Source organism: Gymnoscopelus microlampas, assembly GCF_963454915.1.
Source record: "Gymnoscopelus microlampas genome assembly, chromosome: 18".
NCBI classification, from domain to species: domain Eukaryota; kingdom Metazoa; phylum Chordata; class Actinopteri; order Myctophiformes; family Myctophidae; genus Gymnoscopelus; species Gymnoscopelus microlampas.
Window position 1 is genome coordinate 27148036 of NC_139955.1, and position 127483 is coordinate 27275518.

Consider the following 127483-nt stretch of genomic DNA (forward strand, 5'->3'; position numbering starts at 1 on the left):
CAACTGCCTTCGACCTCGCCATGCATCTTGTCGCCTTTGTTCCATGTTTTAGAATGAAAACTCAACTCCAGTTCATCTGCTATTCCTCAGTAGCCATACGTTCCGTACCCATTGGAGATGAGATCAGGCCGATATTTATTCAATTTATGTTTCATTCAGCTTATATTAGACTTCGACGCTTATAGGCTAGCTAAATGTTTATCCTCCTGCAACTGAATAAGAGAAGGTGGGCGGACACATACACTCATGACACTCATGCCGAAATAAAAGGTGTGGTTTCATTCCAGCTGGGTACTGCCACCATGCGAACTCTTCAATATATTACACTATGTATAGAAACAATGCACCTTGTAGTGCCCTCTAGTTAGAACGGGCAAATATTCACAGAGCAAAACATGTGTGAAATGTGTGAAAAATATAAACTAACCAGAAAACCTCATAACTAGACAATTTAGAAAAAATATTAAACTATCTTGTCCAACTGTTAAGCATTTGTGTCCCAGTAAAAAAAAAATCACACCCAGTGTGAAAGGGGGCGGTGTGGTCACAGTGGTCATCACAGTGATGGAAGTGATTCATTTTTAAAAGTCCATACTGCTATTCATAGGGCTGCACATGTGTCATGTGTTTCGCTAGCCAATCACAGTCCTGAATTTGCAAAGTCAGCCAATCACATTACAGCTAGTGGTGATGACACTAGCTGTAATGTGATTGGCTGACTTTGCAAAAGTATAGATTTGCATTGACTGTGGAAGGTTAGGGTTGTAGACTGCGTTGTAGACTATTGGCCAATCACGGTGCAGGATTGGTCAGTGTCCAAACCTCACTTATAGGGGGCGGTTACACCGCCCCAAAAATATATTAAAAGTTTAAAACCTTTCATTCACAATTAAGCGTGAGTAGGCCTATACCAAGCCAATCAGACAGTTTCAATTTGCAGTTAGTGAATAAGAAATTGCTTTCATAGTAGACTGAGGGTATGTTTGCTTGAGTCTAATCCTCACAAATGTGTACGTTACAGTTTTGTATCATTAAATGTCATTTCTCCTTTCAACTTTATCTTATTATATTAATAGGAATGAAAAGGCAACAGGTGTGTGTGTGTGAGAGAGAGAGAGAGAGAGAGAGAGAGAGAGAGAGAGAGAGATGTATACGTATGTATTATGATTTATTTCAGCACCATGGACAGCGATTACTATGTTCAGAGACTGCACTGAATTGATTTACTGCTCAGATCCCAAATAATGCCATTTCTACACAAGTTCATATCCCTGACAAGAAGACATCTTCAAACAACCCATACACAACAACACAGCAATTACAGAAGCCATGCATACCGTTAAGTGTATTCCTTACCTCACCCGATGCACGTCTCCTGTCAGGGACCACTAGTGTATTTCCATTGCTTCCTGGAACAATAGTAGAACCTATACTCATTCTGGGTCCAACTAACATGTACCGTCTGTCTCCAGATCTGTACTGGATGCTGTGACACAGTGTTCCATCATAATTTGTCTCTTGTAAATGCTTAGAGGAATAGTCTGTAGATTTAGAGCACTGCATTATGATCAAAACGATTATGCTGAAGATAAAAAGTGTTGAAACTGAGCCCAAAGTTATGATCAAATAAAATGTCATGTTGTTATCATCTTCATCTTTTGACACACTTTTAACATCAGAAGCTGCAAAAGCCTCTTTAGGCTCCACAACCTTGACAATCACAGTAGCTGTTGCTGAGAGTGAAACGTTTCCATTGTCTTTTACCAGTATGACCAGTTTATGTTCAGCCTCGTCTGTTTCTGTGAATGAACGAAGTGTTCTTATCTGTCCTGTATAGCGGTCCAACGCAAACAGACTGTGGTCAGTAACCTCCTGCAGTGAATATAATAACCAGCCATTATATCCCACATCAGCATCATAGGCTCTCACTTTAGCCACCAAATGTCCTGGGTTCACATTACGAGGAATCTCCTCCACACCTTCAGCAGTACCGTTAGCACTGACTGGATACAAGATGACTGGAGCGTTGTCGTTCTGATCCAGAATGAACACGTTCACTGTGACGTTGCTGCTTAGTGGCGGAGTTCCAGAATCTCTGGCAACAACTTGGAAATGGAATGTTTTCAAAACTTCAAAGTCAAAACTTTTGAGTCCCAAAACATCCCCGGTGTCCATGTTAATATTTAGAAATGATGTCAGTTTAGTGTTATCACCACCATCTCTCTGAATGTGATATGAAACAGCAGCATTTTCGCCATCGTCACGATCAAATGCCTTGACTGAAAAAATCGAGGCACCTGGGGTGTTGTTTTCATTAACATAGAAAGTGTAGGGGCTCAGAGAAAACTCCGGGCTGTTATCATTCACATCTGATACAACAACTGTTATCGTCTTTTCTGATGTTAAGGATGGTTCACCTGCGTCTTTAGCTATTATAGTTATATCATATTGTGATTGTTTTTCTCTATCAAGATGTTTCTTTGTGACCACAGCAAACATGTTTTCTTGTATTGATGGAGTTAATGAGAATTGACTGCTTTCAGCTAGACCTACATTGCTTATAATCTTCCCGTTGAGTCCAGAGTCCAAATCAGTAATGCTAATAAGTGCTACTGTTGTACCTGGTCTCGAATCTTCAGAAATTGCGCCTGACAATGATGTTACCTCTATTTCAGGTTTATTATCATTCACATCTTCAATTTTAATTATGACACTCTTGTCTGTTCTAAATGGAACGTTCCCCTTGTCAGAGGCACGTATATCAATATCATATGTGTTATGTACTTCATAATCTACCTGACCTTTCACAATTATTTCCCCAGTAACAGAATCTATAGAAAACAACTCACGTATTTTACTTTTCACGTTGCTGCCAAATGAATAAACAACTTCGCCATTGGAGCCATCGTCTAAATCAGAGGCATTTACTTGAATGACCGTTGTGCCAACAGGGGAGTTCTCCCGTAGCACAGCAGAATATATATCTTTACTGAAAACGGGCAAATTGTCATTTGTATCTGAAACATCGATGAATATGTCAACCGTTCCAGTTTTTGGAGGTTTACCACCATCAATAGCTGCCAGCGTTAATTTGTGTTTACTTCTTGTCTCTCTATCAAGTGATCTCTGCAAATGTAATATTGGAGTTTTACCATTTATTCCTCTGTCCTTCACTTCTAGGCGAAAATGATCATTTGGACTTAGTCTATACTGCTGTACAGAATTTGTGCCACCATCTGGGTCGCGGGCATCATGCAATTGATATCGTGCCCCTGGCAACGTGGACTCTGAAATCTCTAATCGCTCTTCTTTTTCTGGAAAAATGGGAGTGTGATCATTAATGTCTAGTACCTCTATTGCGATATAATGGACCTCCAGTGGGTTTTCTAATACTGTTTTTAGGTTAATCAAACACACGTTGCTGTCTTCACACACCTCCTCTCTGTCTATTTTGCGGTTCACATGAAGGACTCCGTCGTTCTCATTTACCCTGAACAGGGAATCACCGGTGCCAGACACGATACGAAATCCTCTCTCCTTTAGAATGTTTAGATCTATTCCCAAATCCTTGGCAATATTCCCAACAACAGTCCCTTCTTGAACCTCTTCAGATATAGAATACCTTATTTGTGCCGCAGCCCCGCTGAAACCCAAAAGGACTGTGGTCACAAAGGCAAACCACTGCGTTCGCTCCAGCCATGTTTTCCGTCCTCTTTGTTCCATATTTTGAACCAAAACAAATATAATTCCGAACATAAACTATTCCTCACCAACCCGCCACCTCTCCATCCATTGCAGTAACGAATATTCCCTCTCTTGAATCTGATACCAATTCGTTGATTGCTAGTCCAAAGCTCATGTGGCTGTATAGGTTATATTTTCCGCTGAGATATGTAGGGGCGTACTGACTCACATATGATTGTAATTAGGCCTTATTCTGTAAGGATACCGCCACCATGCGAATCTATGAAATATTGCAGGAATAAATGTTAGCTTACTTTTCATAATTCACATTTGATAGTGTAACACGACTAAAGGTAAATATAATAGGATGAAAAAGACAGGATAGCTGAGTACAACTTCTAGACTTAATTTCTGATTTACACTCAGTGGCAACACAAAACACAAAAGTGAAATAAATAAATAAAACATTTAGAAAATCAGCACACCAGAGACAGCTTCGAGTCCAACATGGATCATTGACAGTGGATCATTTCACTATGTAAATCCCTTCAGAACCTCAGTTTTACTATTGCTCAATACACACTGAGATAAGCCTGGCTGTTAGTGTTACTGGTCAAATGTTGTTGTCTAATACTTTATAATAACTATACACTATTAAGCAATAGTTAAGCATTATTAAATACTTAATTCATGATAAATTCATAATTTGTAAAGCATTGTTTGTTCATATATTACTAAGCATTAATAAACACACTTTTACACACATAAACGTTTTATTCCCAATTAATAACCTAAACGTTAAAGTGCTTAATGATTGTATTGAAATGTTCTATATCACTGCTTCTATGTAATTTATAAATGCTTTATAAAATGCAGAGATAGTCCTGACTTTAGATGGGCTCACACAAAATACTTAACTAATGACTATATCCTAACTACCTTAATGAATCACAAGTTTAAGTATATGAACAAGTGCGTACATTTGAACATATAAGGATTTAGTTTAATACACGTTTTATAAACACTTATAAGGTAGTTACATAGTATAGTTGTTAGTTAGGTATTTTATGTGAGCCCAACCAAAGTCAGGACTATCTATGCCTTATAAAGCATTTAAATGAGATAGAAGCAGTGATATAGAAAATGGCAATGCAATCATTAAGCACATTAATGGTTATCAATTGGGAATAAAACTATTATAACTGTGTTTACTAATGCTTATACTAATGTATGAATAATGCTATACAAATGATGAATTCATGATAAACTAGAAAAAGTGCTCCTCGGAGCACAGGTCTCTGCCAGGTCAGGTACGTTATTCTGGCCTCTTGGTGGCGCTATAATAGGCCAATGTGAAAGGGGTGTAATTTCTTCTTAGGTCTTTCACGGCAATCAGACACTGCATTCATGATTTGAGGCATTTTGAATGTGAAATGTGTTTTGCTAAATTAGACCTGCTGGTGGCGCTATAACAGGCCAATGTCAAATGGGTGGCATTTCTTCCTCGGCCTAGTGGGAATGTGCGTGTGAAATTTCACGGAAATTGCATGCTACGTTCATGATTTGAGGCATTTTGTTCAAAACGGACCAATCCTGCAAACTTTGGAAGCCAACCTTAGCCAATCAGGATGGAATATGGGAAATCGGGCAGATCCGGGTTGATCACATGACTATAGAGATACTGTGTACCAATTTGCATGAGGTTTGGATAAAATCTGTAGGAGTAAGTGAGGCACAAATCGGCCTCCTGGTGGCGCTATAACAGGCCCATGTGAAAAATTTGGGATAGAGGTTCTGAATTGGCATGAGGGAGTGTGTGTGTGCACAGTTTCGCTGCGAGCGGGTCAACGGTGCCGTAGATTAGTTGGTAACACACGGACAGGACACACACGGACGGACGGACGGACGGACGGACGGACGGACAGACAGACAGACAGACATGGGGTAAAACATACTCTCTCGCCATGCCTTTCGGCCTGGCGGAGACGAAAATGAAAAGACCAGCTGAAGCAGATGCTGCAACCCTATCACCAGAGGAAAATATTGTCATTGTACGTTTAAGCACTAATTCAGCACCATGGATAGCGAAACAATGTTTTCTATATGGAGAATAGTTTTCTTTCTTTCTTTCTTTCTTTTTCTGTTCCACAAAATATGATGGAGCAAAAACATAATTTCAAGCACTTTTAAGACATTTCAATCATAATTTTAAGCACATATTATCAATGTAAATCCATTGCAAAATAAATTACTCTGTGAAAATCCTGAGTGGTAATTGAACTATGGAAGCACCACGATGGAACCTTGCAGGAAAATGTGTTTACAAGTTAAATTACTACTCTGGATTTTGCTGTCTATGTAAGACAAACGTGCAAACGTCAACTTTCATGTAATTGCGTAATTAATCTTACCTCTTGAGACACCCGCCTCCTGTCAGAGACCACTAGAGTATTCCCGTTGCTTCCTGGAGCTATAGTAGAACCTATACTCATTCTGGGTCCAACTAACATGTACCGCCTGTCTCCAGATCTGTATTGGATGCTGTGGCACAGTGTCCCGTCATAATTTGTCTCCTGTAAATACTTCGAGGAATAGTCTGTAGGTTTGGAGCACTGCATTACTATCAAAAAGATAATACTTATGAGGAAAAGGACTGAAACTGAGCCCAATGTTATGATCAAATAAAATGTCACATTATTATCCTCTTCGTCTTTTGCATAACTTTTAACATCAGAATCTGCAAAAGCCTCTTTGGGTTCCACAACCTTGACAATCACAGTAGCTGTTGCTGAGAGTGAAACGTTTCCATTGTCTTTTACCAGTATGACCAGTTTATGTTCAGCCTCGTCTGTCTCTGTGAATGAGCGAAGTGTTCTTATCTGTCCTGTATAGCGGTCCAAAGCAAACAAACTGTGGTCAGTAACTTCCTGAAGTGAATACAGCAACCAACCGTTATATCCTACATCAGCATCATAGGCTCTCACTTTAGTCACCAAATGTCCTGCATTGACATTACGAGGAATCTCCTCCACACCTTCAGCAGTACCGTTAGCACTGACTGGATACAAGATGGCTGGAGCGTTGTCGTTCTGATCCAGAATGAATACCTGAACTGTGACATTACTGCTTAGCGACGGAGTTCCAGAATCTTTGGCTATGACTTGAAAATTGAATGTTTTTACTGTTTCAAAGTCAAAGCCTTTCAGTGCCAATATATCTCCATTTTCAGAATTTATATTTAAAAATGGTGACACCTTATTTGTATCACTAACATCTCTGACAATATAATACGATATTAATGCGTTTTGATTCTCATCTTGGTCAAAAGCTCTAACTGAAAATATTACTGCTCCTGGCAGATTATTCTCGGTAACATAAAACATGTAGGGACTCAGTGAAAACACAGGACTGTTATCATTTACATCTGACACTATAACACTTATTGTCGTCATAGATGACAAGGCCGGTTCACCTGCGTCTTTAGCAACTATTGTTATATCATAATGAGGCTGTTTTTCTCTGTCCAACATGGCCTTGGTTACTATGGAGTACATATTATCTTGTATTGAAGGAGTAAAAGTAAATGGGACCTCGTTGCTGATATAGCCAACAACCTTCCCGTTCAGTCCAGAGTCAAAATCTGTAATGCTGATGAGAGCAACTGTTGTTCCGGGTCTTGAATCTTCAGATATTGCACTAGACAACGATGCCACCTCAATCTGTGGCGCGTTGTCATTTAGGTCCATAATCTTAATGAAAACGATTTTGTCTGATGTCAGTGGAACTGTACCCTTATCAGATGCCTGTATATCAATTGCAAAGCTTTCTTCTCCTTCAAAATCAATGAGTCCTTTAACAGTAATTTCACCCGTATTTGTGTCTATATTAAAAAGTTCCCGCACTTTGCTATTTGCATTGCTACCAAACGAATAAAAAACCTCTCCATTCAGACCTTCATCCAAATCCGATGCATTAACCTGAATGAACTTTGTGCCAATTGGTGAGTTTTCGCTCAGTGTTACAGAATAAACTTCTTTATTGAAAACGGGCATATTGTCATTTACATCCAAAACATCTATGGATAGTTTTACTGTTCCAGACAATGGAGGCTTCCCCCCGTCTATCGCTGTAAGCAGCAGTTGATGACGACCACTTGTTTCTCTGTCTAATTGTTTGTGTAAATATAAAATTGGGACTTTTCCATCCTTCCCTCTATCACTAATCTCCAAGCGGAAATGGTCATTAGAGCTAAGTTTATATTGCTGCACAGCGTTCACGCCACCATCGGCATCGCGTGCAGCCTGCAACTGAAATCGTGCGCCTGGCAGCGCTGACTCTGAAATCTCGAGCTGTCTTTCATTCTCTGGGAAGCTGGGAGAATGGTCATTTACATCCAGTATCTCCACACCAACATAATGTATTTCCAGGGGGTTCTCCAGTACCGTTTTCAGATTGATGAGACATACACTGATCCTTTCACATACCTCTTCTCGGTCTATTTTGCGTTTCACATAAAGCATCCCATCATCCTGATTGACGTGAAACAATGGCTCAGTTGATCCAGACACAATACGGAACCCTCTCTCTTTGATAATACCGATATCTATTCCAAGGTCCTTTGCAATATTCCCAACAAGAGTCCCTTCTTTAAGCTCCTCAGATATCGAATATCGTATCTGTGCTGAGGCTCCACCAAAAACCCAAACCAAGGCAACCACGAAAACGACCAATTGCCTTTGATCTCTCCATGTATCTTGTCGCCTTTGTTCCATGTTTTTAGGCAGATAATACAACTCCGTTTCATTTGCTATTCCTCAGTAGCCATAAGTTCCGTACGCATTGCAGTTTAGATCGGACCGAATGTAGGATAAGTTTCATACAGCTTAGATTAGACTTCGACGCGTATAGGCTAGCTACATGTTTTATCCTCCTGCAACTGAATAAGAGAGAGTGGGCGGACACACACACTCGTGCCGAAATAATAGGTGTGGTTTCATTCCAGCTAGGTACTGCCACCATGCGAACTCTTCAATATATTACACTATTTATAGAAACAATGCACCGTGTAGTGCCCTCTAGTTAGAACAGGCAAAAATGCATATCGCAACATGCGAGAAATATAAACAAAAAATATGTCGACCATAAAAACAGAATAATTAAATGTATCCCAGTAAAAAAAAATCACTTATTATTTTCCAAGGTATTAAAACCTTTCATTCACAATTCTAAGCGTGAGTACGCCTATACACAAATCAGACTGTTCCAATTAGCAGTTGGTCAATGAGGCGATGGACTAAAAATTGCTTTCATACAGACTGAGGGTATTTTTGCCTGAGTCTAATCCCCACAAAACTAACTCTTGTATGGCAACAGGTGTGCATGAGATATATATATATATATATATATATATATATATATATATATATATATATATAGAGAGAGAGAGAGAGAGAGAGAGAGAGAGAGAGAGAGAGAGAGAGAGAGAGAGAGAGAGAGAGAGAGAGAGAGAGAGAGAGAGAGAGAGAGAGAGAGAGAGAGAGAGAGAGAGAGAGAGAGAGAGAGAGAGAGAGAGAGAGAGAGAGAGAGAGAGAGAGAGAGAGAGAGAGAGAGAGAGAGAGAGAGAGAGAGAGAGAGAGAGAGAGAGAGAGAGAGAGAGAGAGAGAGAGAGAGAGAGAGAGAGAGAGAGAGAGAGAGAGAGAGAGTGTGTGTGTGTGTGTGTGTGTGTGTGTGTGTGTGTGTGTGTGTGTGTGTGTGTGTGTGTATTATTACGATTTATTTCAGCACCATGGACAGCGATACATGTTTAGGTTGACACTGGACTGAATTAATGAACTGCTCAGATCCCAAATAATGCCATTTTCTAGTTAAAATCGCTGAATAAATCTGCAAACAATTCATACAAAACAACACAGCGATTGCAGAAGCCATGCATACAGTTATGCGTATTCCTTACCTCCCCAGATGCACGCCTCCTGTCAGGGACCACTAGTGTATTTCCATTGCTTCCAGGAACAATTGTAGAACCTATACTCATTCTGGGTCCAACTAACATGTACCGTCTGTCTCCAGATCTGTACTGGATGCTGTGACACAATGTTCCATCATAATTTGTCTCTTGTAAATGCTTGGAGGAATAGTCTGTAGATTTAGAGCACTGCATTATGATCAAAACGATTATGCTGAAGATAAAAAGTGTTGAAACTGAGCCCAAAGTTATGATCAAATAAAATGTCATGTTGTTATCATCTTCATCTTTTGAAACACTTTTAACATCAGATGCTGCAAAAGCCTCTTTGGGTTCCACTACTTTGACAATCACAGTAGCTGTTGCTGAGAGTGAAACGTTTCCATTGTCTTTGACCAGTATGACCAGTTTATGTTCAGCCTCGTCTGTCTCTGTGAATGAACGAAGTGTTCTTATCTGTCCTGTATAGCGGTCCAAAGCAAACATACTGTGGTCAGTAACTTCCTGCAGTGAATATAATAACCAGCCATTATATCCCACATCAGCATCATAGGCTCTCACTTTAGCCACCAAATGTCCTGGGTTCACATTACGGGGAATCTCCTCCACACCTTCAGCAGTACCGTTAGCACTGACTGGATACAAGATGACTGGAGCGTTGTCGTTCTGATCCAGAACGAACACATTCACTGTGACGTTGCTGCTTAGTGGCGGAGTTCCAGAATCTTTGGCAACAACTTGGAAATGGAATGTTTTCAAAACTTCAAAGTCAAAACTTTTGAGTCCCAAAACATCTCCAGTTTCCGCGTTAATATTTAGAAATGATGTCAGTTTAGTGTTATCACCTCCATCCCTCTGAATGTGATATGAAATAACAGCATTTTCGCCATAGTCACGATCAAATGCCTTTACTGAAAAGACGGAGGCACCTGGGGCGTTGTTTTCATTAACATAGAAAGTATAGGGGCTCAGAGAAAACACTGGGCTGTTATCATTCACATCTGATACAACAACTCTTATTGTCTTTTCTGATGTTAACGCTGGTTCACCTGTGTCTTTTGCCATTATAGTTATATCATATTGTGATTGTTTTTCTCTATCTAGCTGCGACTTTGTGACCACAGCAAACATGTTGTCTTGTATAGATGGAGTTATTGTAAAGGGACTGCTTTCAGCTACTTGGCTTATAATCTTCCCGTTGAGCCCAGAGTCCAAATCAGTAATGCTAATAAGAGCAACTGTTGTACCTGGTCTCGAATCTTCCGAAATTGCGCCTGACAGTGATGTTACTTCTATTTCAGGTTTATTATCATTCACATCTTCAATTTTAATTATGACGTTTTTGTCTGTTCTAGACGGGACAATTCCCTGATCAGAGGCCTCTATGTCAATATCATAGGTGTCTTGTATTTCATAATCTACCTGACCTTTCACAATTATTTCCCCATTTACAGAATTGATATCAAAGATTTCTCGTACTTTACTTTTCACATTGCTGCCGAATGAATAAACAATCTCACCATTGGAGCCGTCATCCAAATCCGTGGCGTTTACTTGAATGACTGTTGTGCCAACGGGGGAGTTCTCCCGTAATACAGTGGAATATGCATCTTTACTGAAGACGGGCATATTGTCATTTTGATCTAAAACATCTATAAATATGTCAACTGTTCCCGTCTTTGGAGGTTTACCACCATCAATAGCTGTTAACGTTAATCTATGGTTACTTTTTGTCTCTCTATCGAGTGGTCTTTGCAAGTGTAATATTGGGGTTTTCCCATTTCTTCCTCGATCTTTAACCTCTAAACGAAAGTGGTCATTAGGACTGAGTTTATATTGCTGCAGAGAATTTGTGCCACCATCTGGGTCGCGGGCATCTTGCAATTGATATCGTGCCCCTGGCAACGCGGATTCTGAGATTTCTAATCTTTTCACTTGCTCTGGAAAGATGGGAGAGTGATCGTTAATATCTAGTACCTCTATTGCAACATAGTGGACCTCCAGTGGGTTTTCTAGCACTGTTTTAAGGTTAATCAAACACACGTTGCTGTCTTCACACACCTCTTCTCTGTCTATTTTGCGGTTCACATAAAGGACTCCATCGTTCTCATTCACCCTGAACAGGTTATCACCGGAGCCAGACACGATACGAAATCCTCTCTCCTTTAGAATATTTAGTTCTATTCCCAAATCCTTGGCAAGATTCCCAACAACAGTCCCTTCTTTAACCTCTTCAGATGTAGAATACCGTATCTGTGCCGAGGCCCCGCTGAAACCCAAAAGGACTGTGGTCACAAAGGCAAGCCACAGCGTTCGCTCCAGCCACGTCTTCCATCCTCTTTGTTCCATATTTTTGAAAGAAAATGTATATAATTCCAAACATACTATTCCTCAACAACAAGTCACCTTTACGCCATCCATTAGGGTAACGAATATGTCCACTACTAATCACAATACGTAGATTTTTTTTTTAAACGTCGTTTGCATGCTATTCCAGAGCTGTGGCTGTAGTTTATATTTTCTGATGAGATCTGTAGGGGCGTACTCACTCACATATGAACGTAATTAGGTTCTATTATGAAAGGGTACCGCCACCATGCGATTCTATGAAATATTGCATGTTAGGCCTACCTTACTTTCATTATTCACATTTCAGAGTTTAACCTGACAAAAGATAAGCAGGTCTGACCGTCTTATGACAACAAAACGTCCCTACAACTTCTAGTGGAAAATCCATGACTTAGTTCTGATATACATTCAGTGCTATTTAAATGAAAAGAAATCTGCACAAAAGACAGAGCATGGAGTTTAACTCTGCGACATAGACAGAGCATTGAACCATTAACACGGGGTAAATCCCTTCAGTACACTGAAGATATATGTGGCTTAAGCTTCACACTTAGATAAACATGTCAATGATAAAATGTCATAAGAATGTCATATTAGATGCTAAACGTCAAGTGTCAATATACAATTTAACAAATACCTAAATTGTCAAACATAATACTAAGTGTTTCATGACCTGAGCAAAATCTAAATATAGGCTACAAGTAGATATAACACCATTTCAGCACCATGGATAGCGATATAAATGTTTTTGAGTGTTTTAAAACGAGCATGCGTTCAGAATATGTTGTTTGACACAATCAAAGTTCTATTCCACAATGGTGCTAAGAAATCACAACTTTGAGCAAATATTGTTGAATTAAATCAATTAATTACGCTTTGAAGGTTAAATTACCACTCAGTACCTATATGTGCAAACAGGCTGTAACCCAACCCCTACCATGTATGTATCAGGTTTTGCTTATACTCTTGAGACTTAGCCTAAGAACCTTAAAAATCTCACAACATATAACATTACACTAAAAAAAAATTTTTTTTAAATGCATTAGATGAAAACATGTCTTCTTACCTCTCCGGATGCACGCCTCCTGTCAGAGACTACTAGAGTATTCCCATTGCTTCCTGGAACTATAGTTGAACCTATGCTCATTCTGGGTCCAACTAACATGTATCGTCTGTCTCCAGATCTGTACTGGATGCTGTGGCACAATGTCCCATCATAGTTTGTCTCTTGTAAATACTTGGAGGAATAGGCCGTGGGTTTGGAGCACTGCATTACGACCAAAACGATAATACTTATGAGGAAAAGTACTGAAACTGAACTTAAAGTTATGATCAGATAAAATGTCACATTATTCTCCTCTTCGTCTTTTGTAGACCCTTTAACATCAGAAGCTGCAAAAGCCTCTTTGGGTTCCACTACTTTGACAATTACAGTAGCTGTTGCTGAGAGTGAAACGTTGCCATTGTCTTTTACCAGTATGACCAGTTTATGCTCAGCCTCGTCTGTTTCTGTGAAAGAACGAAGTGTTCTTATCTGTCCTGTATAGCGGTCCAAACCAAACAGACTGTGGTCAGTAACCTCCTGTAGTGAATATAATAACCAGCCGTTATATCCGATATCAGCATCATAGGCTCTCACTTTAGCCACCAAATGTCCTGGGTTCACATTACGAGGAATCTCCTCCACACCTTCAGCAGTACCGTTAGCACTGACTGGATACAAGATGACTGGAGCATTGTCATTCTGATCCAGAATGAACACGTTCACTGTAACATTACTGCTTAGTGCTGGAGTCCCAGAGTCTGTGGCAACAACTTGGAATTGAAACTTTTTCACAGTTTCAAAGTCAAAGTTTTTTACCGCCAATATATCACCATTTTCGGGGTTCATGTTCAGAAATGATGTAAATTTGTTATTATCTCGCCCATCTCTCATTATGGAATAAGAAATAATAGCATTATTGCCCTCGTCACGATCAGATGCCGTTACGGAAAATAATGACGCTCCTGGAGTATTGTTCTCAGTGACATAGAATGTATAGGGGCTCATTGAAAACTCTGGTCTGTTATCATTCACATCTGATACAACAACACGTATTGTACTTTCAGATGATAAGACTGGGTCACCTGCGTCTTTTGCAACTATCGTAACATCATATTTGTTTTGCTTCTCTCTGTCAAGCGGAGACTTGGTGACAACGGCGTACATGTTATCCTGTACAGAAGGGGTTAGTGTGAAAGGGACGTCGTCAATTACATAGCTCATGACCTTTCCATTAAGTCCAGAGTCCAAATCCGTAATACTTATAAGTGCTACTGTTGTTCCTGGTCTAGAATCTTCTGAAATTGCTTTGGATAACGACATCACCTCAATCTCAGGTGCATTGTCATTTAGGTCCGTAATTTTTATAGTGACACTTTTATCAGTTCTAAAAGGTAAGGCTCCTTTATCAGATGCTTGGATATCAATCTCATAACTGTCATCCAACTCATAGTCTATTTGTCCTTTCACGATTATTTCACCTGTGTCCGAGTATACGTCAAATAGGTCTCGTACTTTACTATTGACATTTCCAAAAGAATAAACCACCTCCCCATTTGAACCGTCATCCTTATCGGTGGCATTTAGTTGAATGACTGTTGTACCAATGGGTGAGTTCTCATTAAGTGTCGCAGAATATGTATCTTTTGTGAAAACAGGCATGTTGTCGTTCACATCTAAAACATCAATTAATATCATTACAGTCCCTGATTTTGGGGGCTTTCCCCCATCCATAGCTGTAAGTAGTAGTTGATGACTATTAGTCGTTTCTCTATCAAGTGGGCTTTGCAAATGTAAAATAGGGATCTTACCATCCTTGCCTCGATCCTTCACCTCTAACCTAAAATGAGTATTGCCACTCAATTTATACTGCTGAATAGAATTGACACCCCCATCTGGGTCGTGGGCAGCATGCAATTGAAATGTTGCTCCTGGTAAGGTAGACTCTGAGATCTCAAGCCTTTTCTCTTTGTCCGGGAAGCTGGGTGAGTGATCATTTACGTCCAATATCTCCACGGCGACATAATGGATCTCCAAGGGGTTCTCCAACACGGTTTTCAGATTGATCAAGCACACACTGGTCCGCTCGCATATTTCCTCTCGGTCTATAATGCGGTTCACATGAAGGATTCCATCGTTTTGATTTACACTGAAAAGCGGCTCGGTGGAGCCAGACACGATGCGAAATCCTCGGTCCTGCAAAATATGCACATCTATTCCCAAATCCTTAGCTATATTCCCAACTGCAGTTCCTTGTTTAAGCTCTTCAGATATAGTGTATCTTATCTGTGCCCAGGCCTTGCCAACAAACAACCCAAACACGATAATAAAGGCAACCCACTGCCATCGCAATTGCAATGTGCCTTGTCCTCTTTGTTTCATCTTCTGGGTTAAAAGCACATTTCCAAGTAAACGTGAATTGATATCATGTGTTTGTCCATCACCTCTGCGAGGAAATTGCCCTAAAATTGTCGTACAGATGAGAACGATGACTACAAGTGAAATCGTATTCGAAAGAATGTAATGTACTAATGTATTCCTCAGTGAAAGGGCGGACTCCAACGAGTGGCTCAATTTTAGCTGAGTAGTGCCACCATGCGATTCTAGCACACACACTTTAGGTTAGATATGTGTGTGTGTGTGTGTGTGTGTGTGTGTGTGTGTGTGTGTGTGTGTGTGTGTGTGTGTGTGTGTGTGTGTGTGTGTGTGTGTGTGTGTGTGTGTGTGTGTGTGTGTGTGTGTGTGTGGGTGGGGGTGTGTGTGGGTGGGGGTGTGTGTGTGTGTGTGTGTGTGTGTGTGTGTGTGTGTGTGTGTGTGTGTGTGTGTGTGTGTGTGTGTGTGTGTGTGTGTGTGTGTGTGTGTGTGTGTGTGTGTGTGTGTGTGTGTGTGAGAGAGAGAGAGAGATTCATCGTTATAATAGCTTTTAGTTGTATATGTTTGTTTAACTATATTTCGAAATAACTAGTGGAAATTCAATACTTCAAAATCGGGATTTAGAATTTCATGTAATTTAAATAGATTTTCAGATAATAAGAACTGATATTTTGAACAGTTATAGTTGAATTACAACTACTTGTAATCAAAAATATGTTATGTTATTTAAAGGGAAATTAAAAGCTAAAAATGTGACATATCTGGTCTTCATTAGCCGGAAGAAGTCATGTCACTTACTACAGCCATATACTTCATGACAAAAGACAAACATGGTACAAACACAAACGAAAGCAATTATTCCTAACTTCCTCTGTGCTGCCTTTCAGCACCATAGACAGCGAAGGAGGAACATTTCAGCACCACGGACAGCGAACATAAAGCCCTATATGAGGAAAGAACCGAGAGACCTTTAAAACGTCACAACATGTAACATACCACTACAAAGGTAAAAACACATTAGGTGAACACATGTCTTACCTCTCCGGATACACGCCTCCTGTCAGAGACCACTAGAGTATTCCCATTGCTTCCTGGAACTATAGTAGAACCTATACTCATTCTGGGTCCAACTAACATGTAGCGTTTGTCTCCAGATCTGTACTGGATGCTGTGGCACATTGTCCCATCATAATTGGTGTCCTGTAAATACTTAGAAGAATAGTCTGTAGATTTAGAGCACTGCATTATGATCAAAACGATTATGCTGAAGATAAAAAGTGTTGAAACTGAACCCAAAGTTATAATCAGATAAAAGGCCACATTGTTCTCCTCTTCATCCTTTACAGAACTTTTAACATCAGTAGCTGAAAACGCCTCTTTGGGTTCCATTACTTTGACAATGACAGTAGCTGTTGCTGAGAGTGAAACGTTTCCATTGTCTTTTACCAGTATGACCAGTTTATGTTCAGCCTCGTCTGTTTCTGTGAATGAACGAAGTGTTCTAATCTGTCCTGTATAGCGGTCCAAAGCAAACAGACTGTGGTCAGTAATTTCCTGCAGTGAAAATAATAACCAGCCATTATATCCTATGTCTGCATCATAGGCTCTCACTTTAGCCACCAAATGTCCTGCGTTCACATTACGAGGAATCTCTTCCATGCCTTCAGCAGTACCGTTAGCACTGACTGGATACAAGATGACTGGAACATTGTCATTTTGATCCAAAATGTACATGTTCACTGTGACGTTGCTGCTTAGTGATGGAGTTCCAGAGTCTGTGGCAACAACTTGGAACTGGAATGTTTTCAGAGTCTCAAAATCAAAGCCCTTTGATGCTGAAACGAATCCATTATCAGAATGTATATTAAGGAAAGGTGTCATATGGTTTTGTTTGCCTTCTCCTCGAACAAAGTGGTATGATATAGCAGCATTTTCATTCAAGTCTTTGTCAGAAGCTGTTACAGAAAATATAGAAGCACCAGGGGCATTATTTTCTAATATGTAAAATTCATATGGATTTTTAGAGAACACTGGCCTATTGTCATTTACATCTGATATCTGAATGCTTAGCGTTTTTACATTGGAGAGTGGAGGCTGGCCACAGTCAGAAGCCTTTATTGTAAATTCATAATGGGAAACTAACTCTCTATCCAATGGCTCTTTTGTGACAACAGAATAAATATTGTCTTTATATGAGGGTTTCAACTCAAATGGCACATTCTCCAATATACTAGATATTACTTTACCATTAAGGCCAAAGTCTTTATCTGTAACACTGATGAGAGAAATAACTGTCCCTGGTTTAGAGTCTTCGGGCACTGTATCCAACAGTGAAGTCACCTCTATCTCTGGTTTGTTATCATTTACATCTTTTATCTTTATAATTACCCTACATTCAGTGGACATAGGAGGCTGACCTTTATCAGATGCTTCAATATTCAGTCTATACACTTCACTTTCTTCGAAATCAATTGGCCCTTTAACACGTATTTCCCCTGTTATGCTATTCAGTTGGAAAAGCTCATATACTTGTTTCTTGGGATTTCTCCCAAGTGTATATTCTACATCCCCATTTGAACCAGAGTCTGCATCAGATGCGTTGATCACCAATACAACCATTCCAATATTAGAATTTTCTTCTATAGTGGCTGAGTACACATCTTGACTACACACTGGTTGATTATCATTAATATCTAGCACTGTAACAGTAATGTTTAATGTACCTGATTTGGGCGGATTACCGCCATCTAATGCCGTTAGCTGTAATGCATGACTAATATTCTGTTCCCTGTCCAGGGCTTTCTGTAAAACAAGAACAGGGATCTTTTCTCCTTCTCCGCCATCCCTAATCTCTAAATGGAAATGTTCATTTTGATTTAATCTGTATGTACGAACAGAATTCAATCCAGCGTCCAAGTCTCTGGCAGGATGAAGTTCAAATCTTGCCCCTGGTAACTTGTTTTCCGCTAGTCTTATTTCTACATTTGAGTCGGAAAATGTGGGCGAATTGTCATTGATATCTGTTATTTCCACTCCAACATAATGGATTTCCAAGGGGTTTTCAACGACAATTTTTAGATCAACTGCACAGGCGCCGTTACCATCACAGAGCGCCTCTCTGTCAACGTTTTTGCGGACAAGCAAGAATCCATTGTTCTGGTTTACCTCGAATATGTCATCCTCAGACCCAGAGACAATTCGAAAACGCCTCTCTTTCAAAGTGCTGATATCAAGTCCCAAATCCTTGGCAACGTTTCCAACAACGGATCCCACTTTTACTTCCTCTGGAATAGCATATCTAATTTGACCTGAAACCTGCTCCGAGAAACACAGTAGTAGGGCCAAACACAGAGAAGCCCACCCGTACTCCATTCTGCGCCTTTGTCCCCCCCTTCACAATAGGGAACGGCCCTGGATACTTTCCTGTCGATTAAGGGTATTCCACAGATGTGATAACCGTCATTTTTCCTAGCTGGATAAGGTAAAATTGTTGTTCTTCAAAATGCATGCGAGTATTATCTGTTCATTTCCACGTGAAACGACTTGCCTCTCCGAGAGGGGCAGGGCCATCTGCTGAATGCACAACGCTTGTTTCCGATGTAACACTGACACCATGTGGATCCAGTGTGGTAAAAAGTCACTTCAACAAAAGAAGAATCAAAGTATGCATCAACCAGAATTTGATGAATAACTTCTACTGTTAAAAGGGATTAACAATGGATTTCAGTACCATGGAGAGCGACAAAGCAAAAGCAAGCAATGCCAGTAGAGATGACCAGTTTATGCTTATAATCACACTAGCGTTACCCATGGAAACTATATTGTTCTTGATCCACAAGCCTCTGAGGAAATTATATTGAAACAGGTCTTACCTCTCCAGATGTTCGCCTCCTGTCAGAGACCACTAGCGTATTCCCATTGCTGCCTGGAACTATGGTAGAGCCAATACTCATTCTGGGTCCAACTAACATGTACCTCCTGTCTCCAGATCTGTACTGGATGCTGTGACACAGTGTCCCGTCATAATTTGTCTCTTGTAAATGCTTAGAAGGATAGTCTGTGGGTTTGGAGCACTGCATTACGATCAACACGATGATACTGATGAGAAAGAGTGTTGAAACTGAGCCCAAAGTTATGATCAGATAAAAAGTCACATTATTTTCTTCCTCGTCTTGTATTGGACTTTTGACATCAGAAGATGCAAAAGCCTCTTTAGGCTCCACAACCTTAACAATCACAGTAGCTGTTGCTGAGAGTGAAACGTTCCCATTGTCTTTGACCAGTATGACCAGTTTATATTCAGCCTCGTCTGTCTCTGTGAATGAACGAAGTGTTCTTATCTGTCCTGTATAGCGGTCCAAACCAAACAGACTGTGGTCAGTTACTTCTTGCAGGGAGAATAATAACCAGCCATTGTATCCCACATCACCATCATAGGCTCTCACTTTAGCCACTAAATGTCCTGGGTTCACATTACGAGGAATCTCCTCCACACCTTCAGCAGTACCGTTAGCACTGACTGGATACAAGATGACTGGAGCGTTGTCGTTCTGATCCAGAATGAACACGTTCACTGTGACGTTGCTGCTAAGTGATGGAGTTCCAGAGTCTGTGGCCACTACTTGGAATTTAAATGTTTTCATAATTTCAAAGTCGAAACTTTTTAGGGCTGAAATGTGTCCATTATCAGAATTTACATTCAGAAAAGATGTCATATCATTTTGGCTACCTTCTCTAAGAATGTGGTATGAAATTAATGCATTTTCATTCAAGTCATTATCTGAGGCGCTTACCGAAAATATCGATGTACCAGCGGCATTATTTTCTGGCAGGTAAAGCTCTAAAGGATTTTGGGTAAATCGTGGACCGTTGTCATTTACATCTGATATTTCAATACTTAGAGTTTTCAATGTGGACAAAGGAGGCTGACCGCAATCAGTTGCTGTAATTGTTATATCATAATGCGATACTGCCTCTCGGTCCAATAGTCCTTTAGTGACCACTGAATACATGTTCTCCTTATATGCTGGTTTTAACTCAAAAGGCACGCCTTGGGATATGGTAGAAATAATCTTTCCATTGACCCCAGAGTCTTTATCTGTCACACTGATGAGAGAAATGACTGTGCCAGGCTTTGATTCTTCTGATACTATATTTGAAAGTGACGTCACTTCTATCTCTGGCCTATTATCATTTACGTCCGTTATCTTTATTATGACTCTACATTCTACTGTTAATGGAGGTTGCCCTTTGTCAGAAGCCTCGATATCTAGTTGATAAACTTCGTTATCTTCAAAGTCCACTTCTCCTTTAACTCTAATCTCTCCTTTTAATCTGTCCAATTCAAAAATGTCATAGATCTTTCGCCTCATGGTTCTCCCTAAATTGTACTCAACTTCACCGTTAGTCCCTTCATCTGGATCAGTTGCATTCACTTGAATCACAGCTGTACCGATTGGAATATTTTCTTTTATCTGAGCGTGATATGTATCTTGACTAAAGACAGGGCGATTATCATTACTATCTAGTACAACCACTGAAACATTTAAAATACCCGATCTTTGAGGTTTACCCCCATCAACTGCTGTAACCACAAGCAAATGTTTGTTATCTTGCTCCCTGTCTAATGACTTTTTCAACACTAAAAATGGCTTTTTATCGTGATCACTTTGTCGAATATCAATATCAAAGTGATCATTTGCCGTTAATGTATAAGTGCGGATTGAATTCGTCCCAGCATCGGGATCACGGGCAGCATGGAGCTGAAATCGTGTTCCTGGAGATGTGTGTTCAGCTATTTCAATTTCTTGCACCTTCTCTGGAAAACTAGGAGCGTGATCATTCACGTCGGTAATTTCAACACCAACATAGTGTATTTCCAGGGGATTTTCGACCACAATTTTTAGCTCCATCAGACAAACACTACTACCTTCACAAAGCTCCTCTCTATCGAGATTCTTATGGATATACAAGGCACCATTATTCCTATTTAACTCAAAAAGAGAGTCCTTAGATCCAGTGACAATACGAAAACGTCGGTTAGTCAAAGAAGTGACGTCTAGCCCAAGATCCTTCGCAATATTTCCAACAATAGATCCCTCTTTCGCCTCCTCGGGAATAGTGTATCTTATCTGAGCCGAAACCTGTTCTCCGAGACAGACTAACAAAGAGAAATGAAAAACAATCCGCCAATACTCCCTACTGCGCGTTAGGTAGTTGATCCCCATTGTCATTAAAAAAAATGCACAATTGAGTTATAATTATTGGCAAATTCCCCAGCCAAAGAAGCTCATATTTACAAAGCAGAAAACCCGACTGCATTGAATCTAATGCTTAGCTCAAATCTGTGCACCTTCTGCTTTCGAGACTGAACAAAAAAATGCTCAAAAAGGGGAGGGCCAAATCAATGTAGAGTTTGTATGATAAAGCACTGACACACAGAGGATGAAAATGAGGACACTTGAAATAACATGAAACAATATACACGCCAGAAGATGAATGCAAAAGCAGCAACCAACCATAAAACATATAGGCTACAGACATTTCACCACCGCTGCTATTAGTATTGAATAAAATATTGGTTTGCTGCAACACACAAAATTACTACTTTCCCCTTCTGCTTACTGTTGCTGTCCATGGTGCTGAATTCCTCTTCGCACTGTATTATCATGGATCTGATAGGCCTATTGTTGTGGTACTTTGCACATTTTACTTTCAGTTTAGATTAGAGATAAATGCCTGCCTAGTGCCCGGTTAAATTAAAGGTAAAATGAAGGGGGGAAAAGTTAGGTGTAAGTACTATGTTAACATGGATGCAAATTCTTAAAGTTAAAGGCTGGCAAACAAGATGAGTTGTGTTGCATGTGTCCTCACGGTGTCACTATACACCAACAGAGCCTAAGTAATGTCTTCATTTCCCACTGACGTGACCATATAGCTGAGGCATAAAAACTAGAATGTTGTGGAAATAACTACTTCAACTACATCACTACTGCTGTTACATCTCTCTCTCTCACACACACACACACACACACACACACACACACACACACACACACACACACACACACACACACACACACACACACACACACACACACACACACACACACACACACACACACACACACACACACACACACACACACACACACACACAGTGAGGAGGAAGAAGGCTTAGAAGTGTACCCTCCTTCTTTAATATATCCTTGGTTTCGTTTACGTGTAAGCAATTCCCAAACCAGTTGTTTTCAAATAAACCCCAGCCTCAATCGCGAGACTGCTCAGGCACGCCTGAACCAAAACGAGCGCCCCTCAAAACACCTGGTTTGGGAATCACTTTCCCGCAGCCTGTGTGTGTGCTCGCAAAATCCCAATGTTTGAATACAAATACTTGGTGCACAGAGACATACGTTTATGAAGAAATGATCTTACCTCACCAGATGCCCGCCTCCTGTCAGAGACTACTAGAGTATTCCCATTACTGCCTGGAACTATAGTAGAACCTATACTCATTCTGGGTCCAACTAACATGTACCGTCTGTCTCCAGATCTGTACTGGATGCTGTGGCACAGTGTTCCGTCATAGTTTGCGTCTTGCAATTGCTTGGAGGAGTAGTCCGTGGATTTGGAGCACTGCATTATGATCAACATGATGATACTGATGAGAAAAAGTGTTGAAACTGAGCCCAAAGTTATGATCAGATGAAAAGCCACATTGTTCTCCTCTTCATCTTTTGCTGCACCTTTAACATCAGAAGCTGCAAAAGCCTCTTTAGGCTCCACAACTTTGATAATCACAGAAGCTGTTGCCGAGAGTGAAACGTTTCCATTGTCTTTTACCAGTATGACCAGTTTATGTTCAGCCTCGTCTGTCTCTGTGAATGAACGAAGTGTTCTTATCTGTCCTGTATAGCGATCTAAACCAAACAGACTGTGGTCAGTAACTTCCAGCAGTGAAAATAATAGCCAGCCATTATATCCTATATCAGCATCATAGGCTCTCACTTTAGTCACTAAATGTCCTGGGTTCACATTACGAGGAATCTCCTCCACACCTTCAGCAGTACCGTTAGCACTGACTGGATACAAGATGACTGGAGCGTTGTCATTCTGATCAAGAATGAACACGTTCACTGTGACATTGCTGCTTAGTGACGGAGTTCCAGAGTCCGTGGCAACAACTTGAAACTGAAACGTTTTAATAGTTTCAAAGTCAAAACTTTTCAGCGCAGAGATATGTCCATTATCAGAATTGATATTCAGGAAAGATGCCATATGATTCTGACTGCTCTCTCTTTTTATATGATAGGATATTGCAGCGTTTTCATTCAAGTCTTCATCAAATGCGCTAACCGAATATATGGATGCACCAGGTGCATTATTTTCTAACAAATACAGTTCAAGAGGATTTTGTTGGAACTGTGGGCTGTTGTCGTTCACATCTGATATTTGAATATTCATGAGTTTGAATGAGGAGAGAGGGGACTGACCAGAGTCAGTTGCTGTTATAGTGAAGTCGTAATGTGATACACTTTCTCTGTCCAACGTTTCTTTTGTCACTAATGAGTACATATTCTCCTTATATGAAGGCTTTAATTCAAATGGCACATTATCTGTCAGGCTACATATAATCTTGCCATTTAGGCCGGAATCAATATCAGTAACGCTAATGAGAGAGATTACCGTCCCTTGTCTTGAATTCTCTAGAACAGTGTTGGAGATTGATGTCACTTCTATTTCTGGTTTATTGTCATTGACATCCTCAATCTTTATTATGACTCTACAATCTGTTGTCATCGGAGGTTGACCCTTGTCAGAAGCTTGGACATCTAATTTATAAACATCAGTGGTCTCGTAATCAATCTTTCCTTTGACACGAATTTCGCCAGTTTCTTTTTCCAAAGAGAACAGCTCTAATATTTTATGGTTCATATCACTGCCAAATGCATACTCAACATCGCCATTTATTCCCTCGTCCAAGTCTGTTGCGTGGACGCTTATTACAACAGTACCAAAATCAACGTTTTCTCGTAACGTCACTGAATAAACTTCTTTGGAAAAAACGGGTCTGTTATCATTAATATCAAGAACATTTACGGTAATATTGAGATTTGCTGATTTGTGTGGGCTCCCTCCATCTATGGCTGTAAGAATCAAACTATGGTTACATTTCTGTTCCCTGTCCAAATGTCTCTGTAAGACTAAAAATGGTATTTTATCCTCTCCCCTGTCTCTAATTTCGAGTTGAAAGTTGTCGTTTTGGCTAAGCTTATACCGCTGGATAGAATTAATTGCTATATCTGGATCATGGGCACCCGGTAACTGAAATCGTGCTCCTGGTAATGTATTCTCTGCAATTTCAACTACCTTTTCACTCTCTGAAAATGTGGGCGAATGGTCGTTAGCATCTGTAATATCCACGCTGACATAATGAATTTCAAGTGGATTTTCTACAACAATTTTCAGCTCTATTAAACAAGCCCCATTGCTGTCACAGAGCTCCTCTCTGTCGATATTCTTATGGACATACAATATTCCATTGTTCTGGTTTACCTCTAATAGAGCCTCCTTAGATCCAGACACGATGCGAAATCGCCTATGCACCAAAGTACTAACATCAAGCCCCAGATCCTTGGCAACATTACCAACAACAGTGCCAGCTTTGACCTCTTCTGGAATGGAATATCTTATTTGAGCTGGAACCTGTTCCAAGAGGCAAAACAGGAGAGAGAAAAGCAGAACAACACAGCAAGACACCATTCTCGCTCTTTGTTCTTTGGTGAAATTATCAAAAGCTCAATGACAGATTCGTCACCGCCCAAAGATTACAACTGCAGCTTTTTGTGAGGTGATGTTTCATTACTCCGTTTTAACGATGGTAAAATGCATGTCCAGCTTCAACATGACGTTTTGTCCGAACGCCTTTCTCTCATTCTAGCGGAACAAAAAAAGAGCATTAAAACGGGCAGGGCTTAAGCCACAGGCTAAGCTCTTTCTTAATGTAACCGTGACCCCATGTGGATTCGTGGATATATCATTGTGAGATAGACAACAATGTTGTAGTGCTATTTTTAGAAGGAAAATCGCAATAAACTGTTTCATCATAAATTGTGTGATATAACACAAAAATGTGTTTATGTATGTTGTCTAAAATAAATGTCACAAAAGATTTGTATGTATATTTAAGCATTTGAGAGAGGCGCGATAATAGGCCTATAGCCTACAAACATATTTAATTAATTTGTAGAAAGCATACCATAAAACAATACACATTAAACAGAATGGCTTGCCTTTTCTGAGTATCTTTAACCCACTGGATTTTCACTGGACTGAGCAATCATAATAACCTGACAGTGTTGTATGTAAACTGGTAGCTATCATGCGAGTTCAAGTTCAAATGAGTTCGCACCCACTATTGGTTGTTAGAAAATGATGGCTGCAGTGTTGTTGTTTAATAACATAACATTAAAGGTAATCAGTTTTCAAAGGAAGTGTTTTTCATAACCATAACATCGTTAAAGGGGTTACGAGACATGCAGCTTAGTGCCTCTTTTACAAATAAAAAACTGAATTCCTTGACAAATCCCCCCCCCCCCTATCACACACACACACACACACACACACACACACACACACACACACACACACACACACACACACACACACACACACACACACACACACACACACACACACACACACACACACACACACACACACACACACACACACACACACGCTTGTGTTGCGTTTCAGCACCATGGACAGCGAGGTTGGCCTCAGGCACATGGCCACATACCAAGGTGAAATGGATTTCAACACCATTGACAGGGAACTTAACCAGGCACATACCACACTTAATTGTCAGTAAAGCTATGGTGAGGAATGAACCTTGAAAACCTGTCAAAATGTAGCATACTCATACAAAAACAAACATTCAGTTAAAACTTGCCTTACCTCTCCAGATGTAGGCCTCCTGTCAGAGACCACTAGAGTATTCCCATTGCTGCCTGGAACTATAGTAGAACCTATACTCATTCTGGGTCCAACTAACATGTACCGTCTGTCTCCAGATCTGTACTGTATGCTGTGGCACAATGTCCCATCATATTCTTTCTCTTGTAAATATTTTGAAGAATAGTCTGCAGATTTGTAGCACTGCATTATAATCAAAACAACAATACTGATGAGTAAAAGTGTTGAAACTGCACTCAAAGTTATGATCAAATAGAAGGTGATATTTGTCTCTTCTTCATCTTTTGAAGCATTGTTAACGTCAGAAGCTGCAAAAGCCTCTTTTGGCTCCACGGCCTTGACAGTCACAGTAGCTGTTGCTGAGAGTGAAACGTTCCCATTGTCTTTGACCAGTATGACGAGTTTATGTTCAGCCTCGTCTGTCTCTGTGAATGAACGAAGTGTTCTTATCTGTCCTGTATAGCGGTCCAAAGCAAACAGACTGTGGTCAGTAACCTCCTGCAGGGAATATAATAACCAGCCATTATATCCTATATCTGCATCATAGGCTCTCACTTTAGCCACCAAATGTCCTGGGTTCACATTACGAGGAATCTCCTCCACACCTTCAGCAGTACCGTTAGCACTGACTGGATACAAGATGACTGGAGCGTTGTCGTTCTGATCCAGAATGAACACGTTCACTGTGACATTGCTACTTAGTGTCGGAGTTCCAGAGTCTGTCGCAATAACTTGCAATTTGAATGTTTTCAACGTTTCAAAGTCAAAAACTTTCAGCGCGGACACCTGTCCATTTTCCGAATTGATGTTAAGAAAGTTTGCCATATTACTTTGTGCGCCATTGCCTCTTGCTATATGGTATGATATTTCTGCGTTTTCATTCAAATCGATGTCAAAAGCACTTACAGAGAATATAGGAGCACCAGGAACATTGTTTTCCAACAGGTAAAAGTTAACAGAGTTTTGTGGAAATGTTGGATTATTATCATTCACATCTGACACCTGAATACTTAAAGTTTTCACAGATGAGAGAGGAGGATGCCCACAGTCAGTTGCTGTTATTGTGATGTCATAATGAGACAACGTTTCCCGATCTAAGCTCTGCTTTGTCACTAACGAGTACATGTTGTCCTGAAATGATGGTTTCAGTTCGAATGGGACATTTTCTGAGATACTACATATAACCTTTCCATTAATACCAGAGTCTGTATCTGTGACACTGATTAGAGAGATCACTGTTCCTGGTTTGGAATTCTCAGCAACAACACCAGAAAGGGATGTCACTTCTATGTCTGGCTCATTGTCATTAACATCTATTATTTTAATTATAACTCTACAATCTTCAGTCAAAGGGGGCTGGCCTTTATCAGATACCTGCACGTCTAATCTATATACATCTGTGTCTTCGAAATCAATTTCACCTTTCACTCGAATTTCACCACTCACAGTGTCTAAATCAAATAAATCGTACACGTTGCTCTTCAGATTTTTGTCCAAAGAAAATTCCAAATCACTGTTAGCACCTTCATCTAAATCAGTCGCATTCACTCTAATGATCACAGCACCAAGTGGGGCATTTTCTTGCAGTCGTGCAGTGTACGTATCTTGGCTACACACAGGACGATTATCATTTGAATCAAGCACGTTGATAGTGATATTTAAAGACCCTGATCTTTGGGGATTACCACCGTCAATTGCTGTAACAACTAAACTGTGTTTGGATTTACGTTCTCTATCTAAGGCTTTCCTTAAAACTAAAAAGGGTATTTTGTATTCGTCTTCTCTTACCTCAATTTCAAAATGTTCGTTCTGACTTACTTTATAAGATCCAACAGTATTTTTCCCTAAATCAGGATCTCGTGCAGCCTGGATTTGGAAGCGCTTTCCAGGCATAGTATGTTCGGCTATTTCTAAACGCTGCTCTTTTCCTGGGAAGACGGGGGCATGATCATTAACGTCAGTAATTTCTACACTAACATAGTGAATCTCTAAAGGATTTTCAACAACTATTTTAAGGTTTATTAAACATGCACCATTGCCATCACAGACTATTTCTCTGTCGATGTTCTTATGGACTAGCAAGGCTCCATTGTTCTGATTTACGGTAAACAGATTGTCCTTAGATCCCGAAACAATGCGAAACCGTCTGTCAGCCAATGTGCTGATATCGAGACCCAGATCTTTAGCCACGTTTCCAACAACTGATCCTATTTTTATTTCCTCTTGAACAGAGTATCTAATTTGAGCTGAGACCTGCTGCTCGAAACACAGAAGGAGAAAGAAAAGCAGTAGAATCCACCAATAGTCCATATTAGGCCTTTGTTTTACGTCCCTCATGGTTTCAACGACAGTCCAATCCACCGATGTCCACAATGTAAAATCAATTGCAGTATCCTAAGTCAAATAGGTCCACGCATTCTTGACAAAATATAGTGAACATTATTGTTGCCTGGTTGTAATGTATTTTCTATCTCTTTCTACACGCACAACGTGTGAAAAAAACATCCTTGAATGGGGCAGGACTTAAAAATCGAGCCAATGTGACAAATGCGATGCCACACTGACATCAAGTGGCCTGTGATGCTATATCACATGAAAGAATCAAGATGAAAAAAAACGCATGCAAGCTATTACTTTGTTAAGCAGGACATCCGTCAAAAGAGTAATCAGCTATCAATAGAATATTTGGTAAGACTTTATATTAAGGCCAGTAAAAACATTATAATGCGTTATAACCACATGTATATTGCATTAAAATGCACTTATAAGGCATTATAACAATACATATGAATACATATGCATAACAACTCATATCAAGGTTTATGAAGTATAATAACATCATTTATAAGTGCTGGTCATTATGAATTATAAACTCAGTGGAACAGTCATTATGAATTATAAACTCAGTGGAACAGCAAATTATAACTACTTTACTTAAGTCGGGTCTAATTCATTATGATCACATTTATAATGCATTATAGCGCACTTGTAATGCTTCATAACACTAGTTTTGTTTATAATTATGAAAACCAACGTATAACAAAGACTCTTATAACTAACTACGCTAGTTATAATGTGCCATTCCACTGAGCATATAGTGCAAGACCAGCACTAATAATATCACGTTGTTATACATGATGATAAACATCTATAACGAGTGTAATGCCATGCAATTATAATGTATTATAGACCCAACCTTTAAGTAAAGCGTTATCGAATATTTAAATAAAGGCACATGTGTGCATGCATGCGTGCGTGCGTGCGTTCTTTCCCCGGGTTTTGCGGAAGAGAGATAATTGGTTGTTGAAAGCTACTGCACATTAATGTAACGTGTGATTCACACGTATAGTAGACTATAAAACTCAGCACCACGAGGGAAGACAATGACGGGCTCAACAACCAAACAAATAGTGAAAATGTCTCAAATGGCATAAAAGATGATCTGATATTTTAAGCATAACCGTAAAGGCAATTTAATCAAATACGTTAATAAAAAATGCATATAGACCTTACCTCTCCAGACTTGTCCCTCCTGTCAGAGACCACTAGAGTATTTCCATTGCTGCCTGGAACTATAGTAGAACCAATACTCATTCTGGGTCCAACTAACATGTACCGTCTGTCTCCAGATCTGTACTGGATGCTGTGACACAATGTCCCGTCATAATTAGCGTCTTGTAATTGCTTGGATGAATAGTCTGTAGATTTGGAGCACTGCATTATAATCAGCACGATGATACTGATGAGGAAAAGTGTCGAAACTGAGCCCAGAGTTATGATCAAATAAAATGTTACATTATTATCATCCTGATCGTTTGTAACACTTGTAACACCAGAAGCAGCAAAAGCCTCTTTGGGCTCCACAACCTTGACAATCACAGTAGCTGTTGCAGAGAGTGAAACGTTCCCATTATCTTTGACCAGTATGACCAGTTTATGTTCAGCCTCGTCTGTCTCTGTAAATGAACGCAGTGTTCTTATCTGCCCTGTATAGCGGTCCAACGCAAACAAACTGTGGTCAGTAACTTCCTGCGGGGAATATAATAACCAGCCATTGTATCCTATATCAGCATCATAGGCTCTCACTTTAGCCACCAAATGTCCTGGGTTCACATTACGAGGAATCTCCTCCACGCCTTCAGCAGTACCGTTAGCACTGACTGGATACAAGATGACAGGAGCGTTGTCGTTCTGATCCAGAATGAAAACTTTCACTGTGACATTGCTGCTTAGTGACGGAGTTCCAGAGTCCATGGCCACAACTTGAAACTGAAAAGTTTTCAAAGATTCAAAGTCGAAACTTTTAAGGGCAGAAATATGTCCATTATCTGAATTTATGTTAAGGAAAGATGCCATATCGTTATGTCGTCCATCTCTAACTATTCGGTAGGACAAAGCAGCATTTTCGTCTAAATCTTTATCAGATGCGCTAACCGAAAACATTGACTTGCCAGGCTCATTATTTTCTGTCAGATAGAGTTCAATCGGATTATGCAAGAACTCGGGACTGTTATCATTCACGTCTGATACCAAAATGCTAAGAGTTTTGAACGTGGACAAGGGCGGTTGACCACAGTCAGTGGCTGTTATAGTGATGGCATAATATGAAACGGACTCTCGGTCCAATTTATGTTTTGTAATTAAAGAATACATGTTGTCTTGGAATGATGGCTTTAACTCGAATGGCACATCATTTGAAATGCTACATATAACTCTGCCGTTCATTCCCGAGTCTTTGTCTGTAATACTAATTAGAGAAACAACAGCACCCGGCTTTGAATCTTCAGGAACCGTGTTGGATAAGGATGTCACCTCTATTTCAGGTTTGTTGTCGTTTAGATCCAGCACTTTGATGATTACTCGACAGTCCGTACTCATTGGAGGCTGACCTTTGTCCGTAGCATGGACATCTATCTTGTAAACATTAACATTCTCAAAATCAATGTGACCTTTAACTCGAATTTCTCCAGTGGCTTTATCCAAACTAAATATATCATACATTTGAGGCTCAAGTTCAGCGCCAAATAAGTATTCAATATCTCCATTTGCACCGTCGTCCTCATCAGTCGCTGTAACGTTTAGCACAACTGTTCCAGCCTCGACGTTTTCAGGTAGCGTTACAGAGTACACTTCTTGGCTAAATGTTGGATGGTTGTCATTTGAATCAAGAACTGTCACTGTAACATTAAGAGTCCCTGATCTTGGTGGGCTTCCGCCGTCAACAGCTGTAAGAATCAGTTTGTGCTCGGAGTGCTTTTCCCTATCGAGAGGCTTTTGTAAAACTAAAAATGGTATTTTGTCGTCTCCTCTTTCTCTAATCTGCATACTAAAATGTTCGTTGTGGTTTAATTTATACACACTCACAGTGTTGACGGCAACGTCTGGGTCCCTCGCAGCTGGTAATTGGAAACGCTTGCCGGGGATGGTTGACTCGGGTATTTCAAACAATTTCTCCCCATCTAGGAAATTGGGGGAATTATCGTTCACATCGGTTATTTCAACTCCCACATAATGTATTTCTAAAGGGCTTTCGACCATCATTTTTAAGTTAATTATACACGGAGCGACTGTATCGCAGAGCTCTTCTCTGTCTATGTTTTGGTAGACATAAAGGACACCATTGTTCTGATTTACCTCAAACAGACCATCATTTGATCCTGAAACGATACGGAACCGCCTGTCCGCCAACGAACTGATGTCAAGTCCCAAATCCTTAGCAACATTTCCAGCAGCGGTTCCCACTTTTACTTCCTCTGGAATTGAATATTTGATTTGCGCTGAAACCTGTTCTGCAAAAAACAGCAACACCGACAGTCTCAGGGCAACCCACCAGTAATCCATTCTCCGCTTTTGTCCTTCGGGTTCCATCTTTAAAGACGTCTCCAGGCAAGGGTCTTTGCCGAAACTCACCAAATACAAATATGTATTATATAAGCAAATTCCATGCTTTCAGGTTAAAAAGTACAAATATATACGAGGTGTCCAAAATCATGTTAGAGGTCTCATCTCTTTCTCTTTCCGATGTGAACAAACCCTTCCAGAAAGGGGTAGGGCCAAATCTACAACCAAAGCCTTTCATTATGAGACACTGACACCATGTGGATCAAATCCGTGCCTTACAGAGGTTCTTAAGTGCACTAAAATGAATAGAAACCCTTAAATGTAAAGCAACATTTGTCAACATCTAAAACGAATAAGGTTCAGCACCATGGACAGTACTATGAAATGAAGCAAATGCTGACGTGTGTGTGTGTGTGTGTGTGTGTGTGTGTGTGTGTGTGTGTGTGTGTGTGTGTGTGTGTGTGTGTGTGTGTGTGTGTGTGTGTGTGTGTGTGTGTGTGTGTGTGTGTGTGTGTGTGTGTGTGTGTGTGACCTTTAAAGAACACATGAAAACTAGTAAGAAATGTCTTACCTCTATAGATGTATGCCTCTTGTCAGAGACCACTAGAGAATTCCCATTGCTTCCTGGAACTATAGTAGAACCTATACTCATCCTGGGTCCAACTAACATGTAACGTCTGTCTCCAGATCTGTACTGGATGCTGTGGCACAGTGTCCCGTCATAATTTGTCTCTTGTAAATATTTGGATGAATAATCTGTAGATTTAGAGCACTGCATTGCAATCAACACAATGATACTTATGAGGAAAAGTACTGAAACTGAACCTAAAGTTATGATGAGATAAAAAGTCACATTGTCATCAACATCGTCTTTCACTGTATTTTTAACATCAGAAGCTGCAAAGGCCTCTTTTGGCTCCACGACCTTGACAATCACAGTAGCCGTTGCCGAGAGTGACACGTTTCCATTGTCTTTTACCAGTATGACCAGTTTATGTTCAGCCTCGTCTGTTTCTGTGAATGACCGAAGTGTTCTTATCTGTCCTGTATAGCGGTCCAAAGCAAACAGACGGTGGTCAGTAATTTCCTGTAGAGAATATAATAACCAGCCATTATATCCCACATCAGCATCATAGGCTCTCACTTTGGCCACTAAATGTCCTGGGTTAACATTACGAGGAATCTCCTCCACACCTTCAGCAGTACCGTTAGCACTGACTGGATACAAGATGACTGGAGCGTTGTCATTCTGATCCAGAATGAACACATTCACTGTGACATTGTTGCTTAGTGGTGGAGTTCCACAGTCTGTGGCAACAACTTGGAAATTGAAGTTTTTCAAAGTTTCAAAGTCTAACGTTTTCAGGGCAGAAATAAAACCATTATCAGAATTGATGTTAAGAAAAGATGCCATATCCTTCTGCGATCCATCGCCTCTTACGATATGATATGAAATTGCAGCATTTTCATTTAAGTCTTTATCAGTAGCACTTACGGAAAATATAGATGCACCCGGAGCATTGTTTTCAAACAAATACAGCTCAAATGGATTTTGGGGAAATTCTGGATTATTATCATTCACGTCAGATATCTGGACGCTGATGGTTTTAGTAATAGAGAGAGCAGGCTGACCACAATCAGTAGCTGTTAAAGTTATTTCATAATGGGACACAAGTTCACGGTCTAGGCGTCCCTTTGTGACAAGGGAGTACATGTTCTCCTGAATGGATGGTTTCAAGGCAAATGGGACGTCACCTGAAACTGTACAAATAACTTTACCGTTGACACCTGAATCTCTGTCCGTTACGCTGATAAGCGAGATAACACTTCCGGGCTTTGAATCTTCTGGGACAAATGTGGACAATGACATGACCTCTATATCTGGTTTATTGTCATTGATGTCAACTATCTTTATGATAACACTACATTCAGATGTCCATGGCAGCGTGCCTTTATCAGAAGCCTGTACATTCAGCCGGTAAACCTCAGTGTCCTCAAAATCCACATTTCCCTTGAGTCGAATTTCACCCGTTAATTTATCCAACACAAATGTATCATATACTTTTCGTTTTTGTGTTTTGACAAAACTGTATTCAATTTCACTGTTGGGACCTTCATCCAAGTCCGTTGCATTTACTTTGATGACGCGTGCTCCAATTGGGGCATTTTCGTGAAGAGTGACTGTATATGTGTCTTGATTAAACACTGGGCGATTATCATTGGCATCTAATACTGTGACAGTTAAATTAAGACTCCCTGATCTCGATGGATTGCCTCCATCGAGAGCTGTCAATACTAAACTGTGTTCTGCCTTGTGCTCTCTATCTAAATGCTTTTTCAGCACTAAAAACGGTATCTTTTCTTCTTCGCTATCTCTAACATCAATATCGAAAAAATCATTCTGACTCAACCTGTAGACTCGAACGGACAGGATCCCACTATCGGGGTCTCTTGCTGCGTGCATTTGGAAACGGGTACCTGGTGGTATATGCTCGGAAATGTTCAAGTGCTGCTCATTTTCTGGAAAGGTGGGGGAATGGTCGTTAATATCTGTTATTTCAACACCAACGTAATGTATTTCCAACGGGTTTTCCACGACAAGTTTGAGGTTTATTACACACATAGTTGTTCCATCACAGAGTGCCTCACGGTCCACATTCTTGTCAACATACAAGACTCCGTTGTCCTGACTTAAATGAAACATGGCATCTTTCGAGCCAGAGACAATACGAAACCGTCTGTCTGCTAATGTACTGATGTCAAGTCCTAAATCCTTGGCAACATTTCCAACAACGTATCCCACTTTCACTTCTTCCGGAATAGAATATCTTGTCTGACCCAATGTATGCTCCTCGAAACACAACAGCAAAAATCCAGCCATCCACCAGTACTCCATTCTGCGCCTTTGTTCTCCGTCTCCCATTGTAAAGAAAACGAGCAATTCCCTATAAGAAAATATACAGTAATCTCTGTAGTTATATGACTTTTAAAATGTGATCCATCTTGGAAAATCGTATTAAGACCCCGATGAACGGTAAATATCCACTAATTCAATGTCTTACATGTCATTCCTACTCCAGCTAGGCAACACAGATGGGCAGAGCCTAAAAAACATCTGAACCACAAACATAATCTATGTCACACTGACACCACGTGGTATGTTTTGTCAGCAAGAATATAGTTTCAAAGATGAAAACTTTCAATGGGCAGCCAATTAAAATAATATAAATTGAATTGTAAATGAATTGTATTATACAATTCCGTTATACAATTTGTATAACTAACCTCCCAGGAAACTCACAGTAATTGCATTCAATGTAAAGGTTTAACAAGGGGGGGGGGGGGGGGGGGGGGGGTGATCTAAAAGCACAACACAGGGAAAAGCATAACAGGGTCCAAGACTACATTCTGGCTCTTTTATCTTCCCTTTGTAGGCTAAATATCAAAAATATCAAAAGCGAGTCCACACCCCAAAATAACTAGAGCTGTTCATGAAGTTAAATTTGTTCCATGTGCTTCTGTAAATTTATATTCCGTTTGAAGAGAATTTATAATTAATAGACTATACTTCGTGGACAGAGATAATCTATGGTTATTTATTTAATTAGTTAATTGTCCTTATTAATAGCCTATACACACATTTGGAAATGTTAATGTTGTTTTTTGGTCCTGAAATGTAGATAGCTACGAATCCGTGGTATCCGGAAATGTACAATACCAACATTTTATCCCGGCAATTAGTTTGCAAATAATGGCGTGGTTCCCCTGTGGATCGCTAGTCATGTGGAACCCTGTTTGGGCATGCAGATTGGAGGATCTGAGATTATGAATCACAAAACCTTGGCCAACTGACAATTGAAAACTAAAATTTGGCACTGACTGGCCCTGTTGTTTGCCAGATTAGCCGTGGACAGACAGACACACAGGCTGACTCAAACGCTCTTCTAAACCCCTAGGTATCAAATGAAGTTCAGTTCAGCACCACGGACAGCGAAACGCAGAATCCCAGTACAAGCAGCCATGTCTAAGCTTTTATCCATTTCCTTTCAAATAGGATAAACATGGCATTAATAAATCAATCTTTTTGGTTAGAGGAAGGGTATTTTAGCTCAGTTGTCCAATGTCTCTCTCTAGGTTGTCACTTTATACTGTATGTATTGTGGCCAAATGGACACGCACCCTTTGAGCATTTATGCAACACGCGTTTATGCAACACTGCCCCATGGCTTTAAAATGTTGTTGTTGTACAATCAACAGTCACATAATTCTTATTACAAACTGTTCCATGATTATAGAAAATAGGTGTTTCGGAAACTGTTAGACAATGGAAGACACATGTTTAGATATAAGAGGTGATATAATCCACTAGTCGTAAATGAATGACAAGGCGTATTATAGCATAATAGATTAAGTAGCCAATAATTATAATTGCTATCAATCAGCATGGTCATACGGTACTTTCATTACATTTTTCATTCACACAGATTGTATCCTACAGTGTGGCTGATAGTATACTCCGTTTTTTTACTAAAATGGTGAACAGCGACATCCTGTGGTTTAAAAGCGCATGTGCAGGTGTGCACTGCATCTGCAATATTATTCTACCCCAGTGCTCATTCTGTGGGAGCAGTGCCATACCGCAGTGGGCTACTGCTAATCCAAACCACATAGCCTATACTGCACAGTTCCATGGGGACAGTCTGAGTTAAGTATTTTACAAAAATAAAAAAGACCAACTCGATAAGAGTATATGATCAACAGGATAATATCACAAAATCAGGACACCCGTCCCATCAGGACGTAATGGTTCCTGGGTGTGCACACGTGTGCGTGTGCGTGTGCGTGTGTGTGGCCGGCCACCTCCTCCCGTCCCCCTTCCCTCAAGCCTCTTCTCTTAACTAACTAATGCGCCCCCCCCCCCTCCCTAATCTTGTGAAAGCTATATTGTCGGAAGAGAAAACGACGCTATTTAGGTCTACCAAACACCTTAAATTATCATCACAGACTGGGTGAATGTTTGTACCAAACGGTCTGCTGATGTCTGCAGTTCCCGGATGCTGCAGAACAAGGTGGGGGCTTGTCAGAATATCAAATTACAGGCTGCTTCAGCGCACACAGCGAACGGGCAGTGCGTTGCCATGGAAACGGAGCTCCGCGAGGAAGGTCGCTGTCCGTGGTGCTGAAAGCAGGCAGGCGCGCTGAAGGAGAAATAAGAGGGGGTGGGACGCAGGTGACGTGGCTGCTGTAGACAAAGGAGACTGGCTTTGTCCTTTGCCTGCACTCTGCTCATTTGCAAAAGCATATTCATCATTTTTGTAAGATACATTCCCTTATCTCACCCTTATGCGGCATTCTTGTTGCCCATGCTCCCCCCCACCACACACACACACACACACACACACACACACACACACACACACACACACACACACACACACACATACCACCAATGCTGTCCGTATGTGCTGCCATATTTCACATTACTCATGTAGATGAACAGACTAAAGAGGAACCTCACAGATGCTTTTCTTTAGAAGAACATGAGCTTGGCATTCATGCTGACTGCTTGCACAGAATGCCTTGCTCTTATACACTAATACCTCTCCTCCAGACAGAACATCTCCATGCAAAAAAACAAAACAAAATGACAGCAGTCTGAAAACAACATTTTCATGTGCAAAAGACACTCTGGTGGAAGTGCCGCAGACACCGAGCTTCTTCTAGTGGTTGGACAGTCTGTATTAGACTGTTGGTGCCGGCTGGTGGTCATGTTATGGAGAAGCTGGTGAGTTGGAGCGTTAATGTGTTATGTATCAGTGTGTTAGTCTGTCATTAGCTCAGAGAATCGGAGAGCAGGCAGTGTGGGAGTCTCATATCCGGGTCAGGCGCTAGCAGTATAGAGTATTCAGCAATCCTCTGGGAGGGAATGCATCAGTAATGCAACAAGGTGTTAGCATATTATACAAATCACTACATACATTTCAAATTCAATGCACTAATTCTAAACAATGGATCAATGTAAAATAATGGAGAAAAACTGGAGAAAGATTTTGAGGGTCATAAGGGATATTAGGTCAGTGACTATGAGCTTAAAGGTCATGCTCTGCAACTGGTATTATACCTCATATCTCTGGGGAGATGATGTCATACACACAATTGCACATTTATTTCTACGATCTTCAGAAACCTCTGATAGCACATGTGGCCTGCTAACTGACCTGCACATCAACACTGTCACTACAGCTAACTCAGTCACTGGGCAATATTACAGCTGTGATTCACACTAGCATCCGTTGACCTGACACAATTCAGTGTTTATATGTTGATATAGATTATGTTACAATCTATTTTACAGACCAAGATAATACCAGATTGGAGATGATCTACCTTTACTGCGACTTTGACAATGCTGCCGCAGGAATTACAACGGTCAAGCAAACAAAGGTAACACATCATGAGATCAGTAAACCATGACGTCATGCACAATATAGTAATTCATAACATTCTACAAGTTCCTGTTTGCTTGTTTGTTTTCCTGTAACACATCATACAGAACAGCAACACAGATAAACAGTGATACTAACATCTTTGCTTTGCATGGTTCAGTTAGTCACCTCAGGGTATAGGCCCCTGATGTCTGCTAAGACTTAAATGAGTCAATGTCAGGACAGAGCAGATGTGTGAAGCTGATACACCTTAATGGCTCAAAACACACAGAGTAAATGCAGAGAAATGGAGAGACAGATATAAGTTCTTTATTTCTGTATTCTGCTAACACAAAGTCCCAATATCAGAGGAGTAAAATATTTGATAATAGAAATATATACTTTATATCAGCTACATTAATCTCCCATAAGCAGGTTACTTTGTTTTTAAATTATATCTGTTCAATAAGATTTTTCATAAGCACACTTATAACTGGCTTACATAACTCTTGAGCGCATAAGCAAGAACCTACCAACACCTAGCCTGGGATTAAGAAGACATGAATTGTGTAAGCTTTGTGCGGATTGCCAATTTGGAAAGGAAAACTAATATTTCATTACTGGGTTTTAAAATCAAAGACTTAACCTAACAGGACTCATGCTTGCGTGCGTGCGTGTGTGAGAATGATGTGACTTCCAATCCTGATTTGAAAACAAAAGCACATACACATGTGCAGAGAAGAGAGAGAGAAAGAGAGAGAAAGAGAGAGAGAGACAGACCTTTTGATCTCGTTTCAAGGCCTTCCTCATGCTAAGTTGTGGACAAAAGCAGTTGACATGAGACATTTTAATGCATACCTTTGTGGAAGTATGTCTTGAAACCTACACAGTGGCAGAGCTAGGTGTTTCACCAGAAAAGGTTACTCAAATTGTTTAATGTGGTCTCGCTTGCACCACCTGATATCAGAAAGACTGTAAAACAAAAAAAGATTACCACCACACTATAATGTACTGGGACAACAACAGGTGCTAATAACTGCAGGAAAATAATCCAAGATTAAAAGGTGGTGTAACTGATATTTGTTCAAATAAGTGTCAAATAGCTCTATATTCTGAAAGCCAACATATTGAGACTTTTGTTCAGTAACAGGGGCCATCCCTGTCTCTCCAGCTCTTTAGTAAACATAAAACTAATTTTCAGGTTTGGATACCAATAAACAATTGACATTGGAAGTGATTTAACAAAATAATTAGCAGACAACATTGGAGCTGAAAGATAATCTTGTGGAGTTCTCTCTCTTTATTGGATACAATTGGTATCCCATCCCAAATGTATTTCCCATTGACTAGAGAGCTGGAGAGATGTGGGGACCGGTTACTGAACAAATACTCTGTAGTAATGATTACTATCATAATATAGAGCTTTAACCTTTTAACAAACAACTGCATATCACTTACACCACCTTACAGCCACACATACACATACTAAGGCCCAAATATTACCATAAACAAGTATCTTTTACTACAAGATAGCAGACAGGCTGTTTGAGAATCTTCTAGTTGCTGGTTACACATTGACATTGGCCCAGGAACAGCAGCTGGCATCCATCCCAGACTCATTGTGAGGCATACATTATAAGAACATGGGCCAAGTCAGGTCATTGGATATTACGCTTAAGCTCATATCTTGGAAACCAGAGCATCCTATAAGCAAAGAAGCAGGGTAAGGAATTGGGGTTGACAATACATTGATATTATACTGATATTGTGATATGAGACTAGACATGGTCTTTTTGGATAGATTTTGGATATCGCAATACTGTGCTGTGGCATAGGTGTTATCTGTTCCTGGTATTAAATCACTTGCTTCGGGCCAGGTTGGGGGCGGGGGACGGGGGGAGGGGGCGGGGGTGTTTGACAGGTAAACATAAGCAAAGAGTGTTTGTTCAGTAAAAGGAGTCTTATTGTCTCTCCAGCTATTTATAAAACAGAAAATGCATTTTCATTTCAGTTCCAATTTTATCCAATCAGGATAGAGAACTCAATCAGGATATAGATTAAACAAGTGAAATATTGGAAGTGATGACACTAAGAAATGAGCAGGCAAAATTGGAACTGGAACACTATAAAAATGAAGCTTAAAAATGGGTACTTTCTCCTGATTGGCTGAGAGTTTGACACCTACGGGAAAATGTATTTTCTGTTTATTAAAGAGCTGGAGAGACTCCTGTTACTGAACAAACACTCTATAGCAATGATTACTATCAGAATATAGTGCTTTAACCTTTTAACAAAATACTTTTTGTTTTAACCAAAAAATATCACTTACCCTACCTTTAAATAGTAGATCTATTGCACAGTATAAAGCAAAGTCTTGGGAAGGTGTTGGAGGCGAAAGAGAATATTATTTAGGATGAAGACTTAGTGCTCATTGCAGATCCACCGTTTAATGCTGAGCTTTCAGTCACAGATGCTCTGTGGAAGGTCAGCAATACATGTCCTTTCTTGTATCCCTATTAAAAAAAAACTGCAAATATTTGTTTGCCTTCACCTACAGACATTACAGGTAGTCTTCCTTATGTTTGCCACAATGCTATGAACTTGGAAGGTTGTTGGAGGGTCTATGCCGGTGATGCATTAAGTTGACGACTTACTGACTACCTCCCCATCTATGGATACATAACCTACTATAATTCTAGTAACCTCTGTCTGTAGTGGTGAGTAGGTGAGTACGTGAGTACGTGAAGCTACCCGGTTCTCCTCAGTGGCTGGAGCAATTACTCTGATTTTGCACACAGCCATTGACCATTACCATCTGAACTTAACTGTGAAGCCCGTTTTTCAATTTCATCAAATCTCAGCTTCTTATTAGCGTTTATGTGTCAAACACTGTCGCCATGGTTACAGGCCTGCCCAGCTATGGGACGAACTGCCTCCCGGGTTGCCAGATCATGTGCGCATATCCCCCCACGCATGCGTCGACCGGGTATGGTCTAGTACAGTATAATATATATATACACAATTGCATTTTTTTATGTAACTTCATTTTCTCCATTTTTCCAATGACTGGATCAACAACAAAATATGCTGTTCCACACACCCACCCAGCCACCCACCCACCCACCCACAGACACACAGACACACACACACACACACACACACACACACACACACACACACCTTCTTGTTTAGTTTTTTTGGACTTCTATTTAAAGACGTAAATATGTATACGGAATGCACATCCCTGTAAAATTGCAAATACTCAAGACTTCTTTTTACATTTCTGTCCCCAGGTCTACGATCAGGCCACTTCATGTAAGTACCCTAACTATAGCTTAAATCCTACAGGTTATCAGGCAAGTAAACATGTAAAATATTAGGTAAATATAACAATAAGTATAACAATAAAAGAATATGTACTTAAACACACACATAGACATTAACGTGAAATGTGTTTCTCCTCGTAGTTCTTGCGCTTTCTTTCAAAGAAAAGGAAAGTTTTGCCACACCCTTGGTCAACAATATTCAACCAATTATAAACCAATAGCCGTTGTTAAGGAAAACCCCATTGACAAGTCTAGGTAATGAAACAAAATTAACTTTTTGTTTAACAATATAAAGATACAAAATAATAAACCCCCCCATTGTAAGCCTCAAACGTTGCTTGGGTACGTTGCGGCCCAAAATGAAATGGCCCCTTCACTCTCCTGAGCAAAAAGGTCAAAAAGAAAAGGTACCTTATTTGTGGATTGTCTGTGGTGACCAGCTCTCAAAGTCCCACACCAGTAACACACCTCCAAACAGGGAAACGAGCAGCAGACATAGCAGAGCGTCCACCCCCTGTAGCTATAATCAATCTCTCCATCTGTGTTTCACGTCGGTAGCAGTGGAGAATTGGTAGTAACTGCATTTTATATAAAGGAGACAGAATGTGGAGTTAGGTGGAGTAACAACTTTACTCATATAAGGATTATATAAACAAGGATAGGACAGACGTTCTATGCTAAAGCATGCGCCATAGACTAGTGGTTCTCAAAGTCCAAGGACCACCCGGGGTCCTTGAGTGGGTTCCGAGGGTCCCCAGCAAAATATGTTAATACTGTATAGCATCTAAATCAATTTAAGCACTTTTAACTCTACTAGAGGTTTGGGCTACGCGGCCCTCACACCTACGTTGCACCGCCGATCCAACCAATATGTCCGAGTCATAGGGTGCGTTCGGAAATTACGCACCGGAGCACACTCGCCTATTAGTTTGTATTGGCCAGTGCGCTCAGTGCTGTATTTTCGAACGCGCCCATAGTGTCGGGGGCTTTGTCAGAGTACACGTTGTACCTGTGTCCCTTTAATGCACATATATGGAGATCGCTGAAGTCATATGCCTATATATGGGCATGCCCCCATTTGTGCCCATATATTGAGCCAACTAATTTGTTTGCGCCTGATGCCATGATGACACATTGAGGTTAGGCGAAACACTCCATATTTGGGCGTAGCTGCATTGGGAACTCCTTGGTTATGGCTATGGTGACATGTGCGTAACGTCAGACATCCGCCTGCCGGCCAGCCAGCCAGACGCATGTGAGCTTGTAGATCTGACATTTTCAAAATATCTGGAAAATTGTCCTCCTGGCTCCCCATACAAGATTTTAGACAAACCATGGGGGCACTACATCTTTTCAGATGTAATTTACATGTCCTTACCGATCGTGCCAGTCGAACTCTCTGTTGCCGTCGTATAGTGTGTGGTGAAGGGAAAGAGGTCATAGATGGGGCTACTGATAAAGAGATGGTCACTCTGTTCCGCTCCCGGCTGCTGGACCGCTGCCGCCACTGTTCATCTGTGTAAAAGTACAAATATGGACATGAGTGGTCACTGGTTCTCAAGATAGGGTTTGGGGACCCCCAGGGGTCCTTGAGGTAGTTCCAGGGAGTCCCCTGCAAAATTAGATAATATAGCATAGAAAATCAGTTTAACCACTTTAACCCTATAAACATCGGCCATTTGAAAATAGCCCCAGCTCACAACTTGTTGCATCACAAAGCGATGTGAGCTTGTAGATCTGCTATTTTCAAAAACTCTTTTAACATTTAACAACACAAATCTTGTATGGGGGTCCCTGGCACAACATATTTTCAGATGGGGGACAAATACATATTCATTTGGGGTCTTTCACATTAAAATGTATACTATATACAAACCCATTGTAACTTCAAACTCCATTTTTAACATGTTAGATTCATCAAAAACACCCGTCCTTGGTTCACCCGTCTCCTACCGCCCCCCTAATACGTGAGGGGGCCGTGTTTTTTCGATTAATTTTTTCATTTATTTGTAATATATTTTTGGGAAAATGAAAAAAATAAAATACAATAAAAAAATAAAATACAATAAAAGGAAAGAAATCTCGGAAAAACACGGCCCCTCGCGTATTAGGAGGGCAGGGTGAGTCACCAGAACCAAGGACAGGTGTTTTTGATGAATCTAACATGGTTAAAATGGAGTTTGAAGTTATAATGGGTTTGTATAGGAAGGGGGCGTGTCTGATAAAATCAATATCTAATGTCTAAATATTGAAGCAAGCAACTTAAAAACTGTCTGCGGGGCTCACAAAAGCCTGCGTAGATGATACAATCACCAAAAGTTTAATATCCCTAGTGAAATATCCCTTTAAGTGGAATGCACTGAGGTCTGTGACAGCCGGCTGCACTAGCTTATGATTAAACAATATGTTTAATGAGTGCAACCGTTGCCAGATAATCAGTTCAGGATATAAAATAAGACAAATCACACATTGCTTTCTGGTCTCTTTTTGTGTGCACTATATTAAGAAGGACTAGCACAGAGTCCGTTTCTGACTGCGCAGTGCGTAGAAATTGCTCTGACAGATTCATTAGTAGTCCAGCAATAAAAACTAAGCTATGATGACTAAAGCTAATACTAAATATATTGACAGTTCCGTCAACAAATAAAAATTAGACTTAAATGTTAGGGAGGGACTAGTGGAGAAGGGATCCAGTAGAACTAAAACAGGTCATTTTATACTATTTTATACTGTGGCTGTGAGAGTGTTGCACTCCAGAAATAGCTGTTCTACAAGCTCACAACGAGAAGCAATGTGACATTTTTTGTCACAAAAATCTTCTAGTCAACTAAAACTAAAACATTTCAGATGACTAACATATGACTAAAACTAAATTAATTTTATTCAAAAGACTATGGCTAAAACTACATCAAAATGTACTGTCAAAATTAACACTGGTGTCCAGGCTAAACATCCCTGTCAGAAACGTACTCTGTGCTCTTTAGATACCTCCTCATTGAAATTATAGTGTGTACATCGAAAAATAAGGGACCAGAAAACAAAGTGTGTTATGTCTTCCTTTATTTTCCCGAACTGATTAGTTAATGCAGGTGGCAATCATTAAAAGATAATGTTTAACCATACGCTTGTCCTCCTGACTCTCACTTCAATGCATTCTGTGGAACTTCTGGCTCCAGTTTGCCTCCTAGTGCCTGACGAATTCTGATGAATCTGACAGCTGGAACTGCGGGACAAACGTTACATGATGTTTACTTATGCTTCTTTTATATGATCCTGACTCATACCAGGAAGTTAAATACAGCCAGAGCATTGTAGGCAGACTAGGCACTGTAGTCTAGTCTCTACCACTACACCTCGACGTTTTAGCTCAGCAACAGAACAGAACTTTTGTATCACTTTTATGTTTTCTCCCATATGAACTTGGGTTACTTACACATATAAGTTATATTCACCTCTATTTTTTTTATATTTGTTTTAATTGTGTCTACATTTATATTGAGGGCTAATTCTAGACAGATCCTTCAAAACATTGAAGGATCTGTTTTTTTCTTTTTCACCAAATGGGTTCCCAGATTGATCTTGGGGTCGCATTGCACTGCTGTGCAGTATTGTCTGTTGCCTCGTAACAGTTTCACATTGTCTCACTTTTTGTATTGCCTTTGCAAGTGTTAAGTCTATTTACAGCTGCTCTGACAGCCTCCTGTCTTTTATCTCAATCACAATTCGGTCTCTTATGAGTTCATCCTTAGGGATTGTAGCCTATGTAACTTGCCCTGTGTTTACATAACAAAACAATAAACACATTTGTACCAATCATTTCCCTCTATACTAGCAGTTATCAGCCACTGGGGCATTGTGGTGTGCTGTGTTTACCTGCAGAAACACACTACCCTCTCACTGTATTTTGGTGTTTTCACTGTTTGTTTTTGTAGATGGGGATGTTTTTGGGCAACCAAAACAAACAGTGAACCACAAAATACAGCGAGAGGCAGTGTGTTTCTGCAGTTAAACACCACCACAATACTCCAGTGGCTGATGACTGTTAGCCTGGACACCAGACGAATCTGCCTGAGCTAAAAAGAAAGAAATAAGAAAAAAGAGCCCAGTGGTATTAGTCTGGCCATGCCAGGCCAGGTGACTGTTTGCAAAAACTATTGTTTTGTTATGTTAGTAACTAGTTACATACTATCTATGCCTTTAAGCGCTCAAAGGCTACAATGTTTGAACTTCTGCTAATGTGTGCAGAGCTGTGATGAATGCTTGATTGATTGATTGATTGATTGATTGATTGATTGATTGATTGATTGATTGATTGATTGATTGATTGATTGATGTACCTTATTTAGTAAGACATGAGAACATCAGTACATGGAAGTACAAATTCACAATACAAGGTCTACTAAACTGGGAGACTCATTAAGCACTGAGCTTGTTTAAGATGAGATCCCCAGTGCTTCTGCACTCTCTTTCTCTTGTTGATATGATGACATCTCACGTTAAGCTCTTTCATAAATTTGATTTTCCCACATAGTGCTGCTCAAATGCAGCTTTAAATGCAACGACAGTCAAGGACAAAACCCAAATATAATCTGAATTCACCTGATATTTTTGTTTTTGATCCACATGTCATGCAGCAACAGCAGCAACACGAAATCTCTCATATGGTCTGATCCATCTTCTTGGCCATTCTGGCGGATTTAAGAAGTCAACTGCTTCATTCTGGGTGTGATATTATTATTTGTAGCCTACTACAGCCGCCAGTGTCATGTCGCTCCATCACTTCACCCTTTCATACTACTAGCTACTCGAGCAAACTCGCTGGCTTCCTCTCCCTTCAAGTTCTGCATTCGTCACAGTTTTCTGTAGTTTCATGCTTAAGTTCTTAGCTGTATTCTTAGTTACTGAGAAAACATTTTACTCTCTCAGGCACCATGTGAGACCGAGACGCCGTGGAGTGGGGGCGGAAAAATAACAACTTTACTCTCAAACCAGTGCATCGTGGGTAATGTAGTGTAGAGACTACACCATACGACTACACTGAATGGCCAACCATGCGCGTATATGCACGCGCTGCCTGCGTGTGCATGTGGGCGTGCGCGTGGGAGGTAATCACAAAGCTAGACTACAACACACACCACTGCCCTACCCGTAACCTCGCTACCAGTGTTGCCATGTTCGCTTATTATAAGCGACTTTGTGATTCTTTTTCTCTAAAGTTGCTTGTAAATATTTCGTAGTTGCGTTTTTTTGGGCTTGTTTTCTTATTTTGGGCTTGCTGTGTATTGTTGTTTGAACCAGTTGTTTGTATCCGTGGTTCTCAAACATTTTCATGCAGGACCCCCACATTAATGTGCATTTGTCCGCGGACCCCGCCCCCCATCTGAAAATATGTTGTGCCAGATTTGTTGCTAAAATGTTTCAAACATATTCCATTTTTTCCAAGATTGAAAGATATGCTATTAAGATGAAAATAGCAGATCTACAAGCTTTGTGAGCTTGTAGATTGGCTATTTTCAAATAATTAGCCGAGTTTCCCCGTGTCCCATGGGGCCGTTGCTTGAATTATGGGCATCACTTCCTGTTGTCAGTCATTCAATTAATTTGAGTGATCACTGATCCGTGTCAGTCAATATATAATATATAATAATGTGGGAACACAACCTGACAGAAATTAAAAAGAGTCTTCTAAAGTCTACCTACTTACCCTGGTATCTCCCTCCACACAGCTGATTCAAATGAATGATCAATGGCTCTTTCTTGACACTTGCTCTTATGTTAGCAATAGTCTAACAACTCCTATCCTGCTGTTGCTGCTGTGACACCTGCATATCTGCGTGGGGATTAAATGGTGCTTGTTAAGTGACTTAAATCAGTTATAATAATAAGCATTGATCGTTCATTTGAATCAGCTGTGAGGAGGGAGATCTTGTAGGCTGAGTAGGCAGACTAGTGTGAAGTGATAGGCCTACACACAAGAAGTCGCTTCTTTTGGGCTTGTTTTCATTAGACCTTGCTGAGCAATTGCAAGTCAGCTAAAACTAATTGTCACTTGCAGTGTTACCAACCACTTTAATGAACTTCACATTCTGATGCTGACAGGTTACACATTTCTGGTGGAAGTTGAAGTCCTGGTGTAGGCGGCCTATTCTGTGACTTCACAAAAAATAGCTCACCTGGACTCTTAATGAGCTGACTCAGTTTTCTTTTCCCTGCTTCTCGCCACTGCGCCTCACTCTGCATTTTCTCTCAAATGACTTGTTTCTATCAATCACTCAGCCTTGAATACATGGATTTTGTTTTGGGTTTTTTGCATTCCTGAATGAAGAGAATGTTTAGATTAACTGAAGAAGATAGTGGTCCAAGCTTAACAACGTCAAAACATATCAAAAATAGTTTATAGACTCCAAAATAGAGCTCTCTCACAGTGTAATCAAAGTGTGTGTGTGTGTGTGTGTGTGTGTGTGTGTGTGTGTGTGTGTGTGTGTGTGTGTGTGTGTGTGTGTGTGTGTGTGTGTGTGTGTGTACCGTGACTGTACCCTCTACTTTGGTTGGTGCATGAGTACTGCTGCAGAGAGTGTGTGAGCACCGTGTTGGTCCCTTCTGAGCAGTGCAGGAGTGTCCTTCCTTGTGTTCTTGTCATCAACACACTGGCAGTACCACCACTCTGCCTCCGCACAGGGTATCAGGACAGGGAGGTTGCATTGGCATGGAGTCGACAAACCCGGTGGAAGATTACAAAGTTGTCAGTGTCTCCAGCCACCAAGCCGGGTGCTCCTCTGGCTCATAATAATGCATAATTATATGCATCCCTTACCATTTAATCAGAAAGTGACTATACCGTTCATGAGATGCTCCATTGAAGTCACTGGGATATTTAGGCCAAAAGACAAGTTAAAGAGGTAGAGGTAGAGGTAAGGAAAGGAAAGAGGTGTAAATACAACAGGACAATTAACAACAGCATCAGCAGAACCATGCAGCAATGAACCAGAGTGATCACTCAGATATTGAAAAAGGAAAATAATAATTTAAATAAATCATGTTCAATCATATTTCTGCTATTATAGTACTAGTGTGGCATTCTATCACTAGAACGCCTGTCCATTTGCCTTTACAATATGTCTTATTTGTAATAATCATGCATTTTTGGATGAGCAGCACAGCTGATAATTTGCCACAAATTAAATGGGCTAAAATTGCCACCAGCTGTGCTCAGCAGAACCACCAACAGCCAGGAACCTCAGTCAGAAATGGGTGGAGGAACCATAGCAGCCTGTGTTTTTAAACTATTCCACAGAGATGGATGTTTTTCCACCTCTTGTTGCTTTGTGGGATCAATCATATCACATCAAGACTATTGTCATTGAACTGCCAACCTTCTTAAATTACAGTAATGCTGTATACAAATCTTAAAGGTACTACACATTTGTGAATATTAGCCATCTTATGTACTGTTGATGTTGAGAACCTCAAGTAATATTGTACTTGTGGGTGGCCAACAGACCACTCCAGAGAATATATCAAACTATATCAAATGCATACCCCCTCTGCTCCCCAGTGCTCCTGGCACAAGGAGAGATGTGTTGTTACTGAAGCAGAGTGACACACATTTGTCCTGGGCTACAAAGCCCATTTGCAGGATATGTCAACCATATAATTATTGCATTATGTGTGTATTAACTTGAGCTTTGGTGGTTGAAAGCTAAAGCTATAACACTTGGGCTTATATTTCTTGAAAATTGACTTTAATTGTTTGGACAGTGTTCTGTGTATTTTGTCATGAAGACTTGTCTGTAATTAATTGTACGAAAACCAAAGCTTTCACTTCCATGTTTGTGCGTGGTGAGAGACTGAGTAACAGACCAACTCAGGGAGAGGCAAGTACTGCTACATTGTATCTGAGTGCATGCAGAATGTTGTGAAAAGGACAACTATGTGAACTATGTCCTCTTCAAACCCCATTTACATTATAATTACTCCATTTATATTTGTATTCATATGCATTTCATATGAGCACCACTGCACCAGTGGTGGCCAAAGTACTCAACTTGAGTCAAAGTATAGATATTCCTGTGATCAAATATTACTCAACTACAAGTGAAAATTGCTCTGTAAAATTTGTACTTGAGTACTGAAGTACTTGCTTTTTAAAATGATGTAAGTATTCAAAAGTACATGGTTTTGATAATACTTAAGTATTGAAAAGTACAAATTAGATCAATGCATTGCTGTATTGAAATTTTGACATTTTCCAAATAAATAACAATATTTTCCAGAAGAAAAAACTATAATATTGAAATGTGTTGATCTACAAGCTCACAACGTGTCACAATGTGATTGTGAGCTTGTACATGCAGCTGCTATTTTCACCACATTTGAAATAGGGCTTGGTACATTCATAATGTCCTTTTTCCCTTCCTACCAAAGTTAGTGTATCCAAAAAATACAATACTCAAAAAATGTATTTAAGTACAGTACTCAAGTAAATGTACTTTGTTAATGTCCACCACTGATGATGCATGAAATCTAATGTTTTCAATTCCAAATTCCAATATGTTTAATACATGTTAAGTTCAGCATATATAACCATTGTTTTGATGTCATTTTAGTAGTTCTATATTCTGGTATCCAAGTATTGAGCAACAGACACACATCCTGTGTGCCTGCAACTGCCAAGAAAAAGCAAGGCAGCTGCCATGATCCCAAGGGTGATCATGTTTACTCTGGCTCAGCAAGACCGAGAATTTACAATGAGAATTTAGGATGTGTTGCACTGTGTTTCTCTCTCCCACTTTGCACATGTTGGACATTAAGGATCAAATATTCTTCAACATCTTTATCTGGAATTTGAAGTCTTCTTCAAAGCAGGCATGGCTCCATAAGCATATAACATAAAACGTGAAATGTAAACCTATATAGTCTTCAGCTAAATAAGGGTTAGGATGAGAGGGTTAGATTAGTTAAGATGTTATCGACTAACTAAATTATCAACTTACTGATGCCCACCACTCAATATTGCTTCACTAATGACTGACTTCTTACTTGTTAGACTGAGCATGGCCTACAGCTGTCACAGGATAATGTAGACAGAAAACTCAAAGACATCCAGTTGTAATGTTCATCAAGTGTAATATTCTATAATGCCGTTATATTTAACAGATCACCATACGATAATGCTCACACATAACTTACACACTGTACCATCAATATTTACTGTACAAGAAGCAACTGTATGCTTGCCTTAAAATACAAAATAACTTCCTACAATGGATGAGTGGGCGTGAGTTCATGATCAGAATTTTGGTCACATCATTTTCGATTGTTTTGCCATTACACAATAATTATCATCGCACTTCATCACTTTTTTCACTTTGAGAATAAAGCATAAAACATAGTAATAGCAAGTATACGTAAAATGTTGTATTAAAGTTTAACAGTCATTCACTGATATAGCTCACATTTAAACATTTTCAGTATATTAAAGCAAACATAAGGCTGAATATTTAATTTGCTTTGTAATTGCGTGCAGTTCTAAGTTTTCAAATTCATGACATGATGTTAGAACACATAGATATTCAGGAGCACCAATAGTTTGTCATAAAATCAAAAGTATATTGTCATATATATATATGGACAAAGTTATGAGGAATCAATCAGTCCAGACTGAAAGACTCAATGGAAAATTCAGAGTTGTGCTCATTTCAAATTGTCATACTCATTACAACACAGCCATTTTGGCAAAGTGAATCGGATCTCTTAGCAATTTGGCAGTGAATGGGATCTTGTAATTTGTGTTGAATTTCAATTCTTCACACACTGGAATGAAATCATCATCAATGAAGTCATCAATGTTCAATTACACTGTTGACTTAAAAAGAAAAATGTCAAATGCAAAATTCCACATCTCTTACCTTCTATAGACCACCTCTTAACTAACCTTGAAATTATTAAACTGTTTTCTTCCTAGAAGACTAAATGTGTTTGCGATGTCCTACTGGTACAATGTTTAGCTTTGTTCACCGCTATTGTCTCGTCACAATGGAATCTTCCTCCAGGTCTTGACAATGACACAACAATGAGGCCTAAATTGAGACAATGGCTTGCTCAATATCATGTTTACCCTTAAACTATAAAAGTGCCTTTAATACTGCATGCAGAAACTCACTCTTTGTTGCCTGATAAGCTGATTATGGAACCTATTCAGTCTGTCACATATTTAGGCATGGCACACGCATATAAAGCACAAAGTCAAGTACACAACATATACTAAAAGCTACCACATTTACACAACACTGATTCCCTTTTATCTTGTACTTTCAAAATCTCCATTGATGCTTTTCTCACTTTTTGTAGATTCTTGTGCCGTTTTCCCTCCTTGTTACATTATTATGTAATCCACAAAAATGCGCCAGTAGAACAAGAAAAATGAAAGTTGAAAAAAAGGGTCATATCAAATTTGTACATTTAGTTTTGCGAGAGGGGATACGGTCCCTTAAAGGCAGTTCAACATTCCTGTGTCCGCTCTATTACTCCATGTTGTAGCTTCTTCAAATATCCATTCCATACGCAATTTATTGTGCAGTCTTTGTCCTTGGGTTCTCTCCTCTGAAGTACGTTTATCAAAGGCCTACAGTAGACTGATGGGTTGCAGCCATGCAGAGTCTTATCATGCATGATGAAAAGAAATATTGTGTTGATTGGTTAAACATGTGCTTATAGGAATATTGGCATGGGGCCGGGGGAGGAGGGAGTAGGGGTTTGGGCAGGGGAGTCACCATAGTGTCTTTTGGTCCTTGGGCATGACAGTAACACGTGATAGTAGCAAGGGACCAGGTCACGGGTCAAAAGGTGTTTGGTGAAACGGCATGGTGCTTCTCCTTTCCCCCTCTCTGGGGCGGCATCGCTCCAATGGACTGCTTGGGAAGGGGCCTTATACGGAGCTGCTGCTGCTGGCGGTGGTATTTGTCTGAAAATGAAAGGAAGAGAATCAGACAAATGTGGGCGGGATCCAGACGGCCTCGAGATTGGCCAGACTCTGACATGCCTCATGCAGCCGAGATCTGTCAAGTCAGACAGGGGCATCAGGCAGAACAACAGAGTGGGTAGGGTTGGGGCAGGCCCTTGAATATGTAGTGATGTGGTGGTGGGGTCTATCAGTGAATACCATGCTCCAATATTATGTGAGGGAGAGTGGTTGCTAGGTAACTGGGTGGGTGATTGGTTTCACTTTGCGTCTCCCCTGCACAAAGAACTGGGTCACAAAACACACCAGAAAACAGGAATTCACAAGTGTCACGATATCAGCATTTCAACACTCAGTCTAGTTCTAGTTCTAAACCATCTAATCACACAAAAAACACAACAATCAATCCTACATTCATTCGTAGACAATATACAGTATTCCTAATCTGTATAGTGATGGGAATATAAAGGATGAACACATAATCTCACATGCACAGGGGTGTTTTTAAGGCACAAAAAAAACAGAATTAAAATAGCCTTGATTTATCATATTGTTCACATATAAATTGTTAAAATAACAAAACAAAAGCAAGGCCAGGGAGAAGCAACACCTCACAGGTGCATCAGTGAGGGATTTAAAAAGTTGTGATTAATGAATTTCACGTTAGCTTTATTTTGTATTCAATAATGGTCATACTGTGAGCCCAGGGGACAGGTTTGTAGCTCAGAGACTAGCTGTAGTCAACTCAGTGTGAGTCTGTTTGATACAAAAAAAGTAATCTCTTGGGAGGACATATCTTGAGACCCTGTAACCACTTAAACCCTCTATTAATAGAAAACAAATACTTAATTGACCGGCTCTGTGCTTGGCCTGCTCTTTTTCCTTCTACACCAAATCTGGTCGCTTGTAGATCAGCTATTTTTGGTGAATGTGTCCCCCAGAATAGTGATGCGGGTTCATGTGGTTACACTGGATTCCCACTTTTGCTTGATCCCCTGACAAATATAGAGCACAGATTAGCATTATTATAAACAGTGCCATTATTATTATTGCCTCTGCCCTTTGCCCCCTGGGGTCAATCAATGTTATGAGAATAATCCAGAATACGTTCTTATAGGAAAAAAGAGATGGGCAGTAGCACCAACTGCATATGTATTCTTTCTATGCACAGCACCTATAGCAGTAGTGCCCTTTATGAAATTAGATTAGACAGTTTAGTAGCGGCATTGAGGTCAAGTAAGTCAGTCAGTTAGAGTAACCAGGCTGCTCAAATAGAAAAGTAATAATATTAGATGTTGACTGAATGATCTTTTGCAAATCACAAAATCCTCCTCCTTTGAGAGGAAAGGGGGAGGGACAAGACAACAGAAAGAGGGGGGAAAAAGAAGAGGAAAATTTGAAACTCAAACCAAATAAACACACACTCAATTTTAAAACATCATTCAAAACGGGATAAATCCAGGATGGGGGAGTGTGAGACTCCTGCATACCTCCAGCTGCAGAGTGGACTTCCCTCATTTAGGGTACTTTGGTGGAGAGAAAAGAAACAAGCAGTCCAATGGTGAGCTCATTGCAAGAACAAAAAAATGAAACTCATGTGTATGTATCCTACACAGTAAAATCCTCAATGTTGATTTAAAGTCTAGAAGTGTAAAACATTTCAATTCTTACACTCTGAGTTAAATTAACATTGAGAATTGCATGTGTATGAATGTACACTACTTTGTCTTTCTTTATATACAGTATATGTCAAGGCAATATCAATAGAATATAAACCTTTGTCTTGGGGGTATATACAAAACTAAACATACAGTCATCAAAACTTGACATAGTATTAATAGCAGATATAGGAACATTGTAAACAATCATGTCAGCATGTCATTCTGGAAAGGTGAGAAAGAGTCAAATAAACTGTTAGGTTTTAGATGTACACACACCCAAATTCACTCAAGTAAACTATCAGTGGTTACTCCAGCCATACTTACCTGCTTTTCAGCAGACAGTGAACACATGTTCACTCAGTTTTGAGGTCAACAAAGGACATTGACATTAAAAAAATAGCTAATTGTCCAAGTTGCAGGTGCACTGTATAGCTTCCAGTGTTTGAAACAGGGGTACTGGGGCGATGCAATGCAAAAGCAAGCTCTACACAAATACCCTGACCCCCTTACAATGCAGCAGACTTTCTCCTGCTTTCTCTCCCACTATTGAGTGACGTAATGTAAGGAGGGGACGTACAGTAGCCCTCTGCACCACAGAGAAGGGGTGTGGCAGGATTGATATACTAGACCACATTAAAGTTGGCTCTTGCTGCTGTAACATAGTGCATATACCACAGAAATAAAACAAATAAAACATTTCCATTCATAGCAATGCTGTGCTTTCCTGTCAAGCACAGAAGAGGAAGTAATCAATGCATGGGGGCCTCTGTGTGTGCACTTGGTTATGTGCTATCCATAGCAATAAGTAGTGTCATTGGTCCCCCACACCCCCACAATGTAGGTGGCTGTGAACATGAAAGTAGTGCCCTTGTGACCCTATGTATACATTTACATACAGTATTTATGGTGGTATATACTGTACAAAGATTGTATTATTAGTATTCATGGCAAGGGAACTGTGCAGTAAAGACAAGTTCAACATATATACTGGGTCATAGATGGAGAGAAAGACAGACAGGAAAAACAGGAAGAGATGCATGCTAGACCTAGGTCTAGCATGTCATTTAATTCTTTATTGTATGTTTATGTTGCGGCTGCCAGCTGTGTTATGCACAACATTAGCTGTATTCTTATTTCTGTAGCAATGCATGCACAGTTGATACACTGAAATCTAGGCCACAGGGCAAAGTCACACACCACCACACTACTCAACCAGTCAGAACAAATTAGTGAGGCTTTTAGTAGCAGGTATCCAGCTGTTTACCCCAAACGGAAGGAGATGGCTTCCCTGCTTGCTCATTGCATGCAGGGAAGGCAATTCTCAACCAGTGAAATAGCTCAGTGTTTGAATGGCTTGAATAACTGGTCCGCAAGAATCTTGCTACCATAATTGACGGCCACAGTCATGGAGTGTACACGAGTGTATCGCCTCAATGGCCAAGCAGACACATGGCCCAACTAACTCCACATTTTCCCCCAAAATTCCTCAATATTCTGCCTGTCAAACCAGCTGCTTCGCATCCCATCACTGTACTTGCAGGATGTACAATTAATATCAAACGCATTATGCTCCAATACTTATGCAAATCACTTCGCCAACACAAAATTCACGTCCGGGTCTTTCTTTTCACCAGCCAATCACCTTTCACGTTGCCACGTCCGTTGCCACGTCGCGCTGACGTACGCTAAACAAGCGCTGCCGTGCGCACTATGCGAACGAGCCCAAAGGCGCGCAAAAACAAGCCGACCATTGCTTAGACACAAAGTCAGACCTGGCAACGCAGCCTACGCCAATCATGTGTGAGAGATCTACAAGCTATGGGGTAGAGACGCCGTGTGCCATGCACCGTATCTTAGCAACAACGAAAGCGCTCACTCTCATTGGTCCTGTCACGCTAAGAGCAGTTTCCAGACAATGGCATCGCAGAGAGCTTGCTGTAGTGTTTACATCTATCTATGGCTGGAGCCATCAGTCAGTCGCAGCGACGAACGCCTTGCGCGTCTACACAAAACTTTACCACACCAAACTGTGCACGCAGCCATGGGACCAAAAAAAAACAACCTGGCCCAACGCACATGCAACGCTACGCGACTTCGTGTGGCTCGCGCAGCTGCAGCAGCAGCAACAACAGGTAATTACTTTGTTATTTCTTTCACTTGCTAAGACATTACTTCAACGTGTGTGTGTGTGTGTGTGTGTGTGTGTGCGCTCTCATTATTAAAAGACGCCTCCACCTCACCATTCGTGTGTCCACACGCACTGTTGTCACAAACACACACAAACAGCGCCCATCTCCACACACATTCCTGTGTGTGTGTGCGCGTGTGTGTGTGTGTGTGTGTGTGTGTGTGTGTGTGTGTGTGTGTGTGTGTGTGTGTGTGTGTGTGTGTGTGTGTGTGTGTGTGTGTGTGTGTGTGTGTGTGTGTGTGTGTGTGTGTGTGTGTACGCGCGCACACACACGCATCGCAAAAACACACGGCCGCCACTTTCACCAGATTGTACAGGGTCACACATTTCCATAACACCCTCCACCCAAACCGAAACATCACTACAATACACGACGCCTCCGTTGGTAGGTGTGTGTGCGTGTGTGTGTGTGCGCGCGCACACGCAAATAACTTCAACGTGCGTGTCTCTGTGTGTGTGTGTGTGTGTGTGTGTGTGTGTGTGTGTGTGTGTGTGTGTGTGTGTGCAGCACTGTGCGTGTTCTGATCATTAAAAGACGCGTCCAACTCACCATTCCTGTGTCCACATGCACTGTTGTGCAAACACACAAAAACAGCCGCCATTTCCACACACATTCCTTTGTGTGTGTGTGTGTGTGTGTGTGTGTGTGTGTGTGTGTGTGTGTGTGTGTGTGTGTGTGTGTGTGTGTGTGTGTGTACGCGCGCGCACACACGCGCCTCACAAAAACACACCGCCATTTTGACCTGATTCGACAGGGTCACACATTCCCCTATAACACCCGCCACCAACACCGAAACATTACTTCAATACACAACGTCTCCGTTGGTAGGTGTGTGACACACGCACGTCGCAAACACACACACACAGCGGCCACTTTCACCAGACTGTACAGGGTCCCACATTTCTGTATAACACCCGCCACCGAAAAAATGTATGATGACTCATTGTATTATTATTTGCTTATTCGATAATGATTATACATGCCCCATGATTATTATAAGATCATATATCTTAATCAAATATTATAATCATATGATATAATTAATCATCATAACTTATTAATACTCATAATAAAATAACAATATTAAATAACAATATATTGCCCATTTCCCCCCAGCCATTTCGCCATTTAGATATGTATATATATATATATAGAGAGAGAGATACACAGAGATAGAGATAGAGATAGAGAGATAGACAGATAGATAAATAGATAGATAGATAGATAGATATCCAGTAAAGTGCAGTACTTGAGCACATGTAGTTATTTACTCACCTCTGTAATTTAATTCATGACTCCCAGGATCCATTCTCTTTTAGACTCCTCTTAGGACATGCTTATGTGTCCTACAGACTACGATAGGCTACTTTACAGGTCACACTTGGACCATTGATAGGCAGGAGTAGCCAGCTTTAGCTTTGTAAAAGGTGTGAATGGCCCAGCCAATGTATCACTTCAGTAACGTCACTGGCGGCCGCCGGCTGTGTCTATTGTTGTCGGAGCAGAATTCATTTTCCTGGCAAATCTTCACTGACCGGGCCATGGCCCCACTAGCCCTCATGACGCTACGCCAGTGATCGGCGCTGCCAAGTGGTCTCTACGTGGACGTGGGCGCTACGTGGGCGTGGACGCTACGTGGGCGTGGACGCTACGTGGGCGTGGACGCTACGTGGGCGTGGACGCTAGATGTGAGGCCGGCGAAGCCGGCCGAACTTCTAGTAATATGAATAATGGAATATGAATACAAAGTTTGCTGTTAAAAACTGGAATATTTGTATATGTAGAACTGTTTTTTGTTGTTGTTATGTTGTATATTTTATTTGAATTCATACCAAATTATCTGTCAGTCTTTTCTTGTTTTATATTTTATAGTTGTTTATACTTTGATGTGTTTATCATGTTATTAAAAATTCCAATAAAAAAGTATTACAAAAAAAAAAAACTGGAATATTGGGTACCGTTTTAATCCAGTCATTTATATGACAAGAAATCAAAAATGTGTCAGTAAAACAAGTTGCAAACAAAAGCAGAATTAAGTAGCCTACATGATACTCTAGAAAATATTTTGGACAGACTACATTGACTGAAGTGGTTATATGAAATTAGAAACAGTAGAAAACTAGAAGTGTAATTACTATTCTTGTTTGTTAGTCGTTATTTTTTAGGACACAAATCCCATCTTTACTTGGTGCTGTTAGTTATCATTGTGCATATGGTTGCTGACATTATTACTTTAGGCAGGTCCAGAAACAAATATTTATATAAATGATTTTTGTTTTTGTTTTGGTTGAAACCTTGAATTTGATAAAGCGGTTTTCGATATTAGAAATAGAAGTGTTGGATTTTTTAAAATTGTTTATAGGGCAATTCTCACCTGCAAAGTTGAAGGTGCTGAACCACTAGTTTCTGACATTCCTGTGCTCCGTGGAATACTGGACACAATGTACCTGGAGCTCTTTGGAACAGGCTGTTTAACCACAAACTTTCCTTTCCTGGTTTCTGCTAGAAACAGACTGTACCAGTATGCGTCGTTGGAGACGAGGGTGGAATCTGCAATGGTTGAGTTCCTCTCACTACTGATCACACTGTTCCTACAGGGAGGAGCCGTTTTGCTGTAATTGGGTTTCTGACACTTGAGTACGATGGTGACCAATATGGTGATCAATAAGAGAAAGGACACTGAGCCCAGACCGATGAGCAAATACAGGTTTATGTCTGAAAATATGTCATATTCCAGAGGCACTTCAGTCATGTCAGAGTAGGCCTTGACAGCAGTCTCTATTGTGGATAACTTGATGGTAACTGTAGCAGAGAGAGCAGGCTCCCCGTTGTCCTTGGCAACAACAACCATCTGTTGGTGACGTGAATCTCTGTAACTGAACATTCTCATAGTCCGGATCTCTCCATTGTATTGGTCCAGACTGAACAAGGTGGCATCACTCACTTGTAGAAACTGGTAGCTGATCCTAGAGTTCTGTGGGGAGTCTGTATCTAAAGCGATCACCTTGGCAACCATTGAGCCTTTATCAGTGGATCGTGGGATCTTTTCCTCCACCACTGATCCATGTGGGCGCCATGGAGAGACTATGACTGGCTTATTGTCATTCTGGTCCACAATAATGATGTGAACAGTCACATTACTGCAGAGTGGAGGGACACCAGAGTCCCTGGCCTCAATGTGGAAGAGGAACTCCTTCTCAATCTCATAGTCAAAGGTTTTTAAAGCATAAAGATTTCCATTTTCAGGGTTGATGGAGAACAACATGGACATGGAAGTGTTGGCTATTTCTTTTTCTAAGATGAAATAAACTAGATACTGATTTTCATGGAGGTCTGGGTCAAATGCAGTGAGAGAGCTCAACAAGCCCCCAGGAGCATTATTCTCTGGTACACGTATTGTATAAAACTAGAAGCTCGCCCCCGCTACGCGGGGGCTCGCGTCTAGCCCGCGGCCACGCCCACGTAGCGCCCGCGGCCACTTGGCAACTCATATAAGTGGCGTAGCGTCATGAGGGTCAGTGGGGCCGTGGCTCGGTCAGTGAAGACCCTGTAGTGCGGATGATATGTGGCATAGAGGGGCAGATTGTAAATCCCCAGAGGAAACATCCGTGGGCTACCATTGGTTCAGCGATGTGTGCGGTCGCCCTGCGGCCCCTCCTCCTCCACCAATGTGCAGTATTGAGAGCCCTGACGTCACAACAATTGGAGCGATGGGCACTGCACTGTGGTTGGTTAGGGTACACCTAGGGCCCAGGTAGAACCCAGTTAAAGCCTGCATGGGCAAACCCAGGTAGGACCCGCCTTGGTCCCACATAAACATGGGTAGTTGGGGCCCACCTAAGGGCCAGGTAGAAGCTACTTATAGCCTGCATGGGTATCACAGTTGGGACTGAAGTGGATGCCGCTGACATTGCTGACATGGGGTCCATATGGTTTAGCCCACCTTGAAACCATATGGGAACTACGCTGGCATGCTGGCTGTAATGCAAACGCTGCATCATACCTGCAGTGTGTAGTTTGATGTTGTGTGTGTAGCAGATATACCTGCAGTGTGTAGATCAATGTCCATATGAAAGTCAATGGCCAGCAGTGTTTTTTTTCCCCAGCAGAGTTTCTAGTGTCTCTGTCTCTCTCTGGAAGAGGTTGCACATGAACTCTGCAGCCGCACTGAGGCGCTCCAACACAAACACTCTGACATTAAGCTGCTTCACACAACAAACATCAGCACGACGCTGCTGTTTGTCCAAAAGACACAATATCTCCTCTCCCACCGACGGCATGTGTTCATTTATCGACAGCCGTACAGACTCCTTTTGACACATTTTACCTCGTTTATCCAGCTCTCACTGACTCATCGGGCTGTTATTTTGCTGCGATCAAGTCAACGATGTGAGAGATTAGCTATCACAGACGGACGGACAGGGGGTGAAACATAGTCTTGCGCCATGCCTTTCGGCCTGGCGGAGACAATAAAAAAATGAAAGTAAAGGAAATGAGCATTTCTGCAACAAAAGTAGTCAACAAACTATACTATGAAAACATGGGCCACATTGTCAAAGAATGTAAGAAAGAGGCAATCATGTGGAAAATAGCCGATCTACAAGCTTACAAAGCCTCTCAACGTGAGGCGTTTCGAGCTTGTAGATCGGCTATTTTCACAATATGTACTTGTGGAACGGAGTCAAACAGAATGGGGGGGTCCCCAGATCAAGTACGTTTATTTGGGGGGGGGGGGGGGGGGGTGCGGCGTGAAAGGGTTGATAAGCACTGCTGTAATCGGAGCGAAATTATCTGAAATTACTACGTGACCATAATGCAGCCTAACATAAGTTGCAGGGGGCGGTCCTGCCATTACGTTAGTTACTGTAGTTGCTGTGGAGCTACATAGCTCTCCAGAAGACACACACAAACATACACCATCTACAATGGACTAACTGAGCAGCAATATTGACATTCACCACACGAACGTGCATTGTTGACAAAGTGATTGCACAGCCGCTGCAGGCATGACAACCACGTTAGCGTTAGCGACATGGCAGCTATCACAGCGCCCTGTCCGTCGTCGCTGCGACTGAATGGCTACAGCAGTAACAGCAAGCTGTCTGCGATGCCATTGTCTGGAGACTGCTCTTAGCGTGACACGACCAATGAGAGTGAGCGCTGTAGTTGTTGCTAAGATACGGTGGCGTCTCTGCCCCATAGGTTGTAGATCTCTCACGCATGATTGGCGTAGGCTGCGTTGCCAGGTCTGACTGTTTGTATAAGCGATTTTGGGCTTATTTGGGTGCACTTTTGGGCTCGTTTCCATAGACCACGGCAGCGCTTATTTCTTTCCCGTGACCGATGTGGCAAAAAAAGTGCAAAACGAACCATCCGGAAGTAAATTGCGAGATGAAATATATAGCACTTTTTGATTATTAGAGAAGGAGACACATGTGAAGGTTGAAAATGAAAGGTAGTAGATTATATAGTTTTTCATGAGGGATTTTTGTAGCAAGTTGTGAGAGAATTGGGCCACTCCTGTGGGCGGGGGGCTGATTAGAACCATTGGGGTTTGAAAGGAGACGCTCTCTGTTTGAGTGGAAAGATGACTGAGGGAACTGTGGAACATTATCATTAACATCTAAAAGTTCTAAAGTCATTGTTTCATTGTCAGATAATGGAGGAGAACCTCTGTCTGTGACTGTGAATGTGATGTCATATTCTGGAACCTTCTCCCTGTCTAATGGTTCTGACACTACTAATTCAAAATAGTTATCAGATGATTCTCTCAATTTAAATGGGATATTATTGGGAATTGTAAGATCAACCATCCCATTATCACCTGAATCTTTATCACTCACACTAACTACTGCTATAACTGTGTCTGTTGGTGCATTCTCTTTTATAGGACTTTGAAATGATTTGATGGAGATTTCTGGGTGGTTGTCATTCATATCTGTCACTAATATTGTTAATTTACACTGTCCAGATAAGGAAGTTGGCCCTTTGTCTGTGGCTATTACTTCCATTTCATAAATCTTTAAATCCTCATAATTAACCAACTCTTTAACTCTGATTTCACCATTATCTGGATTCAAGCTGAATGTGCTTTGCGTTTTCTCTGATGTATACAAACTATATGAGTAAACAACATCTGAGTTAGATCCCTCATCTAAATCAGAGGCATTGACTTTAATTACAAGACTGCCTATTGGAGAGTTTTCCATCAGATCCACTTGATAGATTTCTTTATCAAATGTAGGGGCGTTGTCATTTATATCTAACACGCGAACGATGATATTGGCGGTACCAGAGCGCATTGGTACTCCACCATCTACAGCTGTAAGTATCAAATTGTGAACAGCCTGACTCTCTCTATCTAACCCTTTTTTCAGAATTAAGTCAGCAAACTTGGACCCATCTCTTCCAGTCTGAATTTCAATCGCAAAATGTTCGCTTAAGCTCAGATGATAGTCTTTAACAGAATTAGATCCAACGTCTGGATCTACTGCGTTGTTCAACGAGAAACGTTCTCCAATGGGGCTTGACTCAGAGATATCCAAATGCATCGTGTCCCTTCGAAAATGTGGAGCGTTGTCATTAATATCCATGATTTCCACCTCAATGTTGAACATTCGTATTGGGTTTTCGATCGTAACATCCAATTTAAGAAAGCAGTACGTAGTTGTCTTCAGTGGGCACAAAAGTTCTCGATCTATCTTTTCCAAAATATACAGCTCTCCGGTGTTCTTGTTTATGTCGAGATATTTTTTATTTGCCACGACAACATCTATCCGCATTTTTCTTTTCTTCAGCGTGTTAACGTCCAATTCCAAATCAGATGCTAAATTTGCAACAACGGACCTTTCCTCCATTTCTTCAGGAATAGAATAGTGAGTAACAGCAGAGGATGTGCCCATGATGGCAGCCAGGACGAGGAAGGACGCTACATACCATATCCAAGATGACTGAAGCAAGCGATGCGCCATAATGGTGGAATGCATAATGTCCCGTTCCAAAATCCACGCCAAACGTTCTGATTCTGATGTTGGTGTGAGAACAACTCTTGTAAATTGTAGTCTCCACTATGTCGACCTTTTCGAATGGATGCTCTCAAGAAGACGAGAGGGAGCCGCCCACATACTTCCTTATTTGACCAGAGGGAGCCGCCCACATACTTCCTTATTTGTCTATAACCAATCATCGTGACGATGACCTCATAAAGCAGTGGTTCTCAATCTGTGGGTGGGGGGTCCCCAGATGACAGTGAAGTGAATTTAAGGATCTTTAAGACCATTACTGCATTACAAGTAATCAACAAACTATACTATAAGAACTGGTCAAACATTGGCCACATTGTCAAATATCATAAGAAAGTGGCAAAAAAAATCTACAAGCTCACAACGTCTCGCGTTGCAAGGCATTGTGAGCTTGTAGATCTGCTATTTTCACAATGTGGAACCGAGTCAAACAAACGAATGCCTCAACTCCTACAAATCCAAGTGCTTATCAGGGTGAGGGGGGGTCCCCAGTTCAAATATGATTATTTTGGGGGGTCGCGGCCTGAAAAGGTTGAGAATGTCATAAAGTCATAAAGGACTGAGTAGTGTTTTATAGACTGGGATCTATTTGATTTGCAGGTTGCTGTTCCGGTGTTTGTGTCTCGAGCGGATACGGAAGTGTTGCGTGCATACACGTGTGGTGTGTGTGCAAATGATCAGGATACAGTAGGCGGACTCTAGGCTGGATCAGACTGCGTTCATTTGGAATAGAAAACAAGCTGTCCACACTCCACAGCCTATGGTATGGCTGTGAATAGCTCTGGTTCAGAGCGTTAGTGAGTTCTCTCTAACGCTCTGGAAGACCCCTCGCTCTGCGCATGTACAAGGAATTCCACTGCCCTGCCAGCGTTCAAGTGTAGTGAAAATAAACTAAACCATTTCGCTACTCACCGAAGCAAAGGCTGTTTTGTGTTGATGAAAGTCTATTCTCCAACCCCGCACGCCTAAACGCACCCCACCTACTCTGTGAAATACACTTTTTGGGCAGAAAATAAAATATGTCAGCGAGACGGACATTATTTGTATTTACTCCACAGTGCCCTCTACATTTTGGTTAATGGTAAGTTCAAATCCCCCAGATCTGTAGAGGGCACTGTGGAGTAAATACAAATAATGTCCGTCTCGCTGACATATTTTATTTTCTGCCCAAAAAGTGTATTTTACAGAGTAGGTGGGGTGCGGGGTTGGAGAATAGACTTTCAACAACACAAAACAGCCTTTGCTTCGGTGAGTAGCGAAATGGTTTAGTTTATTTTCACTACACTTGAACGCTGGCAGGGCAGTGGAAGTCCTTGTACATGCGCAGAGCGAGGGGTCTTCCAGAGCGTTAGAGGGAACTCACTAACGCTCTGAACCAGAGCTAGGCTGTGAAAAGCCTTCTACGCGATGTTAGTATTTATGGTGAGCAGCGACGCGTTGGTGTTTTTGTCTTTTCAGGATAAATCTAATTTCTGACTGAATTGTATTTGTGATTGTGATACAAGAAACATGCACAGGGGAGTCATTTTAACAGGCATATGAGCCTGTGTAAGAATGGAAAAAATGTAATGAAAGATTATACGACTGCTAAGCAAGCTATAGATTTGATTTATAATAACGAGTTTTACGCATAGATATATATATGTGCGTAATCAGTGCGTAATTAACATTGTTATCAATAGCTGATTATATGTGTCATTTTAGGTTGAAGATAATGTTTCATGCAAGAAAGATAGATCATTATTTTACATTTCTGAGTGTAAATGTATAACATGGGGACAATGGCCGGATTAAGGGGTGCGCTTGCCATTCCGCGTTAATGTGACAGAATAACTAACAACATAGCAGCAGCCAGCAGGCATCAGACATGGAGTTTGCAGTGGCTCACAAGTTTAAAATTGATCTATGTCTGCATGTTTGTATGCCTTGAAAATAATACAATATTAATCTTTCTTTTTTTTGGGGGGGGGGGGTGCAATGATTCTCCCGTCCTCTGTGGCCTATGCCAACTTTGTTGTTTGCACTGAAATCCTGATGAGCTAAAATGTTTGGCAACAGTGAGAACTTGTTGCATCCCAGCCCATAATTGCCATTCGAGAGCAACCACACAGACATTTCGTGGTTAATGAAAGGAAAGGTTTGTTTAGCCTTATGAGATTCAGTCCAACAGACAGATAATTGCTGCTTGAATAAATTTGAATAAATGTAAATGTATATTAAACAACTGCCATAATGTAGGCCTATTGATGATGTTATCTGCACGTTATTTTGACATGTTAGTTGGTCAACCTTTGAATAATAATTGGTGGCTTTTGCTGCGTTTCACTCTTTTTTTCCCCTTCTCCCTCAACTCTGATCCCCCTTCGCTGTCCATGGTGCTGAATAGGGAGCATTTGCTGTATCAGAGAGGGCTGCTTGCAACCATAGAGTTATGTTATATTGCAACACATTCGTCAAGTCGCGGGCTTTGGCTGCATACTACTTCATTTGAAGCTTGCACCATTGAAATGATTACTTCATTGTATCCGTGTTGCATATGCGCACTCTTTTTGAAATGATGTTAGGAAGTTTGATCGATTTATAAATGTGGCACTTTGAAGTTGTTGTTGTTGATGATGTTGATGATGATGATTTAATTTCATTATGCAGTGGTCTCCCCCTTATTTGTTAACTTCATCTGTGACAACCAAGCATTTAATTTGTGTTTGTGTATGAGTCATACTCATATAGCCTTCTTTATGTTAGGTTGTTAAATTGTGCCGTCCCCTGTACATATGATGTTTTCCATGTCTGAGCTTAGAAATGTTTTTTTACACAACATAAAGGGTTCACTAATTAATCATGTTTCATACTCTTTCTTAAACTGTTGTGTTTCCACTCAGATTAAAAGGTACAGTCCTCAATTCTGACATCTTTTTTTTTTTTTTTTTACAATTTAGCTCAGCACCCAATCAAAATACTCCCCTCCCTTCTGTGCTTCTGAATCAACGTCTTGATTGGTTGGAACAAGATATGTGGTCTGAGGTACTTTTAGTTTGTTTATTTGTTTGTTTCACTTTAAAACGTGAGACATGGGATAACCAGAATATATTTCATTAGGTTTATCTCCAGGGCCCTTTGTATTCTTATTCTGGCCCTGGTTACATTTTATAATTAAATTGACACCAGATATCAGGATGTTGACAATGGATGTAATTAAAGAAAGCTTTTGATGGAGGGCTAACTTTCTTGAAATGAATTATGATAATATTTTGTGGTTGGTGCCTCGATATTTCTGTGTGCAGTCCGTATAGTTGGAGAACGAGGTGGATTAGTTTGTTACCTGCAAAATTGAGGCTGCTAAGTCACTACTTTCTGTCATTCCTGTACGTCTTGGTATACTGAACTCATGTATCGGAACCCCTTTGGAACAGGCTGTCTAACTACCAAATGTACTTTCCTGATCTAAAACAGACTGTGCCAGTAGACATGAGACCAGGGTGTAATATACAATGGTTGGTAAAAACAGTCAATATGGAAACAGAACTGTAGTAGCCAATTGCACAGTGGGGAGTGCCTGTGTTTCTTTGCTGATTGGCGTGGACATCGGCTATCGCTATCCCGCCTAGGCTACCTGAGGCCTGACCCCTTCCCGCGGACCAGCAGCCGCCAGCGTAATTCCAACAGCGCAGATGGATTCCGTGCAGCTTCTGGGTTCTGTCGTTATAGCAACCGAAGCCTTGTAGATGGTTTTCCCACGATAGAGCCCAGACTGGATAGAAGTCGGTGATGTCAACTGAGCCCAGCCGGGCCTGGGCCCCGGGGCCGTGAGTTTGGGACAGAGGTTTTGTCTATTTATTATTGAATGTATACTGTGTTTCATTGTCATTGTATTGTGCAGTGTAGGACTTTAGGTTAGAGTATCATTGGCTAAGGTAAAGGCATAGTTTGTGGTTTATTGGGTGGGCTTACTGGGTTTATCTATTTTATCTGAACTCTTTTGCTGTTTTCCTAATCAGCCTGCTGATTGGGTGTCTCTGGGTCTGGGATCTTAATATTTTGGACCCCTCTTAGCAAACAGCAGCAGCTAAGAGATTTTTTGTTTTGAAGGGTATTCCCTTACCTGCAGGGTGGAAGCTGCTGAGTCGCTGGTGTCTGTCACGCCCATACTCCTTGGTAAACTGGACACGATGTATCTGGAGCCCTTTGGCACAGGCTGTCTAACGACCATCTTTCCTTTTCTGGTCTCTGCTAGAAACAGACTATACCAGTAGGCATCATTGGAGACCAGGGTGGAATCTGCAATGGTTGAGTTCCTCTCACTACTGATCACACTGTTCCTACAGGGAGGAGCTGTTTTGCTGTAATTGGGTTTCTGACACTTGAGTACGATGGTGACCAATATGGTGATCAGTAAGAGAAAGGACACTGAGCCCAGACCAATGAGCAAATACAGGTTTATGTCGGAAAAGATGTCATATTCCAGAGGCACTTCAGTCATGTCAGAGTAGGCCTTGACAGCAGTCTCTATTGTGGATAACTTGATGGTAACTGTAGCAGAGAGAGCAGGCTCCCCGTTGTCCTTGGCAACAACAACCATCTGTTGTTGACGTGAATCTCTGTAACTGAACATTCTCATAGTCCGTATCTCGCCGTTGTATTGGTCCAGACTGAACAAGGTGGCATCACTCACTTGTAGAAACTGGTAGCTGATCCGAGAGTTCTGTGGGGAGTCTGTGTCTAAGGCAATCACCTTGGCAACCAGTGAGCCTTTATCAGTGGATCGTGGGATCTTTTCCTCCACCACTGAGCCATGTGGGCGCCATGGAGAGACTATGACTGGCTTATTGTCATTCTGGTCCACAATAATGATGTGAACAGTCACGTTACTGCAGAGTGGAGGAACACCAGAGTCCCTGGCCTCAATGTGGAAGAGGAAACCCTTCTCAATCTCGTAGTCAAAGGTTTTTAAGGCATAAAGATTTCCATTCTCTGGATTAATGGAGAACAGCATGGACATGGAAGTGTTGGCTATCTCCTTTTCTAAGATGAAATAAACTAAATACTGATTTTCATGGAGGTCTGGATCAAGTGCAGTAAGGGCACTTATCAATGCACCAGGTGCATTATTCTCCATTAAACGTATCATATAAAATGACTGAGGGAACTGTGGAACATTATCATTAACATCTAAAAGTTCTAAAGTCATTGTTTCATTGTCAGATAATGGAGGAGAACCTCTGTCTGTGACTGTGAATGTGATGTCATATTCTGGAACCTTCTCTCTGTCTAATGGTTCTGACACTACTAATTCAAAATAGTTTTCAGAAGATGTTTTCAATTTGAATGGCATATTTTCAGGAATCCGAAGATCAACAACTCCATTATCACCAGAATCTTGATCGCTGACACTAACTACTGCTATCACTGTTTCTAATTCTATATTTTCCTTGACAGGGCTATGGAACGATTTAATAGATATTTTGGGGTGGTTGTCATTCATATCATCAACATGAATTGTCAATTTACACTGGCCTGTTAATGAATTTGTGCCTCTGTCAGTTGCTATTACTTCCATGTCATAAATCTTGTAATCTTCATAGTTTAACGTTCCTTTTACAGTGATTTCACCGGTGTTGGGGTTCAGATTAAACGCTTCTTGTGTTTTCTCTGAAGTGTACAGACTGTAGGCATACACTATTTCCCCATTAGATCCCTCGTCTAAATCCGTAGCGTTAAGCTGAACTACAAGACTTCCAATTGGAGAATTTTCTATTATATTTATGTTGTAGTTTTCCTTGTCAAATGTTGGAGCATTATCGTTGGTGTCTAGTACACGAACAATGATACTGGCTGTGCCCGAGCGGGAGGGGACGCCCCCATCTATAGCAGTAAGAATGAGGTTGTGAACCGCCTGCGCTTCGCGATCTAAAGATTTTTTCAAAATTAAATCGGCAAACTTTGATCCATCTCTTCCTGTTTGAATTTCTATTGTAAAATAATCACTTTCGCTTAAAAGGTATGTTTTAACAGAGTTTGAACCAACGTCTAAGTCCACTGCATTGTTGACAGAAAAATGTTCACCAGCTTGGGTTGCTTCCGAAATGTCCAAATCGATTGTATCCCTTCTAAAATGAGGCGCGTTGTCATTGATGTCCATAATTTCCAATTCGATGTAAAATATCCTTTTGGGGTTTTCAATAATGGTTTCCATTTTCAGATAGCAGGATGTCTGTGTCTTAGCAAGGCAGAGAGACTCCCTGTCAATTCTCTCTACAATATACAGCTCCCCCGTTTCTTTGTTCATGTCCAGATATTTCTTATTGGCTATTATTTCTAACCGCATTTTCCGTCCAATTAGCGTCTTCACATCTAGGCCCAAATCCCCTGCTAAATTGGCGACAACAGATCCTTCTTCCATTTCTTCAGGAATAGTATAGTGAGTGACGGAAGATGACATTTTCAGGGAAGCAACAAAAAATAAAATGGAGACATACCGCCTCCATGGTTTGGGGAAGATCTCTGCCCCCATTGTTTCCAAGGCTTTGTCGTCCACCTGTTCCCGTCTTGGTACAAACAGTGCGCATATACTCGCACTTTTCAAGAATGTTTGCTAAGCGTAATGGCACAAGTAGCCTAAGTAATGGGAGTGATGAATAAGTGAGCGAAAGAATCCTTGGCTATAGAGAAATGAAGCACTGCTGCCTTTCCACCGCTCAGTACAGTGCCACGATGTGCTGGCTGTGTATAAGTGATCAACAGCGACACTTGGTGCAAAAACAAAGTTTACTGTAGGCTATAGGCTATATTTTGTATTCGGATTTTGAGCAAACTGAACAAGATACGGAAACACCTGATGTTGGGACTGATTATGTTACAAGGTAGCTCTGGTTCAGAGCGTTAGTGAGTTCCCTCTAACGCTCTGGAAGACCCCTCGCTCTGGCCATGTACAAGGAATTCCACTGCGCCGCCAGCGCTCAACTATAGTGAAAATAAACTAAACCATTTCGCTACTCACCGAAGCAAAGGCTGTTTTGGGTTGTTGAATGTCTATTCTCCAACTGCGCACGCCTAAACGCACCCCACCTACTCTGTAAAATACACTTTTTGGGCAGAAAATAAAATATGTCAGCGAGACGGACATTATTTGTATTTACTCCACAGTGCCCTCTACATTTTGGTTAATGGTAAGTCCCCAAATCCTCCAGATCTGTAGAGGGCACTGTGGAGTAAATACAAATAATGTCCGTCTCGCTGACATATTTTATTTTCTGCCCAAAAAGTGTATTTTACAGAGTAGGTGGGGTGCGTTTAGGCGTGCGCAGTTGGAGAATAGACATTCAACAACCCAAAACAGCCTTTGCTTCGGTGAGTAGCGAAATGGTTTAGTTTATTTTCACTATAGTTGAGCGCTGGCGGCGAGGTGGAATTCCTTGTACATGGCCAGAGCGAGGGGTCTTCCAGAGCGTTAGAGGGAACTCACTAACGCTCTGAACCAGAGCTAGTTACAAGGATGCTGCAGCTCTGCTTACATGTTTCCAAGAGCAAAATGTTTTGTACCAAAATGGAATCTATCCTGTCAGAAGGCTGTTTCAGCACCAGGGAGCTGTCCAGTGGATCCACTCACATTTAACAATTCACAGTAGTGAGTAGTGCACACTACTATCATGACGACATCAACCATAGAGTGTTGTATGTAGTAAACAGCGCCACTTTTCACATATCATAAACATCTGTACCTATAGCACATTATGGCTACAAGGTACTTATTCAAACATGAAATGGCATCGAGTTTCTTTTTTGTTTGTTTTCTTACTCAAAGTAGTCAATATGCTTATTTGACCATTATTTATTATATTATTAATCACTTTTATTAATTGGCTTCTATTTATTATTATTTGTATTATTTCCATTATTTGCATTATTTTGGTATAGTTGTTAAAACGTTGTTTATTAAAATGGCATACATACGAATGTGAGAGACCTGTATATTTTTATACAACATAAATTCTGACATGCTAAAACATTTATATTAATATTATATTATATTAAGATGTCTCAAAAGTGGTCGATTTAGGTGCAGTATGTCATGCCGAGTTTATACATTGCTTACGTGCGTGATGCGTTTGTTTGATTTTTTTTCCTCATCGTTATTGTTGTGTCTTTTTCTTGTGTTTCCAATTTGTAGGCTACTATTGAATATTTTTGATTGATCAAGAGTCCTCTTGCAATGCCACAGTCACGCCATTCATACTTTGTTGAGTTTTACGCATAGATCCCCGTGCGTAAATAATGTGCGTAACGATGATTGACTAACACCCATATTTTTTAGATTATTAACGAAATCAAAATCCGTGATAGTGTTAATATTTAAATTCAGTGCCGCTCATGGTTGACTTGCTAAACAGGGCCACGAGAATCAAGCATATATTTATTTTCTCATTCACAGTGGGTCAGCAGCAGCGGTCCAAAATCGGCATGATTACAAGCAACCAATAATATGGGAACAGTGCTGTAATTGCCAATTTGTGTCTGGATATAATACTAGATGCAGTTTTGTTGTGACGTGTTTTCCTTACCTGCAGAGTGGAAGCTGCTGAGTCGCTGGTGTCTGTCACGCCTATACTCCTTGGTAAACTGGACACGATGTATCTGGAGCCCTTTGGCACAGGCTGTCTAACAACCATCTTTCCTTTTCTGGTCTCTGCTAGAAACAGACTGTACCAGTAGGCATCATTGGAGACCAGGGTGGAATCTGCGATGGTTGAGTTCCTCTCACTACTGATCACACTGTTCCTACAGGGTGGAGCTGTTTTGCTGTAATTGGGTTTCTGACACTTGAGTACGATGGTGACCAATATGGTGATCAGTAAGAGAAAGGACACTGATCCCAGACCAATGAGCAAATACAGGTTTATGTCTGAAAAGATGTCATATTCCAGAGGAACTTCAGTCATGTCAGAGTAGGCCTTGACAGCAGTCTCTATTGTGGATAACTTGATGGTAACTGTAGCAGAGAGAGCAGGCTCCCCGTTGTCCTTGGCAACAACAACCATCTGTTGGTGACGTGAATCCCTGTAACTGAACATTCTCATAGTCCGGATCTCTCCGTTGTATTGGTCCAGACTGAACAAGGTGGCATCACTCACTTGTAGAAACTGGTAGCTAATCCTAGAGTTCTGTGGGGAGTCAGTGTCTAAGGCAATCACCTTAGCAACCAATGAGCCTTTATCAGTGGATCGTGGGATCTTTTCCTCCACCACTGAGCCATGTGCACGCCATGGAGAGACTATGACTGGCTTATTGTCATTCTGGTCCACAATAATGATGTGAACAGTTACGTTACTGCTGAGTGGAGGAACACCAGAATCCCTGGCCTCGATGTGGAAGATGAACTCCTTCTCAATCTCGTAGTCAAAGGTTTTTAAGGCATAAAGATTACCATTCTCTGGATTAATGGAGAACAGCATGGACATGGACGTATTGGCTATCTCCTTTTCTAAGATGAAATAAACTAAATACTGATTTTCATGGAGGTCTGGATCAAGTGCAGTAAGGGCACTTATCAATGCACCAGGAGCATTATTCTCCATTAAACGTATTGTATAAAATGACTGAGGGAACTGTGGAACATTATCATTGACATCCAAAAGTTCTAAAGTCATTGTTTCATTGTCAGATAATGGAGGAGAACCTCTGTCTGTGACTGTGAAAGTGATGTCATATTCTGGAACCTTCTCTCTGTCTAATGGTTCTGACACTACTAATTCAAAATAGTTATCAGATGATTCTCTCAGTTTGAAAGGCATATTTTTTGGAATATGGAGATCAACTATTCCATTGTTTCCTGAGTCTTTATCACTGACACTAATCACTGCTATCACAGTATCTAATTCTATACTTTCCTTGACTGGACTGTGAAATGATTTGATAGATATTTCTGGGTGATTATCATTCATGTCTTCTACTACAATCGTTATTTTACACTGCCCTGATAAGGCATTGGCTCCTTTATCTGTTGCTATAACTTCCATATCATAAATTCTAAAGTCCTCATAATTTAACATTCCCTTAACAGTGATCTCACCAGTAGATGGATTCAGGTTGAAGGTTTCTTGCGTTTTTTCTGAGGTGTACAGACTATAAGAATACATTATATCAGAATTTGATCCCTCGTCTAAGTCTGTGGCATTAAGATGGATCACTAGGCTTCCTATTGGAGAATTCTCCATTATGCTGATTTCGTAATTATCTTTATCAAATGTTGGGGCGTTATCATTCGTATCTAAAACACGGACAATAATGCTGGCAGTACCAGAACGTGTTGGTGTGCCGCCATCTACAGCAGTAAGTATTAGATTATGACCAGCCTGCTGCTCTCGATCTAAAGCCTTTTTCAGAATCAAATCAGCAAACTTAGATCCATCTCTCCCTGTCTGAACTTCAATGTTAAAATGTTCACTTTCACTCAAATGGTAAGTCTTTACTGAATTACTTCCGACGTCTGGGTCAACTGCATTGCTCAGGGAGAATCGCTCTCCAATGGGTGTTGACTCTGACATGTCTAAATGTACCGCATCTCTTCTAAATTGAGGGGCGTTGTCGTTCATATCTAATATTTCTAGTTCCATATTGAACATACGTAGAGGATTTTCCAGGGTTACCTCCAATTTTAAATAACATGCTGAGGACTTTGTTGAACAAATATATTCTCTGTCAATCTTCTCCACGATATACAGCTCTCCAGTCTCTTTGTTCACATCCAGATATTTTTTATTAGCGATTATGTCGAGGCGCATCTTTCTTTTACTCAACGTTTTAACGTCCAAGCTTAAATCCGAGGCTAGATTGGCGACAACTGATCCTTCTTTCATTTCTTCGGGTATGGAATAATGAGTGACTGAAGACGTTATGAACTGAATAGCGGAAAAGAGAACGATAAGCGAGACGTACCTTTTCCATGACGGCATTGTTATAAACGAGACCATTGTTGGGTAACTGTGTTAGGCTAAATGTGCAGCAGCTCAGCCAATATAATACATGTTTCCACTAGAGAAAATTGTTTAGTTTTCTGTTCTCGGTTGAAAAGTCTATTGCCTAATTCCCAATAAGTTAAAAGCTGTCCCGTTTATCTCAGAAAGACTGTTTCAGCACCAGGGAGCTGTCGAGTGCTACTCGCTACAGTTTCACATTTCTCACTAATGGCAACAACGACTAAGGAGTGTTTTATGTAGAAAATAGCGCCACTTGTCGTAATGGCAACAACGACTAAGGAGTGTTTTATGTAGAAAATAGCGCCACTTGTCGTAAATAATAAACCTCCGCACCTAACGCGATAGTAGCTCAAATTAAAGTATTAAAACATTTAAATGCCAACTCAAGTTAATGTTGTTGTTATTAAAGGTAGCCAAATCTACCATTATGAATTCTAGCTATTATTAATTGGTCATTAATATTATCATTATTATTATTATTATTTATTTGTTTATGTATGTATTTATTAGAAATTATATAACAATAATATAGAGTTAATTAGAAAAAACTAATGATAAAGAGGGAAAGAGAGGAAAATAAGTAAATCAAATAGAAAAAAACATTTAAAAAAAAGTATATTGAAAAAGTATATGAAATAACTATTCACATGAATGCTATTTTGAGCATATATTGCATACATTTATATCTTTAAATCAGCGGATATTATATGTTTTGTTTTGATACCTACACAAGGTAATACTGTAACCTAATCCTAGTAGATATGTATATGCATATTCACACACACACACACACACACACACACACACACACACACACACACACACACACACACACACACACACACACACACACACACACACACACACACACACACACACACACACACACACACACACACACACACACACACACACACACACACACAGTTGTTGTGCTTATCCATGTACAAAGAGAAATACTTTATACAGTTAATCTCATATTGTTATTGTCTTAAAAACAAGTTATGAACTTGATTTTTACTTTTTCCTGTCCATATGGTACTTTCAAAGAGTTTTGGGACTATTTTTGTATTTTGTTGAGCAAAATGATGTGGGTGAAATATTGGCTACTGAGAGAGGTTCTGGTTCAATTGCTATTTTGTGTATGCCTGTGGGAAGGGATGAAAGATATCTGTAGTCGCATGTGACACTATTTCAGTTGATTGATATCCAATGTGTCTTATGGGATCAGACTTCTGTAAAATATGTTTTGTTTTGTTTTGTTTTGTTTTGTTTTGACTTCTGTTTGTGCAGTTTAATTTGTGTTCATTTATATGATTGTATTTCATTTTCTGAAAGCAGGAAGAGTATGGTGGTTGTTGCTTTTGCTTTTGGGAATATGTTGCTATCAGAGCACCATACGTTTTAACAGTATTAAAATAGACAACCTGATAGGGCTTTACACAGGAGGTGACTTCTAACCTGCAGAGTGTAAGCTATATTGAGTCACTTATCTGTTAAGTCTGTATATGGATAGAATGTATCTGGAGCACTTTCCCACAGGTTAGTAGAAGTATAGTGGCAGCAGTAGTAGTAGTAGTAATATGTTGTTGTTGTTGTTATACCAAAGCACCATAACCTTTTCACAGCATTAACACGGAATGTATAAAAATCTGATAATTCTCGAGAAAACAGCAGACTTCTCACCTGCAGAGTTGAAGCTGCTGAGTCACTGGTGTCTGTCACGCCTATACTCCTTGGTAAACTGGACACGATGTATCTGGAGCCCTTTGGCACAGGCTGTCTAACGACCATCTTTCCTTTTCTGGTCTCTGCTAGAAACAGACTGTACCAGTAGGCATCATTGGAGACCAGGGTGGAATCTGCGATGGTTGAGTTCCTCTCACTACTGATCACACTGTTCCTACAGGGTGGAGCCGTTTTGCTGTAATTGGGTTTCTGACACTTGAGTACGATGGTGACCAATATGGTGATCAGTAAGAGAAAGGACACTGAGCCCAGACCGATGAGCAAATACAGGTTTATGTCTGAAAATATGTCATATTCCAGAGGCACTTCAGTCATGTCAGAGTAGGCCTTGACAGCAGTCTCTATTGTGGATAACTTGATGGTAACTGTAGCAGAGAGAGCAGGCTCCCCGTTGTCCTTGGCAACAACAACCATCTGTTGGTGACGTGAATCTCTGTAGCTGAACATTCTCATAGTCCGAATCTCTCCGTTGTATTGGTCCAGACTGAACAAGGTGGCATCACTCACTTGTAGAAACTGGTAGCTGATCCGAGAGTTCTGTGGGGAGTCAGTGTCTAAGGCAATCACCTTGGCAACCAAAGAGCCTTTATCAGTGGATCGTGGGATCTTTTCCTCCACCACTGATCCATGTGGACGCCATGGAGAGACTATGACTGGTTTATTGTCATTCTGGTCCACAATAATGATGTGAACAGTCACATTACTGCAGAGTGGAGGAACACCAGAGTCCCTGGCCTCGATGTGGAAGAGGAACCCCTTCTCAATCTCGTAGTCAAAGGTTTTTAAGGCATAAAGATTACCATTCTCTGGATTAATGGAGAACAGCATGGACATGGAAGTGTTGGCTATCTCCTTATCTAAGATGAAATAAACTAAATACTGATTTTCATGGAGGTCTGGATCAAGTGCAGTAAGGGCACTTATCAATGCACCAGGTGCATTATTCTCCATTAAACGTATCGTATAAAATGACTGAGGGAACTGTGGAACATTATCATTAACATCTAAAAGTTCTAAAGTCATTGTTTCATTGTCAGATAATGGAGGAGAACCTCTGTCTGTGACTGTGAATGTGATGTCATATTCTGGAACCTTCTCTCTGTCTAATGGTTCTGACACTACTAATTCAAAATAGTTTTCAGAAGATGTTTTCAATTTGAATGGCATATTTTCAGGAATCCGAAGATCAACAACTCCATTATCACCAGAATCTTGATCGCTGACACTAACTACTGCTATCACTGTTTCTAATTCTATATTTTCCTTGACAGGGCTATGGAACGATTTAATAGATATTTTGGGGTGGTTGTCATTCATATCATCAACATGAATTGTCAATTTACACTGGCCTGTTAATGAATTTGTGCCTCTGTCAGTTGCTATTACTTCCATATCATAAATCTTGTAATCTTCATAGTTTAACGTTCCTTTTACAGTGATTTCACCGGTGTTGGGGTTCAGATTAAACGCTTCTTGTGTTTTCTCTGATGTGTACAGACTGTAGGCATACACTATTTCCCCATTAGATCCCTCGTCTAAATCCGTAGCATTAAGCTGAACTACAAGACTTCCAACTGGAGAATTTTCTATAATATTTATGTTGTAGTTTTCCTTGTCAAAAGTTGGAGCATTATCGTTGGTGTCTAGTACACGAACAATGATGCTGGCTGTACCCGAGCGGGAGGGGACGCCCCCATCTATAGCAGTAAGAATGAGGTTATGAACCGCCTGCGCTTCGCGATCTAAAGCTTTTTTCAAAATTAAATCAGCAAACTTTGATCCATCTCTTCCTTTTTGTATTTCTATTGTGAAATAATCACTTTCGCTTAATATGTATGTTTTGACAGAGTTTGAACCAACGTCTGGGTCCAATGCATTGTTAACAGAAAAATGTTCACCAGCCTGGGTTGCTTCCAATATGTCCAAATCGATTATATCTCTTCTAAAATGAGGTGCATTGTCATTGATGTCCATAATTTCCAATTCGATGTAAAATATCCTTTTGGGGTTTTCAATTATGGCGTCCATTTTCAGATAGCAGGATGTCTTAGCAAGGCAGAGAGACTCCCTGTCAATTCTCTCTACAATATACAGCTCCCCCGTTTCTTTGTTCACGTCCAGATATTTCTTACTGGCTATTATTTCTAACCGCATTTTCCGTGCAATTAGCGTCTTCACATCTAGACCCAAATCCCCTGCTAAATTGGCGACAACAGATCCTTCTTCCATTTCTTCAGGAATAGAATAGTGAGTGACGGAAGATGACATTTTCAGAGAAGCAACAAAAATTAAAATGGAGACATACCGCTTCCATGGTTTGGGGAGGATCTCTGCCCCCATTTCCAAGGCTTTGTCGTCTGCTTTCCGTCTTGGTACAAACTGTGCGCGTATACTCGCACTTTTCAAGAATGTTTGCTAAGCGTAATGGCAAAAGTAGCCTAAGTAAAGAGAGTGATGAATAAGTGAGCGAAAGAAGAATTGGCTAGAGAGAAATGAAGCACTGCCTTTCCGCCGCTCGGTACAGTGCCACGAAGTGCTGGATGTGTGTAAGTGATCAACAGCGACACTTGGTGCAAAACAAAAGTTTACTGTAGGCTATAGGCTATATTTTTTATTTCTTTCAAGTAGGCTACTCTAGCGTTAGGTGGATATCAAATGTTTTCATGAGGGGGAAAAGGGGGCTGCGTCCATTGTGTTCTCTTTTTTTGAGTGGTGCCGAAGGCAACCACTCCTATACGTGGCTTTGTCTGTGTGTCCGTATGTCTGTATGTCCGTCTGTCCACCAAGCTAACATTGGTCAAGCATCACGTGACACGTGACAATATGTTGAAAGGGTGTGCTTTGATTGGCTAGCGAGACGCATGACGAAATAGAGGCCTATAAATAGGTGTGTCACTTTGAAACATTGTTTACATGTTTCAAAGTGACATCAGTGCCATCAGCCAAGCTAACATTGGACATGTTAGCTTGGCTGATTGAACATGTTAACCAAGCTAAGCAAGGCACCACTCACTTCACACAGGGTGTGATTTTTAGCGGCGCCAGCCGCTCGGATCCTGCTCTATACCTGACTTTGTCCGTGTTAACCGTCAATGTTCTGATTGGTCAGACCCGTCAACAAAGTGATTGGTCAAGCTTCACGTGACACACGGCTATAAACACATTATAAACACATATCGATGACAAAATGTATCAAAGGCGCCGCTACCTTCACACAGGGTGTGATTTTTAAATATAAATCCGGATTTTGAGCAAACTGAACAGGATAAGGAAACACCTGATGTTGGGACTGATTATGTAACAAGTATGCAGCAGCTCTGCTTACATGTTTCAAAGAGGAAAATGTTTAAATATTCTTCTCCGTACCAAACTGGAATCTATCCTGTCAGAGGGCTGTTTCAGCACCAGGGAGCTGTCATGTGGATCCACTCACATTTAACAATTCACAGCAGTGAGTAGGCCTACTGCTCACTACTGTCATGACGACACCAACCATAGAGTGTTTTATGTAGTAAACAGCGCCACTTTTCACTGACACATTTTTTGTTTTACTCAAAGTAGTTGATATGCTTATTTGACCATTATTTATTATATTATTAATCACTTTTATTAATTGGCTTCTTTGTATTATTATTTGCATTATTGTGGTATAGTTGTTAAAATGTTGTTTATTAAAGTGGCATACATACAAATGTGAGAGACCTGTAAAGTTTATACAACATAAATTCTGACAGGCTACATTTATATTAAAAGGTTACAATTTGAGATGTCTCAAAAATGGTCGATTTATGTGCAGTAGGCCTATGACATGCCTAGTTTGATACATTGCTTCCATGCGTAATGCGTTTGTAAGATGTTTTTTTCTCTTCGTTTATTTGTCTTTTTCTTGTGTGTTTCCATTTTGTAGGCTACTATTGAATATCATTGATGATCAACAGTCCACAGTCACGCCAATCATGCTTTGTTGAGTTTTACGCATAGCTCCCCGTGCGTAAATAATGTGCGTAACGACGATTGACTAAACAGTAAACACCCATATTTTCAAGATTATTGTCTCCGCCAGGCCAAAAGGATTTGTTAAACAGGGCCACGAGAATCAAGCATATATTTATTTTCTCATTCACAGTGGGTCAGCAGTAGCAGCAAGCAGAATCCAAAATAAGCATGATTACCAGCAACCAATAATATGGGAACAGTGCTGTAATTGCTAATTTGTGTCTGGATAATACTAGATGATGTTTTGTTTTTACATGTTTTTCCTTACCTGCAGAGTGGAAGCTGCTGAGTCGCTGGTGTCTGTCACGCCTATACTCCTTGGTAAACTGGACACGATGTATCTGGAGCCCTTAGGCACAGGCTGTCTAACGACCATCTTTCCTTTTCTGGTCTCTGCTAGAAACAGACTGTACCAGTAGGCATCATTGGAGACCAGGGTGGAATCTGCAATGGTTGAGTTCCTCTCACTACTGATCACACTGTTCCTACAGGGTGGAGCTGTTTTGCTGTAATTGGGTTTCTGACAATTGAGTACGATGGTGACCAATATGGTGATCAGTAAGAGAAAGGACACTGAGCCCAGACCAATGAGCAAATACAGATTTATGTCTGAAAATATGTCATATTCCAGAGGCACTTCAGTCATGTCAGAGTAGGCCTTGACAGCAGTCTCTATTGTGGATAACTTGATGGTAACTGTAGCAGAGAGAGCAGGCTCCCCGTTGTCCTTGGCAACAACAACCATCTGTTGTTGACGTGAATCTCTGTAACTGAACATTCTCATAGTCCGGATCTCTCCATTGTATTGGTCCAGACTGAACAAGGTGGCATCACTCACTTGTAGAAACTGGTAGCTAATCCGAGAGTTCTGTGGGGAGTCAGTGTCTAAGGCAATCACCTTGGAAACCAATGAGCCTTTATCAGTGGATCGTGGGATCTTTTCCTCCACCACTGATCCATGTGGGCGCCATGGAGAGACTATGACTGGTTTATTGTCATTCTGGTCCACAATAATGATGTGAATAGTCACATTACTGCTGAGTGGAGGAACACCAGAGTCCCTGGCCTCAATGTGGAAGAGGAACTCCTTCTCAATCTCATAGTCAAATGTTTTTAATGCGTAAAGATTACCATTCTCTGGATTGATAGAGAAGAGCATTGACATGGAGGTATTGGCTACGTCCTTCTCTAAGATGAAGTAAACCAGATATTGGTTTTCATGTAAATCCGGATCAAACGCAGTGACAGAACTTAACAAGGCCCCAGGAGCATTATTTTCCTGAACGCGTATTGTATAAAGTGACTGAGAGAACTGTGGAACATTATCATTAACATCTAAAAGTTCTAAAGTCATTGTTTCATTGTCAGATAATGGAGGAGAACCTCTGTCTGTAACTGTGAATGTAATGTCATATTCTGGAACCTTCTCTCTGTCTAATGGTTCTGACACTACTAATTCAAAATAGTTATCAGATGATTCTCTGAGTTTGAAAGGCATATTTTTAGGAATATGTAGATCAACTATTCCATTGTTTCCTGAGTCTTTATCACTGACACTAATCACTGCTATCACGGTGTCTAATTCTATACTTTCCTTGACTGGACTATTAAATGATTTAATAGATATTTCGGGGTGATTATCGTTCATATCTTCTACTACAATAGTTATTTTACACTGCCCTGATAATGTAGAGGGTCCTTTATCTGTAGCTATAACTTCCATATCATAAATGTTAAAGTCCTCATAATTTAACACTCCTTGCACAGTGATCTCTCCTGTGGATGGATTCAGATTGAAAGTCTCTTGCGTTTTCTCTGAGGTATACAGACTATATGAATACATTATATCAGAATTTGACCCCTCATCTAAGTCTGTGGCATTGAGATGAAGGACAAGGCTTCCAATAGGAGAATTCTCCATTATGCTGATTTGATAACTCTCTTTATCAAATGTTGGGGCGTTGTCATTCGTGTCTAGAACGCGGACAATAATGCTGGCAGTGCCAGAACGTGTCGGTGTGCCGCCATCTACAGCAGTGAGTATTAGATGATGAACAGCCTGCTGCTCTCTGTCTAAAGCCTTTTTAAGAATCAAATCAGCAAACTTAGATCCATCCCTCCCAGTTTGAATTTCAATATTAAAATGTTCACTTTCACTTAAATAATACGTTTTTACTGAATTAGTTCCAACATCTGGGTCAACTGCATTACTCAGGGAGAATCGCTCTCCAACGGGTGTTGACTCTGATATGTCTAAATGTATCCCGTCTCTTCGAAATTGGGGGGCGTTGTCGTTCATATCCAAAATTTCCAGTTCCATATTAAATATACGTAAAGGATTTTCAAGTGTTACTTCTAGCTTTAAATAGCAAGACACTGACCACTTTGTTGTACAAATATATTCTCTGTCAATCTTCTCCACGATATACAGCTCTCCAGTCTCTTTGTTCACATCCAGATATTTTTTATTAGCGATTATGTCGAGGCGCATCTTTCTTTTACTCAACGTTTTGACGTCCAAGCTTAAATCCGAGGCTAGATTGGCAACAACTGATCCTTCTTTCATCTCTTCGGGTATGGAATAATGAGTAACTGAAGACGTTATGAACCGAACAGCGGAAAAGAGAATGATAAGCGAGACATACCTTTTCCATGACTGCATTGTGAAAAAGAAGCCCATTATTGTGTAACTGTGGTAAGTGCGCAGCAGCTCAGCCAATATAATTCATGTTTCCAGCTAAAATGAAAATGGTTTAGTCCTTATGTTCAAGGTCCAAAGGTTTAAAAGCCAAAAAAAGTGAAAATCTGCCACGTTAATCTCAGAAGACTGTTTCAGCACCAGGGAGCTGTCCGTCTACTTGCTACATTTCTCACAACGATTTACTGTCATGGTGACAACGACGACCATAGAGTTTTTATGTAGTAAACAGCGCCACCTTCCGCAAATCATACACCTCTGCAATCAACCAGCAGCTGAATCAACGCATTCTCTCGTTCACATAACACAATTCTAGAAGTTAACATTAAAGTATTAAAATACTGAAATACCTGCATACGTTTTAATAGCTGTATCGGTACTTTGATAAAAAGTAGTCGAGATGCTTAATTCACCTTTAGTAATCATAGCTAGGCCTACTATTAATTGGCTATCATAAATATGATCATGTGTTGTTGTTGTTGTTGTTGTTGTTGTTGTTGTTGTTGTTGATGTTGTTGTTATCATTACTCATTATTATTATTATAAATGTTATTAACATCGTTATTATTATGGTGGTATTTGATTTTGCCAGCTGTTATTATGTAGCCATCATTACCTTTTCACAATATTTGAACAGAATTTGAAAAAGTTAAAGGCTTATTCATAACACATGAGGTGACTTCTCACCTGCAAAGTTGAAGCTGCTGAGTCGCTGGTGTCTGTCACGCCTATACTCCTTGGTAAACTGGATACGATGTATCTGGAGCCCTTTGGCACAGGCTGTCTAACGACCATCTTTCCCTTTCTGGTCTCTGCTAGAAACAGACTGTACCAGTAGGCATCATTGGAGACCAGGGTGGAATCAGCGATGGTTGAGTTCCTCTCACTACTGATCACACTGTTCCTACAGGGTGGAGCTGTTTTGCTGTAATTGGGTTTCTGACACTTGAGTACGATGGTGACCAATATGGTGATCAGTAAGAGAAAGGACACTGAGCCAAGACCAATGAGCAAATACAGGTTCAAGTCTGAAAATATGTCATATTCCAGTGGTACTTCAGTCATGTCAGAGTAGGCCTTGACAGCAGTCTCTATTGTGGATAACTTGATGGTAACTGTAGCAGAGAGAGCAGGCTCCCCGTTGTCCTTGGCAACAACAACCATCTGTTGGTGACGTGAATCCCTGTAACTGAACATTCTCATAGTCCGGATCTCTCCATTGTATTGGTCCAGACTGAACAAGGTGGTATCACTCACTTGTAGAAACTGGTAGCTAATCCGAGAGTTCTTTGGGGAGTCTGTGTCTAAAGCTATGACCTTGGCAATCAGAGATCCTTTATCAGTTGATCTTGGGATCTTTTCTTCCACGACTGACCCATGTGCACGCCATGGAGAGACTATGACAGGAGTGTTGTCATTCTGGTCTACAATAATGATATGAACGGTTACGTTACTGCTGAGTGGAGGAACACCAGAGTCCCTGGCCTCAATATGGAAAAGGAATTCCTTCTCAATTTCATAGTCAAATGTTTTTAATGCGTAAAGATTACCATTCTCTGGATTTATAGAGAAGAGCATTGACATGGACATATTGGCTATCTCTCTCTCTAAAATGAAATAAACAAGGTATTGGTTTTCATGTAGGTCTGGATCAAACGCAGTGACAGAACTTAACAAGGCCCCAGGAGCATTATTCTCCTGTACACGTATTGTATAAAATGACTGAGGGAACTGTGGAACATTATCATTAACATCCAAAAGTTCTAAAGTCATTGTTTCATTGTCAGATAACGGAGGAGACCCTCTGTCTGTGACTGTGAAAGTGATGTCATATTCTGGGACCTTCTCTCTGTCTAATGGTTCTGATACAACTAATTCAAAGTAGTTATCAGATGATTCTCTCAGTTTGAAAGGCATATTTTTAGGAATATGGAGATCAACTATTCCATTGTTTCCTGAGTCTTTATCACTGACACTGATCACTGCTATCACTGTGTCCAATTCTATACTTTCCTTGACTGGGCTATGAAATGATTTGATAGATATTTCTGGGTGATTATCATTCATGTCTTCTACTGCAATCGTTATTTTACACTGCCCTGATAAGGCATTGGCTCCTTTATCTGTTGCTATAACTTCCATATCATAAATTCTAAAGTCCTCGTAATTTAACATTCCCTTTACGGATAGCTCACCAGTAGATGGATTCAAGTTAAATGTTTCTTGCACTTTCTCTGAGGTGTACAGACTATACAAATACGTTATATCAGCATTTGACCCCTCGTCTAAGTCTGTTGCATTAAGATGGACGACAAGGCTTCCAATAGGAGAATTCTCCATTATGCTGATTTGATAACTCTCTTTTTCAAATGTTGGGGCGTTGTCATTCGTATCTAAAACGCGGACAATAATGCTGGCAGTACCAGAACGTGTCGGTGTGCCACCATCTACAGCAGTGAGTATTAGATGATGAACAGCCTGCTGCTCTCTGTCTAAAGCCTTTTTCAGAATCAAATCAGCAAAATTCGATCCATCTCTTCCTGTTTGAACCTCAATATTAAAATGTTCACTTTCACTCAGATGATATGTTTTTACTGAATTTGTTCCAACATCGCGGTCAACTGCATTACTCAGGGAGAATCGCTCCCCTACGGGTGTTGACTCTGATATGTCTAAATCTATTGCCTCTCTTCGAAATTGAGGGGCGTTATCGTTCATATCTAAAATTTCAAGTTCTATATTGAATATACGTATGGGATTTTCAAGTATCACCTCCAGTTTAATGTAACACGATGCTGACGCCTTAGAAGGACAAATATATTCTCTGTCAATCTTCTCCACAATATATAGCTCACCAGTCTCTTTGTTCACATCCAGATATTTCTTGTTGGTGGTGTTTTCAAGGCGCATTTTCCTTTTACTAAGGGTTTTGACATCTAATCCTAAATCTGAGGCAAGATTGGCGACAACTGATCCTTCCTTCATTTCTTCAGGTATGGGATAATGAGTGACTGAAGACGATATGTTTCGAACGACGGAAATAAGAATAATGAGCGAGACGTACCTTTTCCATGACTGCATTGTGAAAAATAAACCCATTGTTGTGTAACTGTGGTAAGTGCGCAGCAGCTCAGCCAATATAATTCATATTTCCAGCTAAGATGAAAATGGTTTAGTCATGTGTTCAAGGTCCAAAAGTTTAAAAGCCGCAAAAAAAGGTTAAAATCTGTCTCGTTTATCTCAGAAGGCTGTTGCAGCACCAGGGAGCTGTCCATGTACTTGCTATTTCTCACAACGATTTACTGTCATGGCGACTACGACGACCATAAAGTTGTAGTAGCCTAAACAGCGCCACGTTTCGCAAATCATACACCTCTGCACTCAACGCATTCTCTCCTGCACATAAAACAATTCTAGTAGTTAACATTAAGGTATTAAAATACTGAAATACCTGCATACATTTTTAATAGCTGTATCAGTACTAGTTTTTTTTTGTTTAAGTATTGTATACACTTAATACACCTTTAGTAATTATAGGTACTATTAATTGGCTATCATAAGTATGATAATTATTTGTTGTTGTTGCCTTTGTTGTTGTTTTTATCATCATTATTATTATTAATAATACTATTATTATTGATTTTATTATAGTGGTATTTGATTTTGATAGCTGTTATTACGAAGCCAACATTACCTTTTCACAATATTAGAACAGAATTTTAAAAAGTTAAAGGTCCATATATATTCATATATATATATATAATACATGAGGTCACTTCTCACCTGCAAAGTTGAAGCTGCTGAGTCGCTGGTGTCTGTCACGCCTATACTCCTTGGTAAACTGGACACAATGTATCTGGAGCCCTTTGGTACAGGCTGTCTAACGACCATCTTTCCTTTTCTGGTCTCTGCTAGAAACAGACTGTACCAGTAGGCATCATTGGAGACCAGGGTGGAATCTGCGATGGTTGAGTTCCTCTCACTACTGATCACACTGTTCCTACAGGGTGGAGCTGTTTTGCTGTAATTGGGTTTCTGACACTTGAGTACAATGGTGACCAATATGGTGATCAGTAAGAGAAAGGACACTGAGCCCAGACCAATGAGCAAATACAGGTTTATGTCTGAAAAGATGTCATATTCCAGAGGCACTTCAGTCATGTCAGAGTAGGCCTTGACAGCAGTCTCTATTGTGGATAACTTGATGGTAACTGTAGCAGAGAGAGCAGGCTCCCCGTTGTCCTTGGCAACAACAACCATCTGTTGGTGACGTGAATCTCTGTAACTGAACATTCTCATAGTCCGGATCTCTCCATTGTATTGGTCCAGACTGAATAAGGTGACATCACTCAGTTGTAGAAACTGGTAGCTAATCCGAGAGTTCTGTGGTGAGTCTGTGTCTAAAGCTATGACCTTGGCTATTAGAGATCCTTTATCAGTTGATCTTGGGATCTTTTCTTCCACGACAGACCCATGCGCACGCCATGGAGAGACTATGACAGGAGTGTTGTCATTTTGGTCCACAATAATGATGTGAACGGTTACGTTACTGCTGAGTGGAGGAATCCCAGAGTCCCTGGCCTCAATGTGGAAAAGGAACTCCTTCTCTATCTCATAGTCAAATGTTTTTAATGCATAAAGATTACCATTCTCTGGATTAATAGAGAAGAGCATTGACATGGAGGTATTGGCTATCTCTCTCTCTAAGATGAAATAAACAAGATATTGGTTTTCATGTAGGTCTGGATCAAACGCAGTGACAGAACTTAACAAGGCCCCAGGAGCATTATTCTCCTGTACACGTATGCTATAAAATGACTGAGGGAATTGTGGAACATTATCATTAACATCTAAAAGTTCTAAAGTCATTGTTTCATTGTCAGATAATGGAGGAGAACCTCTGTCTGTGACTGTGAAAGTGATGTCATATTCTGGAACCTTCTCTCTGTCTAATGGTTCTGACACTACTAATTCAAAATAGTTATCAGATGATTTTCTCAGTTTGAAAGGCATATTTTTAGGAATATGTAGATCAACTATTCCATTGTTTCCTGAATCTTTATCACTGACACTAATCACTGCTATCACAGTGTCTAATTCTATATTTTCCTTGACTGGACTATGAAATGATTTAACAGATATTTCGGGGTGATTATCGTTCATATCTTCTACTACAATAGTTATTTTACACTGCCCTGATAATGTAGAGGGTCCTTTATCTGTAGCTATAACTTCCATATCATAAATTTGGAAGTCCTCATAATTTAACACTCCTTGTACAGTGATCTCTCCTGTGGATGGATTCAGATTGAAAGTCTCCTGCGTTTTCTCTGAGGTATACAGACTATATGAATACATAATATCAGAATTTGATCCCTCATCTAAGTCTGTGGCATTAAGATCAAGGACAAGGCTTCCAATTGGAGAATTCTCCATGATACTGATTTGATAATTCTCTTTATCAAATGTTGGTGCGTTGTCATTCGTATCTAAAACGCGGACAATAATGCTGGCAGTGCCAGAACGTGTTGGTGTGCCGCCATCTACAGCAGTGAGTATTAGATGATGAACAGCCTGCTGCTCTCTGTCTAAAGCCTTTTTTAGAATCAAATCAGCCAATTTTGTTCCATCTCTCCCAGTCTGGACTTCAATGTTAAAATGTTCACTTTCACTCAACTGATATGTTTTTACGGAATTAGCGCCAACGTCTTGGTCAACTGCATTGCTCAGGGAAAATCGCTCTCCAACGGGTGTTGACTCTGATATGTCTAAATGTATCGCGTCTCTTCTAAATTGAGGGGCGTTGTCGTTCATATCTAAAATTTCTAGTTCCATATTGAATATACGTAGAGGGTTTTCCAGGGTTACCTCCAATCTTAGATAACATGATGAGGACTTGGTATTGCAAATAAATTCTCTGTCAATCTTCTCCACAATGTAAAGCTCACCAGTCTCTTTGTTCACATCCAGATATTTTTTGTTAGCGATTATATCAAGACGCATCTTCCTTTTATTCAACGTTTCAACGTCCACGCCTAAATCTGAGGCTAGGTTGGCGACAACTGATCCTTCCTTTAATTCCTCGGGTATGGAATAATGAGTGACCGAAGACGTAATGTACCTAAAAGCGGAAAACAGCATGATAAGCGAGACGTACCTTTTCCATGACGGCATTGTTAAAAACGACACCATTGTTGGGCAGCCTAACTGTGGTAGCCTATGCAGCAGACCAGCCAATATAATACATGTTTCCACTAAGAGAAAATAGTTTAGTTTTCTGTTCAAGGTTGAAAAGTATAAGAAGTCCCAAGAAGTAAATCTGTCCCGTTTATCTGAGAAAGACCGTTTCAGCACCAGGGAGCTGTCCAATGGCAATCCGTGTACCTTGCGTTTAGTCAGATTACTGTGTCATGGCGTCAACGACCATCGAGTGTTTTATATGGAAAATAGCACCACCCTTCGTAAATAATACAGCTCTGCACCTAACACGATAGCAGCTCAAAAATTAATGTATTAAAACATTTAAATGCCAGCTCAAGTTTATGTCGTTGTTATTCAAATTAGTCGAATTGACCATTATGAATTACAGCTATTATGAATTGGTCATTATTATTATTACTATTATTATGTATTTTTTGTATTTGTTTATGTATTTATTTATTAGGATTATTAGGACCCTCTCTAAAATGAGATGAAACATCTCAAGGGGCTATCCTTTCAATAAAAGGTACTATATATTAGAAATTATGTAACAATAATACTGGAGTTCATAAAAAAAGGGGGAAAAGATAAAGAGGAAAAGAGAGAAAAACAAGTAAATATAATAGAAAAAACTTTAAAACAAAGAACATATGAAACTATAAAAAGTGCTCCTCGGAGCACAGGTCTCCGCCAGGTCAGAGGGTTATTATGGGCCAGCAATGTTCTGAATTCGCCAATCAGGATGGAAAAGGAAAATTCGGACGGAACCATCTTGATCACTTGACTACAGAGATAATATGTACCGATTTGCATGATGTTTGGACAAAATGTGTTGGAGTAATATAAAAAAGAAAAGTGTTGCAAAAATCTGCCTCCTGGTGGCGCTATAATAGGGCAATGTTAAAAGGGTGGCACTTGTTCCTCAACGAAGTGCGAATGTGTGTGCAAAGTTTCACCGCAATGGGACGCTGGGTTCATGATTTGCAGCATTTTGTTCAAAACGGGCCACTCCTGCAAAGTTTAGATGTCAATCTTAGCCAATCAGGATGGAATATGAGAAATCAAAGAGATCCGTCTTGATCACATGACTATAGAGATCATGTGTACCGATTTCCGTGAAATTTGGATAAAATCTGAAGGCTTAATATCAACAAATGTATTTTACTTCAGACGGCCTCCTGGTGGCGCTATAAAAGGCAAATGTGAAAAATGCAGGGCAAAGGTTTTTCCTTGGCCTCTAGAGAGTGGGCAAACAAAGTTTTACACGAATCGGTGAAGTTATTGGTAAAAACACGAATCGGCCTGTTATAGCGCCACCATGAGGCTGATTTAAAACATTTTAAGTAGCACTTCTTCCTCGGCCTAATGGGAATGTGTGTGTGAAATTTCACGGAAATTGCAAGCTGCATTTTGTTCAAAACGGACCAATCCTGCAAACTTTGGAGGCCAACCTTAGCCAATGAGGATGGAATCTGATCCGGGTTGATCACATGACTATAGAGATACTGTGTACCGATTTGTATGACGTTTGGATACAATCTGTAGGAGTAATATTAAAAAATGGGTTTTGCACAAATCTGCCTCCTGGTGGCGCTATAACAGGCCCATGTGAAAATTTTGGGGAAGAGGTTCTGAATTGGCATCCAGGGAGTGTGTGTGCACAGTTTCGCTGCGATCAAGCCAACGGTGCCAGAGATTAGCTGCGGACAGACGGACACACACACACACGGAAGGACGGACGGACAGGGGGTAAAACATACTCTCTCGCCATGCCTTCGGCCTGGAGGAGCCAATAACTATTTAAATGACAAACACACACGTACGCACGCGCATGCACGCAGACACACACACACACACACACACACACACACACACACACACACACACACACACACACACACACACACACACACACACACACACACACACACACACACACACACACACACACACACACACACACACAGTTGTTTGTGCTTATCCATGTACAAAGGGAAATACTTAATATAGTTAATCTCATAATGTTATTGTCTTTAAAAGTACAAAGTTATGAACTACTCTACTTTCTACAACTTTTCTTCTTCTACTTTTTCCCATCCATATGGTACTTTCAAAGAGGTTTGGGGACCATTTTCATATTTCGTTGAGCAAAATGATGTGGGTGAAATATTGGCTATTAAGGTTCAATTGCTATTTTGTGTACGCCTGTGGGGAAGGGATGAGAGTAGGCTATATGTAGTGGCATGTGACACTGTTTCATTTGATTGATATCGAATGTGTCTATGGGATCAGACTTGGGTAAAATACGTTTTGTTTTGAGTTTTATTTGTGCTGTTTAATTTGTGTTTATTTATGTTATCGTATTTCATTTTCTGAAATTAGGAGGAGTATAGTGGTTGTTCATTTTGCTTTTGTAGGAATGTGTTGCTATCAGTGCACCAAACGTTTTAACAGCATTAAAAAGGACAACCTGATTGGCCTTTATACAGGAGGTGAATTCTAACCTGCAGAGTTTAAGCTATTGAGTCATTGGTATCTGTTATGTCCTTACTCCTTAGTATGGATAGAATGTATATGGAGCACTTTCCCAAAGGTTAATAGAGTATAGTGGCAGCAGTAGTAGTTTGTTGTTGTTATTATTATGGTGATGGTTGATTTTGCTTCTGTGGATCATGTCCTTCTACCAAAGCACCATAACATTTTCACAGCATTAACACGAAATGAATAAAAATCTGATAATTCTCGAGAAAACAGCAGGTGACTTCTCACCTGCAGAGTTGAAGCTGCTGAGTCGCTGGTGTCTGTCACGCCTATACTCCTTGGTAAACTGGATACAATGTATCTGGAGCCCTTTGGCACAGGCTGTCTAACGACCATCTTTCCTTTTCTGGTCTCTGCTAGAAACAGACTGTACCAGTAGGCATCGTTGGAGACCAAGGTGGAATCTGCAATGGTTGAGTTCCTCTCACTACTGATCACACTGTTCCTACAGGGAGGAGCCGTTTTGCTGTAATTGGGTTTCTGACACTTGAGTACGATGGTGACCAATATGGTGATCAGTAAGAGAAAGGACACTGAGCCCAGACCGATGAGTAAATACAGGTTTAAGTCTGAAAAAATGTCATATGCCAGAGGCACTTCAGTCATGTCAGAGTAGGCCTTGACAGCAGTCTCTATTGTGGATAACTTGATAGTAACTGTAGCAGAGAGAGCAGGCTCCCCGTTGTCCTTGGCAACAACAACCATCTGTTGGTGACGTGAATCTCTGTAACTGAACATTCTCATAGTTCGGATCTCTCCATTGTATTGGTCCAGACTGAACAAGGTGGCATCACTCACTTGTAGAAACTGGTAGCTGATCCGAGAGTTCTGTGGGGAGTCAGTGTCTAAAGCTATGACCTTGGCTATTAGAGATCCTTTATCGGTTGATCTTGGGATCTTTTCTTCAACAACTGAGCCATGCGCACGCCATGGAGAGACTATGACAGGACTGTTGTCATTCTGGTCAACAATAATGATGTGAACAGTCACATTACTGCAGAGTGGAGGAACTCCAGAGTCCCTAGCCTCAATGTGGAAAAGGAATTCCTTCTCGATCTCATAGTCAAACGTTTTTAATGCGTAAAGATTACCATTCTCTGGATTTATAGAGAAGAGCATTGACATGGATGTATTGACTATATCCTTCTCCAAGATGAAATAAACTAGATATTGGTTTTCATGTAGATCTGGATCAAATGCAGTGACAGAACTTAACAAGGCCCCAGGAGCATTATTCTCTTGTACACGTATTGTATAAAATGACTGAGGGAACTGTGGAACATTATCATTAACATCTAAAAGTTCCAATGTCATAGTTTCATTGTCAGATAATGGAGGAGAACCTCTGTCTGTTACAGTGAATGAGATTTCATATTCTGGAACCTTCTCTCTATCTAATGGTTCCGATACAACTAATTCAAAGTAGTTATCTGTAGATTCTCTCAATTTGAAAGGCATATTTTTAGGAATGTGTAGATCAACTATTCCATTGTTTTCTGAGTCTTTATCACTGACACTAATCACTGCTATCACAGTGCCTAATTCTATACTTTCCTTGACTGGACTATGAAATGATTTGATAGATATTTCTGGGTGGTTATCATTCATGTCTTCTACTACAATTGTTATTTTACACTGCCCTGATAAGGCATTGGCTCCTTTATCTGTTGCTATAACTTCCATATCATAAATTCTAAAGTCCTCATAATTTAACATTCCTTTTACATTGATCTCTCCAGTGGATGGGTTCAGGTTAAAGGTTTCTTGGGTTTTCTCTGAGGTGTACAGACTATACGCATAGATTATATCAGAATTTGACCCCTCATCTAAGTCTGTTGCATTAAGGTGGACAACCAGGCTTCCAATTGGAGAATTCTCCATTATATTGATTTGGTATGTATCTTTATCAAATTTTGGGGCGTTGTCATTGGTGTCCAAAACATGAACAATAATGCTGGCAGTGCCAGAACGTGTCGGTGTGCCGCCATCTACAGCAGTAAGAATTAGATTGTGACCTGCCTGCTTCTCTCGGTCTAATGCCTTTTTCAGAATCAAATCGGCAAACTTCGATCCATCTCTCCCAGTCTGAACTTCAATATTAAAATGTTCACTTTCACTCAAATGATAGGTCTTTACTGAATTACTTCCAACGTCTGGGTCAACTGCATTACTCAGGGACAATCGCTCTCCAACGGGTGTTGACTCTGATATGTCTAAATGTATCGAGTCTCTTCGAAATTGAGGGGCGTTGTCGTTCATATCTAATATTTCGAGTTCTATATTGAATATCCGTAGAGGATTTTCAAGTGTTACCTCCAATTTTAAATAACATGATGCTGACGACTTGGTAGTGCAAATATGTTCTCTGTCAATCTTCTCCACAATGTAAAGCTCACCAGTCTCTTTGTTCAAATCCAGATATTTTTTGTTGGAGATTATATCAAGGCGCATCTTCCTTTTATTCAACGTCTTAACGTCCAAGCCTAAATCTGAGGCTAGATTGGCGACAATTGATCCTTCTTTCATTTCTTCGGGTATAGAATAATGAGTGACCGAAGACGTTATGAACCGAACAGCGGAAAAGATTATGATAAGCGAGACGTACCTTTTCCATGACGGCATTGTTAAAAACGAGACCATTGTTGGGTGACTGTTGTAGCTTATAAATGTGCGGCAGCTCAGCCAATATAATACATGTTTCCACTAAGAGAAAATGGTTTAGTTTTCTGTTCTCCGTTGCCTAAGAAGTCCCAAGAAGTAAAAAGTTGTCCCGTTTATCTGAGAAAGACTGTTTCAGCACCAGGGAGCTGTCCAGTGGCTAAATCCGTGTATCTTGCGTTCAGTCAGATTACTGTGTCATGGCGACAACGACCACCGAGTGTTTTATATAGAAAATAGCGCCACTTGTCGTAAATAATACACCTCTGCAACTAATGTGATAGTAGCAAAAATGTAAACATTGAAATGCCAGCTGAAGTTTATGTCGCTGTTATTCAAATTAGTCAAATTGACCATTATGGATTATAGCTATTACAAATTGGTCATTATTATTATTATTTTGTATTTTTATTATTATTATTATTATTGTTGTTATTGTTATTGTTATTATTATTATTATTATTATTATTATTATTATTATTATAGTTATTGTTATTGTTATTATTTATATATTTGTTTGTGTTTATGTATTAATGATGTAACAATAATACTGGAGTTTATACGAAGAATTCAATAAATACAACTGATAAAGACGCAAAGAGAGAGAAAAACAAGTAAATATCAAAGAAAAAACATTTGAAAAAAAGAATAACACATGAAATAACTATTTTACATGCTATGTTCAGCATAGTTGCATATATGTATATCTTTAAATCAGTGGATATATTATAGGGACAATAACCGGTTATCATGAACACACACTATACACAAATCTAGAACACACATGTATACTGTATGTGTGCGTATATATGTATACGCATATAATCACCCAGGCGCGCGCGCACGCACACACACACACACACACACACACACACACACACACACACACACACACACACACACACACACACACACACACACACACACACACACACACACACACACACACACACACACACATTTTGGTTATCCATGTACAAAGAAAAGTTAATCTGATATTGTTATTGTCTTAGCAATGTTTTCAAAGTTATTAACTTGATTTCTACTTCTTCCAGTCCAAGAGGTTTAGGGACCATTTTTGTATTTTGTCGAGCATAATGATGTGGGTGAAATATTGGCTAATGAGGCAAGTTCTGGTTCAATTGTTATTTTGTATACGCCTGTGGGGAAGGGATGAGAGATATCTGTAGTTGCATGTGACACTGTTTCATTTGATTGATATCCAATGTGTCCTATCTTATGGGATCAGACTTCTGTAAAATACCTTTTGTTTTGTTTTGAGTTTTGTTTGTGTGATTTAATTTGTGTTTATTTGTTATGTTATTGTATTTCATTTTCTGAAAACAGGAGGAGTATGGTGGTTGTTGATTTTGCTTTTGTGGGAATGTGTTGCTATCAGAGCACCATAAGTTTTAACAGTATTACAATGGAAAACGTGACAGGCCTTTATACAGGAGGTGACTTCTAACCTGCAGAGTTTAAGCTATTGAGTCACTGGTATCTGATATCTGATATGTCCTTACTCCTTGGTATGGATAGAATGTATCTGGAGAACTTTCCCACAGGTTTGTAGAAGTATAGTGGCAGCAGCAGTAGTAGTAATATATGTTGTTATTATTATGGTGATGCTTGATTTTGCTTTTGTGGATGATATTCTTCTAAAGCACCATAACCTTTTCACAGCATTAACACAGATTGTATAAACATCTGATAAGCCTCGAGAAAACAGGAGGTGACTTCTCACCTGCAGAGTTGAAGCTGCTGAGTCGCTGGTGTCTGTCACGCCTATACTCCTTGGTAAACTGGACACAATGTATCTGGAGCCCTTTGGCACAGGCTGTCTAACGACCATCTTTCCTTTTCTGGTCTCTGCTAGAAACAGACTGTACCAGTAGGCATCATTGGAGACCAGGGTGGAATCCGCGATGGTTGAGTTCCTCTCACTACTGATCACACTGTTCCTACATGGTGGAGCTGTTTTGCTGTAATTGGGTTTCTGACACTTGAGTACGATGGTGACCAATATGGTGATCAGTAAGAGAAAGGACACTGAGCCCAGACCAATGAGCAAATACAGGTTCAAGTCTGAAAATATGTCATATTCCAGTGGCACTTCAGTCATGTCAGAGTAGGCCTTGACAGCAGTCTCTATTGTGGATAACTTGATAGTAACTGTAGCAGAGAGAGCAGGCTCCCCGTTGTCCTTGGCAACAACAACCATCTGTTGGTGACGTGAATCTCTGTAACTGAACATTCTCATAGTCCGAATCTCTCCATTGTATTGGTCCAGACTGAACAAGGTGGCATCACTCACTTGTAGAAACTGGTAGCTAATCCGAGAGTTCTGTGGGGAGTCAGTGTCTAAGGCAATCACCTTGGCAACCAGTGAGCCTTTATCAGTGGATCGTGGGATCTTTTCCTCCACCACTGATCCATGTGGTCGCCATGGAGAGACTATGACTGGCTTATTGTCATTCTGGTCCACAATAATGATGTGAATAGTGACGTTACTGCTGAGTGGAGGAACACCAGAGTCCCTGGCCTCAATGTGGAAAAGGAATTCCTTCTCGATCTCATAGTCAAATGTTTTTAATGCGTAAAGATTACCATTCTCTGGATTGATAGAGAAGAGCATTGACATGGACGTATTGACTATATCCTTCTCTAAGATGAAATAAACCAGATACTGGTTTTCATGTAAATCCGGATCAAACGCAGTGACAGAACTTAACAAGGCCCCAGGAGCATTATTTTCCTGAACGCGTATTGTATAAAATGACTGAGGGAACTGTGGAACATTATCATTAACATCTAAAAGTTCTAAAGTCATTGTTTCATTGTCAGATAATGGAGGAGAACCTCTGTCTGTTACAGTGAATGTGATGTCATATTCTGGAACCTTCTCTCTGTCTAATGGTTCTGACACTACTAATTCAAAATAGTTATCAGATGATTCTCTCAGCTTGAAAGGCATATTTTTAGGAATATTTAGATCAACTATTCCATTGTTTCCTGAGTCTTTATCACTGACACTAATCACTGCTATCACAGTGTCTAATTCTATACTTTCCTTGACTGGACTATGAAATGATTTGATAGATATTTCTGGGTGATTATCATTCATGTCTTCTACTTTAATGGATATTTTACACTGCCCTGATAAGGCATTGGCTCCTTTATCTGTTGCTATAACTTCCATATCATAAATTCCAAAGTCCTCATAATTTAACATTCCCTTTACAGATAGCTCACCAGTAGATGGATTCAAGTTAAATGCTTCTTGTGCTTTCTCTGAGGTGTACAGACTATATGTATACATTATATCAGAATTTGACCCCTCATCTAGGTCTGTGGCATTAAGATGGACGACAAGGCTTCCAGTAGGTGAATTCTCCATTATGCTGATTTGATAACTCTCTTTATCAAATGTTGGGGCGTTGTCATTAGTGTCTAGAACGCGGACAATAATGCTGGCAGTACCAGAACGTGTCGGTGTGCCACCATCTACAGCAATGAGTATTAGATGATGAACAGCCTGCTGCTCTCTGTCTAAAGCCTTTTTCAGAATCAAATCAGCAAACTTAGATCCATCTCTCCCTGTTTGAACCTCAATACTAAAATGTTCACTTTCACTCAGATCATATGTTTTTACGGAATTTGTTCCAACATCGCGGTCAACAGCATTACTCAGGGAGAATCGTTCCCCTACGGGTGTTGACTCTGATATGTCTAAATCTATCACATCTCTTCGAAATTCTGGGGCGTTGTCATTCATATCCAGAATTTCTAGTTCTATATTAAATATCCGTATGGGATTTTGAAGTGTTACTTCCAGCTTTAAATAGCAAGACACAGACCACTTTGTTGGACAAATATATTCTCTATCAATCTTCTCCACAATGTAAAGCTCACCAGTCTCTTTGTTCACATCCAGATATTTTTTGTTAGCGACTATATCAAGACGCATCTTCCTTTTACTCAACGTTTCAACGTCCAAGCCTAAATCTGATACTAGATTGGCAACAACTGATCCTTCTTTCAATTCCTCGGGTATTGAATAATGAGTTACCGAAGACGCTATGTGCCGAACGGCAGAAACGAGAATGATGACTGAAACGTACCTTTTCCATAACGACATTAAATACGACCCCATTGTTATGTAATTGCGGTAAGTGCCTTGCAGCTCAGTTAATATAAAGCATGTTCCCAGTTCCCAGCTATGAGGGATGTGCTTTTAGTCCTGATCTTGATCCAAAGGTTTCTTGGTCAAAAATAAGTTAAAACCTTTCTTTTTTTGTCTACTGCGTCAGTTTCAGGACCAGGGAGCTGTCCAGTGGCTCGACAATAATTTACAAGTCTCACTGATATGTATAGCCTACTGTCATGGCGACTACAACCACATTTAACGTGGTAAACAGCGCCACGTTTCGCATATCATAAGCCTCTGCATTTAATACAATTCATATATAGAACTTTGAATAACATTTATAAAAAGTCTGAGATGTCAAGACCATCTTAAGTTTATTAATACCGTTATTTTATTTATAGGATTATCATTATTATTATTATTTGTATAATTATTGTTATTATTATCATTAGTCATGGTAGTAGTGCATATAGTAGTAGTAGTAGTAGTAGTAGTAGTAGTAGTAGTAAGTAGCTTTGTTGTTGTTGTTGTTGTTGTTGTTGTTGTTGTTGTTTCATATTATTGTTGTTGGATTTTATTACACTGATGTCGTGAGGAAGCAGAGCGCCATAAAATTTGTATGGCATTAAAACGGAACACATAGAATACAGTAGGTGTTAAATGACATCTCACCTGCAGAGTTGAAGCTGCTGAGTCGCTGGTGTCTGTCACGCCTATACTCCTTGGTAAACTGGACACGATGTATCTGGAGCCCTTTGGCACAGGCTGTCTAACGACCATCTTTCCTTTTCTGGTCTCTGCTAGAAACAGACTGTACCAGTAGGCATCATTGGAGACCAGGGTGGAATCTGCAATGGTTGAGTTCCTCTCACTACTGATCACACTGTTCCTACAGGGTGGAGCTGTTTTGCTGTAATTGGGTTTCTGACACTTGAGTACGATGGTGACCAATATGGTGATCAGTAAGAGAAAGGACACTGAGCCCAGACCAATGAGCAAATACAGGTTTATGTCTGAAAATATGTCATATTCCAGAGGAACTTCAGTCATGTCAGAGTAGGCCTTGACAGCAGTCTCTATTGTGGATAACTTGATGGTAACTGTAGCAGAGAGAGCAGGCTCCCCGTTGTCCTTGGCAACAACAACCATCTGTTGGTGACGTGAATCTCTGTAACTGAACATTCTCATAGTCCGGATCTCTCCATTGTATTGGTCTAGACTGAACAAGGTAGCATCACTCACTTGTAGAAACTGGTAGCTAATCCGAGAGTTCTGTGGGGAGTCTGTGTCTAAAGCTATGACCTTGGCTATTAGAGATCCTTTATCAGTTGATCTTGGGATCTTTTCTTCCACGACTGACCCATGCGCACGCCATGGAGAGACTATGACTGGTTTATTGTCATTCTGATCGACAATAGTTATGTGAATAGTCACGTTACTGCTGAGTGGAGGAACACCAGAGTCCCTGGCCTCGATATGGAAAAGGAATTCCTTCTCAATCTCATAGTCAAAAGTTTTTAATGCATAAAGATTACCATTCTCTGGATTGATAGAGAAGAGCATTGACATGGAGGTATTGGCTATCTCTCTCTCTAAAATGAAATAAACTAGATACTGGTTTTCATGGAGGTCTGGATCAAATGCAGTGACAGAACTTAACAAGGCCCCAGGAGCATTATTCTCCTGAACACGTATTGTATAAAATGACTGAGAGAATTGTGGAACATTGTCATTTACATCTAAAAGTTCTAAAGTCATTGTTTCATTGTCAGATAATGGAGGAGAACCTCTGTCTGTGACTGTGAATGTGATGTCATATTCTGGAACCTTCTCTCTGTCTAATGGTTCTGACACTACTAATTCAAAATAGTTATCAGATGATTCTCTCAGCTTGAAAGGCATATTTTTAGGAACATGGAGATCAACTATTCCATTGTTTCCTGAGTCTTTATCACTGACACTTATCACTGCTATCACAGTGTCTAATTCTATGTTTTCCTTAACTGGACTATGAAATGATTTGATAGATATTTCTGGGTGGTTATCATTCATGTCTTCTACTACAATTGTCAATTTACACTGCCCTGATAAGGCATTGGCTCCTTTATCTGTTGCTATAACTTCCATATCATAAATCCGAAAGTCTTCATAATTCAACATTCCTTTTACATTGACCTCACCAGTGGATGGATTCAGGTTAAATGTTTCTTGCGCTTTCTCTGATGTATACAGACTATAAGAATAGATTATATCAGAATTTGACCCCTCGTCTAAGTCTGTAGCATTAAGATGGACGACAAGGCTTCCAATAGGAGAATTCTCCATTATGCTGATTTGGTAACTTTCTTTATCAAATGTTGGGGCGTTGTCATTCGTGTCTAGAACGCGGACAATAATGCTGGCAGTGCCAGAACGTGTCGGTGTGCCGCCATCTACAGCAGTAAGTATTAGATGATGAACAGCCTGCTGCTCACGATCTAAAGCATTTTTAAGAATCAAATCAGCAAACTTCGATCCATCTCTTCCAGTCTGAACTTCAATATTGAAATGCTGGCTTTCACTCAGATAATACGTTTTTACGGAATTTGTTCCAACATCGCGGTCAACTGCATTGCTCAGGGATAATCTCTCCCCCATGGCTGTTGACTCTGATATGTCTAAATCTATTACATCTCTACGAAATTGTGGGGCGTTGTCATTCACATCCAAAATTTCTAATTCTATATTAGATATTCGTATAGGATTTTCCAGTGTTACCTCCAATTTTAGATAACATGAAGCTGAAGATTTGGAATTGCAAATAAATTCTCTGTCAATCTTCTCCACGATGTAAAGCTCACCAGTCTCTTTGTTCACATCCAGATATTTCTTGTTAGCGATTATATCAAGGCGCATCTTTCTTTTACTCAACGTTTTAACATCCAGTCCTAAATCTGAAGCAAGATTGGCGACAACGGATCCTTCCTTCATTTCTTCAGGTATAGAATAATGAGTGACTGAAGACGTTATGAACCGAACAGCGGAAAGGAGAATAATGAGCGAGACGTACCTTTTCCATGACGGCATTGTTAGAAATAACCCCATAGTTGTGTAACTGTAAGTGTGCAGCAATTCAGCCAATAAAATGCATGTTTCCAGCTGGAAACTGCAAGTTTTGATCTTCAGAAAAAAATATATCAGCTAAAATAAGAGAAATGTATTCCGTGTTTCCCAAACGGCTGTTTCAGCACCAGGAGCTGTCCGGTGGCCCCACTCAACTATTCGCACTGAAATATACTGTCATGGTGACAACATGGCGAGCATTTTATGTAGTGAACAGCGCCACTTTTCCCATATCAAAACCTCTGCACATAATGCAATTCATATAGAACCTTTAACATATGGAACCTTTAATAAAAAAGAAAACTAAACGTCTAAACTATCAAGACCAGCTTGACTTTATTAATACCTTTTACTATGGCTGAAAGAATATCTATATTTGACCATTATTATTAGGAAATTATTGTTAATATTATTATCATCATTATCATCATTATTGTAGTTGTTGTTGTTGTTGTTGTTCATCTTCATTATATTATTAGGCTATATTATTATTGTTGTTGTTGTTGTTGTTGTTGTTGTTGTTGTTGTTGTTGTTGTTGTTGTTGTTGATGTCATTTTATTATGTTTTTTTATTTCATTACACAACCAGAGCACCATAACATGCAAGGCATTAAAACCAAACTGATAGGCCTAGAATACAGTAGCTATAGGTGTAAAATGACATCTCACCTGCAGAGTTGAAGCTGCTGAGTCGCTGGTGTCTGTCACGCCTATACTCCTTGGTAAACTGGACACGATGTATCTGGAGCCCTTTGGCACAGGCTGTCTAACGACCATCTTTCCTTTTCTGGTCTCTGCTAGAAACAGACTGTACCAGTAGGCATCATTGGAGACCAGGGTGGAATCTGCGATGGTTGAGTTCCTCTCACTACTGATCACACTGTTCCTACAGGGAGGAGCTGTTTTGCTGTAATTGAGTTTCTGACACTTGAGTACGATGGTGACCAATATGGTGATCAGTAAGAGAAAGGACACTGAGCCCAGACCAATGAGCAAATACAGGTTTATGTCTGAAAATATGTCATATTCCAGAGGCACTTCAGTCATGTCAGAGTAGGCCTTGATGGCAGTCTCGATTGTGGATAACTTGATGGTAACTGTAGCAGAGAGAGCAGGCTCCCCGTTGTCCTTGGCAACAACAACCATCTGTTGGTGACGTGAATCTCTGTAACTGAACATTCTCATAGTCCGGATCTCTCCATTATATTGGTCCAGGCTGAACAAGGTGGCATCACTCACTTGTAGAAACTGGTAGCTAATCCGAGAGTTCTGTGGGGAGTCGGTGTCCAGAGCTATTACTTTGGCCACCAAGGAACCTTTATCTGTTGATCTTGGGATCTTTTCCTCCACAACAGTGCCGTGCGGGCGCCATGGAGAGACAATGACGGGTTTATTATCGTTTTGGTCCACAATAATGATGTGAACACTGACGTTACTGCTGAGAGGAGGAACACCAGAATCTCTGGCTTCAATGTGGAAAAGGAACTCGTTCTCAAACTCATAGTCAAGCGTCTTTAGCGCGTAAAGATTTCCGTTTTCTGGATTTATGGAGAACAACATGGACATTGAGGTGTTTGCAATCTCCTTCTCTACGATGAAATAAACTAAATACTGGTTTTCATGGAGGTCTGGGTCAAACGCGGTGAGGCAACTCACTAGAGCCCCGGGTGCATTATTTTCCATAACACGTATAGTGTAAAAGGGTTGGGGAAACTGTGGTGCATTGTCGTTCACATCCAATAGATGGACAGTTATTGTTTCATTATCAGATAAGGGGGGTGTGCCTCCGTCTGTCACAATGAACATGACGTCATATTCAGGCACCTTTTCGCGATCTAAAGGTTCTGAAACTATGAGCTTGTAATGGATTGGCCTATCAGAGGACTGGTTCAGAATAAAGGGCAATTGTTTGTTAATGGATAGACTTACTTTTCCATTATCACCTGTATCCCTGTCGCTTATGCCCACCAGTGCTATGATTGTTCCTACAGGAATGTCTTCATTCACAGTGCCCTTAATGGACTGTATGGTAATCTCTGGATAATTGTCATTCATATCCATTACATGGACCACTACTTTGCATTGCCCCAATAAGGGAAGTGTGCCCTTGTCTTTAGCTTCGATGTGCATCTCATATATTTTCATGTCTTCAAAGTCAATTGTTCCCTTCACTGTTATCTCCCCTGTATTAGGATTCAATGCAAAGACATCTTGTGTTTTCTCTGACGTGTAAAGAGTAAAAGAGTAGACTATCTCCGCATTGGGACCCTCGTCTAGGTCTGTAGCGTTCAGTTTAATTGCCAGTGTACCTATCGGGCTATTCTCCGTCATGTTAACCGCGTAAACCTGCTTGTCGAACTGAGGGGCATTGTCGTTTGTATCCTGTACCCGAACAAGAATGTTAGCTGTGCCCGAACGTACGGGGACCCCACCGTCCTCTGCAATCAGTATAAGATTATGAACAGCATGCTCCTCTCTATCTAAAGATTTGGTCAGCACCAGGTCGACGTATTTAGTGCCATCACTGCCGGTTTGGATCTCTATTGTAAAATGTTCACTGACACTTAGTTTATATGTTTTAATTGTATTTATTCCGACATCTGGGTCCACAGCATTGGGCAGAGAGAATCTTTCTCCTGGTGTAGCCGATTCTGAAACGTCAAGTTCTATCCGATCTCTTCTAAAATGGGGTGCATTGTCATTAATGTCTGTTATACCTAGTTCTATGTTGAATATTCGCAAAGGACTTTCTATGATAACGTCTAGCTTTAGAAAACATGATGATATCGTGGTTTTAGTTGGACAAAGATATTCTCTGTCCATCTTTTCTATTATATAAAGCTCTCCTGTCTTCTTGTTAACATCTAAATATTTCTTGTTATGGAAAATATCAAGTTTTACCTCGCGTTGAGCCAGGCCTCCGCGCTCAAGTCCCAAATCCGCCGCCAAATTAGCCACAACAGAACCCCTCTCCATCTCCTCGGGTATGGAGTACCGTGTCACAGACAAAGCACTGGGCCATACTGCACACAAGACAAAGACAGTGGAGACACCCCGAAAATACATTGTTTTGCCTTAAAGAAAATTAAGAATCCCGTCTCTGAAGGTCTGGTCTTAAGTGGACATGTAGGCCTACGAACACATAGGCTATAGCAGAAAACTGGACATTTACAAACGTATTTGGGCCGTATTATTGCTAGTTCGAATAAAAATAATGCAGAGCAGAGGAGGGCTGTACAGGTCTGTCCCTCTGCATAAATAAATGGGTGTGTCATGAGAACCTCATAGACTTTGATCTAGTGGCTAAACAGTGACACCGTGTGACAAAATCATAGGAGCGTAGCGCAGTGAGATGAGTCTTACCCTGCATCTATACACCTGTCTGAAATGAGAGATTATAGGTATTTGTCAATATGTCATGTGTAGCCTATGTAAAGATCGTTTTATTTGAACATGGTTTGTTGATCATACTGCAACACGTCATGTCACTCATTGACTTTGGGGTGTTCTGCAGGAAAACTATTAGTTCGCACACCATCTGCAAAAAGTAAATACACTTAGAAAGATTCACTCGTCTCATCACCCGTGCTCTGTATGGCTACTTGGCTATAATACAGTGTATCCACCTAGTGTATCATTAGTATATGTTTCATAAGCTCATAATCAGATCCACCATCATAATGCCCAAAACGTACATTAAAGTATAGGCTATACTAAAAGCACACAAAAGTACTTGAAGCCAGACCAAAATTGGAATAATTATTATTATTACTTGAGTGTATTTAACAAAAACTGTAATGTATGCATACTTTAAATACACTTTGAAAATGCTTCTAAATAATAATGATTTTGTCTGTGGTTGAAGAACAACACACAAAATCATACAAGACAAAAAACAAAGAAAACAAGCCTCTAAAAGGTGCACTTTAAGTCATTAAAATGAATCTTTACTAAAAGTACATTTATACTATAGCACACAATAATTTTAATAATAATGTGATCTATGAGCATGCAATAAAAGCATTAAATTAACATACTTTTACTATATTTATTTTAAAAACAAAATATCCAAAGAAACTAAATGTTGTGGTGGGAAAACTAATGACGTGCAGTAAAGCCCTTTTTGCTTGACTTCTGGAAGGTTCCAGATCATTCAAAATGCCATAGCCAGAGTACACGATGAGTAAACTGAACACATTACTCTTATACTTAGATCGCTTCATTGGCTCCCTATGCATTGCAACATATCGACTATACAAGCTCGCCCACCAGGGGGAGCTGAGGTCTCAGGAGAGACTTCAGCACCATGGACAGCGCACAGCCCCTGGCCTGCAGTGCTGACTGAAGGAAGGTAGCCTGTCAAATCATGTATTTACCGTAATCAAATCGAACTGGGTTACACCTGGGAGGTTTCATTAGACACAGACTGATGACGCTCTCCTCAAATCGGGGTGCTATTGCACTGGTGGGCGGTAAACTGCACACTCAAAATCTTTTATATTAAAGATGGCTTATGTTGTGGTGTAGTTTTTAGGTCACGTCATAAAAGTGGAAGGCACGTGATGAGCATATTATAATATTGTATCGTGCCTGGGGGGTGCTGCCATCTTCCAAATATCCTTAGCCTTATTTTGTGTTCATCTACCTAGTCTCCTAGACAAACGTTGTAAAGTTGTATTTGAAGGCATTAAAAAAACACTTTGTTCAGTGGTCTCCCTCTCGTTTTGCATTGGATTTTTGCCTTCTTGGGAACGCTAGGAATCTGTGCGTAGCATCAGATGGCCAACGTAAGGAAATGTAATCAGTGGCCCACGTGTGCATACAAATTCGGGCCCGCACAGCAATCAACGTACTATCAACTGGGCCTTGTTGTGGTATCACAAGGCCAGGGGCCAGCCTCTGTAGTGACAGGAAAGGCAGCCAAACAACAAATGGGTGCACCTGTTCATAAGTGGGTGAGACAATGAACTAGGCCACTGCAGATATGGCTCTGGGGCCTGGGCTACTGGGTTTCCATTAAAATGTATGTTATACATATAATGAGTAGTAGGTGGCATTATTGCACAAGTCAGGTGAGAGACATATTATTATACATTAGGCTATTATTTGACGATCGTTATTATACATTAGGCTATTTTTGGATGGGGGATAATGAGGGATAGCCCCGTGGCTATCCTTCATTGCCCTAGCCCCTTTCGGGACCCTGTTTACCGTTTTTGTATTTGGGAAGGCGGTATCCAGGGTCCCTTGACAGTCAATCTACTCTCCCTGGTACCCGCGGAACCATTGTCTGGTCTCGGGCAAATATAACGTCGCTTACATGTTGCAAAGGTGGCAAAGGCACCCACAAATGCAGTAGGCTAGCGCGGAAGCATGAGTTAATCGGCGCGGGTCGGCGTTGCCGTTAAACATTTGTAATCATTTTTTTAAACTTTAGCTTCTCTCTTACACTCTGCTCTACCTCCCATGTCCCGCCTCCCCGCGTTGTGACTGACTGACTCTGATTACCCGAGCTCGTACATGCTTGCATGACAATGCAATCGAAATGGGCTATCATTGCCCATGCATTGCACACTGAAGTCCGCTGTTAGAGCAGAGAGGGTGTGAAACGTTTCTTTCAGTCCTGCTGTCAGGAATAGCAGTTACTATTCACGATGAATCGCGATTAATGATAGATACAGACATGCTTGAATTGGGTCGGTAGAAGGCAAGTAAGTTTCCTTGGTAGTAGGCTACACTACTCACCAGTAGCTGTAGTATACAACCCTCGTAGACGTATTTATGATTCTGACGTTTTCAATCTACGAGAGTTGTAGGGTTCACGCCCCATGGAGACCTGGACTTTCTGCACTATGCCCCGCAAAGTACTCCAAAAATGTACAAATTGAAAATAAAGGTGCTTACCTCAAAGCCCCAAATGTTAACTACTTCTACGGGGTAGTCGTTTAATGTAATAATCCATATTATCTTTCAACAAAGAAGTGTTTTAATGCCGTCTGTGGCCGAACGCCATTTTTTCACCCTCGTTTACTTCCTGTTTACATTTAGTGTAATTCCGGGTTTCACCAGATGCGCCCCCTCACTTCCCGTCACTACCGCCAACCTTCCGACAGAATCGGCCACAGACGGCATTAAAACACTTCTTTATTGAAAGATATGGATTATTACATTAAACTACTACCCCGTAGAGACAGTTAACATTTGGGGCTTTGAGGTAAGCACCTTTATTTTCAATTTGTACACGTTTGGAGTACTTTGCGGGGCATAGTGCAGAAAGTCCAGGTCTCCATGGGGCGTGAACCCTGCAACTCTCGTAGATTGAAAACGTCAGAATCATAAATACGTCTACGAGGGTTGTATAGTATACTACAGCTAACTCACCAGTAGAGTAGGCCTACTTCCTCCTGTCGTCTTTTGCGCAGCTGGGGATTGCAGCTTTATTTGGCCTATACTTAACGTGGACACGCCGTGTGCACGCGGGGCAGTCATCATGAATGAATCTTTCCACATTCACTTTTTTGTATTTTCTCCACCAAACTAGTTTCCAAAGTTGGATGGTTATTAACTGCTACATATAGGCCTATGTGCGTTCGGAAACGTGTGTTTGGAAATGTATTAAAACCGACGTGGCTTCTGTACAGTATAATATCGCCTTCTTTTATAATAGGCTACTTAATAAGTTAGGGCCTATAATGTGCAACATCGATGGCGTCTACGAGTTAAAGGCTCTCAGCATTCAGAACTCATTCGACCAGTATGTCCATCCCTGCTCTGTCACAGGTCAAAGAAAAGATACACTAGAAAAATAAACTCTGACTAGCCACACATCACAATTAACCAAATATAATGGTGTTAGTATATGGTTAACATGCAGTTTATGTGCGTATGGATGAGAACATCAGATGTTAACTGTGAAAAGGCTCGAACGGCCAAGGCTCCAAAGACGGATGCATTTTAGGGTTTTTTATTTCACCCACTCCTCCATCGAACTCAAGTGCAAGATGTAGCAACAATAATACTGGCCTAAAAGTCTAAAATAGAGCAATGAGAACAATAAATAAGCACTTAAGGCAAACACGTTTAAACAAGACCCAACTGGATAAACGCTCTCTTCATGCTAAACCTTGATCACACAATGCCCTGTAGCTCTCCCTCCGGGATGTTACCTGAGTTTCTGCCCATATCTAACTAACCTCTGACTGTCCCTGCAGGGAGTGGATGCTACCATCGGACACAGAACCAATTAGCAACAATTCCAAATACTTCCATAAATACTCCCAGAGCTTCCCCCGTGCCACAGTATAAAGGTAACCTAAACATTCCTAATGATACGGTACAATTAAACAAATATAACTTGGGGTAAAGACTCAATGACGGTTTAAATAAACAATACTCCTAAAGCATATGAAACACCCCTCCTCCACAGCACTTGGCACCTTCCCAATCAAGGGGATTGCCACCAGCAGTGTAGGAGAGACAACCAGCAAACAATCAGTGAACATTTCATTATGAATACAGAAGTTTAAAACCATTAGTCCTTCCATAACTTTCAATGCAGTCAGATGTGTGTATGTGTATATAGGGCACGGGTTGCCCCGTGACATTAAACAAGGGGACTTGTATGCATAGGCTAATGCGACTACTATCTGACCTGCTGTGTTTTCAGTAAAAATATTCTGTTTTCCTTGTCAGATTCTGAGGGAGTTGAGAGCGACAATGACTGGTGATATTAACCAAGACTGCCATGGATAACCCCAACATCTCTCTCTCAAATAATATATACAGTACCTGTCTCTCCCCACTAGTGTGTCATTGTTTCCATCTCATCATTATAACTGTCTCTGTCTCTCTGTCTGTCTGTCTGTCTGTCTGTCTGTCTGTCTGTCTGTCTGTCTGTCTGTCTGTCTGTCTGTAGTCCAGGGGCCAGGCCATATTTTGGTACCACCTAAGGTGACCGTAAAGTTTTTGTATTTTTGTCTTCCTACATGTCTCTAGTTTATATTTTGGTATGATAACCCTTCCAATCTTGTAGCTTAATGGCAGTTATCACTACCTACTGGCTAATGTATCCGGTAGGAGACACAAAGTAGAATCTTTGTGTCTCCTACACCCGGGCATCAAATTATTGAAACAAAATATATCCATGTATTCAAGGCTTCATAGGGTGTGCAATTGATAGAAAATAAATCATTTTTTGGGTGAACTCCTCCTTTAAGTTTCCCAGGGGGACTCTCTACCCATTCAGCTATGACCACCCTAGACCGAAGGAGGGTCAACTTTTACAAGCTTATGGAAAGCAGTCTTTTTGCAAACACCAAAAATCTGAGAAGTTATCAATTGCACACCCCATGAAGCCTTGAATACATGGATATATTTAGTTTTTTGTCGCAATAATTTGATGCCCGGGTGTAGGAGACACAAAGATTCTACTTTGTGTCTCCTACCGGATACATTAGCCAGTAGGTAGTGATAACTGCCATTAAGCTACAAGATTGGAAGGGTTATCATACCAAAATATAAACTAGAGACATGTAGGAAGACAAAAATACAAAAACTTTACGGTCACCTTAGGTGGTACCAATTTGTGAAAATAGCAGTGTTGGCCCCTGGACTACTGTCTGTCTTCCTCCCCTCTACCACCCTTTTATATATCTATCCATTGTATATGATGTCTAGTTTATGTCTTGCAAATATGCTACTGTAATTAGATCACTTTGACAGGCAGTGTTTATGTTCTTACCCTTGTACTATGACCTCACAGTACTCATATAGATAGACTATAATGATTCTTGCTATATATATGAATTTGTTTCCATGGTTTGTGTTATTGCATGTGTCTTACTCAATGATACCCTCTGCTGGAAATACTTACTCTGATGTCAATGTTATGGTGCTGTAAAGGTCTATTAATCAAATTGTATTTTATTGTGATATTTAACAGCTGTCAACCTTGCATCCCTATCTTGGACATGTCATTATTATTATTATTTATTTATAATTTATAATTCTCTCCGCCAGGAGAGTTTGTTTTCACTTTCTGAAACTGGGACTAACATTGGTCAAGCCTCACGTGACACGTGACAATACGGTGAAATAGTGTGATCCGATTGGCTAGTGACGTATAGCGGCCTATAAAATACATGTGTCACTTTGAAAGAGTCTGTGCCTCTTTCAAAGTGAGGTAAGACAGTTCCAACAATCCTGCATGCAAAGCAGATACTTTAATTAAGCTAAAGCCTCTCTAGATGGGAAGGCCTCGATCCTACAAATGCTTAGTTAACAGCTAAGCGCCCAAGCCAGCGAGCATGATTTCGAGTTGACATGGCTGAGAAATGGACAGATAGGACACTTACACAGACAGGAGGGATAGGACACTTACATAGACAGGACGGATAGGACACTTATACAGACAAGACGGATAGGACACTTATACAGACAGGACGGATAGGACACTTATACAGACAGGACGGATCGGACACTTATACAGACAGGATGGATAGGACAGTTAGAACATAAGAATTAGAACATTCCCAACATTCCCAACACAAGTCTTCTGGCGGAGAGTTGTGCTCCGAGGAGCACTTTTTCTAGTTATTTTTTTTTTTTTCTTCCAGAATATTTATAAATGGCAAAAATAGCAGATCGACAAGTTCACAATGTATCGCATCATGGCATGTTAAAAGCTTGTAGATCTGCAAATTCTTTGTTGAACAAAGAATAAGGCTTAAAATCTTAAGTCATAAAAACCTTTCGGATGGAAAGAATATTTATTTATTTAATCGTTTAATTTTCCTCTATCAACTTGAAAGCTTTAAACATTGTTAAAAGCATTGTGATTAATGTGGTTGAGCTATCATTATATTATACACATTAACACATATGAGAAGTTATAGGATGTTTATTATGTTTATTTTTATTTATTATGTCAAAAACAGAATCCTTTACTGCAGTCCAGAACTTTTCAAACCATTGACCCAAACCCCAAATTAGGTCACAGGTCTTCTTGAGGGAACCCACATGACAAGATTGTACACTAATCTATTTTGATCATGTGTCTCTGCTTTAAAATGTTTGTCTGTTTGTTTGTATTTATGTCTAAATCTTAAAATAGCAAACTGTGCTGCAAGGAAATAAGATGTGGGTTGCAAAGATGTTAGAGTGGCATTAGCACACATGAAGCTGTAAAAAAATGTCACAGCTGCCCTCTGGTGGGTATGCGAAGAACTTTATGTCAGAAGTGAGAAACTGGTCTGGTTCAGCACCACAGGAACGGACAGCTCCCTGGAAGAAAACAAGTTAAAGGTTACAAAAGGCAGACAGCTCTCACAGGTATGGAATTATTTCAGGTCCCTGGTGAACACATACACAGCCAAATCTGTGTTAATTTAACTCTTGAGTGTTTGTCCAATTCAATGAAGAGACTACACAGGATTTAGCTGTGCACATATATCAACATATGGCTGAAATTGGAGGATATTTTTTATCTGTGTCTTTCTCAGAGTCTTAGTAATGTATGTAATTGAACTTCATGGCCACAGTTCCACTTCATATGTAAGCTTATTCCCAGTCTTAATACTGGTTCCTGGAGCAGAGGGCTTTTAGAAAAAAAGTTGAATACTCTATTTTAAGCGATAGCTCCATTTTTCACTCATCTGAAAAGGGAGTCAACCTGACCTAAATACCACGGCACCTTCCTCCACACGTCCCCACGGATCACCTCAGCACGGAGAAGGTTAACCGACTCACGGGAAGTGGTTTCATTCCCTCTGTTGGCTCCCACTTCCTTATAAATTGAATTATTTTCAATCTGAGCCTGCATGTGGCAACCTAATTACCTCACTCAATTCTGGCCAGCTCTCATCTGTTGATGCACATAACTAAGATGTAAAAGGGCACAGAGCGAGGGGCCACGGGGCCTTGTAAATCGCATCCAGGTGTGGCATTTAAAGCAGGGCCCACCACCCCCCAGCTCCCCTTCCCCTGACACTTGTATTCGTGTTCGTGGTCTTAATTAAAGTGATATTTCGAGAGAGGAGGTTCTGTTTGTTCAGTTAATGAACCGCCACTATTCTCTGCGGGCGAATGGAAATGCAAGCACTCCAATTAGCATATGTTAGCATTTTCCTTTTTTCCCCCTTTTTTTTCATTTTTTTTTTTTACAATATTTTGTTTATGCCTCGCTGTCGAAAACAGCTTACCAAAGCAAAAGGCTCACCGCCGCTGTAAAAGAAGCTGTACAACTTTTTCACCCCAAAATAATTGACTCAAGCTGATTAAACCGTACCGAGTAAAGTTATACTATAAATATTTGATGCAGAGGCTGTTCTCACGCCATCCTAATGTATGTGGGTGCTTGTGTGTTTGTACTCATGGATGGGGTCAAACACCTTGTGAATTAGCATAGCAGACATCATGGTAGAAGTGAGGTATATGAGAAAAAATACTTTATTTTCAGAAATGTATACAGTACGTGTATTGGGAAGATCTCCCTCTGTTCTTGACTCTTGCTGGCTGCTTACCTGCACCAGGTTGCAGCTTGCATATTATACACCACACTACTTCTTTATATTAACACAAGTTCTGCTATATTGAACAAACCGAAAAAATAAGAAGAAAAAAACAATTTTAAAACATTACAAAATATAATTTCATATGGATGTGCAAAATTTGTTGTCCACCATGTAATACCTTTTGAATGTATCAACAACGGATCCAGCATGATTGTCTAAATAATAATAATAACAACAGTTAATAATAATCAGCAAATATGCATTATGCTGAACATTGCAGACAGTGGCATGTCAACTCAATGGCTGTCCGTCCATCTTCCTCAGCATTTTTGCAGAGGTCGATCGTTAACCGTAAGCCCTGTTTTACACTTCGTTGTACAGCGACGTCACACGACAAAAATTGCCAATCTACAAAATCACAGTGCTTCGCCATGCAACATGTTGTGAGCTTGTAGATCTGCTATTTTTGCTCTTTTCAACACCAGGTTGAAAGTGGTTAAGTCATTCATTCCTGAACTTTTGATACATCATTTTTTTAGCTTGCTCACCAAAGTTATACAGTGTATCTCTTTTTGATTTGTTTTAGACCATATAGATTGGTCATTTCTTTATCACTCTCACTGTTTCTCAGTCTTCATCAGGAGTCAGTGATTCATTCATCCATCCACTCGTTCAGGCAGTCTTGTCAGTTAATCATTGTACAGGTCATTGTTGATGATGGCAGCCTCTCCCTGGGGGGACATCTGAAGACGTCTCTTCTTGCCAAATGTGGAGAAGGCATTATGGACGTCCAGTTCACTGCGCTGCACAGCGGGCCTCAAGGTGCAAAAGCCAGAAGGTGTCCCGGGGATGTACACATTGTGCTGATAGTCAGGCGGGGGGTGCGGGTGCGGGTGGGATGTGAGCGATGGCTGTTGCTGCTGGGGCTGCTGGGGCTGCTGGGGCTGCTGAGGCTGCTGGGGCTGCTGGGGCGGAGGTGTGCAGCGAGGTGTCCACGAGCGAGGAGGAACCCCTGGGGCTGGAGGAGACATTTTGTATTCTGTGGAAGGAGCTGGGTGTCAATAAGGGGAAAAAGAAACCCATTCTCCCCTGCGAGCTTATTGCAACAGTCACATTTCACAGAACATTTCATCTGTTCGTGTTACATTCTGTGTGTGTGTGTGTGTGTGTGTGTGTGTGTGTGTGTGTGTGTGTGTGTGTGTGTGTGTGTGTGTGTGTGTGTGTGTGTGTGTGTGTGTGTGTGTGTGTGTGTGTGTGTGTGTGTGTGTGTGTGTGTGTGTGTGTGTGTGTGTGTGTACAGGTCTCCCTTCCTTACCTTTCACACCTCTCATGTGAGTGCCCCAGGTCCAGTACTGTCCAGGGGCCATGGAGGTGACGTAGTTGTCGGGGTCTGCATGCATGGCCTTGCGCATCAGGGTCCCATCCATGTTGATAGAGTTATAGCTGCAGAGGACAGAAACAAAAGCCCCCCATATCAATTGAAGCAACCCAATCCTGAGTATTAATCTAAGTCTGAGAGTGTACAAATGAAACCAAATGGACCATTTCGTTGCATTTTTACACTCTCTGAGGTGAGTTATAAATGAATGAATTAACACTAAGGATTTTACTGTGTGTCTGTGAGGCTATATGCTAGAGCTCTCTGAATGTCTGCAAAGAATAAAAGCGCAACTGGGGCTCAAATTAAAAGACAGCATAATATTGTATTACCCTAAAACTTTTTTTTAGGTCGGTCTATAATGGGTTATAACCACATTTATAATGCATTATAATGCACTTATAAGGCATTATAACACTTCTTATAAATGTTTATAATTATGCATAACAACTTATAACAAGGTTTATGAAGTATTATAACTTATAATAATATAATGTATAAGTGCTGGTCATAATGCATTGTACTCAGTAGAACAACACATTATAACTCAACACTTTACTTAAAGGTTGGGTCTAGAATGCATTATAATACATTTATAATGCATTATAATGCATCATAATGCTTCATGACACTCGTTATGCTAACAACTTATTACAAAGACACTTTAAACTTATTAAGTTAAGGTAGTTATTATGTTCTGGTTAAATAATGCATTATGACTAGCACTTATATAACGTTATAAACATTGTCATACATGACTATAAACATTTATACCGAGTGTTGCATCAATAATGCATTATAAACGTGATTATAATGCATTATATAGACCCAACCTTTTAGTAAAGTGTTACCTAACTTTGCTATGGTAACATGAGAACTGATGTCAAAGGTCAGCATGTTTTACCTTTTGAGAGATGAGTTCTGATTTTTCGTCAGCGTCCAGTCTGTGTTTGGTTGTTTGAGCTGGAAGAAAAGGATGTTTCGATGCTTAGTTTCAACGTTATTTAAATTATATAAATGTACAGTATAACAGGGTCCATTGCCATTATTACATGCACAATATCAGCACCCCTTCTGAGTTAACCCAACGGGATCTTGTCAAAAAAGTCAGTTCTGAGACTGTACAGTATCACTATTGGTTAATTATCATTTAGATAGTAGTAGATAGTATCTACTTGAATTTATGTTGAAGTAGACGCATGGGGCTTTGTAGATGGAACGTGGCTGCCACCCTGTGGATCTATAGCAGAATGCATATTAACGACCGTGATTGGAGCGCCATGCCTTGAGCAATGACTCGCCTTGTCACTTAATTTTGCTTTCATCCGCTGTGGCGTTGCGGGAGGGGGAAGGAGTGCTCCCGAGTGATATTTATTCCGGGTATGAGCCTCGTAGTATGGATTGCACGCTCTATTAATTCACTTAGACTTGTTAACAAGGAGAATGCGACGTAAGCGTATTATTAGAATCGGTATTCAAAACTACATTCCTAGCCAGCTACACACAAAAACCAATTAGAACCCCACCGGGATGAAACGAAACACGATTTTAATCTTCAAAGGAAAGCGTGCCACGGAGGAAATTAAGAAAATTATACACGTAATTGTTTTGTGGATTTTATGCAACATTTTTACATTAATATTGGCCTGATGCTCCTCGAGCAAGCTTTTTAATTAAAAGTCTCATCGAGGGCCTGGAAAAGTTTGCGGTCGTTGCAGCTTTTCACATAATCTAGGACAACTTGTTTACACCTTTCTATAAACCATCACACGCCCGCACACATTCTCTCTCACACACTCACTACACTTGCACAGCACAAGCCTATACGCGCACGCACGCATGTGCGCGCGCGTATCTGCTTCTCGCACTGCGCTCGATCGTGAACTGAATCTCTCCTTTCACCTTCAGTTTATTATTAGCCTGGCTTTATGGGGTCTACAAACTTGTTTTGTTTAATGGCCAGGCAGTTTTTCCTCTCTGGTTTGTCTTTGAGACTAATGTGTCATTGACGACCTGATGTGCACGCATAATGTGACTCATGAGAGGACACTGGGGGGTGAAAAAAACCCTGGGTGATTTAAGGGAGCCAATTAACGTCTGGAAGGACACCATCCTGCTGGAGGGACATGGTGGCCGCGGGCAGAAACAATCACAATGACCTCGAAATCTCGCTTTATATGTCGATGTCCAGAGGTGGATATGATGCCAGTGACCGAACTGACATTTCTCAGTCTGCCTGGTGGACTGGATCTCAGCCAACTGTCTGCCTGTACTATGAAGTACACTATTATTGCAATGAGGAATATTGAATCATATGCGTATTCACGGTCTGTCTGTGGCCGAGCATATAGTGGATAAGGATTTACAAAACAGCGGGGTCAATATTATGCCTCCCCGGCCTCCTTCTCTGTCTGTCTGTCTGTCTGTCTGTCTGTCTGTCTGTCTGTCTGTCTGTCTGTCTGTCTGTCTGTCTGTCTGTCTGTCTGTCTGTCTGTCTGTCTGTCTGTCTGTCTGTCTGTCTGTCTGTCTGTCTGTCTGTCTGTCTGCCTGCCTGCCTGCCTGCCTGCCTGCCTGCCTGCCTGCCTGCCTGCCTGCCTGCCTGCCTGCCTGCCTGCCTGCCTTCCTTCCTTCCTTCCTTCCTTCTCGATCTACAGGCGCGCCACGTTCGAGCCGGGTCCTTACCCTCCCTCACCCCTCCTCCTCTTTCTCCATGTCCTCCCCCTGTCTCCCTAAAACAGGCCTTTTGCCATTTTTCATCCATAATGGACACGACCCCCTTGCGTATGCGCCACATTGTGCACAGTATAATGGCTCAGCCGCGTCTGTGCCCTTGAGGCATGGTTAGTGAGGGTATCTGTCCTATGTCGTTAGTTTGAAAACAAGACGAGGTGCTCTGTTGTCTGGAGCCCGACTGGTCACCGTGGCATATCGAGGTGGAAATAAAAGGACTGCCATCACCTTGTCTAGCTTTAGTATAACCTTGACTTTCTGATCTAAGTCAGGTAGAATGAGCTCACGTCACTGTCCGTCGGTTTTTACAAACTCAGACAGCTGCCTCCTGCCTGCCCTCTCTCCTTGCATTTGGCGATATGAACACAAAGCAATGTCACTGAATGACACCAAGAAGTGTCTCCGCCTCCAACAAAGTAACAGCATTGATGGACTAAGAATTGATCTCAAAATCTTTGCAAATGATTGACATGTTTGTCAGAGTTAAGAATACTAAAGGACGAAAATCATTAACTTTGATATCGATATTTGAATATTTCATCTCATCTGACTTTATTCTGAAAATGATCTCTCTTTTAGATGTTCAGATACGATTCACACGGAGCACAGTATCGCACGCACTGCCTTGATTAACATGACAGTTCTCTTTTATACCACCTCAACATGGCCAAAAAATATCAACAATTACAAGTGGGATAATTAATTATCATAAATATATATCAGACGAAACGCGCACTTCTTATGAAGAGAAAATGGAGAATGGGACAATTGCAGCCTACAGCTTTCTTCATGATTTCAGTTTATATCAGCGTTGTATGATTTGACCTTCATGAGGAGGAGACGCGCGCTAAATGCTTATCAGAGATCAAATCAACAGAAATAGGCTTGACAGTGGCTATGTGTGAGTTCTAAACATTAAAATAAATGATACATGCTCACTTGATACAAGCTCAGAGAAGGGCTGATTTCATACCTCACTCGGAGTCGTGGCTCCGTTGTTCACAGACGCGCTTCGGCTTTGCGCGTTCCACGAGTTGTCTGCGCCCTTCGCCTCGTTGTTCCTTGGAGTGCTGCTTGGACTGCAAGGCTTCAGGAACATGAAGTCACTTTTGGCTGATTCGGGGGTCAGGCACACTTTATAACAGTATGATTGGGAGAGGCTGCTGTTGGTATTCACTTCCATGCAGTTCGTGGGCACTTTGGCCCCAGTTGAAATCTGCAGGTTGAGATTGGATTTCTTGAACACCTCTGGGGGTGGCTCGGGCTGGAAGCCCCCACAACAACAGCAAGCGAACGGGGGGAGGTTATACCCGCTCATGGTCTCCCTGTCCTTGTAGCACTTGACAGCGGCCAACACGATAATTGCCACCAGGAATATCAGTGATATTGTGCTGAGTGAAACAATCAAGTACAGAGCTAGGTTTGAGGGCTGCTGGGGGCTGAGCGTGAGGTCTCCGAAATCTGACAGCAACTCAGGCACACTGTCTACCACGGAGAGGAGGATGGAGACAGTAGCGGAGAGCGGAGGCTGTCCGTTGTCCTTCACTAATACGACCAGTCTCTGCCTTGTTGCATCTTTTTCCACCAAACGGCGGATAGTTCTAATTTCCCCTGTGTACAGAGCCACGCTGAACAGGCCGGGATCTGTTGCTTGTATCACCTGGTAGGACAGTCGGGAGTTCTGACCCGCGTCCGCGTCTAACGCCGTGATTTTAGCGACCAGATAGCCGGCGTCAACTGACCGCGGAACCACTTCTGTGGCCACGGTGCCGTTCTTGGGGAGAGGCGACACAATAATCGGAGCGTTATCGTTCTGGTCCAAAACAAAAACGTTTACAGTCACGTTATTGCTGAGAGGGGGGAAACCGGCGTCCTGCGCCTGCACCAGGATCTGAAAGTTTCTGAGCTGCTCATAGTCAAAGGAGCGAAGGGCATAGATGTTGCCGTTGTCCGAGTTGATGGAGACGTATGTAGACACGGGCATGCCTTGGATCTGACCGTCCAGGATAGAATAGGACAGATAGGCGTTCTGATTAGAATCGGGGTCGAACGCAGTTACTGAGCAAATTGAAGCGCCCGGAGCGTTATTCTCGGTCACATAGACTGTGTATGAAGGCTGTGTGAACCGCGGGGGGTTGTCATTAATGTCGGACACTTGAACCAGGATAGTTTTCCTTGTAGAGAGCGACGGGGAGCCCAAATCGCGGGCCGTGAGGGTAATGTTATAATCGGACACCACTTCTCTGTCCAAAAAGTCGCTGGTCACCAGAGTGTAATAGTTCTTAAATGAGGAGTGTAGCTGAAAGGGCACATTGTTGGGTATTTGGCAGTCCACGTTCCCGTTCTCTCCCGAGTCCCGGTCCATGACACTAATAACGGCTATCACCGTGCCGGGTGGCGCGTCCTCCTGAACGGGAGTGGACACGGAAGTGAGGATGACTTCGGGCGCGTTGTCATTTAGGTCCAGAATATCCACCAGCACTTTACTGTGCACGGCCACAGCCGAGGGACCCCTGTCTTTAGCCTGCACATAGAGCTCATACACACTGGCTTTCTCATAGTCCACAACCCCCTTCACCCGGATCTCACCCGTGTACGGGTCCACGCTGAACAGCTCGCGCACCTTGAGCGGAGCGTGCCCGCTAAACGCGTACGTCACCTCCCCGTTGGAGCCCTCGTCCAGATCAGTAGCGTTCAGTTTCAGTACTAATGTCCCCCTCGGTGCGTTCTCCACCAGACTCGCACGGTAAACAGACCTGTCGAACACGGGCACGTTGTCGTTCGCGTCCAGCACCGTGATGGTAATCAGCGCTGTCCCCGAGCGCTCCGGAGAGCCCCCGTCCACAGCTGTCAGAACCATCTCGTGCGTCTTCTGCTGCTCCCGGTCCAGCGGCGTGTCCAACACGAGCTCGGCGAACTTGCTCCCGTCGTTGCGCGTCTGAATGTTCAGCACAAAGTGCTCGTTGGCGCTCAGCTGGTAGGTGCGGAGAGAGTTGGTGCCCACGTCTTGGTCCTGTGCGCTTTCCAACGGGAAACGGGAGCCGGGAGCGGCGGACTCTGTGATGTCCAGATTAAACTCGCTCCACGGGAAACTAGGGGAGTTGTCGTTCACGTCTAAAATCTCCACCTCCACTCTGTACAGTTCTAGTGGATTTTCAATAACCACTTGTAAATGTAAAAAGCAGCCCGGGCTTCGTTCACACAGGTCCTCTCGGTCTATCTTTTCATTGACGAATAAAATGCCATTCTCCAAGTTCACTTCTAAGTACTGCTTCTTGGCACCGGAGACTATACGGAACCGACGCGCCGACAGCTTGGCCACATCCAAACCCAGATCTTCGGCTATGTTGCCCACGAACGCTCCGTGCTCCAGCTCCTCGGGAATAGAATACCGAATTTGCGCAAGAACTAGATCCACCACACACGCGCACAACAGTAGACATACTACTAGCCCGGTTACCGGTGTCCAGCTGCCTCTCGAGAGCCTGTGGTCCATCTCAGCGACGCGCGTAATAACCCCTCACCAGTGAAAGTAGCGTGGGACACATATCTGTGACATTTGCTTGTTTTGGAAAATAATAAAATTAGATTTTTATCTAGGAGCAGCTATTGCTCAAATAAAGGCTTTTAGGTGTACTTTTGTAACAGCTATGTACATTAAAAATCAAGCAGGAGCAACTTTACAGGACATCTAGGCAAAGAGTACGAGGAGACAGTTGTGCTCCCCGCGCGCAGCACCAGTGCTGTGTGAGCGGGGGAGGCTCGCGCTTTGATTTTCCACTGTATTGGACACTCGGAGGGGCTGGTGGGGCGGTGTGTGTGTGTGTGTGTGTGTGTGTGTGTGTGTGTGTGTGTGTGTGTGTGTGTGTGTGTGTGTGTGTGTGTGTGTGTGTGTGTGTGTGTGTGTGTGTGTGTGTGTGTGTGTGTGTGTGTGTGTGTGTGTGTGTGTGTGTGTGTGTGTGTGTGCGCGCGCGCGCAGATAGAGAGAAAGAGAGAGAGAGAGAGAGAGAGAGAGAGAGAGAGAGAGAGAGAGAGAGAGAGAGAGAGAGAGAGAGAGATGGGGGTGGACGCGGCTTCTCGCAGCTCGGTATTGGAGGACGCCGCCGCGAGAGGAGCGACTCTAATTACTGTAGCAGTTTAACCCCTTCATATCCCCATGTCTATCTTCTCCTCTAGATGATTATAGGGCCTAGAAAGCGTAACTTCCAGTCCAGACATGTGGAGAGATTTGGATTAGGCGGGGATGAATTACTTTTCATCAAGGGTGTCGTTTTGCAACAGATAACGCCGGATAAGACCTTCGTGGTGTGCAGTTCTTTAAAGAAAAGGCAATTGAATCATAACAGTCTACAAACACATTTAAGGGGGGGCTATGCACTCCCTTTGCCCCAAACTGGCCAGTGTCCAGTATGCTCTGGGATCCAAAAGCCTTGTATGCCTTTTAATGAGGGGTCTTTGAAGAAGGATACCCATGGCGCACAAACAGTCCCATTCATTAATCATCACACACACAGATTTGAGCTTTGCAAAAGGAATCCTTGATGGGTCTCAGGATATTCAATTTTAATCGATATTAACAGAGTCTGTGCTGTGTTTTTTAGCTTAAAATGATTAAAGTGACAATCGTAAGAGGGATGATACTCGTACACAAATAGGACTATAGGCATTACATGAGTTTTAATTCGCATAGACCTGCTGAACGCGTATCAACATAATCAACATAAAAGCTATGCCACCAATGAATGCCATCATGGTTTCAAGGCCCACCATGAAACCATGATTATACTTGATATTAATCCATGATCAAGCATTAGCCTACAGTTGGGATTAAATCAAACTATCATTTGGTGCTGTATTATTTTACGGCTGATTAATATAGTGATAACAGTAAAAGGCACGGGACACGGGGCGATTTGGGTTTCAAAGTGTATGGCACATGTTTAATCAAATCTAATATTTTCCTTGTTGTCCTGGTTGGTCCGATAGACGACCACTGAGCAAAGGGCCCGTTTGTGAATTCGACTTTGTCTCTGAATAGACATGAGTTGCATTCTAATTAAAACGCCGTCTGTTGAGATCGTAAAGCCTAATTTATACTCCTTAGTCCGTAGTAAGATGATGTTTCTTGCCAAAAATAACAGATCTAAAAGCTAACAATGCATCAAAACACGAGAACATTGTTAGCTTGTAGATCTGTTCTTCGGTGACACCCTCGCGCGATGGAGCACATTGGAACCAAAGAAAGTTGTCCTCTGGCTCCGACCTTGCTTCCCTGACGTCTCAGCACCCCACCCCCGGAAAGCAACACCCGCCCCTTTTGAGGAAAAACTAAGCAAAATCCCCAGGTTTAAGTAAGCAGAAAACACAATCTGCTTGCAGACTTAACCTCCAGCAGATGGTTAAGCTTCTCCAGAAATGATTACATTTCTGGGAGGGAAAACACACCAGTTCCATTGCTTTTCCATCTTTTTAATTAACGGAGTGGAGGATTAGTGTGCAGCTATCCGGGATCAACCGTCCTCCGACAGGAGAATACAAATGTTTTGTGATAAATAATCCCAAAGCTCTGTTGAATGTAGCGTCCGAAGGTCTAGACTCAGGCACCCCCCACCATCTCATTCACCCCATTGCCCAACACCAAAACATTACCACGTGCTGCACCAACATTGGCGCGCACTCAGCACCGAGTGTGACCTGACCGTGATTGACACGATATTCATAGTGGTTGGTTGCGCGTGCGTGCGCCCTTGTGTGCGTCTCTCCCTACCATGGGAGAGAGAAACATAGAGGATAGAACATGAACTTCATGAAGGGGCAGAGTTCAAAGGGAGTCATAGGCCTGCTACGCCACAAAGAAGATCTCCAACAAAAGACACTAGTGCACTATCCCCACTGCATTCCAATCACCTTCCACCACCAACACTATGTCCCCAGTCCACTGTAGTCCAATCACCTTCCACCACTAACACCATGTCCCCACTGCAGTCCAATCACCTTCCACCACTAACACCATGTCCCCACTGCAGTCCAATCACCTTCCACCACTCCCCACTGCAGTCCAATCACCTTCCACCACTAACACCATGTACCCACTGCTGTCCAACCACCTTCCACCAATAACACCATGTCCCGACTGCAGTCCATTCACCTTCCACCAATAACACCATGTCCCCACTGCTGCAGTCCATTCACCTTCCAACACTAGCACTATCCATGTCCACAATGCAGTCCAAAATGAGCTTGGAGGAAAACTGTATCTATCTCTGAAAATGATGCATAATAGGAGTTTACAACACATAATGGAATAGGATCAAATTATCTTATTGTTACATTCATTTATAAATATACTTTTTTCATCGAAGCTGAAGCCTATGAACTATTGAAGAAATAATGTCACTTGACAATTATTTTAACTTGATATTGTTCAATAAGAACCAGCAAATGGAAGCCATGTGTTGTGAACGGCATGTGAAAATCAGTTGCAAAAAGGCCAAATACAAGCAAACCTAAATTTCTGTTTTCATTCTCAATCTAATGCTGCCATCTACTGGATATTGGGTAGTTACTACAAAAGAAAATGGGAAAGTGGAAATGAAACATTTGATTAAATATGGGACATTACAGTTTTATAGAGTTATTACAAAGCCTTGAATAAGTTATAACCTATAACATTAATCAATATCATTATCAACAAAAGTTAATATAATAAAACATGTATATCTTTACTTTATATCAAACAGCCTATATTAACATCAAAGTTAAACGACGAAGGAAGCTTGGCATGGTTCCCTCATAATTTGGCTTTGACTTCTCTAGCAATCTTAAGCACAATTATGATGATCGATAGATAAAAGATTGACTTGTCATCATGAATCAGGTCTGTGCATAGAAAAATCTCATTAATCTAGTTCATTTAACTCTCAGAGTGGACTCGTCAGGTTAAAGGAATTCTTCACCCCCAAAATGAAAAATGTTATATCAATTAGCCTACTCACCCGGTGCTGATTTCGAGACTTTGCTTTTTGCGGTCTGGCATGCCTCCACGGCGAACAGAGAGTCCAAAAACTGCTTGATGAACTGTATTGACGTTAACGGCGGCCAAGTTTAACCCTATGCTTGGTTGACCAGAGTCCCCCAGGAGGACTCTATACTAGTGGCTTTTCTGTTTTCGCTGTAGCCTACATTAAATATCTACTCTGAGAATAGCAGACCCACAAGCTCACAACACTGTTGTGAGTTTGTTGATCTGCAATTTTCTGAGAAAGTTTTCCTGGATGCTGGGGTTTAAGTGGTTAACAACAGCTAAGAGCTACTGGTTCATTCAGCTATGTCTTGGCTGCGCTGCTCCTCCCCGAGTAGAGTGCTGATTGCCGAGGAACAGACTGTCCAGCCATTTCATGGATGCGATGGAAAAGTGTGTCCAACTGTTTGACAAACTAATAGCCTAGAGTCTAGACACCCTGCACAAGACCCAGTGCCAAAAATCAAAAGTCTCCCCTTGAGTCTGAGCTGAAGGAAGATGAAAATAAGGACACAAGCGACATGTCAACTCTCACAAAATTAAACACAAAGTTGTTTATTTTAATTATTGTATATATATATATATATATACACAATAATTAAATACAGGCTCTAGTAACTGCTAGCCTGGTAAACCCTCCCTCCAGAAATTTCATTTCCATTTGATTTCCTGAAATCAAATGGAAATGAGATTTCTGGAGGGAGGGTTTACCAGGCTAAGTAATGGTCTGGCTTATTTGTTTACCTGTTTGTGTGTGTGATATTGTTGCATAGCATATGGATTGGATCAGTGAAATTGATTATGTTGCTTGTCAAGCTTGCAATGTTTATTAATTTGTTTAAATGGAAATGGGTATAGCAAGTTGGAACAGGCCTTGCCTCAGTGTGAATAGCTATCTCTCTCTTCTGCTCCCTGACCCTGACGCTGTCCATGGTGCTGAATGGCGTGTCAGAGAAGAAGGTCAATTATTGATTTACACAACATATAGCATACAGCCTACAGTTATCATTGGCGAGAATCCAATAGAAATCTTGTCTCATGCCATTTATGCACTAGTTCAAGGTTATCTATATAATTGACACGTTAAAGTGAGTCATTTTTGTTACACCATTGTCGTGTTATTTAGTTGAAGATAGTCTTGGAGAATTGTAGCTGAAGATGTTTAAATCAGTGGTTGTCAGACTTTTTCATAAGGACCCCCAAGTTATATGTAGCCTATTTGGCCACGGACCACAATGGGAAAATATGTTGTCCCGGGACCCCCATACAAGATCTTAGTTGTTCATTAAAATGTTCACATTTCGTTTTTCAAGATTATTCAAAAATACCAGATCTACAAGCTCACAAAGCATCACATCACCACGCATTGTGAGCTTGTAGATCGGCTATTTTCAAATATATCTATATAGGCTTAAAGTGGTTGAACTGATTTTGATGCCAATTAACAAATGTTGCTGGGGACCCCCTGGAACTCCCTCAAGGACCCTGGCCCTGGGGGTCCACGGACCCCACTTTAAGAAGCACTTGTTTAAATGATAATGCAGTTTGTCATGTGAGTGACACTGAGTCTATGTCAGAAATGTGTGTTTCCTGAACATTCGATAATTAAAAGGATTATTAAATAATTCACATTAAACAAATAATAAACTAACAAAGTAGCCTACATAGAGTACAAACATAAATATATTAGTCCTTTATCGAATGCATACTGTGCTTGGCCTTGGCGAGAAAGTTTTCCAATACTTTAAAACTGATGATGGCTCCTTAGCCTTGGATCAACAATATCATAGATAGTATTTTATCGAGTCTGACTTTTACTTTCGTATCTATCATAGATATCTGCAAAAGTCAAAGTCGATAAAATACATCTATGATAGTCTTGATCCAAGGCTAATGGCACCTATGAAAAAAATAGCCTATCAAAACAGTGCTCGACCAGGCGTGCTCGTCCGTGTTTACCCGTTTTCAATAGGCCTGCTTTGAGAGAAAATACACGTGTTTTGTTTTGGAATTACTGAGCATATCTAGATAGGCTACATCAGTGGTTCTCAACCTTTTTAGGCCAGGACCCCCAAAATAATGATTTTTGAACTGTGGACCCCCCACCTTGACAAGCACTTGGAATTGTAGGAGTTGATGCATTACATTGTGTTTATTTTCAAATTTCTTCCCTCTTTCTTACAGTATATCATTTGAAAATGTGGCCAATGTTTGACCAGTTTTTAACAGTACAGTTTGTTGATTACTTTTGATGGAGCAATGGCCTTTTTTCCTTCATTTTTTAGGTATTAAAAAGGTCTCTTGAAAGTTCTTAAATTGTCACTTCACTGTCATCTGGGGATCCATGTGGGGACCCCCTGGGGGTCCAGACCCACAGGTTGAGAACCACTGGGCTACATGAGTTTGTAAACAGATGTTTATTGCTGTTGTTAAACTTGGCCCCGTTAACGTCATTCATCAAGCATCTTCACCTGGATTCACATGGATCACCATGGACTTCCAGGAATTCAAAGCAACACAGGGTGAGTAGTTCAACTGATATTACAAATAATAATAATACACGCTCAGAGGTAAAAAAAAAAAACTAACACGATTTGTCTATGCTAGCTAGGCTATATACACAGGTGTGATGGAGCTTGTAAAGACGTCACATTACTAAAGAAGCGCTTTGTTGTATTGAGACCTTATATCCACTAGGGGGAGATAAATACAAAGATAAGACTGTCTCTCGGTCTCTTCTGGTGATCAAGGTAATGGATCTGATTCTGAAGAGAGGCTGATATCTTAAGATCAGAATACGTACACGGACCTGTGATGACCGTGTGTGTGTGTGTGTGTGTGTGTGTGTGTGTGTGTGTGTGTGTGTGTGTGTGTGTGTGTGTGTGTGTGTGTGTGTGTGTGTGCGCGCGCGCGCGCGCGCGCGTGCGTGCGTGTGTGTGTGTGTCACAGACAGAGAGAGAGAGAG

General features: G+C 40.9%; 12 protein-coding genes across 12 annotated transcripts in view; all 12 read right to left on the bottom strand.

Annotated features, from left to right (window-relative positions):
• Positions 1-2499, bottom strand: part of LOC311033988 (protocadherin beta-5-like) — a gene marked incomplete at both ends in the record, with an annotated part of 4848 nt that extends 2349 nt beyond the window's left edge. Inside the window, 1 exon segment of the mRNA XM_084041726.1 lies at positions 2214-2499. Coding sequence (XP_083897852.1) covers positions 2214-2499 — 286 coding nt within the window.
• Positions 2500-6062: 3563 nt separating this feature from the next.
• LOC311033990 (protocadherin alpha-7-like) lies at positions 6063-11998 on the bottom strand (the record flags this gene model as incomplete). Its single annotated transcript, XM_084041728.1, has 2 exons — positions 6063-8084; positions 11627-11998. 2 exons carry the CDS (start codon positions 11996-11998, stop codon positions 6063-6065), a joined length of 2394 nt encoding a protein of 797 aa, XP_083897854.1.
• Positions 11999-13040: 1042 nt separating this feature from the next.
• LOC311033991 (protocadherin beta-15-like) lies at positions 13041-15422 on the bottom strand (the record flags this gene model as incomplete). The annotated part of the gene is made up of 1 exon (XM_084041729.1): positions 13041-15422. One exon carries the CDS (start codon positions 15420-15422, stop codon positions 13041-13043), a length of 2382 nt encoding a protein of 793 aa, XP_083897855.1.
• Positions 15423-16184: 762 nt separating this feature from the next.
• On the bottom strand, positions 16185-25175 carry LOC311033992 (protocadherin alpha-3-like; the record flags this gene model as incomplete). The annotated part of the gene is made up of 4 exons (XM_084041730.1): positions 16185-16223; positions 16452-16613; positions 19286-20887; positions 24456-25175. 4 exons carry the CDS (start codon positions 25173-25175, stop codon positions 16185-16187), a joined length of 2523 nt encoding a protein of 840 aa, XP_083897856.1.
• Positions 25176-25274: 99 nt separating this feature from the next.
• LOC311033993 (protocadherin alpha-3-like) lies at positions 25275-28700 on the bottom strand (the record flags this gene model as incomplete). Its single annotated transcript, XM_084041731.1, has 3 exons — positions 25275-25349; positions 26175-26250; positions 26368-28700. The coding sequence occupies 3 exons, from the start codon at positions 28698-28700 to the stop codon at positions 25275-25277; spliced, it is 2484 nt and encodes an 827-aa protein (XP_083897857.1).
• Positions 28701-29876: 1176 nt separating this feature from the next.
• Positions 29877-32231, bottom strand: LOC311033994 (protocadherin alpha-8-like; the record flags this gene model as incomplete). Its single annotated transcript, XM_084041732.1, has 1 exon — positions 29877-32231. The coding sequence occupies one exon, from the start codon at positions 32229-32231 to the stop codon at positions 29877-29879; it is 2355 nt and encodes a 784-aa protein (XP_083897858.1).
• Positions 32232-51088: 18857 nt separating this feature from the next.
• On the bottom strand, positions 51089-70253 carry LOC311065415 (protocadherin beta-13-like; the record flags this gene model as incomplete). The annotated part of the gene is made up of 4 exons (XM_084085742.1): positions 51089-52945; positions 59167-60198; positions 62381-62422; positions 67917-70253. 4 exons carry the CDS (start codon positions 70251-70253, stop codon positions 52910-52912), a joined length of 3447 nt encoding a protein of 1148 aa, XP_083941868.1. The 3' UTR covers positions 51089-52909.
• Positions 70254-72246: 1993 nt separating this feature from the next.
• LOC311033995 (protocadherin beta-13-like) lies at positions 72247-78804 on the bottom strand (the record flags this gene model as incomplete). The annotated part of the gene is made up of 2 exons (XM_084041733.1): positions 72247-73446; positions 76474-78804. The coding sequence occupies 2 exons, from the start codon at positions 78802-78804 to the stop codon at positions 72247-72249; spliced, it is 3531 nt and encodes a 1176-aa protein (XP_083897859.1).
• Positions 78805-80782: 1978 nt separating this feature from the next.
• Positions 80783-83140, bottom strand: LOC311033996 (protocadherin alpha-C2-like; the record flags this gene model as incomplete). The annotated part of the gene is made up of 1 exon (XM_084041734.1): positions 80783-83140. Exon 1 carries the CDS (start codon positions 83096-83098, stop codon positions 80783-80785), a length of 2316 nt encoding a protein of 771 aa, XP_083897860.1. The 5' UTR covers positions 83099-83140.
• Positions 83141-83887: 747 nt separating this feature from the next.
• LOC311033997 (protocadherin gamma-B6-like) lies at positions 83888-94576 on the bottom strand (the record flags this gene model as incomplete). Its single annotated transcript, XM_084041735.1, has 3 exons — positions 92201-94576; positions 87014-88087; positions 83888-84736 (listed from the first exon to the last, which is right to left on the bottom strand). The coding sequence occupies exons 1-3, from the start codon at positions 94496-94498 to the stop codon at positions 83888-83890; spliced, it is 4221 nt and encodes a 1406-aa protein (XP_083897861.1). The 5' UTR covers positions 94499-94576.
• A 1199-nt stretch (positions 94577-95775) lies between these two features.
• Positions 95776-104918, bottom strand: LOC311033998 (protocadherin gamma-A3-like; the record flags this gene model as incomplete). Its single annotated transcript, XM_084041736.1, has 4 exons — positions 102549-104918; positions 99450-100523; positions 96375-97316; positions 95776-95790 (listed from the first exon to the last, which is right to left on the bottom strand). Exons 1-4 carry the CDS (start codon positions 104853-104855, stop codon positions 95776-95778), a joined length of 4338 nt encoding a protein of 1445 aa, XP_083897862.1. The 5' UTR covers positions 104856-104918.
• A 9160-nt stretch (positions 104919-114078) lies between these two features.
• LOC311065418 (protocadherin-10) lies at positions 114079-120993 on the bottom strand (the record flags this gene model as incomplete). The annotated part of the gene is made up of 4 exons (XM_084085754.1): positions 114079-114428; positions 114705-114832; positions 115672-115730; positions 118471-120993. 4 exons carry the CDS (start codon positions 120991-120993, stop codon positions 114079-114081), a joined length of 3060 nt encoding a protein of 1019 aa, XP_083941880.1.
• Positions 120994-127483: the final 6490 nt, after the last annotated feature.